The sequence below is a fragment of the Patagioenas fasciata genome, chromosome W, assembly GCF_037038585.1.
Source record: "Patagioenas fasciata isolate bPatFas1 chromosome W, bPatFas1.hap1, whole genome shotgun sequence".
NCBI lineage: Eukaryota > Metazoa > Chordata > Aves > Columbiformes > Columbidae > Patagioenas > Patagioenas fasciata.
Window position 1 is genome coordinate 42667 of NC_092559.1, and position 142820 is coordinate 185486.

Sequence of the window (142820 nt, forward strand, 5' to 3'; positions counted from 1 at the left end):
AGCTCCCGAACACTAGGGAGCCGTGGGGAAACCAGTGAAAGCCAAGACCGACAGCAGCAACGTCAAGTGGAATTTCGCTCCAATTCTGATGGTGCACTTAAAAGCCTCTCTCTGTCCTACCAATGACTGGTCCCTTGTAGGAAGGACAAACTTTCTTACCTGAACAGCCTAAATTGAAGACGCCCGCCCCTCCGGCAACCTGATTGGCTGCCTGCGCACATCAACTGCCACTCTCCCCGCCTATCAGCGCTCCGCCCCTCCAGCCCTCCCGAGCGATCCGATTGGCCCGCTCTGCATCCTCACTCGCCTTCTTGCCGCCCTGCCGGGACCACCCCACCCTTTGCCCGCGCGGCTTCCAACTGCCGCGTTTAAAAGGAAACAACAAACCGCGCTCCTTTGCTTGACGCTGAAAAGCGGGGCGGATGCTTACCCACGGCAGAAAAAACCCTTCTATCTTGCATTGCCCTTCGGCATTACAATTGCACAGGTATGAACTCGGTCGGGCTGAGAGGTGAAGCCAGAGACAAAAGAAACCAAAGGAGCCCCATGAGGTGGGAACAATGAACGAGCAAGCGCCGGGCACGCGCGTGCAGAGCGCGTGGACAGTACACGCAGCATATCACGTTATTGCACGGCACATGTTACAAACAATCACATTGTTGCTAGGCACTTGGACAGGGCAGCTTTGGTATAAAGCCAGCCCCGGCCGACAACAACGGGAACTCTGCGAACATCGCATCGGTGCGTCGGGTACCGTCGCTCGCATGGTAAAGCAACGATTCGGTCCAACGGCAATAGCTGAGTCTGGGGTCTTCGTGATTCTCAGCGGATCCTTTCCACGGACCTCAGACAGGTCTTCACTTTGTGCAGTTGGAGATACTGTTTTCAGTCATATTAACAATGTGGTCGCCTAAAAAGAAAAAAGAAATTGTTAACATGCTCAGTGAAAAAACAGCACGCTACAGAAAACATTAGTCACCAATGCTCTTGGCTGTGAACGGTAAAACACCAGTGAAGAGACTGCCCGCCCTCCTACCCATGGCAACTCCATTCCAGATGATGGCAACAACCTCTGCATACACAATTTAGTATATATGAACAAATTAACCACGGATGCCTAGAGCTCAGTCCGCCCACCCCTGACTCTGCAGCTCCGGGCAGAGCAGCTCCGAGCCAAACACGCACACGTGCAGACCGAAGTTCCACAGCACGTTACAGACAACACCACTACAACAGCACCAAAAATGCTCAACAACAAGAACAACTCCAAGACCAGACCCCACATCGATCAGAAGAACCGGCACAGAGGCAGCAGTGAGGCGAGCAGCCTCTACTGCAACCCCGGAATAAAAAGGAGCCCAACGTCACGGCCCCTTATGAATGGCACTGGCGCAAACACGCAGGGACAGCGCAAGCACAAGAAGCTGCTGCAAGACTCAAAAACTTCAAGATGCTGGGAAGAAGTGCCAGTCCCTGAGACTGGATGGGTAGAGAGCAGAGCTGCCGATGCAGCCCAGAACTACGCCATAAACACAACTGACCAGCGACATCCAAGGCACAAGAACCGTCCACGCTTTCGGCTGCTGATACAAGAAAACCAGCACCCAATTGGCGCTGCGCCAATCGGCACCGGCATTCCAGATCCCGGGATGGCACCCGAGATGCCTGTCGTGCCCCTCGAGCACAACGAGACCCCAGCATCGTCTGACAGGCGCAAGGCAGGCTTCCCGAACTACACGACAACAGACACAGGCTGGAGCTGCCCTGCCCGGCACACCCTGCCATCGCTCTGCAAAGTCCCCAGGGTCTTTTCACCGCCCAAAGGGGACTGTTCCTGGATGGCTCTTTCCCCTATGGGAACTTGAACACCCTCCCTGCGATTCCCAGCCCCTTCCCAGCCCTCGTGTCTCCACTTAGCTTTCAGACGGCCCAGGGACCGAATCCATCTTCGACAGAGCATAACACCACGTGCGCTAACGGGCATCTCCCCGCATCGCCGGGTTCCTCTTCAACATCTACAGTAACACGAGAAAACACACGCTCACCGAGCCGTGCCAGCACACAGTATCGCGGGGTGAACGCCGACCCCTTCCGCAGCACCCACCTCCTGCTAAGTTCCACGGCGTTCCGCTCAGCGTGTGCTGCCTCGGGCGCAGTCAGAAACCCGCATCGCTCGTGACGCCTAAGACAGCGAGAAACAAAAGAACCGTAGCGCTTGGAACGAGTCCCCTGCCCCACGCTCCTCCTCGCCCCTACCCCGGCTCACCGCAAACGCTCCTCCAAGTGCAAAGGGCCAAAAAGGAGCCTGCAAAACAAGAAGGAAACGCTGAACCGAGTCACCACGCGACACTGGGCTCCTCAACTCCCACCGCCGCCTCACCTTCTCGGCTGCTGCTGGTCGGCGTGCGGCTTCGCTCCTCCGAGCTCGTCTGCGGCACCTGCAAAAACAAAGGCACCCGCTCGGACGCTGCCCGGAAGCACAGCCTGCCCGCGGACGGGCCCGCCTCCCCCTCCCTTACCTGGGCCGCTCGCCCGCCTGCCCGCCCTTGCTTTGGACTGCCACGCTGTTGACCACAAAGAGGTTCAGCTACCGCCCGTAAAACACAACCTGACTAGGCTCGGGTTACACAAACGGACTTGCACTTCTTTGACTCATTTTAAGCAGAGCCTCTCCTTGGGGAAAAAAAATGCCCACTCTGAGCTCCCGAACACTAGGGAGCCGTGGGGAAACCAGTGAAAGCCAAGACCGACAGCAGCAACGTCAAGTGGAATTTTGCTCCAATTCTGATGGTGCACTTAAAAGCCTCTCTCTGTCCTACCAATGACTGGTCCCTTGTAGGAAGGACAAACTTTCTTACCTGAACAGCCTAAATTGAAGACGCCCGCCCCTCCGGCAACCTGATTGGCTGCCTACGCACATCAACTGCCACTCTCCCGGTCTAGCAGCGCTCCGCCCCTCCAGCCCTCCCGAGCGATCCGATTGGCCCGCTCTGCATCCTCACTCGCCTTCTCGCCGCCCTGCCGGGACCACCCCACCCTTTGCCCGCGCGGCTTCCAACTGCCGCGTTTAAAAGGAAACAACAAACCGCGCTCCTTTGCTTGACGCTGAAAAGCGGGGCGGATGCTTACCCACGGCAGAAAAAACCCTTCTATCTTGCATTGCCCTTCGGCATTACAATTGCACAGGTATGAACTCGGTCGGGCTGAGAGGTGAAGCCAGAGACAAAAGAAACCAAAGGAGCCCCATGAGGTGGGAACAATGAACGAGCAAGCGCCGGGCACGCGCGTGCAGAGCGCGTGGACAGTACACGCAGCATATCACGTTATTGCACGGCACATGTTACAAACAATCACATTGTTGCTAGGCACTTGGACAGGGCAGCTTTGGTATAAAGCCAGCCCCGGCCGACAACAACGGGAACTCTGCGAACATCGCATCGGTGCGTCGGGTTCCGTCGCTCGCATGGTAAAGCAACGATTCGGTCCAACGGCAATAGCTGAGTCTGGGGTCTTCGTGATTCTCAGCGGATCCTTTCCACGGACCTCAGACAGGTCTTCACTTTGTGCAGCTGGAGATACTGTTTTCAGTCATATTAACAATGTGGTCGCCTAAAAAGAAAAAAGAAATTGTTAACATGCTCAGTGAAAAAGCAGCACGCTACAGAAAACATTAGTCACCAATGCTCTTGGCTGTGAACGGTAAAACACCAGTGAAGAGACTGCCCGCCCTCCTACCCATGGCAACTCCATTCCAGATGATGGCAACAACCTCTGCATACACAATTTAGTATATATGAACAAATTAACCACGGATGCCTAGAGCTCAGTCCGCCCACCCCTGACTCTGCAGCTCCGGGCAGAGCAGCTCCGAGCCAAACACGCACACGTGCAGACCGAAGTTCCACAGCACGTTACAGACAACACCACTACAACAGCACCAAAAATGCTCAACAACAAGAACAACTCCAAGACCAGACCCCACATCGATCAGAAGAACCGGCACAGAGGCAGCAGTGAGGCGAGCAGCCTCTACTGCAACCCCGGAATAAAAAGGAGCCCAACGTCACGGCCCCTTATGAATGGCACTGGCGCAAACACGCAGGGACAGCGCAAGCACAAGAAGCTGCTGCAAGACTCAAAAACTTCAAGATGCTGGGAAGAAGTGCCAGTCCCTGAGACTGGATGGGTAGAGAGCAGAGCTGCCGATGCAGCCCAGAACTACGCCATAAACACAACTGACCAGCGACATCCAAGGCACAAGAACCGTCCACGCTTTCGGCTGCTGATACAAGAAAACCAGCACCCAATTGGCACTGCGCCAATCGGCACCGGCATTCCAGATCCCGGGATGGCACCCGAGATGCCTGTCGTGCCCCTCGAGCACAACGAGACCCCAGCATCGTCTGACAGGCGCAAGGCAGGCTTCCCGAACTACACGACAACAGACACAGGCTGGAGCTGCCCTGCCCGGCACACCCTGCCATCGCTCTGCAAAGTCCCCAGGGTCTTTTCACCGCCCAAAGGGGACTGTTCCTGGATGGCTCTTTCCCCTATGGGAACTTGAACACCCTCCCTGCGATTCCCAGCCCCTTCCCAGCCCTCGTGTCTCCACTTAGCTTTCAGACGGCCCAGGGACCGAATCCATCTTCGACAGAGCATAACACCACGTGCGCTAACGGGCATCTCCCCGCATCGCCGGGTTCCTCTTCAACATCTACAGTAACACGAGAAAACACACGCTCACCGAGCCGTGCCAGCACACAGTATCGCGGGGTGAACGCCGACCCCTTCCGCAGCACCCACCTCCTGCTAAGTTCCACGGCGTTCCGCTCAGCGTGTGCTGCCTCGGGCGCAGTCAGAAACCCGCATCGCTCGTGACGCCTAAGACAGCGAGAAACAAAAGAACCGTAGCGCTTGGAACGAGTCCCCTGCCCCACGCTCCTCCTCGCCCCTACCCCGGCTCACCGCAAACGCTCCTCCAAGTGCAAAGGGCCAAAAAGGAGCCTGCAAAACAAGAAGGAAACGCTGAACCGAGTCACCACGCGACACTGGGCTCCTCAACTCCCACCGCCGCCTCACCTTCTCGGCTGCTGCTGGTCGGCGTGCGGCTTCGCTCCTCCGAGCTCGTCTGCGGCACCTGCAAAAACAAAGGCACCCGCTCGGACGCTGCCCGGAAGCACAGCCTGCCCGCGGACGGGCCCGCCTCCCCCTCCCTTACCTGGGCCGCTCGCCCGCCTGCCCGCCCTTGCTTTGGACTGCCACGCTGTTGACCACAAAGAGGTTCAGCTACCGCCCGTAAAACACAACCTGACTAGGCTCGGGTTACACAAACGGACTTGCACTTCTTTGACTCATTTTAAGCAGAGCCTCTCCTTGGGGAAAAAAAATGCCCACTCTGAGCTCCCGAACACTAGGGAGCCGTGGGGAAACCAGTGAAAGCCAAGACCGACAGCAGCAACGTCAAGTGGAATTTTGCTCCAATTCTGATGGTGCACTTAAAAGCCTCTCTCTGTCCTACCAATGACTGGTCCCTTGTAGGAAGGACAAACTTTCTTACCTGAACAGCCTAAATTGAAGACGCCCGCCCCTCCGGCAACCTGATTGGCTGCCTACGCACATCAACTGCCACTCTCCCGGTCTAGCAGCGCTCCGCCCCTCCAGCCCTCCCGAGCGATCCGATTGGCCCGCTCTGCATCCTCACTCGCCTTCTCGCCGCCCTGCCGGGACCACCCCACCCTTTGCCCGCGCGGCTTCCAACTGCCGCGTTTAAAAGGAAACAACAAACCGCGCTCCTTTGCTTGACGCTGAAAAGCGGGGCGGATGCTTACCCACGGCAGAAAAAACCCTTCTATCTTGCATTGCCCTTCGGCATTACAATTGCACAGGTATGAACTCGGTCGGGCTGAGAGGTGAAGCCAGAGACAAAAGAAACCAAAGGAGCCCCATGAGGTGGGAACAATGAACGAGCAAGCGCCGGGCACGCGCGTGCAGAGCGCGTGGACAGTACACGCAGCATATCACGTTATTGCACGGCACATGTTACAAACAATCACATTGTTGCTAGGCACTTGGACAGGGCAGCTTTGGTATAAAGCCAGCCCCGGCCGACAACAACGGGAACTCTGCGAACATCGCATCGGTGCGTCGGGTTCCGTCGCTCGCATGGTAAAGCAACGATTCGGTCCAACGGCAATAGCTGAGTCTGGGGTCTTCGTGATTCTCAGCGGATCCTTTCCACGGACCTCAGACAGGTCTTCACTTTGTGCAGCTGGAGATACTGTTTTCAGTCATATTAACAATGTGGTCGCCTAAAAAGAAAAAAGAAATTGTTAACATGCTCAGTGAAAAAGCAGCACGCTACAGAAAACATTAGTCACCAATGCTCTTGGCTGTGAACGGTAAAACACCAGTGAAGAGACTGCCCGCCCTCCTACCCATGGCAACTCCATTCCAGATGATGGCAACAACCTCTGCATACACAATTTAGTATATATGAACAAATTAACCACGGATGCCTAGAGCTCAGTCCGCCCACCCCTGACTCTGCAGCTCCGGGCAGAGCAGCTCCGAGCCAAACACGCACACGTGCAGACCGAAGTTCCACAGCACGTTACAGACAACACCACTACAACAGCACCAAAAATGCTCAACAACAAGAACAACTCCAAGACCAGACCCCACATCGATCAGAAGAACCGGCACAGAGGCAGCAGTGAGGCGAGCAGCCTCTACTGCAACCCCGGAATAAAAAGGAGCCCAACGTCACGGCCCCTTATGAATGGCACTGGCGCAAACACGCAGGGACAGCGCAAGCACAAGAAGCTGCTGCAAGACTCAAAAACTTCAAGATGCTGGGAAGAAGTGCCAGTCCCTGAGACTGGATGGGTAGAGAGCAGAGCTGCCGATGCAGCCCAGAACTACGCCATAAACACAACTGACCAGCGACATCCAAGGCACAAGAACCGTCCACGCTTTCGGCTGCTGATACAAGAAAACCAGCACCCAATTGGCACTGCGCCAATCGGCACCGGCATTCCAGATCCCGGGATGGCACCCGAGATGCCTGTCGTGCCCCTCGAGCACAACGAGACCCCAGCATCGTCTGACAGGCGCAAGGCAGGCTTCCCGAACTACACGACAACAGACACAGGCTGGAGCTGCCCTGCCCGGCACACCCTGCCATCGCTCTGCAAAGTCCCCAGGGTCTTTTCACCGCCCAAAGGGGACTGTTCCTGGATGGCTCTTTCCCCTATGGGAACTTGAACACCCTCCCTGCGATTCCCAGCCCCTTCCCAGCCCTCGTGTCTCCACTTAGCTTTCAGACGGCCCAGGGACCGAATCCATCTTCGACAGAGCATAACACCACGTGCGCTAACGGGCATCTCCCCGCATCGCCGGGTTCCTCTTCAACATCTACAGTAACACGAGAAAACACACGCTCACCGAGCCGTGCCAGCACACAGTATCGCGGGGTGAACGCCGACCCCTTCCGCAGCACCCACCTCCTGCTAAGTTCCACGGCGTTCCGCTCAGCGTGTGCTGCCTCGGGCGCAGTCAGAAACCCGCATCGCTCGTGACGCCTAAGACAGCGAGAAACAAAAGAACCGTAGCGCTTGGAACGAGTCCCCTGCCCCACGCTCCTCCTCGCCCCTACCCCGGCTCACCGCAAACGCTCCTCCAAGTGCAAAGGGCCAAAAAGGAGCCTGCAAAACAAGAAGGAAACGCTGAACCGAGTCACCACGCGACACTGGGCTCCTCAACTCCCACCGCCGCCTCACCTTCTCGGCTGCTGCTGGTCGGCGTGCGGCTTCGCTCCTCCGAGCTCGTCTGCGGCACCTGCAAAAACAAAGGCACCCGCTCGGACGCTGCCCGGAAGCACAGCCTGCCCGCGGACGGGCCCGCCTCCCCCTCCCTTACCTGGGCCGCTCGCCCGCCTGCCCGCCCTTGCTTTGGACTGCCACGCTGTTGACCACAAAGAGGTTCAGCTACCGCCCGTAAAACACAACCTGACTAGGCTCGGGTTACACAAACGGACTTGCACTTCTTTGACTCATTTTAAGCAGAGCCTCTCCTTGGGGAAAAAAAATGCCCACTCTGAGCTCCCGAACACTAGGGAGCCGTGGGGAAACCAGTGAAAGCCAAGACCGACAGCAGCAACGTCAAGTGGAATTTCGCTCCAATTCTGATGGTGCACTTAAAAGCCTCTCTCTGCCCTACCAATGACTGGTCCCTTGTAGGAAGGACAAACTTTCTTACCTGAACAGCCTAAATTGAAGACGCCCGCCCCTCCGGCAACCTGATTGGCTGCCTGCGCACATCAACTGCCACTCTCCCCGCCTATCAGCGCTCCGCCCCTCCAGCCCTCCCGAGCGATCCGATTGGCCCGCTCTGCATCCTCACTCGCCTTCTCGCCGCCCTGCCGGGACCACCCCACCCTTTGCCCGCGCGGCTTCCAACAGCCGCGTTTAAAAGGAAACAACAAACCGCGCTCCTTTGCTTGACGCTGAAAAGCGGGGCGGATGCTTACCCACGGCAGAAAAAACCCTTCTATCTTGCATTGCCCTTCGGCATTACAATTGCACAGGTATGAACTCGGTCGGGCTGAGAGGTGAAGCCAGAGACAAAAGAAACCAAAGGAGCCCCATGAGGTGGGAACAATGAACGAGCAAGCGCCGGGCACGCGCGTGCAGAGCGCGTGGACAGTACACGCAGCATATCACGTTATTGCACGGCACATGTTACAAACAATCACATTGTTGCTAGGCACTTGGACAGGGCAGCTTTGGTATAAAGCCAGCCCCGGCCGACAACAACGGGAACTCTGCGAACATCGCATCGGTGCGTCGGGTTCCGTCGCTCGCATGGTAAAGCAACGATTCGGTCCAACGGCAATAGCTGAGTCTGGGGTCTTCGTGATTCTCAGCGGATCCTTTCCACGGACCTCAGACAGGTCTTCACTTTGTGCAGTTGGAGATACTGTTTTCAGTCATATTAACAATGTGGTCGCCTAAAAAGAAAAAAGAAATTGTTAACATGCTCAGTGAAAAAACAGCACGCTACAGAAAACATTAGTCACCAATGCTCTTGGCTGTGAACGGTAAAACACCAGTGAAGAGACTGCCCGCCCTCCTACCCATGGCAACTCCATTCCAGATGATGGCAACAACCTCTGCATACACAATTTAGTATATATGAACAAATTAACCACGGATGCCTAGAGCTCAGTCCGCCCACCCCTGACTCTGCAGCTCCGGGCAGAGCAGCTCCGAGCCAAACACGCACACGTGCAGACCGAAGTTCCACAGCACGTTACAGACAACACCACTACAACAGCACCAAAAATGCTCAACAACAAGAACAACTCCAAGACCAGACCCCACATCGATCAGAAGAACCGGCACAGAGGCAGCAGTGAGGCGAGCAGCCTCTACTGCAACCCCGGAATAAAAAGGAGCCCAACGTCACGGCCCCTTATGAATGGCACTGGCGCAAACACGCAGGGACAGCGCAAGCACAAGAAGCTGCTGCAAGACTCAAAAACTTCAAGATGCTGGGAAGAAGTGCCAGTCCCTGAGACTGGATGGGTAGAGAGCAGAGCTGCCGATGCAGCCCAGAACTACGCCATAAACACAACTGACCAGCGACATCCAAGGCACAAGAACCGTCCACGCTTTCGGCTGCTGATACAAGAAAACCAGCACCCAATTGGCACTGCGCCAATCGGCACCGGCATTCCAGATCCCGGGATGGCACCCGAGATGCCTGTCGTGCCCCTCGAGCACAACGAGACCCCAGCATCGTCTGACAGGCGCAAGGCAGGCTTCCCGAACTACACGACAACAGACACAGGCTGGAGCTGCCCTGCCCGGCACACCCTGCCATCGCTCTGCAAAGTCCCCAGGGTCTTTTCACCGCCCAAAGGGGACTGTTCCTGGATGGCTCTTTCCCCTATGGGAACTTGAACACCCTCCCTGCGATTCCCAGCCCCTTCCCAGCCCTCGTGTCTCCACTTAGCTTTCAGACGGCCCAGGGACCGAATCCATCTTCGACAGAGCATAACACCACGTGCGCTAACGGGCATCTCCCCGCATCGCCGGGTTCCTCTTCAACATCTACAGTAACACGAGAAAACACACGCTCACCGAGCCGTGCCAGCACACAGTATCGCGGGGTGAACGCCGACCCCTTCCGCAGCACCCACCTCCTGCTAAGTTCCACGGCGTTCCGCTCAGCGTGTGCTGCCTCGGGCGCAGTCAGAAACCCGCATCGCTCGTGACGCCTAAGACAGCGAGAAACAAAAGAACCGTAGCGCTTGGAACGAGTCCCCTGCCCCACGCTCCTCCTCGCCCCTACCCCGGCTCACCGCAAACGCTCCTCCAAGTGCAAAGGGCCAAAAAGGAGCCTGCAAAACAAGAAGGAAACGCTGAACCGAGTCACCACGCGACACTGGGCTCCTCAACTCCCACCGCCGCCTCACCTTCTCGGCTGCTGCTGGTCGGCGTGCGGCTTCGCTCCTCCGAGCTCGTCTGCGGCACCTGCAAAAACAAAGGCACCCGCTCGGACGCTGCCCGGAAGCACAGCCTGCCCGCGGACGGGCCCGCCTCCCCCTCCCTTACCTGGGCCGCTCGCCCGCCTGCCCGCCCTTGCTTTGGACTGCCACGCTGTTGACCACAAAGAGGTTCAGCTACCGCCCGTAAAACACAACCTGACTAGGCTCGGGTTACACAAACGGACTTGCACTTCTTTGACTCATTTTAAGCAGAGCCTCTCCTTGGGGAAAAAAAATGCCCACTCTGAGCTCCCGAACACTAGGGAGCCGTGGGGAAACCAGTGAAAGCCAAGACCGACAGCAGCAACGTCAAGTGGAATTTCGCTCCAATTCTGATGGTGCACTTAAAAGCCTCTCTCTGCCCTACCAATGACTGGTCCCTTGTAGGAAGGACAAACTTTCTTACCTGAACAGCCTAAATTGAAGACGCCCGCCCCTCCGGCAACCTGATTGGCTGCCTGCGCACATCAACTGCCACTCTCCCCGCCTATCAGCGCTCCGCCCCTCCAGCCCTCCCGAGCGATCCGATTGGCCCGCTCTGCATCCTCACTCGCCTTCTTGCCGCCCTGCCGGGACCACCCCACCCTTTGCCCGCGCGGCTTCCAACTGCCGCGTTTAAAAGGAAACAACAAACCGCGCTCCTTTGCTTGACGCTGAAAAGCGGGGCGGATGCTTACCCACGGCAGAAAAAACCCTTCTATCTTGCATTGCCCTTCGGCATTACAATTGCACAGGTATGAACTCGGTCGGGCTGAGAGGTGAAGCCAGAGACAAAAGAAACCAAAGGAGCCCCATGAGGTGGGAACAATGAACGAGCAAGCGCCGGGCACGCGCGTGCAGAGCGCGTGGACAGTACACGCAGCATATCACGTTATTGCACGGCACATGTTACAAACAATCACATTGTTGCTAGGCACTTGGACAGGGCAGCTTTGGTATAAAGCCAGCCCCGGCCGACAACAACGGGAACTCTGCGAACATCGCATCGGTGCGTCGGGTTCCGTCGCTCGCATGGTAAAGCAACGATTCGGTCCAACAGCAATAGCTGAGTCTGGGGTCTTCGTGATTCTCAGCGGATCCTTTCCACGGACCTCAGACAGGTCTTCACTTTGTGCAGTTGGAGATACTGTTTTCAGTCATATTAACAATGTGGTCGCCTAAAAAGAAAAAAGAAATTGTTAACATGCTCAGTGAAAAAACAGCACGCTACAGAAAACATTAGTCACCAATGCTCTTGGCTGTGAACGGTAAAACACCAGTGAAGAGACTGCCCGCCCTCCTACCCATGGCAACTCCATTCCAGATGATGGCAACAACCTCTGCATACACAATTTAGTATATATGAACAAATTAACCACGGATGCCTAGAGCTCAGTCCGCCCACCCCTGACTCTGCAGCTCCGGGCAGAGCAGCTCCGAGCCAAACACGCACACGTGCAGACCGAAGTTCCACAGCACGTTACAGACAACACCACTACAACAGCACCAAAAATGCTCAACAACAAGAACAACTCCAAGACCAGACCCCACATCGATCAGAAGAACCGGCACAGAGGCAGCAGTGAGGCGAGCAGCCTCTACTGCAACCCCGGAATAAAAAGGAGCCCAACGTCACGGCCCCTTATGAATGGCACTGGCGCAAACACGCAGGGACAGCGCAAGCACAAGAAGCTGCTGCAAGACTCAAAAACTTCAAGATGCTGGGAAGAAGTGCCAGTCCCTGAGACTGGATGGGTAGAGAGCAGAGCTGCCGATGCAGCCCAGAACTACGCCATAAACACAACTGACCAGCGACATCCAAGGCACAAGAACCGTCCACGCTTTCGGCTGCTGATACAAGAAAACCAGCACCCAATTGGCACTGCGCCAATCGGCACCGGCATTCCAGATCCCGGGATGGCACCCGAGATGCCTGTCGTGCCCCTCGAGCACAACGAGACCCCAGCATCGTCTGACAGGCGCAAGGCAGGCTTCCCGAACTACACGACAACAGACACAGGCTGGAGCTGCCCTGCCCGGCACACCCTGCCATCGCTCTGCAAAGTCCCCAGGGTCTTTTCACCGCCCAAAGGGGACTGTTCCTGGATGGCTCTTTCCCCTATGGGAACTTGAACACCCTCCCTGCGATTCCCAGCCCCTTCCCAGCCCTCGTGTCTCCACTTAGCTTTCAGACGGCCCAGGGACCGAATCCATCTTCGACAGAGCATAACACCACGTGCGCTAACGGGCATCTCCCCGCATCGCCGGGTTCCTCTTCAACATCTACAGTAACACGAGAAAACACACGCTCACCGAGCCGTGCCAGCACACAGTATCGCGGGGTGAACGCCGACCCCTTCCGCAGCACCCACCTCCTGCTAAGTTCCACGGCGTTCCGCTCAGCGTGTGCTGCCTCGGGCGCAGTCAGAAACCCGCATCGCTCGTGACGCCTAAGACAGCGAGAAACAAAAGAACCGTAGCGCTTGGAACGAGTCCCCTGCCCCACGCTCCTCCTCGCCCCTACCCCGGCTCACCGCAAACGCTCCTCCAAGTGCAAAGGGCCAAAAAGGAGCCTGCAAAACAAGAAGGAAACGCTGAACCGAGTCACCACGCGACACTGGGCTCCTCAACTCCCACCGCCGCCTCACCTTCTCGGCTGCTGCTGGTCGGCGTGCGGCTTCGCTCCTCCGAGCTCGTCTGCGGCACCTGCAAAAACAAAGGCACCCGCTCGGACGCTGCCCGGAAGCACAGCCTGCCCGCGGATGGGCCCGCCTCCCCCTCCCTTACCTGGGCCGCTCGCCCGCCTGCCCGCCCTTGCTTTGGACTGCCACGCTGTTGACCACAAAGAGGTTCAGCTACCGCCCGTAAAACACAACCTGACTAGGCTCGGGTTACACAAACGGACTTGCACTTCTTTGACTCATTTTAAGCAGAGCCTCTCCTTGGGGAAAAAAAATGCCCACTCTGAGCTCCCGAACACTAGGGAGCCGTGGGGAAACCAGTGAAAGCCAAGACCGACAGCAGCAACGTCAAGTGGAATTTCGCTCCAATTCTGATGGTGCACTTAAAAGCCTCTCTCTGTCCTACCAATGACTGGTCCCTTGTAGGAAGGACAAACTTTCTTACCTGAACAGCCTAAATTGAAGACGCCCGCCCCTCCGGCAACCTGATTGGCTGCCTACGCACATCAACTGCCACTCTCCCGGTCTAGCAGCGCTCCGCCCCTCCAGCCCTCCCGAGCGATCCGATTGGCCCGCTCTGCATCCTCACTCGCCTTCTCGCCGCCCTGCCGGGACCACCCCACCCTTTGCCCGCGCGGCTTCCAACTGCCGCGTTTAAAAGGAAACAACAAACCGCGCTCCTTTGCTTGACGCTGAAAAGCGGGGCGGATGCTTACCCACGGCAGAAAAAACCCTTCTATCTTGCATTGCCCTTCGGCATTACAATTGCACAGGTATGAACTCGGTCGGGCTGAGAGATGAAGCCAGAGACAAAAGAAACCAAAGGAGCCCCATGAGGTGGTAACAATGAACGAGCAAGCGCCGGGCACGCGCGTGCAGAGCGCGTGGACAGTACACGCAGCATATCACGTTATTGCACGGCACATGTTACAAACAATCACATTGTTGCTAGGCACTTGGACAGGGCAGCTTTGGTATAAAGCCAGCCCCGGCCGACAACAACGGGAACTCTGCGAACATCGCATCGGTGCGTCGGGTTCCGTCGCTCGCATGGTAAAGCAACGATTCGGTCCAACGGCAATAGCTGAGTCTGGGGTCTTCGTGATTCTCAGCGGATCCTTTCCACGGACCTCAGACAGGTCTTCACTTTGTGCAGTTGGAGATACTGTTTTCAGTCATATTAACAATGTGGTCGCCTAAAAAGAAAAAAGAAATTGTTAACATGCTCAGTGAAAAAACAGCACGCTACAGAAAACATTAGTCACCAATGCTCTTGGCTGTGAACGGTAAAACACCAGTGAAGAGACTGCCCGCCCTCCTACCCATGGCAACTCCATTCCAGATGATGGCAACAACCTCTGCATACACAATTTAGTATATATGAACAAATTAACCACGGATGCCTAGAGCTCAGTCCGCCCACCCCTGACTCTGCAGCTCCGGGCAGAGCAGCTCCGAGCCAAACACGCACACGTGCAGACCGAAGTTCCACAGCACGTTACAGACAACACCACTACAACAGCACCAAAAATGCTCAACAACAAGAACAACTCCAAGACCAGACCCCACATCGATCAGAAGAACCGGCACAGAGGCAGCAGTGAGGCGAGCAGCCTCTACTGCAACCCCGGAATAAAAAGGAGCCCAACGTCACGGCCCCTTATGAATGGCACTGGCGCAAACACGCAGGGACAGCGCAAGCACAAGAAGCTGCTGCAAGACTCAAAAACTTCAAGATGCTGGGAAGAAGTGCCAGTCCCTGAGACTGGATGGGTAGAGAGCAGAGCTGCCGATGCAGCCCAGAACTACGCCATAAACACAACTGACCAGCGACATCCAAGGCACAAGAACCGTCCACGCTTTCGGCTGCTGATACAAGAAAACCAGCACCCAATTGGCACTGCGCCAATCGGCACCGGCATTCCAGATCCCGGGATGGCACCCGAGATGCCTGTCGTGCCCCTCGAGCACAACGAGACCCCAGCATCGTCTGACAGGCGCAAGGCAGGCTTCCCGAACTACACGACAACAGACACAGGCTGGAGCTGCCCTGCCCGGCACACCCTGCCATCGCTCTGCAAAGTCCCCAGGGTCTTTTCACCGCCCAAAGGGGACTGTTCCTGGATGGCTCTTTCCCCTATGGGAACTTGAACACCCTCCCTGCGATTCCCAGCCCCTTCCCAGCCCTCGTGTCTCCACTTAGCTTTCAGACGGCCCAGGGACCGAATCCATCTTCGACAGAGCATAACACCACGTGCGCTAACGGGCATCTCCCCGCATCGCCGGGTTCCTCTTCAACATCTACAGTAACACGAGAAAACACACGCTCACCGAGCCGTGCCAGCACACAGTATCGCGGGGTGAACGCCGACCCCTTCCGCAGCACCCACCTCCTGCTAAGTTCCACGGCGTTCCGCTCAGCGTGTGCTGCCTCGGGCGCAGTCAGAAACCCGCATCGCTCGTGACGCCTAAGACAGCGAGAAACAAAAGAACCGTAGCGCTTGGAACGAGTCCCCTGCCCCACGCTCCTCCTCGCCCCTACCCCGGCTCACCGCAAACGCTCCTCCAAGTGCAAAGGGCCAAAAAGGAGCCTGCAAAACAAGAAGGAAACGCTGAACCGAGTCACCACGCGACACTGGGCTCCTCAACTCCCACCGCCGCCTCACCTTCTCGGCTGCTGCTGGTCGGCGTGCGGCTTCGCTCCTCCGAGCTCGTCTGCGGCACCTGCAAAAACAAAGGCACCCGCTCGGACGCTGCCCGGAAGCACAGCCTGCCCGCGGACGGGCCCGCCTCCCCCTCCCTTACCTGGGCCGCTCGCCCGCCTGCCCGCCCTTGCTTTGGACTGCCACGCTGTTGACCACAAAGAGGTTCAGCTACCGCCCGTAAAACACAACCTGACTAGGCTCGGGTTACACAAACGGACTTGCACTTCTTTGACTCATTTTAAGCAGAGCCTCTCCTTGGGGAAAAAAAATGCCCACTCTGAGCTCCCGAACACTAGGGAGCCGTGGGGAAACCAGTGAAAGCCAAGACCGACAGCAGCAACGTCAAGTGGAATTTCGCTCCAATTCTGATGGTGCACTTAAAAGCCTCTCTCTGCCCTACCAATGACTGGTCCCTTGTAGGAAGGACAAACTTTCTTACCTGAACAGCCTAAATTGAAGACGCCCGCCCCTCCGGCAACCTGATTGGCTGCCTGCGCACATCAACTGCCACTCTCCCCGCCTATCAGCGCTCCGCCCCTCCAGCCCTCCCGAGCGATCCGATTGGCCCGCTCTGCATCCTCACTCGCCTTCTCGCCGCCCTGCCGGGACCACCCCACCCTTTGCCCGCGCGGCTTCCAACAGCCGCGTTTAAAAGGAAACAACAAACCGCGCTCCTTTGCTTGACGCTGAAAAGCGGGGCGGATGCTTACCCACGGCAGAAAAAACCCTTCTATCTTGCATTGCCCTTCGGCATTACAATTGCACAGGTATGAACTCGGTCGGGCTGAGAGGTGAAGCCAGAGACAAAAGAAACCAAAGGAGCCCCATGAGGTGGGAACAATGAACGAGCAAGCGCCGGGCACGCGCGTGCAGAGCGCGTGGACAGTACACGCAGCATATCACGTTATTGCACGGCACATGTTACAAACAATCACATTGTTGCTAGGCACTTGGACAGGGCAGCTTTGGTATAAAGCCAGCCCCGGCCGACAACAACGGGAACTCTGCGAACATCGCATCGGTGCGTCGGGTACCGTCGCTCGCATGGTAAAGCAACGATTCGGTCCAACGGCAATAGCTGAGTCTGGGGTCTTCGTGATTCTCAGCGGATCCTTTCCACGGACCTCAGACAGGTCTTCACTTTGTGCAGTTGGAGATACTGTTTTCAGTCATATTAACAATGTGGTCGCCTAAAAAGAAAAAAGAAATTGTTAACATGCTCAGTGAAAAAACAGCACGCTACAGAAAACATTAGTCACCAATGCTCTTGGCTGTGAACGGTAAAACACCAGTGAAGAGACTGCCCGCCCTCCTACCCATGGCAACTCCATTCCAGATGATGGCAACAACCTCTGCATACACAATTTAGTATATATGAACAAATTAACCACGGATGCCTAGAGCTCAGTCCGCCCACCCCTGACTCTGCAGCTCCGGGCAGAGCAGCTCCGAGCCAAACACGCACACGTGCAGACCGAAGTTCCACAGCACGTTACAGACAACACCACTACAACAGCACCAAAAATGCTCAACAACAAGAACAACTCCAAGACCAGACCCCACATCGATCAGAAGAACCGGCACAGAGGCAGCAGTGAGGCGAGCAGCCTCTACTGCAACCCCGGAATAAAAAGGAGCCCAACGTCACGGCCCCTTATGAATGGCACTGGCGCAAACACGCAGGGACAGCGCAAGCACAAGAAGCTGCTGCAAGACTCAAAAACTTCAAGATGCTGGGAAGAAGTACCAGTCCCTGAGACTGGATGGGTAGAGAGCAGAGCTGCCGATGCAGCCCAGAACTACGCCATAAACACAACTGACCAGCGACATCCAAGGCACAAGAACCGTCCACGCTTTCGGCTGCTGATACAAGAAAACCAGCACCCAATTGGCGCTGCGCCAATCGGCACCGGCATTCCAGATCCCGGGATGGCACCCGAGATGCCTGTCGTGCCCCTCGAGCACAACGAGACCCCAGCATCGTCTGACAGGCGCAAGGCAGGCTTCCCGAACTACACGACAACAGACACAGGCTGGAGCTGCCCTGCCCGGCACACCCTGCCATCGCTCTGCAAAGTCCCCAGGGTCTTTTCACCGCCCAAAGGGGACTGTTCCTGGATGGCTCTTTCCCCTATCGGAACTTGAACACCCTCCCTGCGATTCCCAGCCCCTTCCCAGCCCTCGTGTCTCCACTTAGCTTTCAGACGGCCCAGGGACCGAATCCATCTTCGACAGAGCATAACACCACGTGCGCTAACGGGCATCTCCCCGCATCGCCGGGTTCCTCTTCAACATCTACAGTAACACGAGAAAACACACGCTCACCGAGCCGTGCCAGCACACAGTATCGCGGGGTGAACGCCGACCCCTTCCGCAGCACCCACCTCCTGCTAAGTTCCACGGCGTTCCGCTCAGCGTGTGCTGCCTCGGGCGCAGTCAGAAACCCGCATCGCTCGTGACGCCTAAGACAGCGAGAAACAAAAGAACCGTAGCGCTTGGAACGAGTCCCCTGCCCCACGCTCCTCCTCGCCCCTACCCCGGCTCACCGCAAACGCTCCTCCAAGTGCAAAGGGCCAAAAAGGAGCCTGCAAAACAAGAAGGAAACGCTGAACCGAGTCACCACGCGACACTGGGCTCCTCAACTCCCACCGCCGCCTCACCTTCTCGGCTGCTGCTGGTCGGCGTGCGGCTTCGCTCCTCCGAGCTCGTCTGCGGCACCTGCAAAAACAAAGGCACCCGCTCGGACGCTGCCCGGAAGCACAGCCTGCCCGCGGACGGGCCCGCCTCCCCCTCCCTTACCTGGGCCGCTCGCCCGCCTGCCCGCCCTTGCTTTGGACTGCCACGCTGTTGACCACAAAGAGGTTCAGCTACCGCCCGTAAAACACAACCTGACTAGGCTCGGGTTACACAAACGGACTTGCACTTCTTTGACTCATTTTAAGCAGAGCCTCTCCTTGGGGAAAAAAAATGCCCACTCTGAGCTCCCGAACACTAGGGAGCCGTGGGGAAACCAGTGAAAGCCAAGACCGACAGCAGCAACGTCAAGTGGAATTTCGCTCCAATTCTGATGGTGCACTTAAAAGCCTCTCTCTGCCCTACCAATGACTGGTCCCTTGTAGGAAGGACAAACTTTCTTACCTGAACAGCCTAAATTGAAGACGCCCGCCCCTCCGGCAACCTGATTGGCTGCCTGCGCACATCAACTGCCACTCTCCCCGCCTATCAGCGCTCCGCCCCTCCAGCCCTCCCGAGCGATCCGATTGGCCCGCTCTGCATCCTCACTCGCCTTCTTGCCGCCCTGCCGGGACCACCCCACCCTTTGCCCGCGCGGCTTCCAACTGCCGCGTTTAAAAGGAAACAACAAACCGCGCTCCTTTGCTTGACGCTGAAAAGCGGGGCGGATGCTTACCCACGGCAGAAAAAACCCTTCTATCTTGCATTGCCCTTCGGCATTACAATTGCACAGGTATGAACTCGGTCGGGCTGAGAGGTGAAGCCAGAGACAAAAGAAACCAAAGGAGCCCCATGAGGTGGGAACAACGAACGAGCAAGCGCCGGGCACGCGCGTGCAGAGCGCGTGGACAGTACACACAGCATATCACGTTATTGCACGGCACATGTTACAAACAATCACATTGTTGCTAGGCACTTGGACAGGGCAGCTTTGGTATAAAGCCAGCCCCGGCCGACAACAACGGGAACTCTGCGAACATCGCATCGGTGCGTCGGGTACCGTCGCTCGCATGGTAAAGCAACGATTCGGTCCAACGGCAATAGCTGAGTCTGGGGTCTTCGTGATTCTCAGCGGATCCTTTCCACGGACCTCAGACAGGTCTTCACTTTGTGCAGTTGGAGATACTGTTTTCAGTCATATTAACAATGTGGTCGCCTAAAAAGAAAAAAGAAATTGTTAACATGCTCAGTGAAAAAACAGCACGCTACAGAAAACATTAGTCACCAATGCTCTTGGCTGTGAACGGTAAAACACCAGTGAAGAGACTGCCCGCCCTCCTACCCATGGCAACTCCATTCCAGATGATGGCAACAACCTCTGCATACACAATTTAGTATATATGAACAAATTAACCACGGATGCCTAGAGCTCAGTCCGCCCACCCCTGACTCTGCAGCTCCGGGCAGAGCAGCTCCGAGCCAAACACGCACACGTGCAGACCGAAGTTCCACAGCACGTTACAGACAACACCACTACAACAGCACCAAAAATGCTCAACAACAAGAACAACTCCAAGACCAGACCCCACATCGATCAGAAGAACCGGCACAGAGGCAGCAGTGAGGCGAGCAGCCTCTACTGCAACCCCGGAATAAAAAGGAGCCCAACGTCACGGCCCCTTATGAATGGCACTGGCGCAAACACGCAGGGACAGCGCAAGCACAAGAAGCTGCTGCAAGACTCAAAAACTTCAAGATGCTGGGAAGAAGTGCCAGTCCCTGAGACTGGATGGGTAGAGAGCAGAGCTGCCGATGCAGCCCAGAACTACGCCATAAACACAACTGACCAGCGACATCCAAGGCACAAGAACCGTCCACGCTTTCGGCTGCTGATACAAGAAAACCAGCACCCAATTGGCGCTGCGCCAATCGGCACCGGCATTCCAGATCCCGGGATGGCACCCGAGATGCCTGTCGTGCCCCTCGAGCACAACGAGACCCCAGCATCGTCTGACAGGCGCAAGGCAGGCTTCCCGAACTACACGACAACAGACACAGGCTGGAGCTGCCCTGCCCGGCACACCCTGCCATCGCTCTGCAAAGTCCCCAGGGTCTTTTCACCGCCCAAAGGGGACTGTTCCTGGATGGCTCTTTCCCCTATGGGAACTTGAACACCCTCCCTGCGATTCCCAGCCCCTTCCCAGCCCTCGTGTCTCCACTTAGCTTTCAGACGGCCCAGGGACCGAATCCATCTTCGACAGAGCATAACACCACGTGCGCTAACGGGCATCTCCCCGCATCGCCGGGTTCCTCTTCAACATCTACAGTAACACGAGAAAACACACGCTCACCGAGCCGTGCCAGCACACAGTATCGCGGGGTGAACGCCGACCCCTTCCGCAGCACCCACCTCCTGCTAAGTTCCACGGCGTTCCGCTCAGCGTGTGCTGCCTCGGGCGCAGTCAGAAACCCGCATCGCTCGTGACGCCTAAGACAGCGAGAAACAAAAGAACCGTAGCGCTTGGAACGAGTCCCCTGCCCCACGCTCCTCCTCGCCCCTACCCCGGCTCACCGCAAACGCTCCTCCAAGTGCAAAGGGCCAAAAAGGAGCCTGCAAAACAAGAAGGAAACGCTGAACCGAGTCACCACGCGACACTGGGCTCCTCAACTCCCACCGCCGCCTCACCTTCTCGGCTGCTGCTGGTCGGCGTGCGGCTTCGCTCCTCCGAGCTCGTCTGCGGCACCTGCAAAAACAAAGGCACCCGCTCGGACGCTGCCCGGAAGCACAGCCTGCCCGCGGACGGGCCCGCCTCCCCCTCCCTTACCTGGGCCGCTCGCCCGCCTGCCCGCCCTTGCTTTGGACTGCCACGCTGTTGACCACAAAGAGGTTCAGCTACCGCCCGTAAAACACAACCTGACTAGGCTCGGGTTACACAAACGGACTTGCACTTCTTTGACTCATTTTAAGCAGAGCCTCTCCTTGGGGAAAAAAAATGCCCACTCTGAGCTCCCGAACACTAGGGAGCCGTGGGGAAACCAGTGAAAGCCAAGACCGACAGCAGCAACGTCAAGTGGAATTTCGCTCCAATTCTGATGGTGCACTTAAAAGCCTCTCTCTGCCCTACCAATGACTGGTCCCTTGTAGGAAGGACAAACTTTCTTACCTGAACAGCCTAAATTGAAGACGCCCGCCCCTCCGGCAACCTGATTGGCTGCCTGCGCACATCAACTGCCACTCTCCCCGCCTATCAGCGCTCCGCCCCTCCAGCCCTCCCGAGCGATCCGATTGGCCCGCTCTGCATCCTCACTCGCCTTCTTGCCGCCCTGCCGGGACCACCCCACCCTTTGCCCGCGCGGCTTCCAACTGCCGCGTTTAAAAGGAAACAACAAACCGCGCTCCTTTGCTTGACGCTGAAAAGCGGGGCGGATGCTTACCCACGGCAGAAAAAACCCTTCTATCTTGCATTGCCCTTCGGCATTACAATTGCACAGGTATGAACTCGGTCGGGCTGAGAGGTGAAGCCAGAGACAAAAGAAACCAAAGGAGCCCCATGAGGTGGGAACAATGAACGAGCAAGCGCCGGGCACGCGCGTGCAGAGCGCGTGGACAGTACACGCAGCATATCACGTTATTGCACGGCACATGTTACAAACAATCACATTGTTGCTAGGCACTTGGACAGGGCAGCTTTGGTATAAAGCCAGCCCCGGCCGACAACAACGGGAACTCTGCGAACATCGCATCGGTGCGTCGGGTTCCGTCGCTCGCATGGTAAAGCAACGATTCGGTCCAACGGCAATAGCTGAGTCTGGGGTCTTCGTGATTCTCAGCGGATCCTTTCCACGGACCTCAGACAGGTCTTCACTTTGTGCAGTTGGAGATACTGTTTTCAGTCATATTAACAATGTGGTCGCCTAAAAAAAAAAGAAATTGTTAACATGCTCAGTGAAAAAACAGCACGCTACAGAAAACATTAGTCACCAATGCTCTTGGCTGTGAACGGTAAAACACCAGTGAAGAGACTGCCCGCCCTCCTACCCATGGCAACTCCATTCCAGATGATGGTAACAACCTATGCATACACAATTTAGTATATATGAACAAATTAACCACGGATGCCTAGAGCTCAGTCCGCCCACCCCTGACTCTGCAGCTCCGGGCAGAGCAGCTCCGAGCCAAACACGCACACGTGCAGACCGAAGTTCCACAGCACGTTACAGACAACATCACTACAACAGCACCAAAAATGCTCAACAACAAGAAGAACTCCAAGACCAGACCCCACATCGATCAGAAGAACCGGCACAGAGGCAGCAGTGAGGCGAGCAGCCTCTACTGCAACCCCGGAATAAAAAGGAGCCCAACGTCACGGCCCCTTATGAATGGCACTGGCGCAAACACGCAGGGACAGCGCAAGCACAAGAAGCTGCTGCAAGACTCAAAAACTTCAAGATGCTGGGAAGAAGTGCCAGTCCCTGAGACTGGATGGGTAGAGAGCAGAGCTGCCGATGCAGCCCAGAACTACGCCATAAACACAACTGACCAGCGACATCCAAGGCACAAGAACCGTCCACGCTTTCGGCTGCTGATACAAGAAAACCAGCACCCAATTGGCGCTGCGCCAATCGGCACCGGCATTCCAGATCCCGGGATGGCACCCGAGATGCCTGTCGTGCCCCTCGAGCACAACGAGACCCCAGCATCGTCTGACAGGCGCAAGGCAGGCTTCCCGAACTACACGACAACAGACACAGGCTGGAGCTGCCCTGCCCGGCACACCCTGCCATCGCTCTGCAAAGTCCCCAGGGTCTTTTCACCGCCCAAAGGGGACTGTTCCTGGATGGCTCTTTCCCCTATGGGAACTTGAACACCCTCCCTGCGATTCCCAGCCCCTTCCCAGCCCTCGTGTCTCCACTTAGCTTTCAGACGGCCCAGGGACCGAATCCATCTTCGACAGAGCATAACACCACGTGCGCTAACGGGCATCTCCCCGCATCGCCGGGTTCCTCTTCAACATCTACAGTAACACGAGAAAACACACGCTCACCGAGCCGTGCCAGCACACAGTATCGCGGGGTGAACGCCGACCCCTTCCGCAGCACCCACCTCCTGCTAAGTTCCACGGCGTTCCGCTCAGCGTGTGCTGCCTCGGGCGCAGTCAGAAACCCGCATCGCTCGTGACGCCTAAGACAGCGAGAAACAAAAGAACCGTAGCGCTTGGAACGAGTCCCCTGCCCCACGCTCCTCCTCGCCCCTACCCCGGCTCACCGCAAACGCTCCTCCAAGTGCAAAGGGCCAAAAAGGAGCCTGCAAAACAAGAAGGAAACGCTGAACCGAGTCACCACGCGACACTGGGCTCCTCAACTCCCACCGCCGCCTCACCTTCTCGGCTGCTGCTGGTCGGCGTGCGGCTTCGCTCCTCCGAGCTCGTCTGCGGCACCTGCAAAAACAAAGGCACCCGCTCGGACGCTGCCCGGAAGCACAGCCTGCCCGCGGACGGGCCCGCCTCCCCCTCCCTTACCTGGGCCGCTCGCCCGCCTGCCCGCCCTTGCTTTGGACTGCCACGCTGTTGACCACAAAGAGGTTCAGCTACCGCCCGTAAAACACAACCTGACTAGGCTCGGGTTACACAAACGGACTTGCACTTCTTTGACTCATTTTAAGCAGAGCCTCTCCTTGGGGAAAAAAAATGCCCACTCTGAGCTCCCGAACACTAGGGAGCCGTGGGGAAACCAGTGAAAGCCAAGACCGACAGCAGCAACGTCAAGTGGAATTTCGCTCCAATTCTGATGGTGCACTTAAAAGCCTCTCTCTGCCCTACCAATGACTGGTCCCTTGTAGGAAGGACAAACTTTCTTACCTGAACAGCCTAAATTGAAGACGCCCGCCCCTCCGGCAACCTGATTGGCTGCCTGCGCACATCAACTGCCACTCTCCCCGCCTATCAGCGCTCCGCCCCTCCAGCCCTCCCGAGCGATCCGATTGGCCCGCTCTGCATCCTCACTCGCCTTCTCGCCGCCCTGCCGGGACCACCCCACCCTTTGCCCGCGCGGCTTCCAACTGCCGCGTTTAAAAGGAAACAACAAACCGCGCTCCTTTGCTTGACGCTGAAAAGCGGGGCGGATGCTTACCCACGGCAGAAAAAACCCTTCTATCTTGCATTGCCCTTCGGCATTACAATTGCACAGGTATGAACTCGGTCGGGCTGAGAGGTGAAGCCAGAGACAAAAGAAACCAAAGGAGCCCCATGAGGTGGGAACAATGAACGAGCAAGCGCCGGGCACGCGCGTGCAGAGCGCGTGGACAGTACACGCAGCATATCACGTTATTGCACGGCACATGTTACAAACAATCACATTGTTGCTAGGCACTTGGACAGGGCAGCTTTGGTATAAAGCCAGCCCCGGCCGACAACAACGGGAACTCTGCGAACATCGCATCGGTGCGTCGGGTACCGTCGCTCGCATGGTAAAGCAACGATTCGGTCCAACGGCAATAGCTGAGTCTGGGGTCTTCGTGATTCTCAGCGGATCCTTTCCACGGACCTCAGACAGGTCTTCACTTTGTGCAGTTGGAGATATTGTTTTCAGTCATATTAACAATGTGGTCGCCTAAAAAGAAAAAAGAAATTGTTAACATGCTCAGTGAAAAAACAGCACGCTACAGAAAACATTAGTCACCAATGCTCTTGGCTGTGAACGGTAAAACACCAGTGAAGAGACTGCCCGCCCTCCTACCCATGGCAACTCCATTCCAGATGATGGCAACAACCTCTGCATACACAATTTAGTATATATGAACAAATTAACCACGGATGCCTAGAGCTCAGTCCGCCCACCCCTGACTCTGCAGCTCCGGGCAGAGCAGCTCCGAGCCAAACACGCACACGTGCAGACCGAAGTTCCACAGCACGTTACAGACAACACCACTACAACAGCACCAAAAATGCTCAACAACAAGAACAACTCCAAGACCAGACCCCACATCGATCAGAAGAACCGGCACAGAGGCAGCAGTGAGGCGAGCAGCCTCTACTGCAACCCCGGAATAAAAAGGAGCCCAACGTCACGGCCCCTTATGAATGGCACTGGCGCAAACACGCAGGGACAGCGCAAGCACAAGAAGCTGCTGCAAGACTCAAAAACTTCAAGATGCTGGGAAGAAGTGCCAGTCCCTGAGACTGGATGGGTAGAGAGCAGAGCTGCCGATGCAGCCCAGAACTACGCCATAAACACAACTGACCAGCGACATCCAAGGCACAAGAACCGTCCACGCTTTCGGCTGCTGATACAAGAAAACCAGCACCCAATTGGCGCTGCGCCAATCGGCACCGGCATTCCAGATCCCGGGATGGCACCCGAGATGCCTGTCGTGCCCCTCGAGCACAACGAGACCCCAGCATCGTCTGACAGGCGCAAGGCAGGCTTCCCGAACTACACGACAACAGACACAGGCTGGAGCTGCCCTGCCCGGCACACCCTGCCATCGCTCTGCAAAGTCCCCAGGGTCTTTTCACCGCCCAAAGGGGACTGTTCCTGGATGGCTCTTTCCCCTATGGGAACTTGAACACCCTCCCTGCGATTCCCAGCCCCTTCCCAGCCCTCGTGTCTCCACTTAGCTTTCAGACGGCCCAGGGACCGAATCCATCTTCGACAGAGCATAACACCACGTGCGCTAACGGGCATCTCCCCGCATCGCCGGGTTCCTCTTCAACATCTACAGTAACACGAGAAAACACACGCTCACCGAGCCGTGCCAGCACACAGTATCGCGGGGTGAACGCCGACCCCTTCCGCAGCACCCACCTCCTGCTAAGTTCCACGGCGTTCCGCTCAGCGTGTGCTGCCTCGGGCGCAGTCAGAAACCCGCATCGCTCGTGACGCCTAAGACAGCGAGAAACAAAAGAACCGTAGCGCTTGGAACGAGTCCCCTGCCCCACGCTCCTCCTCGCCCCTACCCCGGCTCACCGCAAACGCTCCTCCAAGTGCAAAGGGCCAAAAAGGAGCCTGCAAAACAAGAAGGAAACGCTGAACCGAGTCACCACGCGACACTGGGCTCCTCAACTCCCACCGCCGCCTCACCTTCTCGGCTGCTGCTGGTCGGCGTGCGGCTTCGCTCCTCCGAGCTCGTCTGCGGCACCTGCAAAAACAAAGGCACCCGCTCGGACGCTGCCCGGAAGCACAGCCTGCCCGCGGACGGGCCCGCCTCCCCCTCCCTTACCTGGGCTGCTCGCCCGCCTGCCCGCCCTTGCTTTGGACTGCCACGCTGTTGACCACAAAGAGGTTCAGCTACCGCCCGTAAAACACAACCTGACTAGGCTCGGGTTACACAAACGGACTTGCACTTCTTTGACTCATTTTAAGCAGAGCCTCTCCTTGGGGAAAAAAAATGCCCACTCTGAGCTCCCGAACACTAGGGAGCCGTGGGGAAACCAGTGAAAGCCAAGACCGACAGCAGCAACGTCAAGTGGAATTTCGCTCCAATTCTGATGGTGCACTTAAAAGCCTCTCTCTGTCCTACCAATGACTGGTCCCTTGTAGGAAGGACAAACTTTCTTACCTGAACAGCCTAAATTGAAGACGCCCGCCCCTCCGGCAACCTGATTGGCTGCCTGCGCACATCAACTGCCACTCTCCCCGCCTATCAGCGCTCCGCCCCTCCAGCCCTCCCGAGCGATCCGATTGGCCCGCTCTGCATCCTCACTCGCCTTCTTGCCGCCCTGCCGGGACCACCCCACCCTTTGCCCGCGCGGCTTCCAACTGCCGCGTTTAAAAGGAAACAACAAACCGCGCTCCTTTGCTTGACGCTGAAAAGCGGGGCGGATGCTTACCCACGGCAGAAAAAACCCTTCTATCTTGCATTGCCCTTCGGCATTACAATTGCACAGGTATGAACTCGGTCGGGCTGAGAGGTGAAGCCAGAGACAAAAGAAACCAAAGGAGCCCCATGAGGTGGTAACAATGAACGAGCAAGCGCCGGGCACGCGCGTGCAGAGCGCGTGGACAGTACACGCAGCATATCACGTTATTGCACGGCACATGTTACAAACAATCACATTGTTGCTAGGCACTTGGACAGGGCAGCTTTGGTATAAAGCCAGCCCCGGCCGACAACAACGGGAACTCTGCGAACATCGCATCGGTGCGTCGGGTACCGTCGCTCGCATGGTAAAGCAACGATTCGGTCCAACGGCAATAGCTGAGTCTGGGGTCTTCGTGATTCTCAGCGGATCCTTTCCACGGACCTCAGACAGGTCTTCACTTTGTGCAGTTGGAGATACTGTTTTCAGTCATATTAACAATGTGGTCGCCTAAAAAGAAAAAAGAAATTGTTAACATGCTCAGTGAAAAAACAGCACGCTACAGAAAACATTAGTCACCAATGCTCTTGGCTGTGAACGGTAAAACACCAGTGAAGAGACTGCCCGCCCTCCTACCCATGGCAACTCCATTCCAGATGATGGCAACAACCTCTGCATACACAATTTAGTATATATGAACAAATTAACCACGGATGCCTAGAGCTCAGTCCGCCCACCCCTGACTCTGCAGCTCCGGGCAGAGCAGCTCCGAGCCAAACACGCACACGTGCAGACCGAAGTTCCACAGCACGTTACAGACAACACCACTACAACAGCACCAAAAATGCTCAACAACAAGAACAACTCCAAGACCAGACCCCACATCGATCAGAAGAACCGGCACAGAGGCAGCAGTGAGGCGAGCAGCCTCTACTGCAACCCCGGAATAAAAAGGAGCCCAACGTCACGGCCCCTTATGAATGGCACTGGCGCAAACACGCAGGGACAGCGCAAGCACAAGAAGCTGCTGCAAGACTCAAAAACTTCAAGATGCTGGGAAGAAGTGCCAGTCCCTGAGACTGGATGGGTAGAGAGCAGAGCTGCCGATGCAGCCCAGAACTACGCCATAAACACAACTGACCAGCGACATCCAAGGCACAAGAACCGTCCACGCTTTCGGCTGCTGATACAAGAAAACCAGCACCCAATTGGCGCTGCGCCAATCGGCACCGGCATTCCAGATCCCGGGATGGCACCCGAGATGCCTGTCGTGCCCCTCGAGCACAACGAGACCCCAGCATCGTCTGACAGGCGCAAGGCAGGCTTCCCGAACTACACGACAACAGACACAGGCTGGAGCTGCCCTGCCCGGCACACCCTGCCATCGCTCTGCAAAGTCCCCAGGGTCTTTTCACCGCCCAAAGGGGACTGTTCCTGGATGGCTCTTTCCCCTATGGGAACTTGAACACCCTCCCTGCGATTCCCAGCCCCTTCCCAGCCCTCGTGTCTCCACTTAGCTTTCAGACGGCCCAGGGACCGAATCCATCTTCGACAGAGCATAACACCACGTGCGCTAACGGGCATCTCCCCGCATCGCTGGGTTCCTCTTCAACATCTACAGTAACACGAGAAAACACACGCTCACCGAGCCGTGCCAGCACACAGTATCGCGGGGTGAACGCCGACCCCTTCCGCAGCACCCACCTCCTGCTAAGTTCCACGGCGTTCCGCTCAGCGTGTGCTGCCTCGGGCGCAGTCAGAAACCCGCATCGCTCGTGACGCCTAAGACAGCGAGAAACAAAAGAACCGTAGCGCTTGGAACGAGTCCCCTGCCCCACGCTCCTCCTCGCCCCTACCCCGGCTCAGCGCAAACGCTCCTCCAAGTGCAAAGGGCCAAAAAGGAGCCTGCAAAACAAGAAGGAAACGCTGAACCGAGTCACCACGCGACACTGGGCTCCTCAACTCCCACCGCCGCCTCACCTTCTCGGCTGCTGCTGGTCGGCGTGCGGCTTCGCTCCTCCGAGCTCGTCTGCGGCACCTGCAAAAACAAAGGCACCCGCTCGGACGCTGCCCGGAAGCACAGCCTGCCCGCGGACGGGCCCGCCTCCCCCTCCCTTACCTGGGCCGCTCGCCCGCCTGCCCGCCCTTGCTTTGGACTGCCACGCTGTTGACCACAAAGAGGTTCAGCTACCGCCCGTAAAACACAACCTGACTAGGCTCGGGTTACACAAACGGACTTGCACTTCTTTGACTCATTTTAAGCAGAGCCTCTCCTTGGGGAAAAAAAATGCCCACTCTGAGCTCCCGAACACTAGGGAGCCGTGGGGAAACCAGTGAAAGCCAAGACCGACAGCAGCAACGTCAAGTGGAATTTCGCTCCAATTCTGATGGTGCACTTAAAAGCCTCTCTCTGCCCTACCAATGACTGGTCCCTTGTAGGAAGGACAAACTTTCTTACCTGAACAGCCTAAATTGAAGACGCCCGCCCCTCCGGCAACCTGATTGGCTGCCTGCGCACATCAACTGCCACTCTCCCCGCCTATCAGCGCTCCGCCCCTCCAGCCCTCCCGAGCGATCCGATTGGCCCGCTCTGCATCCTCACTCGCCTTCTTGCCGCCCTGCCGGGACCACCCCACCCTTTGCCCGCGCGGCTTCCAACTGCCGCGTTTAAAAGGAAACAACAAACCGCGCTCCTTTGCTTGACGCTGAAAAGCGGGGCGGATGCTTACCCACGGCAGAAAAAACCCTTCTATCTTGCATTGCCCTTCGGCATTACAATTGCACAGGTATGAACTCGGTCGGGCTGAGAGGTGAAGCCAGAGACAAAAGAAACCAAAGGAGCCCCATGAGGTGGGAACAATGAACGAGCAAGCGCCGGGCACGCGCGTGCAGAGCGCGTGGACAGTACACGCAGCATATCACGTTATTGCACGGCACATGTTACAAACAATCACATTGTTGCTAGGCACTTGGACAGGGCAGCTTTGGTATAAAGCCAGCCCCGGCCGACAACAACGGGAACTCTGCGAACATCGCATCGGTGCGTCGGGTACCGTCGCTCGCATGGTAAAGCAACGATTCGGTCCAACGGCAATAGCTGAGTCTGGGGTCTTCGTGATTCTCAGCGGATCCTTTCCACGGACCTCAGACAGGTCTTCACTTTGTGCAGTTGGAGATACTGTTTTCAGTCATATTAACAATGTGGTCGCCTAAAAAGAAAAAAGAAATTGTTAACATGCTCAGTGAAAAAACAGCACGCTACAGAAAACATTAGTCACCAATGCTCTTGGCTGTGAACGGTAAAACACCAGTGAAGAGACTGCCCGCCCTCCTACCCATGGCAACTCCATTCCAGATGATGGCAACAACCTCTGCATACACAATTTAGTATATATGAACAAATTAACCACGGATGCCTAGAGCTCAGTCCGCCCACCCCTGACTCTGCAGCTCCGGGCAGAGCAGCTCCGAGCCAAACACGCACACGTGCAGACCGAAGTTCCACAGCACGTTACAGACAACACCACTACAACAGCACCAAAAATGCTCAACAACAAGAACAACTCCAAGACCAGACCCCACATCGATCAGAAGAACCGGCACAGAGGCAGCAGTGAGGCGAGCAGCCTCTACTGCAACCCCGGAATAAAAAGGAGCCCAACGTCACGGCCCCTTATGAATGGCACTGGCGCAAACACGCAGGGACAGCGCAAGCACAAGAAGCTGCTGCAAGACTCAAAAACTTCAAGATGCTGGGAAGAAGTGCCAGTCCCTGAGACTGGATGGGTAGAGAGCAGAGCTGCCGATGCAGCCCAGAACTACGCCATAAACACAACTGACCAGCGACATCCAAGGCACAAGAACCGTCCACGCTTTCGGCTGCTGATACAAGAAAACCAGCACCCAATTGGCGCTGCGCCAATCGGCACCGGCATTCCAGATCCCGGGATGGCACCCGAGATGCCTGTCGTGCCCCTCGAGCACAACGAGACCCCAGCATCGTCTGACAGGCGCAAGGCAGGCTTCCCGAACTACACGACAACAGACACAGGCTGGAGCTGCCCTGCCCGGCACACCCTGCCATCGCTCTGCAAAGTCCCCAGGGTCTTTTCACCGCCCAAAGGGGACTGTTCCTGGATGGCTCTTTCCCCTATGGGAACTTGAACACCCTCCCTGCGATTCCCAGCCCCTTCCCAGCCCTCGTGTCTCCACTTAGCTTTCAGACGGCCCAGGGACCGAATCCATCTTCGACAGAGCATAACACCACGTGCGCTAACGGGCATCTCCCCGCATCGCCGGGTTCCTCTTCAACATCTACAGTAACACGAGAAAACACACGCTCACCGAGCCGTGCCAGCACACAGTATCGCGGGGTGAACGCCGACCCCTTCCGCAGCACCCACCTCCTGCTAAGTTCCACGGCGTTCCGCTCAGCGTGTGCTGCCTCGGGCGCAGTCAGAAACCCGCATCGCTCGTGACGCCTAAGACAGCGAGAAACAAAAGAACCGTAGCGCTTGGAACGAGTCCCCTGCCCCACGCTCCTCCTCGCCCCTACCCCGGCTCAGCGCAAACGCTCCTCCAAGTGCAAAGGGCCAAAAAGGAGCCTGCAAAACAAGAAGGAAACGCTGAACCGAGTCACCACGCGACACTGGGCTCCTCAACTCCCACCGCCGCCTCACCTTCTCGGCTGCTGCTGGTCGGCGTGCGGCTTCGCTCCTCCGAGCTCGTCTGCGGCACCTGCAAAAACAAAGGCACCCGCTCGGACGCTGCCCGGAAGCACAGCCTGCCCGCGGACGGGCCCGCCTCCCCCTCCCTTACCTGGGCCGCTCGCCCGCCTGCCCGCCCTTGCTTTGGACTGCCACGCTGTTGACCACAAAGAGGTTCAGCTACCGCCCGTAAAACACAACCTGACTAGGCTCGGGTTACACAAACGGACTTGCACTTCTTTGACTCGTTTTAAGCAGAGCCTCTCCTTGGGGAAAAAAAATGCCCACTCTGAACTCCCGAACACTAGGGAGCCGTGGGGAAACCAGTGAAAGCCAAGACCGACAGCAGCAACGTCAAGTGGAATTTCGCTCCAATTCTGATGGTGCACTTAAAAGCCTCTCTCTGCCCTACCAATGACTGGTCCCTTGTAGGAAGGACAAACTTTCTTACCTGAACAGCCTAAATTGAAGACGCCCGCCCCTCCGGCAACCTGATTGGCTGCCTGCGCACATCAACTGCCACTCTCCCCGCCTATCAGCGCTCCGCCCCTCCAGCCCTCCCGAGCGATCCGATTGGCCCGCTCTGCATCCTCACTCGCCTTCTTGCCGCCCTGCCGGGACCACCCCACCCTTTGCCCGCGCGGCTTCCAACTGCCGCGTTTAAAAGGAAACAACAAACCGCGCTCCTTTGCTTGACGCTGAAAAGCGGGGCGGATGCTTACCCACGGCAGAAAAAACCCTTCTATCTTGCATTGCCCTTCGGCATTACAATTGCACAGGTATGAACTCGGTTGGGCTGAGAGGTGAAGCCAGAGACAAAAGAAACCAAAGGAGCCCCATGAGGTGGGAACAATGAACGAGCAAGCGCCGGGCACGCGCGTGCAGAGCGCGTGGACAGTACACGCAGCATATCACGTTATTGCACGGCACATGTTACAAACAATCACATTGTTGCTAGGCACTTGGACAGGGCAGCTTTGGTATAAAGCCAGCCCCGGCCGACAACAACGTGAACTCTGCGAACATCGCATCGGTGCGTCGGGTACCGTCGCTCGCATGGTAAAGCAACGATTCGGTCCAACGGCAATAGCTGAGTCTGGGGTCTTCGTGATTCTCAGCGGATCCTTTCCACGGACCTCAGACAGGTCTTCACTTTGTGCAGTTGGAGATACTGTTTTCAGTCATATTAACAATGTGGTCGCCTAAAAAGAAAAAAGAAATTGTTAACATGCTCAGTGAAAAAACAGCACGCTACAGAAAACATTAGTCACCAATGCTCTTGGCTGTGAACGGTAAAACACCAGTGAAGAGACTGCCCGCCCTCCTACCCATGGCAACTCCATTCCAGATGATGGCAACAACCTCTGCATACACAATTTAGTATATATGAACAAATTAACCACGGATGCCTAGAGCTCAGTCCGCCCACCCCTGACTCTGCAGCTCCGGGCAGAGCAGCTCCGAGCCAAACACGCACACGTGCAGACCGAAGTTCCACAGCACGTTACAGACAACACCACTACAACAGCACCAAAAATGCTCAACAACAAGAACAACTCCAAGACCAGACCCCACATCGATCAGAAGAACCGGCACAGAGGCAGCAGTGAGGCGAGCAGCCTCTACTGCAACCCCGGAATAAAAAGGAGCCCAACGTCACGGCCCCTTATGAATGGCACTGGCGCAAACACGCAGGGACAGCGCAAGCACAAGAAGCTGCTGCAAGACTCAAAAACTTCAAGATGCTGGGAAGAAGTGCCAGTCCCTGAGACTGGATGGGTAGAGAGCAGAGCTGCCGATGCAGCCCAGAACTACGCCATAAACACAACTGACCAGCGACATCCAAGGCACAAGAACCGTCCACGCTTTCGGCTGCTGATACAAGAAAACCAGCACCCAATTGGCGCTGCGCCAATCGGCACCGGCATTCCAGATCCCGGGATGGCACCCGAGATGCCTGTCGTGCCCCTCGAGCACAACGAGACCCCAGCATCGTCTGACAGGCGCAAGGCAGGCTTCCCGAACTACACGACAACAGACACAGGCTGGAGCTGCCCTGCCCGGCACACCCTGCCATCGCTCTGCAAAGTCCCCAGGGTCTTTTCACCGCCCAAAGGGGACTGTTCCTGGATGGCTCTTTCCCCTATGGGAACTTGAACACCCTCCCTGCGATTCCCAGCCCCTTCCCAGCCCTCGTGTCTCCACTTAGCTTTCAGACAGCCCAGGGACCGAATCCATCTTCGACAGAGCATAACACCACGTGCGCTAACGGGCATCTCCCCGCATCGCCGGGTTCCTCTTCAACATCTACAGTAACACGAGAAAACACACGCTCACCGAGCCGTGCCAGCACACAGTATCGCGGGGTGAACGCCGACCCCTTCCGCAGCACCCACCTCCTGCTAAGTTCCACGGCGTTCCGCTCAGCGTGTGCTGCCTCGGGCGCAGTCAGAAACCCGCATCGCTCGTGACGCCTAAGACAGCGAGAAACAAAAGAACCGTAGCGCTTGGAACGAGTCCCCTGCCCCACGCTCCTCCTCGCCCCTACCCCGGCTCAGCGCAAACGCTCCTCCAAGTGCAAAGGGCCAAAAAGGAGCCTGCAAAACAAGAAGGAAACGCTGAACCGAGTCACCACGCGACACTGGGCTCCTCAACTCCCACCGCCGCCTCACCTTCTCGGCTGCTGCTGGTCGGCGTGCGGCTTCGCTCCTCCGAGCTCGTCTGCGGCACCTGCAAAAACAAAGGCACCCGCTCGGACGCTGCCCGGAAGCACAGCCTGCCCGCGGACGGGCCCGCCTCCCCCTCCCTTACCTGGGCCGCTCGCCCGCCTGCCCGCCCTTGCTTTGGACTGCCACGCTGTTGACCACAAAGAGGTTCAGCTACCGCCCGTAAAACACAACCTGACTAGGCTCGGGTTACACAAACGGACTTGCACTTCTTTGACTCATTTTAAGCAGAGCCTCTCCTTGGGGAAAAAAAATGCCCACTCTGAGCTCCCGAACACTAGGGAGCCGTGGGGAAACCAGTGAAAGCCAAGACCGACAGCAGCAACGTCAAGTGGAATTTCGCTCCAATTCTGATGGTGCACTTAAAAGCCTCTCTCTGCCCTACCAATGACTGGTCCCTTGTAGGAAGGACAAACTTTCTTACCTGAACAGCCTAAATTGAAGACGCCCGCCCCTCCGGCAACCTGATTGGCTGCCTACGCACATCAACTGCCACTCTCCCGGTCTAGCAGCGCTCCGCCCCTCCAGCCCTCCCGAGCGATCCGATTGGCCCGCTCTGCATCCTCACTCGCCTTCTCGCCGCCCTGCCGGGACCACCCCACCCTTTGCCCGCGCGGCTTCCAACTGCCGCGTTTAAAAGGAAACAACAAACCGCGCTCCTTTGCTTGACGCTGAAAAGCGGGGCGGATGCTTACCCACGGCAGAAAAAACCCTTCTATCTTGCATTGCCCTTCGGCATTACAATTGCACAGGTATGAACTCGGTCGGGCTGAGAGGTGAAGCCAGAGACAAAAGAAACCAAAGGAGCCCCATGAGGTGGTAACAATGAACGAGCAAGCGCCGGGCACGCGCGTGCAGAGCGCGTGGACAGTACACGCAGCATATCACGTTATTGCACGGCACATGTTACAAACAATCACATTGTTGCTAGGCACTTGGACAGGGCAGCTTTGGTATAAAGCCAGCCCCGGCCGACAACAACGGGAACTCTGCGAACATCGCATCGGTGCGTCGGGTTCCGTCGCTCGCATGGTAAAGCAACGATTCGGTCCAACGGCAATAGCTGAGTCTGGGGTCTTCGTGATTCTCAGCGGATCCTTTCCACGGACCTCAGACAGGTCTTCACTTTGTGCAGCTGGAGATACTGTTTTCAGTCATATTAACAATGTGGTCGCCTAAAAAGAAAAAAGAAATTGTTAACATGCTCAGTGAAAAAACAGCACGCTACAGAAAACATTAGTCACCAATGCTCTTGGCTGTGAACGGTAAAACACCAGTGAAGAGCCTGCCCGCCCTCCTACCCATGGCAACTCCATTCCAGATGATGGCAACAACCTCTGCATACACAATTTAGTATATATGAACAAATTAACCACGGATGCCTAGAGCTCAGTCCGCCCACCCCTGACTCTGCAGCTCCGGGCAGAGCAGCTCCGAGCCAAACACGCACACGTGCAGACCGAAGTTCCACAGCACGTTACAGACAACACCACTACAACAGCACCAAAAATGCTCAACAACAAGAACAACTCCAAGACCAGACCCCACATCGATCAGAAGAACCGGCACAGAGGCAGCAGTGAGGCGAGCAGCCTCTACTGCAACCCCGGAATAAAAAGGAGCCCAACGTCACGGCCCCTTATGAATGGCACTGGCGCAAACACGCAGGGACAGCGCAAGCACAAGAAGCTGCTGCAAGACTCAAAAACTTCAAGATGCTGGGAAGAAGTGCCAGTCCCTGAGACTGGATGGGTAGAGAGCAGAGCTGCCGATGCAGCCCAGAACTACGCCATAAACACAACTGACCAGCGACATCCAAGGCACAAGAACCGTCCACGCTTTCGGCTGCTGATACAAGAAAACCAGCACCCAATTGGCGCTGCGCCAATCGGCACCGGCATTCCAGATCCCGGGATGGCACCCGAGATGCCTGTCGTGCCCCTCGAGCACAACGAGACCCCAGCATCGTCTGACAGGCGCAAGGCAGGCTTCCCGAACTACACGACAACAGACACAGGCTGGAGCTGCCCTGCCCGGCACACCCTGCCATCGCTCTGCAAAGTCCCCAGGGTCTTTTCACCGCCCAAAGGGGACTGTTCCTGGATGGCTCTTTCCCCTATGGGAACTTGAACACCCTCCCTGCGATTCCCAGCCCCTTCCCAGCCCTCGTGTCTCCACTTAGCTTTCAGACGGCCCAGGGACCGAATCCATCTTCGACAGAGCATAACACCACGTGCGCTAACGGGCATCTCCCCGCATCGCCGGGTTCCTCTTCAACATCTACAGTAACACGAGAAAACACACGCTCACCGAGCCGTGCCAGCACACAGTATCGCGGGGTGAACGCCGACCCCTTCCGCAGCACCCACCTCCTGCTAAGTTCCACGGCGTTCCGCTCAGCGTGTGCTGCCTCGGGCGCAGTCAGAAACCCGCATCGCTCGTGACGCCTAAGACAGCGAGAAACAAAAGAACCGTAGCGCTTGGAACGAGTCCCCTGCCCCACGCTCCTCCTCGCCCCTACCCCGGCTCAGCGCAAACGCTCCTCCAAGTGCAAAGGGCCAAAAAGGAGCCTGCAAAACAAGAAGGAAACGCTGAACCGAGTCACCACGCGACACTGGGCTCCTCAACTCCCACCGCCGCCTCACCTTCTCGGCTGCTGCTGGTCGGCGTGCGGCTTCGCTCCTCCGAGCTCGTCTGCGGCACCTGCAAAAACAAAGGCACCCGCTCGGACGCTGCCCGGAAGCACAGCCTGCCCGCGGACGGGCCCGCCTCCCCCTCCCTTACCTGGGCCGCTCGCCCGCCTGCCCGCCCTTGCTTTGGACTGCCACGCTGTTGACCACAAAGAGGTTCAGCTACCGCCCGTAAAACACAACCTGACTAGGCTCGGGTTACACAAACGGACTTGCACTTCTTTGACTCATTTTAAGCAGAGCCTCTCCTTGGGGAAAAAAAATGCCCACTCTGAGCTCCCGAACACTAGGGAGCCGTGGGGAAACCAGTGAAAGCCAAGACCGACAGCAGCAACGTCAAGTGGAATTTCGCTCCAATTCTGATGGTGCACTTAAAAGCCTCTCTCTGCCCTACCAATGACTGGTCCCTTGTAGGAAGGACAAACTTTCTTACCTGAACAGCCTAAATTGAAGACGCCCGCCCCTCCGGCAACCTGATTGGCTGCCTGCGCACATCAACTGCCACTCTCCCCGCCTATCAGCGCTCCGCCCCTCCAGCCCTCCCGAGCGATCCGATTGGCCCGCTCTGCATCCTCACTCGCCTTCTCGCCGCCCTGCCGGGACCACCCCACCCTTTGCCCGCGCGGCTTCCAACTGCCGCGTTTAAAAGGAAACAACAAACCGCGCTCCTTTGCTTGACGCTGAAAAGCAGGGCGGATGCTTACCCACGGCAGAAAAAACCCTTCTATCTTGCATTGCCCTTCGGCATTACAATTGCACAGGTATGAACTCGGTCGGGCTGAGAGGTGAAGCCAGAGACAAAAGAAACCAAAGGAGCCCCATGAGGTGGGAACAATGAACGAGCAAGCGCCGGGCACGCGCGTGCAGAGCGCGTGGACAGTACACGCAGCATATCACGTTATTGCACGGCACATGTTACAAACAATCACATTGTTGCTAGGCACTTGGACAGGGCAGCTTTGGTATAAAGCCAGCCCCGGCCGACAACAACGGGAACTCTGCGAACATCGCATCGGTGCGTCGGGTTCCGTCGCTCGCATGGTAAAGCAACGATTCGGTCCAACGGCAATAGCTGAGTCTGGGGTCTTCGTGATTCTCAGCGGATCCTTTCCACGGACCTCAGACAGGTCTTCACTTTGTGCAGTTGGAGATACTGTTTTCAGTCATATTAACAATGTGGTCGCCTAAAAAGAAAAAAGAAATTGTTAACATGCTCAGTGAAAAAACAGCACGCTACAGAAAACATTAGTCACCAATGCTCTTGGCTGTGAACGGTAAAACACCAGTGAAGAGACTGCCCGCCCTCCTACCCATGGCAACTCCATTCCAGATGATGGCAACAACCTCTGCATACACAATTTAGTATATATGAACAAATTAACCACGGATGCCTAGAGCTCAGTCCGCCCACCCCTGACTCTGCAGCTCCGGGCAGAGCAGCTCCGAGCCAAACACGCACACGTGCAGACCGAAGTTCCACAGCACGTTACAGACAACACCACTACAACAGCACCAAAAATGCTCAACAACAAGAACAACTCCAAGACCAGACCCCACATTGATCAGAAGAACCGGCACAGAGGCAGCAGTGAGGCGAGCAGCCTCTACTGCAACCCCGGAATAAAAAGGAGCCCAACGTCACGGCCCCTTATGAATGGCACTGGCGCAAACACGCAGGGACAGCGCAAGCACAAGAAGCTGCTGCAAGACTCAAAAACTTCAAGATGCTGGGAAGAAGTGCCAGTCCCTGAGACTGGATGGGTAGAGAGCAGAGCTGCCGATGCAGCCCAGAACTACGCCATAAACACAACTGACCAGCGACATCCAAGGCACAAGAACCGTCCACGCTTTCGGCTGCTGATACAAGAAAACCAGCACCCAATTGGCGCTGCGCCAATCGGCACCGGCATTCCAGATCCCGGGATGGCACCCGAGATGCCTGTCGTGCCCCTCGAGCACAACGAGACCCCAGCATCGTCTGACAGGCGCAAGGCAGGCTTCCCGAACTACACGACAACAGACACAGGCTGGAGCTGCCCTGCCCGGCACACCCTGCCATCGCTCTGCAAAGTCCCCAGGGTCTTTTCACCGCCCAAAGGGGACTGTTCCTGGATGGCTCTTTCCCCTATGGGAACTTGAACACCCTCCCTGCGATTCCCAGCCCCTTCCCAGCCCTCGTGTCTCCACTTAGCTTTCAGAAGGCCCAGGGACCGAATCCATCTTCGACAGAGCATAACACCACGTGCGCTAACGGGCATCTCCCCGCATCGCCGGGTTCCTCTTCAACATCTACAGTAACACGAGAAAACACACGCTCACCGAGCCGTGCCAGCACACAGTATCGCGGGGTGAACGCCGACCCCTTCCGCAGCACCCACCTCCTGCTAAGTTCCACGGCGTTCCGCTCAGCGTGTGCTGCCTCGGGCGCAGTCAGAAACCCGCATCGCTCGTGACACCTAAGACAGCGAGAAACAAAAGAACCGTAGCGCTTGGAACGAGTCCCCTGCCCCACGCTCCTCCTCGCCCCTACCCCGGCTCACCGCAAACGCTCCTCCAAGTGCAAAGGGCCAAAAAGGAGCCTGCAAAACAAGAAGGAAACGCTGAACCGAGTCACCACGCGACACTGGGCTCCTCAACTCCCACCGCCGCCTCACCTTCTCGGCTGCTGCTGGTCGGCGTGCGGCTTCGCTCCTCCGAGCTCGTCTGCGGCACCTGCAAAAACAAAGGCACCCGCTCGGACGCTGCCCGGAAGCACAGCCTGCCCGCGGACGGGCCCGCCTCCCCCTCCCTTACCTGGGCCGCTCGCCCGCCTGCCCGCCCTTGCTTTGGACTGCCACGCTGCTGACCACAAAGAGGTTCAGCTACCGCCCGTAAAACACAACCTGACTAGGCTCGGGTTACACAAACGGACTTGCACTTCTTTGAGGAAACAAACTCATTTTTAAGCATAGCCTCTCCTTGGGGAAAAAAATGCCCACTCTGAACTCCCGAACATTAGGGAGCCGTGGGGAAACCAGTGAAAGCCAAGACCGACAGCAGCAACGTCAAGTGGAATTTCGCTCAAATTCTGATGGTGCACTTAAAAGCCTCCTGCTGACGGCGCTCTGCTCGCCTCTTCCATGGCTTTTTCGTGCCAAGTTGTCCCTCTGCATCTGAAATCACGTTATTCAACAAGTCACCCAGGAGCTCATCTACAGCTTGACCATTCCACAGGTCTGCTTTCTATTCAGGAATCCCATCAGAAGCTCGAATTGCGTCCCTAAAACACTGGGGAAGGGACTGTCCCCCCCACTGCCCACGGCTACTCCTTCCCAGATGACTGCACAGCCTTTGCCTACACAATTTAACACGTCCACAGATTAACCGTGGACTCCTACAGCTCAGTGCATCCACCCCAGACTCCAAACCTCCGGGCAGAGCAGCTCTCAGCCAACTGTGCACACGTGCAGACAGACGCTCCACAGAACGCAATAGACAACACGACGGAAACGCCACCAAAAAATGCTCCACAACAAAGACGCCAAAAGCAGACACGGCACCGTCCAAAAACCTACAGGGAGGCAGTGGTGAGGCAAGGAGTCTCTACTACAACCCCACAATAAAACTGAGCCAATCGTCTTGGCCCCTTGTGAGACGGCGGCACTGGCGCAAACACACAGAGACAGCGCAAACACAAGAAGCTGCTGCAAGAACTAATAACTTCTTCCCAGCATCTTGAAGTGCCAGTCCCTGAGACTGGATAGGTAGAGAGAAGAGCTGCCGACGCAGCCCTCAGCGATACAACTGACCAGCGACTTCCAAGGCACAAGAACCGTCCACGCTTTCGTCTGCTCATAGAAGAAAACCAGCACCCAATTATTACACCCAATTAGTAAGGCGAGGAGCCTCTATCACAATCCCAGAAAAAAAAGGAGCCAAACGTCACGGCCCCTTACAAGACAGCAGCACTGGCGCAAACACACAGAGACGGCGGCACGACCTAAGAACTTCTTCCCAACATCTTGAAGTGCCAGTCCCTTACACTGGACGGGTAGAGAGCAGAGCTGCTGATGCAGCCCAGAATGACACCATAAATCACAACTGACCAGAAACACCCAAAATGCAAGAACCATCCACGCTTTCTGCTGCTGATACAAGAATCCAGCACCCGATTGGCACTATGCCAATTAGGACCAGCATTCCAGATCCCAGGATGGCACCCGAGATGCCTCTTGGGCCCCTCGAGCACAACGAGACCCCAGGATCGTCTGAGAGGCGCAAGGCAGGCTTCCCGAGCTACACAACACCACACACAGAGGCTGGAGCTGCCCTGCCCGGCACATGCTGGTATCGCACTGTAAATTCCCTGGGCCCTTTACCCACCCAAAGGGGACTTTTCCTGGACGGCCCTTTCCCTTATCAGAACTTTACCCCCCTCCCTGCGATTCCCAGCCTCTTCCCAGCCCCCGTGCCTCCACTTATCTTTAAGAGGGCCAAGGGACCGAATCCATCTTCAACAGAGAAAACGCCACGTGCGCTAACAGGGATCTCCCCGCATCGCCGGGTTCCTCTTCAACATCTACAGTAACACGAGAAAACACACGCTCACCGAGCCGTGCCAGCACACAGTATCGCGGGGTGAACGCCGACCCCTTCCGCAGCACCCACCTCCTGCTAAGTTCCACGGCGTTCCGCTCAGCGTGTGCTGCCTCGGGCGCAGTCAGAAACCCGCATCGCTCGTGACGCCTAAGACAGCGAGAAACAAAAGAACCGTAGCGCTTGGAGTGAGTCCCCAGCCCCATGCTCTTCTGAGCCCCTACCCCAGCTCACCGAAAACGCTCCTCCAAGCCCAAAGGGCCCAAAAGGGGCCTGCAAAATAAGAAAGAAACGCTGAACCGAGTCACCACGCGACACTGGGCTCCTCAACTCCCACCGCCGCCTCACCTTCTCGGCTGCTGCTGGTCGGCGTGCGGCTTCGCTCCTCCGAGCTCGTCTGCGGCACCTGCAAAAACAAAGGCACCCGCTCGGACGCTGCCTGGAAGCACAGCCTGCCCGCGGACGGGCCCGCCTCCCCCTCCCTTACCTGGGCCGCTCGCCCGCCTGCCCGCCCTTGCTTTGGACGGCCACGCTGCTGACCACAAAGAGGTTCAGCTACCGCCCGTAAAACACAACCTGACTAGGCTCGGGTTACACAAACGGACTTGCACTTCTTTGAGGAAACAAACTCATTTTTAAGCATAGCCTCTCCTTGGGGAAAAAAAATGCCCACTCTGAACTCCCGAACATTAGGGAGCCGTGGGGAAACCAGTGAAAGCCAAGACCGACAGCAGCAATGTCAAGTGGAATTTCGCTCAAATTCTGATGGTGCACTTAAAAGCCCCCTGCTGACGGCGCTCTGCTCGCCTCTTCCACGGCTTTTTCGTGCCAAGTTGTCCCTCTGCATCTGAAATCACGTTATTCAACAAGTCACCCAGGAGCTCATCTACAGCTTGACCATTCCACAGGTCTGCTTTCTATTCAGGAATCCCATCAGAAGCTCGAATTGCGTCCCTAAAACACTGGGGAAGGGACTGTCCCCGCCACTGCCCACGGCTACTCCTTCCCAGATGACTGCACAGCCTTTGCCTACACAATTTAACACGTCCACAGATTAACCGTGGACTCATACAGCTCAGTGCATCCACCCCAGACTCCAAACCTCCGGGCAGAGCAGCTCTCAGCCAACTGTGCGCACGTGCAGACAGACGCTCCACAGAACGCAATAGACAACACGACGGAAACGCCACCAAAAAACGCTCCACAACAAAGACGCCAAAAGCAGACACGGCACCGTCCAAAAACCTACAGGGAGGCAGTGGTGAGGCAAGGAGTCTCTACTACAACCCCACAATAAAACTGAGCCAATCGTCTTGGCCCCTTGTGAGACGGCGGCACTGGCGCAAACACACAGAGACAGCGCAAACACAAGAAGCTGCTGCAAGAACTAATAACTTCTTCCCAGCATCTTGAAGTGCCAGTCCCTGAGACTGGATAGGTAGAGAGAAGAGCTGCCGACGCAGCCCTCAGCGATACCAGAAAACACAACTGACCAGCGACTTCCAAGGCACAAGAACCGTCCACACTTTCGTCTGCTGATAGAAGAAAACCAGCACCCAATTATTACACCCAATTAGTAAGGCGAGGAGCCTCTATCACAATCCCAGAAAAAAAAGGAGCCAAACGTCACGGCCCCTTACAAGACAGCAGCACTGGCGCAAACACACAGAGACGGCGGCACGACCTAAGAACTTCTTCCCAACATCTTGAAGTGCCAGTCCCTTACACTGGACGGGTAGAGAGCAGAGCTGCTGATGCAGGCCAGAATGACACCATAAATCACAACTGATCAGAAACACCCAAAATGCAAGAACCATCCACGCTTTCTGCTGCTGATACAAGAATCCAGCACCCGATTGGCACTATGCCAATTAGGACCAGCATTCCAGATCCCAGGATGGCACCCGAGATGCCTCTTGGGCCCCTCGAGCACAACGAGACCCCAGGATCGTCTGAGAGGCGCAAGGCAGGCTTCCCGAGCTACACAACACCACACACAGAGGCTGGAGCTGCCCTGCCCGGCACATGCTGGTATCGCACTGTAAATTCCCTGGGCCCTTTACCCACCCAAAGGGGACTTTTCCTGGACGGCCCTTTCCCTTATCAGAACTTTACCCCCCTCCCTGCGATTCCCAGCCTCTATCCCAGCCCCCGTGCCTCCACTTATCTTTAAGAGGGCCAAGGGACCGAATCCATCTTCAACAGAGAAAACGCCACGTGCGCTAACAGGGATCTCCCCGCATCGCCGGGTTCCTCTTCAACATCTACAGTAACACGAGAAAACACACGCTCACCGAGCCGTGCCAGCACACAGTATCGCGGGGTGAACGCCGACCCCTTCCGCAGCACCCACCTCCTGCTAAGTTCCACGGCATTCCGCTCAGCGTGTGGTGCCTCGGGCGCAGTCAGAAACCCGCATCGCTCGTGATGCCTAAGACAGGGAGAAACAAAAGAACCATAGCGCTTGGAGTGAGTCCCCAGCCCCATGCTCTTCTGAGCCCCTACCCCAGCTCACCGAAAACGCTCCTCCAAGCCCAAAGGGCCCAAAAGGGGCCTGCAAAATAAGAAAGAAACGCTGAACCGAGTCACCACGCGACACTGGGCTCCTCAACTCCCACCGCCGCCTCACCTTCTCGGCTGCTGCTGGTCGGCGTGCGGCTTCGCTCCTCCGAGCTCGTCTGCGGCACCTGCAAAAACAAAGGCACCCGCTCGGACGCTGCCTGGAAGCACAGCCTGCCCGCGGACGGGCCCGCCTCCCCCTCCCTTACCTGGGCCGCTCGCCCGCCTGCCCGCCCTTGCTTTGGACGGCCACGCTGCTGACCACAAAGAGGTTCAGCTACCGCCCGTAAAACACAACCTGACTAGGCTCGGGTTACACAAACGGACTTGCACTTCTTTGAGGAAACAAACTCATTTTTAAGCATAGCCTCTCCTTGGGGAAAAAAAATGCCCACTCTGAACTCCCGAACATTAGGGAGCCGTGGGGAAACCAGTGAAAGCCAAGACCGACAGCAGCAACGCCAAGTGGAATTTCGCTCCAATTCTGATGGTGCACTTAAAAGCCTCCTGCTGACGGCGCTCTGCTCGCCTCTTCCATGGCTTTTTCGTGCCAAGTTGTCCCTCTGCATCTGAAATCACGTTATTCAACAAGTCACCCAGGAGCTCATCTACAGCTTGACCATTCCACAGGTCTGCTTTCTATTCAGGAATCCCATCAGAAGCTCGAATTGCGTCCCTAAAACACTGGGGAAGGGACTGTCCCCCCCACTGCCCACGGCTACTCCTTCCCAGATGACTGCACAGCCTTTGCCTACACAATTTAACACGTCCACAGATTAACCGTGGACTCCTACAGCTCAGTGCATCCACCCCAGACTCCAAACCTCCGGGCAGAGCAGCTCTCAGCCAACTGTGCGCACGTGCAGACAGACGCTCCACAGAACGCAATAGACAACACGACGGAAACGCCACCAAAAAACGCTCCACAACAAAGACGCCAAAAGCAGACACGGCACCGTCCAAAAACCTACAGGGAGGCAGTGGTGAGGCAAGGAGTCTCTACTACAACCCCACAATAAAACTGAGCCAATCGTCTTGGCCCCTTGTGAGACGGCGGCACTGGCGCAAACACACAGAGACAGCGCAAACACAAGAAGCTGCTGCAAGAACTAATAACTTCTTCCCAGCATCTTGAAGTGCCAGTCCCTGAGACTGGATAGGTAGAGAGCAGAGCTGCCGACGCAGCCCTCAGCGATACCAGAAAACACAACTGACCAGCGACTTCCAAGGCACAAGAACCGTCCACGCTTTCGTCTGCTGATACAAGAAAACCAGCACCCAATTATTACACCCAATTAGTAAGGCGAGGAGCCTCTATCACAATCCCAGAAAAAAAAGGAGCCAAACGTCACGGCCCCTTACAAGACAGCAGCACTGGCGCAAACACACAGAGACGGCGGCACGACCTAAGAACTTCTTCCCAACATCTTGAAGTGCCAGTCCCTTACACTGGACGGGTAGAGAGCAGAGCTGCTGATGCAGCCCAGAATGACACCATAAATCACAACTGACCAGAAACACCCAAAATGCAAGAACCATCCACGCTTTCTGCGGCTGATACAAGAATCCAGCACCCGATTGGCACTATGCCAATTAGGACCAGCATTCCAGATCCCAGGATGGCACCCGAGATGCCTCTTGGGCCCCTCGAGCACAACGAGACCCCAGGATCGTCTGACAGGCGCAAGGCAGGCTTCCCGAGCTACACAACACCACACACAGAGGCTGGAGCTGCCCTGCCCGGCACATGCTGGTATCGCACTGTAAATTCCCTGGGCCCTTTACCCACCCAAAGGGGACTTTTCCTGGACGGCCCTTTCCCTTATCAGAACTTTACCCCCCTCCCTGCGATTCCCAGCCTCTTCCCAGCCCCCGTGCCTCCACTTATCTTTAAGAGGGCCAAGGGACCGAATCCATCTTCAACAGAGAAAACGCCACGTGCGCTAACAGGGATCTCCCCGCATCGCCGGGTTCCTCTTCAACATCTACAGTAACACGAGAAAACACACGCTCACCGAGCCGTGCCAGCACACAGTATCGCGGGGTGAACGCCGACCCCTTCCGCAGCACCCACCTCCTGCTAAGTTCCACGGCGTTCCGCTCAGCGTGTGGTGCCTCGGGCGCAGTCAGAAACCCGCATCGCTCGTGACGCCTAAGACAGCGAGAAACAAAAGAACCGTAGCGCTTGGAGTGAGTCCCCAGCCCCATGCTCTTCTGAGCCCCTACCCCAGCTCACCAAAAACGCTCCTCCAAGCCCAAAGGGCCCAAAAGGGGCCTGCAAAATAAGAAAGAAACGCTGAACCGAGTCACCACGCGACACTGGGCTCCTCAACTCCCACCGCCGCCTCACCTTCTCGGCTGCTGCTGGTCGGCGTGCGGCTTCGCTCCTCCGAGCTCGTCTGCGGCACCTGCAAAAACAAAGGCACCCGCTCGGACGCTGCCCGGAAGCACAGACTGCCCGCGGACGGGCCCGCCTCCCCCTCCCTTACCTGGGCCGCTCGCCCGCCTGCCCGCCCTTGCTTTGGACTGCCACGCTGTTGACCACAAAGAGGTTCAGCTACCGCCCGTAAAACACAACCTGACTAGGCTCGGGTTACACAAACGGACTTGCACTTCTTTGACTCATTTTAAGCAGAGCCTCTCCTTGGGGAAAAAAAATGCCCACTCTGAGCTCCCGAACACTAGGGAGCCGTGGGGAAACCAGTGAAAGCCAAGACCGACAGCAGCAACGTCAAGTGGAATTTCGCTCCAATTCTGATGGTGCACTTAAAAGCCTCTCTCTGCCCTACCAATGACTGGTCCCTTGTAGGAAGGACAAACTTTCTTACCTGAACAGCCTAAATTGAAGACGCCCGCCCCTCCGGCAACCTGATTGGCTGCCTGCGCACATCAACTGCCACTCTCCCCGCCTATCAGCGCTCCGCCCCTCCAGCCCTCCCGAGCGATCCGATTGGCCAGCTCTGCATCCTCACTCGCCTTCTTGCCGCCCTGCCGGGACCACCCCACCCTTTGCCCGCGCGGCTTCCAACTGCCGCGTTTAAAAGGAAACAACAAACCGCGCTCCTTTGCTTGACGCTGAAAAGCGGGGCGGATGCTTACCCACGGCAGAAAAAACCCTTCTATCTTGCATTGCCCTTCGGCATTACAATTGCACAGGTATGAACTCGGTTGGGCTGAGAGGTGAAGCCAGAGACAAAAGAAACCAAAGGAGCCCCATGAGGTGGGAACAATGAACGAGCAAGCGCCGGGCACGCGCGTGCAGAGCGCGTGGACAGTACACGCAGCATATCACGTTATTGCACGGCACATGTTACAAACAATCACATTGTTGCTAGGCACTTGGACAGGGCAGCTTTGGTATAAAGCCAGCCCCGGCCGACAACAACGTGAACTCTGCGAACATCGCATCGGTGCGTCGGGTACCGTCGCTCGCATGGTAAAGCAACGATTCGGTCCAACGGCAATAGCTGAGTCTGGGGTCTTCGTGATTCTCAGCGGATCCTTTCCACGGACCTCAGACAGGTCTTCACTTTGTGCAGTTGGAGATACTGTTTTCAGTCATATTAACAATGTGGTCGCCTAAAAAGAAAAAAGAAATTGTTAACATGCTCAGTGAAAAAACAGCACGCTACAGAAAACATTAGTCACCAATGCTCTTGGCTGTGAACGGTAAAACACCAGTGAAGAGACTGCCTGCCCTCCTACCCATGGCAACTCCATTCCAGATGATGGCAACAACCTCTGCATACACAATTTAGTATATATGAACAAATTAACCACGGATGCCTAGAGCTCAGTCCGCCCACCCCTGACTCTGCAGCTCCGGGCAGAGCAGCTCCGAGCCAAACACGCACACGTGCAGACCGAAGTTCCACAGCACGTTACAGACAACACCACTACAACAGCACCAAAAATGCTCAACAACAAGAACAACTCCAAGACCAGACCCCACATCGATCAGAAGAACCGGCACAGAGGCAGCAGTGAGGCGAGCAGCCTCTACTGCAACCCCGGAATAAAAAGGAGCCCAACGTCACGGCCCCTTATGAATGGCACTGGCGCAAACACGCAGGGACAGCGCAAGCACAAGAAGCTGCTGCAAGACTCAAAAACTTCAAGATGCTGGGAAGAAGTGCCAGTCCCTGAGACTGGATGGGTAGAGAGCAGAGCTGCCGATGCAGCCCAGAACTACGCCATAAACACAACTGACCAGCGACATCCAAGGCACAAGAACCGTCCACGCTTTCGGCTGCTGATACAAGAAAACCAGCACCCAATTGGCGCTGCGCCAATCGGCACCGGCATTCCAGATCCCGGGATGGCACCCGAGATGCCTGTCGTGCCCCTCGAGCACAACGAGACCCCAGCATCGTCTGACAGGCACAAGGCAGGCTTCCCGAACTACACGACAACAGACACAGGCTGGAGCTGCCCTGCCCGGCACACCCTGCCATCGCTCTGCAAAGTCCCCAGGGTCTTTTCACCGCCCAAAGGGGACTGTTCCTGGATGGCTCTTTCCCCTATGGGAACTTGAACACCCTCCCTGCGATTCCCAGCCCCTTCCCAGCCCTCGTGTCTCCACTTAGCTTTCAGACGGCCCAGGGACCGAATCCATCTTCGACAGAGCATAACACCACGTGCGCTAACGGGCATCTCCCCGCATCGCCGGGTTCCTCTTCAACATCTACAGTAACACGAGAAAACACACGCTCACCGAGCCGTGCCAGCACACAGTATCGCGGGGTGAACGCCGACCCCTTCCGCAGCACCCACCTCCTGCTAAGTTCCACGGCGTTCCGCTCAGCGTGTGCTGCCTCGGGCGCAGTCAGAAACCCGCATCGCTCGTGACGCCTAAGACAGCGAGAAACAAAAGAACCGTAGCGCTTGGAACGAGTCCCCTGCCCCACGCTCCTCCTCGCCCCTACCCCGGCTCACCGCAAACGCTCCTCCAAGTGCAAAGGGCCAAAAAGGAGCCTGCAAAACAAGAAGGAAACGCTGAACCGAGTCACCACGCGACACTGGGCTCCTCAACTCCCACCGCCGCCTCACCTTCTCGGCTGCTGCTGGTCGGCGTGCGGCTTCGCTCCTCCGAGCTCGTCTGCGGCACCTGCAAAAACAAAGGCACCCGCTCGGACGCTGCCCGGAAGCACAGCCTGCCCGCGGACGGGCCCGCCTCCCCCTCCCTTACCTGGGCCGCTCGCCCGCCTGCCCGCCCTTGCTTTGGACTGCCACGCTGTTGACCACAAAGAGGTTCAGCTACCGCCCGTAAAACACAACCTGACTAGGCTCGGGTTACACAAACGGACTTGCACTTCTTTGACTCATTTTAAGCAGAGCCTCTCCTTGGGGAAAAAAAATGCCCACTCTGAGCTCCCGAACACTAGGGAGCCGTGGGGAAACCAGTGAAAGCCAAGACCGACAGCAGCAACGTCAAGTGGAATTTTGCTCCAATTCTGATGGTGCACTTAAAAGCCTCTCTCTGTCCTACCAATGACTGGTCCCTTGTAGGAAGGACAAACTTTCTTACCTGAACAGCCTAAATTGAAGACGCCCGCCCCTCCGGCAACCTGATTGGCTGCCTACGCACATCAACTGCCACTCTCCCGGTCTAGCAGCGCTCCGCCCCTCCAGCCCTCCCGAGCGATCCGATTGGCCCGCTCTGCATCCTCACTCGCCTTCTCGCCGCCCTGCCGGGACCACCCCACCCTTTGCCCGCGCGGCTTCCAACTGCCGCGTTTAAAAGGAAACAACAAACCGCGCTCCTTTGCTTGACGCTGAAAAGCGGGGCGGATGCTTACCCACGGCAGAAAAAACCCTTCTATCTTGCATTGCCCTTCGGCATTACAATTGCACAGGTATGAACTCGGTCGGGCTGAGAGGTGAAGCCAGAGACAAAAGAAACCAAAGGAGCCCCATGAGGTGGGAACAATGAACGAGCAAGCGCCGGGCACGCGCGTGCAGAGCGCGTGGACAGTACACACAGCATATCACGTTATTGCACGGCACATGTTACAAACAATCACATTGTTGCTAGGCACTTGGACAGGGCAGCTTTGGTATAAAGCCAGCCCCGGCCGACAACAACGGGAACTCTGCGAACATCGCATCGGTGCGTCGGGTTCCGTCGCTCGCATGGTAAAGCAACGATTCGGTCCAACGGCAATAGCTGAGTCTGGGGTCTTCGTGATTCTCAGCGGATCCTTTCCACGGACCTCAGACAGGTCTTCACTTTGTGCAGTTGGAGATACTGTTTTCAGTCATATTAACAATGTGGTCGCCTAAAAAGAAAAAAGAAATTGTTAACATGCTCAGTGAAAAAACAGCACGCTACAGAAAACATTAGTCACCAATGCTCTTGGCTGTGAACGGTAAAACACCAGTGAAGAGACTGCCCGCCCTCCTACCCATGGCAACTCCATTCCAGATGATGGCAACAACCTCTGCATACACAATTTAGTATATATGAACAAATTAACCACGGATGCCTAGAGCTCAGTCCGCCCACCCCTGACTCTGCAGCTCCGGGCAGAGCAGCTCCGAGCCAAACACGCACACGTGCAGACCGAAGTTCCACAGCACGTTACAGACAACACCACTACAACAGCACCAAAAATGCTCAACAACAAGAACAACTCCAAGACCAGACCCCACATCGATCAGAAGAACCGGCACAGAGGCAGCAGTGAGGCGAGCAGCCTCTACTGCAACCCCGGAATAAAAAGGAGCCCAACGTCACGGCCCCTTATGAATGGCACTGGCGCAAACACGCAGGGACAGCGCAAGCACAAGAAGCTGCTGCAAGACTCAAAAACTTCAAGATGCTGGGAAGAAGTGCCAGTCCCTGAGACTGGATGGGTAGAGAGCAGAGCTGCCGATGCAGCCCAGAACTACGCCATAAACACAACTGACCAGCGACATCCAAGGCACAAGAACCGTCCACGCTTTCGGCTGCTGATACAAGAAAACCAGCACCCAATTGGCGCTGCGCCAATCGGCACCGGCATTCCAGATCCCGGGATGGCACCCGAGATGCCTGTCGTGCCCCTCGAGCACAACGAGACCCCAGCATCGTCTGACAGGCGCAAGGCAGGCTTCCCGAACTACACGACAACAGACACAGGCTGGAGCTGCCCTGCCCGGCACACCCTGCCATCGCTCTGCAAAGTCCCCAGGGTCTTTTCACCGCCCAAAGGGGACTGTTCCTGGATGGCTCTTTCCCCTATGGGAACTTGAACACCCTCCCTGCGATTCCCAGCCCCTTCCCAGCCCTCGTGTCTCCACTTAGCTTTCAGACGGCCCAGGGACCGAATCCATCTTCGACAGAGCATAACACCACGTGCGCTAACGGGCATCTCCCCGCATCGCCGGGTTCCTCTTCAACATCTACAGTAACACGAGAAAACACACGCTCACCGAGCCGTGCCAGCACACAGTATCGCGGGGTGAACGCCGACCCCTTCCGCAGCACCCACCTCCTGCTAAGTTCCACGGCGTTCCGCTCAGCGTGTGCTGCCTCGGGCGCAGTCAGAAACCCGCATCGCTCGTGACGCCTAAGACAGCGAGAAACAAAAGAACCGTAGCGCTTGGAACGAGTCCCCTGCCCCACGCTCCTCCTCGCCCCTACCCCGGCTCAGCGCAAACGCTCCTCCAAGTGCAAAGGGCCAAAAAGGAGCCTGCAAAACAAGAAGGAAACGCTGAACCGAGTCACCACGCGACACTGGGCTCCTCAACTCCCACCGCCGCCTCACCTTCTCGGCTGCTGCTGGTCGGCGTGCGGCTTCGCTCCTCCGAGCTCGTCTGCGGCACCTGCAAAAACAAAGGCACCCGCTCGGACGCTGCCCGGAAGCACAGCCTGCCCGCGGACGGGCCCGCCTCCCCCTCCCTTACCTGGGCCGCTCGCCCGCCTGCCCGCCCTTGCTTTGGACTGCCACGCTGTTGACCACAAAGAGGTTCAGCTACCGCCCGTAAAACACAACCTGACTAGGCTCGGGTTACACAAACGGACTTGCACTTCTTTGACTCATTTTAAGCAGAGCCTCTCCTTGGGGAAAAAAAATGCCCACTCTGAGCTCCCGAACACTAGGGAGCCGTGGGGAAACCAGTGAAAGCCAAGACCGACAGCAGCAACGTCAAGTGGAATTTCGCTCCAATTCTGATGGTGCACTTAAAAGCCTCTCTCTGCCCTACCAATGACTGGTCCCTTGTAGGAAGGACAAACTTTCTTACCTGAACAGCCTAAATTGAAGACGCCCGCCCCTCCGGCAACCTGATTGGCTGCCTGCGCACATCAACTGCCACTCTCCCCGCCTATCAGCGCTCCGCCCCTCCAGCCCTCCCGAGCGATCCGATTGGCCCGCTCTGCATCCTCACTCGCCTTCTCGCCGCCCTGCCGGGACCACCCCACCCTTTGCCCGCGCGGCTTCCAACTGCCGCGTTTAAAAGGAAACAACAAACCGCGCTCCTTTGCTTGACGCTGAAAAGCAGGGCGGATGCTTACCCACGGCAGAAAAAACCCTTCTATCTTGCATTGCCCTTCGGCATTACAATTGCACAGGTATGAACTCGGTCGGGCTGAGAGGTGAAGCCAGAGACAAAAGAAACCAAAGGAGCCCCATGAGGTGGGAACAATGAACGAGCAAGCGCCGGGCACGCGCGTGCAGAGCGCGTGGACAGTACACGCAGCATATCACGTTATTGCACGGCACATGTTACAAACAATCACATTGTTGCTAGGCACTTGGACAGGGCAGCTTTGGTATAAAGCCAGCCCCGGCCGACAACAACGGGAACTCTGCGAACATCGCATCGGTGCGTCGGGTTCCGTCGCTCGCATGGTAAAGCAACGATTCGGTCCAACGGCAATAGCTGAGTCTGGGGTCTTCGTGATTCTCAGCGGATCCTTTCCACGGACCTCAGACAGGTCTTCACTTTGTGCAGTTGGAGATACTGTTTTCAGTCATATTAACAATGTGGTCGCCTAAAAAGAAAAAAGAAATTGTTAACATGCTCAGTGAAAAAACAGCACGCTACAGAAAACATTAGTCACCAATGCTCTTGGCTGTGAACGGTAAAACACCAGTGAAGAGACTGCCCGCCCTCCTACCCATGGCAACTCCATTCCAGATGATGGCAACAACCTCTGCATACACAATTTAGTATATATGAACAAATTAACCACGGATGCCTAGAGCTCAGTCCGCCCACCCCTGACTCTGCAGCTCCGGGCAGAGCAGCTCCGAGCCAAACACGCACACGTGCAGACCGAAGTTCCACAGCACGTTACAGACAACACCACTACAACAGCACCAAAAATGCTCAACAACAAGAACAACTCCAAGACCAGACCCCACATCGATCAGAAGAACCGGCACAGAGGCAGCAGTGAGGCGAGCAGCCTCTACTGCAACCCCGGAATAAAAAGGAGCCCAACGTCACGGCCCCTTATGAATGGCACTGGCGCAAACACGCAGGGACAGCGCAAGCACAAGAAGCTGCTGCAAGACTCAAAAACTTCAAGATGCTGGGAAGAAGTGCCAGTCCCTGAGACTGGATGGGTAGAGAGCAGAGCTGCCGATGCAGCCCAGAACTACGCCATAAACACAACTGACCAGCGACATCCAAGGCACAAGAACCGTCCACGCTTTCGGCTGCTGATACAAGAAAACCAGCACCCAATTGGCGCTGCGCCAATCGGCACCGGCATTCCAGATCCCGGGATGGCACCCGAGATGCCTGTCGTGCCCCTCGAGCACAACGAGACCCCAGCATCGTCTGACAGGCGCAAGGCAGGCTTCCCGAACTACACGACAACAGACACAGGCTGGAGCTGCCCTGCCCGGCACACCCTGCCATCGCTCTGCAAAGTCCCCAGGGTCTTTTCACCGCCCAAAGGGGACTGTTCCTGGATGGCTCTTTCCCCTATGGGAACTTGAACACCCTCCCTGCGATTCCCAGCCCCTTCCCAGCCCTCGTGTCTCCACTTAGCTTTCAGAAGGCCCAGGGACCGAATCCATCTTCGACAGAGCATAACACCACGTGCGCTAACGGGCATCTCCCCGCATCGCCGGGTTCCTCTTCAACATCTACAGTAACACGAGAAAACACACGCTCACCGAGCCGTGCCAGCACACAGTATCGCGGGGTGAACGCCGACCCCTTCCGCAGCACCCACCTCCTGCTAAGTTCCACGGCGTTCCGCTCAGCGTGTGCTGCCTCGGGCGCAGTCAGAAACCCGCATCGCTCGTGACGCCTAAGACAGCGAGAAACAAAAGAACCGTAGCGCTTGGAACGAGTCCCCTGCCCCACGCTCCTCCTCGCCCCTACCCCGGCTCACCGCAAACGCTCCTCCAAGTGCAAAGGGCCAAAAAGGAGCCTGCAAAACAAGAAGGAAACGCTGAACCGAGTCACCACACGACACTGGGCTCCTCAACTCCCACCGCCGCCTCACCTTCTCGGCTGCTGCTGGTCGGCGTGCGGCTTCGCTCCTCCGAGCTCGTCTGCGGCACCTGCAAAAACAAAGGCACCCGCTCGGACGCTGCCCGGAAGCACAGCCTGCCCGCGGACGGGCCCGCCTCCCCCTCCCTTACCTGGGCCGCTCGCCCGCCTGCCCGCCCTTGCTTTGGACTGCCACGCTGCTGACCACAAAGAGGTTCAGCTACCGCCCGTAAAACACAACCTGACTAGGCTCGGGTTACACAAACGGACTTGCACTTCTTTGAGGAAACAAACTCATTTTTAAGCATAGCCTCTCCTTGGGGAAAAAAATGCCCACTCTGAACTCCCGAACATTAGGGAGCCGTGGGGAAACCAGTGAAAGCCAAGACCGACAGCAGCAACGTCAAGTGGAATTTCGCTCAAATTCTGATGGTGCACTTAAAAGCCTCCTGCTGACGGCGCTCTGCTCGCCTCTTCCATGGCTTTTTCGTGCCAAGTTGTCCCTCTGCATCTGAAAACACGTTATTCAACAAGTCACCCAGGAGCTCATCTACAGCTTGACCATTCCACAGGTCTGCTTTCTATTCAGGAATCCCATCAGAAGCTCGAATTGCGTCCCTAAAACACTGGGGAAGGGACTGTCCCCGCCACTGCCCACGGCTACTCCTTCCCAGATGACTGCACAGCCTTTGCCTACACAATTTAACACGTCCACAGATTAACCGTGGACTCCTACAGCTCAGTGCATCCACCCCAGACTCCAAACCTCCGGGCAGAGCAGCTCTCAGCCAACTGTGCACACGTGCAGACAGACGCTCCACAGAACGCAATAGACAACACGACGGAAACGCCACCAAAAAATGCTCCACAACAAAGACGCCAAAAGCAGACACGGCACCGTCCAAAAACCTACAGGGAGGCAGTGGTGAGGCAAGGAGTCTCTACTACAACCCCACAATAAAACTGAGCCAATCGTCTTGGCCCCTTGTGAGACGGCGGCACTGGCGCAAACACACAGAGACAGCGCAAACACAAGAAGCTGCTGCAAGAACTAATAACTTCTTCCCAGCATCTTGAAGTGCCAGTCCCTGAGACTGGATAGGTAGAGAGAAGAGCTGCCGACGCAGCCCTCAGCGATACAACTGACCAGCGACTTCCAAGGCACAAGAACCGTCCACGCTTTCGTCTGCTCATAGAAGAAAACCAGCACCCAATTATTACACCCAATTAGTAAGGCGAGGAGCCTCTATCACAATCCCAGAAAAAAAAGGAGCCAAACGTCACGGCCCCTTACAAGACAGCAGCACTGGCGCAAACACACAGAGACGGCGGCACGACCTAAGAACTTCTTCCCAACATCTTGAAGTGCCAGTCCCTTACACTGGACGGGTAGAGAGCAGAGCTGCTGATGCAGGCCAGAATGACACCATAAATCACAACTGATCAGAAACACCCAAAATGCAAGAACCATCCACGCTTTCTGCTGCTGATACAAGAATCCAGCACCCGATTGGCACTATGCCAATTAGGACCAGCATTCCAGATCCCAGGATGGCACCCGAGATGCCTCTTGGGCCCCTCGAGCACAACGAGACCCCAGGATCGTCTGAGAGGCGCAAGGCAGGCTTCCCGAGCTACACAACACCACACACAGAGGCTGGAGCTGCCCTGCCCGGCACATGCTGGTATCGCACTGTAAATTCCCTGGGCCCTTTACCCACCCAAAGGGGACTTTTCCTGGACGGCCCTTTCCCTTATCAGAACTTTACCCCCCTCCCTGCGATTCCCAGCCTCTATCCCAGCCCCCGTGCCTCCACTTATCTTTAAGAGGGCCAAGGGACCGAATCCATCTTCAACAGAGAAAACGCCACGTGCGCTAACAGGGATCTCCCCGCATCGCCGGGTTCCTCTTCAACATCTACAGTAACACGAGAAAACACACGCTCACCGAGCCGTGCCAGCACACAGTATCGCGGGGTGAACGCCGACCCCTTCCGCAGCACCCACCTCCTGCTAAGTTCCACGGCATTCCGCTCAGCGTGTGGTGCCTCGGGCGCAGTCAGAAACCCGCATCGCTCGTGACGCCTAAGACAGGGAGAAACAAAAGAACCGTAGCGCTTGGAGTGAGTCCCCAGCCCCATGCTCTTCTGAGCCCCTACCCCAGCTCACCGAAAACGCTCCTCCAAGCCCAAAGGGCCAAAAAGGGGCCTGCAAAATAAGAAAGAAACGCTGAACCGAGTCACCACGCGACACTGGGCTCCTCAACTCCCACCGCCGCCTCACCTTCTCGGCTGCTGCTGGTCGGCGTGCGGCTTCGCTCCTCCGAGCTCGTCTGCGGCACCTGCAAAAACAAAGGCACCCGCTCGGACGCTGCCCGGAAGCACAGCCTGCCCGCGGACGGGCCCGCCTCCCCCTCCCTTACCTGGGCCGCTCGCCCGCCTGCCCGCCCTTGCTTTGGACGGCCACGCTGCTGACCACAAAGAGGTTCAGCTACCGCCCGTAAAACACAACCTGACTAGGCTCGGGTTACACAAACGGACTTGCACTTCTTTGAGGAAACAAACTCATTTTTAAGCATAGCCTCTCCTTGGGGAAAAAAAATGCCCACTCTGAACTCCCGAACATTAGGGAGCCGTGGGGAAACCAGTGAAAGCCAAGACCGACAGCAGCAACGTCAAGTGGAATTTCGCTCCAATTCTGATGGTGCACTTAAAAGCCTCCTGCTGACGGCGCTCTGCTCGCCTCTTCCATGGCTTTTTCGTGCCAAGTTGTCCCTCTGCATCTGAAATCACGTTATTCAACAAGTCACCCAGGAGCTCATCTACAGCTTGACCATTCCACAGGTCTGCTTTCTATTCAGGAATCCCATCAGAAGCTCGAATTGCGTCCCTAAAACACTGGGGAAGGGACTGTCCCCCCCACTGCCCACGGCTACTCCTTCCCAGATGACTGCACAGCCTTTGCCTACACAATTTAACACGTCCACAGATTAACCGTGGACTCCTACAGCTCAGTGCATCCACCCCAGACTCCAAACCTCCGGGCAGAGCAGCTCTCAGCCAACTGTGCGCACGTGCAGACAGACGCTCCACAGAACGCAATAGACAACACGACGGAAACGCCACCAAAAAACGCTCCACAACAAAGACGCCAAAAGCAGACACGGCACCGTCCAAAAACCTACAGGGAGGCAGTGGTGAGGCAAGGAGTCTCTACTACAACCCCACAATAAAACTGAGCCAATCGTCTTGGCCCCTTGTGAGACGGCGGCACTGGCGCAAACACACAGAGACAGCGCAAACACAAGAAGCTGCTGCAAGAACTAATAACTTCTTCCCAGCATCTTGAAGTGCCAGTCCCTGAGACTGGATAGGTAGAGAGCAGAGCTGCCGACGCAGCCCTCAGCGATACCAGAAAACACAACTGACCAGCGACTTCCAAGGCACAAGAACCGTCCACGCTTTCGTCTGCTGATACAAGAAAACCAGCACCCAATTATTACACCCAATTAGTAAGGCGAGGAGCCTCTATCACAATCCCAGAAAAAAAAGGAGCCAAACGTCACGGCCCCTTACAAGACAGCAGCACTGGCGCAAACACACAGAGACGGCGGCACGACCTAAGAACTTCTTCCCAACATCTTGAAGTGCCAGTCCCTTACACTGGACGGGTAGAGAGCAGAGCTGCTGATGCAGCCCAGAATGACACCATAAATCACAACTGACCAGAAACACCCAAAATGCAAGAACCATCCACGCTTTCTGCGGCTGATACAAGAATCCAGCACCCGATTGGCACTATGCCAATTAGGACCAGCATTCCAGATCCCAGGATGGCACCCGAGATGCCTCTTGGGCCCCTCGAGCACAACGAGACCCCAGGATCGTCTGACAGGCGCAAGGCAGGCTTCCCGAGCTACACAACACCACACACAGAGGCTGGAGCTGCCCTGCCCGGCACATGCTGGTATCGCACTGTAAATTCCCTGGGCCCTTTACCCACCCAAAGGGGACTTTTCCTGGACGGCCCTTTCCCTTATCAGAACTTTACCCCCCTCCCTGCGATTCCCAGCCTCTTCCCAGCCCCCGTGCCTCCACTTATCTTTAAGAGGGCCAAGGGACCGAATCCATCTTCAACAGAGAAAACGCCATGTGCGCTAACAGGGATCTCCCCGCATCGCCGGGTTCCTCTTCAACATCTACAGTAACACGAGAAAACACACGCTCACCGAGCCGTGCCAGCACACAGTATCGCGGGGTGAACGCCGACCCCTTCCGCAGCACCCACCTCCTGCTAAGATCCACGGCGTTCCGCTCAGCGTGTGGTGCCTCGGGCGCAGTCAGAAACCCGCATCGCTCGTGACGCCTAAGACAGCGAGAAACAAAAGAACCGTAGCGCTTGGAGTGAGTCCCCAGCCCCATGCTCTTCTGAGCCCCTACCCCAGCTCACCGAAAACGCTCCTCCAAGCCCAAAGGGCCCAAAAGGGGCCTGCAAAATAAGAAAGAAACGCTGAACCGAGTCACCACGCGACACTGGGCTTTTCAACTCCCACCGCCGCCTCACCTTCTCGGCTGCTGCTGGTCGGCGTGCGGCTTCGCTCCTCCGAGCTCGTCTGCGGCACCTGCAAAAACAAAGGCACCCGCTCGGACGCTGCCCGGAAGCACAGCCTGCCCGCGGACGGGCCCGCCTCCCCCTCCCTTACCTGGGCCGCTCGCCCGTCTGCCCGCCCTTGCTTTGGACTGCCACGCTGCTGACCACAAAGAGGTTCAGCTACCGCCCGTAAAACACAACCTGACTAGGCTCGGGTTACACAAACGGACTTGCACTTCTTTGAGGAAACAAACTCATTTTTAAGCATAGCCTCTCCTTGGGGAAAAAAAATGCCCACTCTGAACTCCCGAACATTAGGGAGCCGTGGGGAAACCAGTGAAAGCCAAGACCGACAGCAGCAACGTCAAGTGGAATTTCGCTCCAATTCTGATGGTGCACTTAAAAGCCTCCTGCTGACGGCGCTCTGCTCGCCTCTTCCATGGCTTTTTCGTGCCAAGTTGTCCCTCTGCATCTGAAATCACGTTATTCAACAAGTCACCCAGGAGCTCATCTACAGCTTGACCATTCCACAGGTCTGCTTTCTATTCAGGAATCCCATCAGAAGCTCGAATTGCGTCCCTAAAACACTGGGGAAGGGACTGTCCCCGCCACTGCCCACGGCTACTCCTTCCCAGATGACTGCACAGCCTTTGCCTACACAATTTAACACGTCCACAGATTAACCGTGGACTCCTACAGCTCAGTGCATCCACCCCAGACTCCAAACCTCCGGGCAGAGCAGCTCTCAGCCAACTGTGCGCACGTGCAGACAGACGCTCCACAGAACGCAATAGACAACACGACGGAAACGCCACCAAAAAACGCTCCACAACAAAGACGCCAAAAGCAGACACGGCACCGTCCAAAAACCTACAGGGAGGCAGTGGTGAGGCAAGGAGTCTCTACTACAACCCCACAATAAAACTGAGCCAATCGTCTTGGCCCCTTGTGAGACGGCGGCACTGGCGCAAACACACAGAGACAGCGCAAACACAAGAAGCTGCTGCAAGAACTAATAACTTCTTCCCAGCATCTTGAAGTGCCAGTCCCTGAGACTGGATAGGTAGAGAGAAGAGCTGCCGACGCAGCCCTCAGCGATACCAGAAAACACAACTGACCAGCGACTTCCAAGGCACAAGAACCGTCCACACTTTCGTCTGCTGATACAAGAAAACCAGCACCCAATTATTACACCCAATTAGTAAGGCGAGGAGCCTCTATCACAATCCCAGAAAAAAAAGGAGCCAAACGTCACGGCCCCTTACAAGACAGCAGCACTGGCGCAAACACACAGAGACGGCGGCACGACCTAAGAACTTCTTCCCAACATCTTGAAGTGCCAGTCCCTTACACTGGACGGGTAGAGAGCAGAGCTGCTGATGCAGCCCAGAATGACACCATAAATCACAACTGATCAGAAACACCCAAAATGCAAGAACCATCCACGCTTTCTGCTGCTGATACAAGAATCCAGCACCCGATTGGCACTATGCCAATTAGGACCAGCATTCCAGATCCCAGGATGGCACCCGAGATGCCTCTTGGGCCCCTCGAGCACAACGAGACCCCAGGATCGTCTGAGAGGCGCAAGGCAGGCTTCCCAAGCTACACAACACCACACACAGAGGCTGGAGCTGCCCTGCCCGGCACATGCTGGTATCGCACTGTAAATTCCCTGGGCCCTTTACCCACCCAAAGGGGACTTTTCCTGGACGGCCCTTTCCCTTATCAGAACTTTACCCCCCTCCCTGCGATTCCCAGCCTCTTCCCAGCCCCCGTGCCTCCACTTATCTTTAAGAGGGCCAAGGGACCGAATCCATCTTCAACAGAGAAAACGCCACGTGCGCTAACAGGGATCTCCCCGCATCGCCGGGTTCCTCTTCAACATCTACAGTAACACGAGAAAACACACGCTCACCGAGCCGTGCCAGCACACAGTATCGCGGGGTGAACGCCGACCCCTTCCGCAGCACCCACCTCCTGCTAAGTTCCACGGCGTTCCGCTCAGCGTGTGGTGCCTCGGGCGCAGTCAGAAACCCGCATCGCTCGTGACGCCTAAGACAGCGAGAAACAAAAGAACCGTAGCGCTTGGAGTGAGTCCCCAGCCCCATGCTCTTCTGAGCCCCTACCCCAGCTCACCGAAAACGCTCCTCCAAGCCCAAAGGGCCCAAAAGGGGCCTGCAAAATAAGAAAGAAACGCTGAACCGAGTCACCACGCGACACTGGGCTCCTCAACTCCCACCGCCGCCTCACCTTCTCGGCTGCTGCTGGTCGGCGTGCGGCTTCGCTCCTCCGAGCTCGTCTGCGGCACCTGCAAAAACAAAGGCACCCGCTCGGACGCTGCCCGGAAGCACAGCCTGCCCGCGGACGGGCCCGCCTCCCCCTCCCTTACCTGGGCCGCTCGCCCGCCTGCCCGCCCTTGCTTTGGACTGCCACGCTGCTGACCACAAAGAGGTTCAGCTACCGCCCGTAAAACACAACCTGACTAGGCTCGGGTTACACAAACGGACTTGCACTTCTTTGAGGAAACAAACTCATTTTTAAGCATAGCCTCTCCTTGGGGAAAAAAAATGCCCACTCTGAACTCCCGAACATTAGGGAGCCGTGGGGAAACCAGTGAAAGCCAAGACCGACAGCAGCAACGCCAAGTGGAATTTCGCTCAAATTCTGATGGTGCACTTAAAAGCCTCCTGCTGACGGCGCTCTGCTCGCCTCTTCCATGGCTTTTTCGTGCCAAGTTGTCCCTCTGCATCTGAAATCACGTTATTCAACAAGTCACCCAGGAGCTCATCTACAGCTTGACCATTCCACAGGTCTGCTTTCTATTCAGGAATCCCATCAGAAGCTCTAATTGCGTCCCTAAAACACTGGGGAAGGGACTGTCCCCGCCACTGCCCACGGCTACTCCTTCCCAGATGACTGCACAGCCTTTGCCTACACAATTTAACACGTCCACAGATTAACCGTGGACTCCTACAGCTCAGTGCATCCACCCCAGACTCCAAACCTCCGGGCAGAGCAGCTCTCAGCCAACTGTGCGCACGTGCAGACAGACGCTCCACAGAACGCAATAGACAACACGACGGAAACGCCACCAAAAAACGCTCCACAACAAAGACGCCAAAAGCAGACACGGCACCGTCCAAAAACCTACAGGGAGGCAGTGGTGAGGCAAGGAGTCTCTACTACAACCCCACAATAAAACTGAGCCAATCGTCTTGGCCCCTTGTGAGACGGCGGCACTGGCGCAAACACACAGAGACAGCGCAAACACAAGAAGCTGCTGCAAGAACTAATAACTTCTTCCCAGCATCTTGAAGTGCCAGTCCCTGAGACTGGATAGGTAGAGAGCAGAGCTGCCGACGCAGCCCTCAGCGATACCAGAAAACACAACTGACCAGCGACTTCCAAGGCACAAGAACCGTCCACACTTTCGTCTGCTGATAGAAGAAAACCAGCACCCAATTATTACACCCAATTAGTAAGGCGAGGAGCCTCTATCACAATCCCAGAAAAAAAAGGAGCCAAATGTCACGGCCCCTTACAAGACAGCAGCACTGGCGCAAACACACAGAGACGGCGGCACGACCTAAGAACTTCTTCCCAACATCTTCAAGTGCCAGTCCCTTACACTGGACGGGTAGAGAGCAGAGCTGCTGATGCAGCCCAGAATGACACCATAAATCACAACTGACCAGAAACACCCAAAATGCAAGAACCATCCACGCTTTCTGCGGCTGATACAAGAATCCAGCACCCGATTGGCACTATGCCAATTAGGACCAGCATTCCAGATCCCAGGATGGCACCCGAGATGCCTCTTGGGCCCCTCGAGCACAACGAGACCCCAGGATCGTCTGAGAGGCGCAAGGCAGGCTTCCCGAGCTACACAACACCACACACAGAGGCTGGAGCTGCCCTGCCCGGCACATGCTGGTATCGCACTGTAAATTCCCTGGGCCCTTTACCCACCCAAAGGGGACTTTTCCTGGACGGCCCTTTCCCTTATCAGAACTTTACCCCCCTCCCTGCGATTCCCAGCCTCTATCCCAGCCCCCGTGCCTCCACTTATCTTTAAGAGGGCCAAGGGACCGAATCCATCTTCAACAGAGAAAACGCCACGTGCGCTAACAGGGATCTCCCCGCATCGCCGGGTTTCTCTTCAACATCTACAGTAACACGAGAAAACACACGCTCACCGAGCCGTGCCAGCACACAGTATCGCGGGGTGAACGCCGACCCCTTCCGCAGCACCCACCTCCTGCTAAGTTCCACGGCGTTCCGCTCAGCGTGTGGTGCCTCGGGCGCAGTCAGAAACCCGCATCGCTCGTGACGCCTAAGACAGCGAGAAACAAAAGAACCGTAGCGCTTGGAGTGAGTCCCCAGCCCCATGCTCTTCTGAGCCCCTACCCCAGCTCACCGAAAACGCTCCTCCAAGCCCAAAGGGCCCAAAAGGGGCCTGCAAAATAAGAAAGAAACGCTGAACCGAGTCACCACGCGACACTGGGCTCCTCAACTCCCACCGCCGCCTCACCTTCTCGGCTGCTGCTGGTCGGCGTGCGGCTTCGCTCCTCCGAGCTCATCTGCGGCACCTGCAAAAACAAAGGCACCCGCTCGGACGCTGCCCGGAAGCACAGCCTGCCCGCGGACGGGCCCGCCTCCCCCTCCCTTACCTGGGCCGCTCGCCCGCCTGCCCGCCCTTGCTTTGGACTGCCACGCTGTTGACCACAAAGAGGTTCAGCTACCGCCTGTAAAACACAACCAAAGGACGCTCATACCTGCAGCAGCAACACGGGACCTCAAATGAGCTGATGCTTCGGCCAGCACTCATTATTCACCTGGCCCGAGGAGCTGCGGTGCGGATACCCAGCTTTCCTCTTTACTTCACACCTATAAAATAGACAAACGACCAAAGTTACATAGAGCCACACAGCACGTCTTCCCGCTGGCACCACGCACCGTCCCACCTGCTTACGGCGCTCTGCTCGCCTCTTCTGTTGCCTTTTTGTGCCACGTTGCTCCTCTGTATCTGAAATGAAGTTGTTCAACAAGTCACCCAGGGGCTCATCTACAGCTTGACCATTCCACAGGTCTGCTTTCTATTCAGGAATCCCACCAGAAGCTCTAATCAAGTCCCTAAAACACTGGGGAAGGGACTGTCCCCTCTCCTGCCCCATCCCAGATGACTGCACAACCTTTGCCTGCACAATTTAACACGTCCACAGATCAATCATAGACTCCTAGAGCTCAGTCCACCCAACCCAGACTACAAACTTCCGGGCAGAGCAGCTCCAAGCCAAATGCGCCTATGTGCAGAAAATGGCTCCACAGAACGTCATAGACAATGCGATGGCAACAGCACTAAACAACTCCAAACCAGAGACTGCGTCTATGAAAAGAACCTGCAGGGAGGCAGTGGTGAGGCGAGGAGCCTCTACTGCAACCCCAGGAAAAAAAGGAGGCCAAACTTCACAGACAGAGACAGCAGCGCTGGCACAACCAAACAGAGACAGTGGTACTGGCAAAACCAAACAAACAGAGATGGTGGCACACACAAGAAACTGCTGCAAGACTTAAAAACTTCAAGATGCTGGGAAGAAGCGCCAGTCCCTGAGACTGGATGGGTAGAGAGCAGAGCTGCCGATGCAGCCCAGAACTACACCATAAACACAACTGACCAGAAGTGTCTAAAATACAAGGACTATCCACATGTTCGGCTGCTAATACAAAAAAAAAATATGCCTTTTGTGCCCCTGGAGCACAACGAGACCCCAGGATCATCTGACAGGCGCAAGGCAGGCTTCCCAAAGTACACGACAACAGACCCAGGCTGAAGGTGCCCTGCACCACACAAGCTGGCATCAGTTCCCTGGACCCCTTACCCTCCCAAAGGGGTCTGTTCCTGGACTGCCCTTTTCCGTCTGAGAAGTTTAAACCCACCCTGCAGTTCCCAGCCCCTTCCCAGCCCTCGTGCCTCCACTTAACTTTTAGAGGGCCAAGGGACCGAATCCGTCTTCACAGAGGAAAACACAACATCTGCTAACAGGGATCTTCCTGCAGTTGTCACTTTCTCCATCATCACCTACAGTAAGGAAAGCAAGGACACGCACACTATTGAGCATCCAAATAGTATTTATCGGTAGTGGCCTACAAGTAATCGCTCACCTTGGGTGAGTTCTGGGAGGTACATTTGAATGATCTACCGGGGGCCACTGCACGCCGCAAAGGTTCTGGAGACAGGACGCCCTTCCAGGAGAAGAGATTATATTAACAACTATTAATACAGCAATACAAACCAAAAAATAACACGCCATCTTCATTGTAGTCAGGAATTTGGGGAAAATGCAAAGCACCTGGAAATGAATCAACAAATGAAACATAATGACAAACAACTTTTCTACTACAGCTATTGTCAAACCTTCACTGTCCCTGAAACTCTTACCTCAAACAGACACCTCCGCTTGTCCAAATACATCTGCCCATGTAGCTTAAACGGCTCAAAAGCTGCTGACTGCTGAAGGAGGGGCAGAGAACAAGCACCCAAGCCGCCCTAGAGCAGAACGAGCTCCCTACCTGGGGACTGGGGCTCAAATATCCTGAGCCCCGCCCACCCCCTTCCCACAATCCCTGGGGAAAGGGGAGGGGGTCAATCACCCCAGGCCCCCCCCAGGACCCTTTTCAAATTACCTGGAATGTCACTGGAAGTGACAGCACCTGCACTTTATTGATGCTATTGCACCTGCAATGGGACTGAGTATGGATTTCAACTTAGCTTTTCTAGGGAGCAGATAGAAAATGAAATACAATAACCAACACTCCATTTTCATTACAATCAGGAATTTTGCAAAAATGCAAAGCACCTGGAATTGAATCAATTAATGAAACATAGTTACAAACATACTTTCCACCACAGCTGCTACTAAACCTTTGCTGCCCCTGAAGCTCTTACCTCAAATGGACACCTCCACTTCTCCAAAGACATCTGCCCACGTAGCTGAGGACCTGCAGCCTCAGTTACATGTGCCCCCCACCTGCTCCCCCAAACAATGGTCCACAAAAAGGAGCATGCCCAGAAGCTTGCCAAGGGTCCTGAGGTCACCCGATGGACCAGAGAAAGACCCCTGAATGCTGGACACGTAAGCGTTGGCAAAAGAAAGCGTGAATCTCTCGAGCCTGCGCAGTACGAGCCTGGTCTGCGAAATCAAGTTGGAGACTGACCTAAAACAATGGGAGCAAGGGGGGTTGAAGAAACATAAAAGATGAGACCAGAAAGGACACCGTTGAAGGTCTTATCGCCAGAGGATCCCGAACCACCGTGTAGGACCAGCAGGACTCTATAGGACTGGAGACCAGAGGAACGCTTCTGGAACTGGACTGGTGATAAATCCAACCTCATTTCTCATATTTTCCTTTACTTTTCCCTGTTTCTTTCCCCTTTCTTTTCTTATTCTCTCTCTATCACGTGCCGCTTTACAGGCAAATTGATAAAGTAACACTGCTTGATTGAATTATAACCCCTTGGCTTTTTGGTCACCTTAATTTTCCACTCTGAGATGAAGGTTTAAAAAGCATCACGAGTCCATCACCGAACAGACCGTGACACCATGGACTCCTAGAGCTCAGTGCACCCAGCCCTGACTCCACACCTCCGGGCAGAGCAGCTCCGAGCCAAATGCGCACGCGCGCAGACACACGCTCCACAGAACGTTACGGACAACGTGACGGCAATGGAGCCAAAAACGCTCCGCAACGAAAACGACTCCGAGACCAGAGAGGCATCGATCAAAATAATCTACAGGGAGACACTGGTGAGGCGAGGAGCCTCTACTGCAACCCTAGAATACAAAGGAGCCGAAAACCTGCACCCTTTGCCCTCCCAAAGGGGACTGTTCCTGGACGGCCCTTTCCCCTATGAGAGCTTTAAACTCCCTCCCTTAAACTCCCTTCCCAGCCCTCGTGCCTCCACTTAGCTTTCAGAGGGCCAAGGGACTGAATTCATCCCCAACAGAGGAAAACACCACGTGAGCTCACAGGGATCTTCCTGCAGTTGCCGCTTTCCCCTTCACCACCCGCAATAAGAAAACACACACACAATAATGAGCACTCAGATGATGTTTATCAGTACTAGTCCACGAGGCATTGCTCACCTTGGCTGAGTTCCTGGAGGTACATTTGAATGATCTACCAGGGGCCACCACACAGTGCAAAGGTTCTGCGGACAACACACTGTTCTGTGGGTGATCAGGGAGGCGATGAGCCACCCCATAGCCTGAAAGACACTCTGCCCTATGGCCCTGCTGCTTCCTTCAGAAATGGTAAAACTCCACCTGTAGATACAAGGTGCTCATCCTAACCCCTGCTAGATAACCTGAGCATCAGTCCTAGGAGGAAAGATTATATCAGCAACTATTAATACAGCAATACAAACCAAAAAAGAACGCTCCATCTTCATAGCAGTCAAGAATTTTGGGAAAACGCAAAGCACCAGGCATTGATTCAATAAATGAAACATAGTTACAAACATACCTTCTACTATAGCTGCTGCTGAATCTTTGCTGCTCCTGAAGATCTTACGTCAAACAGGCACCTCCACTTCTCCAAACACATCGGCCTATGTACCTTAAACAGCTCAACAGCTGCCGACTGTTGAAGGAGTAGCAAACAACCAGCACCCAAGCAGTCCTGGAGCAGAATGAGCTCCCCGCTCAGGGGCTGGGGCTCGACTACTCTGAGCCCCACCCACCCCCTTCCCACAATCCCCTGAGAAAGGGGAGGGCGTCAATCACCCCAGGGCCCGTCCACCACCCTTATGAAATCACCTGGGCCCTCACTGGAAATGACAGCACCTGCACTCCTGTCAGGCTCTGTCAGACACTGTCGGTTTTTGTCAAGCCCTGTCGAGACCTCTTGGGGTCTGTCAGACTCTGTCAGGCTTTGGTGGGCTCTGTAGGGTTCTGTCAAGACCTGTTGGGCTCTGCTGAGTCCTGTCAAGATTTCTCAGGCTCTGTTGAGACCCCCAGGGCTCTGTCATACATATCAAGGCTCTATCAGGAACTGACAAGATTTGTCAGGCCCTGACGCGTCCTGTTGGCCTCTGTCAAGCTTTGTCAGGCTCTGTGAGGATCCGTCAAACTCTCTCGGGCTTTGTCAGGCAGTGTCGAGACCTGCCGGGCTCTGTTGGGCTTTCTGGAGCTTTGTCAGTCCCTGTCATGCCCTGTCAGGGAGCCCACGAATGGGGGTTGAAACGTGGGTCAAGGGGGAGGAGCCCAACAGGGAGGGCGGGGTGCTTAGAAAGGGGGTGGGGCCTGGTTGGGACACACCCCTCGAGGGAGGCACATTGGGGGGACTGAGCTTGGGGGAGGGTGGAGTTGGCAGTGGCCCCACCCACATCTTCAGCCCCAGCCTCAACCCCAAACCCCAGCCCCAAATCATTCACTGGAAACAGAACAAACCACACGCTTACGTTTTTTTTACATTTTTTAATTTTATTGGGTGAGAATTGGCCCCAAAACCAAGTTAAAAATCCCCCAACATGGCCGTGGGTGAGCCAAGTGAGGATGGCAGCAGCACAGTGCTGCCCTTTTCCAAGATGGCCCCCATGGGTAACCAGAGTCATGAGTCCCACCACCCACCTTGGGCCCCAAAATGGCCACACTACACAGGCTCCGCCCACCTCAGCCCCACCCTCCCAGCACAGGCTTGGCAGCCACGACATCCATAGCCCCAGCCACCAGCAGAGACACAGCAGCCAAGGTGGCCACGCCCATCAGGGTTGCCATCTTGTTCCCATTGGCAGGGAGGGCACAGGGCAAAGCACAGTGCAGGGCCACAGGGGCAGCCAATGGGAGCAGCTGATACAGCCAGGAGCTGCCACCAGAGCACAGCCCAGAAAAACAGCCCCTGCGGCAGTGCCAGCATGGGCACCAGCCTCGCCCCCCCAGTCATCTCGGATTCCAAGCAGGGTGGAGCCCAGCAGCCATGCTATCCTCATTTTCTCCGTTGTGTGCAGGGCCCCACACAGCATCGCAACCCAGGACATCTGGTGGGGTGAGGGGACCCAGGAATGTGGATCTATGGGCAGAATGCAGAAACTGTGGGGTGCTAAATATTAATGAGGCACAGTGCTGGAACTATATGGTGCTGCAGAGCAGTGCTGTGGATGTATAGGGTAGACCAGATGTGTGGGGTGCTGTGGGGCACTGCTGTGGGTCTATGCGGCAGAGTGCAGGAGCTACAGTGTGCTGTGGGGCAGCATTGCTGGCCTATGGGCGAGTGTGAAGCAGCTATGGTGTTTTCTGGGACAGTGCTGTTGATCTATAGGGCAGAGGAGCCATGGGGTGCTGTGGGGTTACACTGTGGGTCTATAGGGCAGAGTGAACAAGATATGGGGTGCTGTGGAACAGCACTGTGCATCTATGGGGCAGAGTGGAGACATAGGGTGCTGTGGAGCAGTGCTGTCCATTTATGGGGCAGAGTAAAATCAGCTACGGGGTGGTGTGTCTGTATAGGGCAGATTAGAGTGGCTACAGGGTGCTGTGGATCTACAGGGCAGAGTAGAGGTGCTATGGGGTGCTGTGGGTCAGTGTGTGGGTCACTCACCTGCAGGGTTTCAGCCTCTTCAGGGTGTTTCACCCCACAACAGCCCCATTGACCCCATAGCCCCCCTGATCCCCACAGCCACCCCACAGACCCTTGTGACCCACCCATAGTAGGCAGTGCAGGCGTGGTCGGGGGGAAAGGGTGGTCAAGTGGACAGAGGTGTGGGGTGCTGTGGGGCAGCACTTTGCACCTATGGGGCAGAATGCAGCACCTAAAGGCTGCTATGGGGCAGCTCTCTGGGTCTAAGGGGCAGAGTAGACTCCTATGGGGTCCTGTGAGGCAGTACTGTGGGTCTATGGGGCAAGGTCAGTATGGGGTGCTGTGAGGCACTGCTATGGATGTATGGGGCAGAGTACAGCAGCTATTTGGTGCTGTGGGGCAGTACTGGGCATCTATAGGGCAGAGTGGAAGAAATGAGGTACTCTGGGACACTGCTGTGGATGTATGGGGCAGAGCACAGGAGCTATATGGTGCTGTGGGGCAGTACTGGGCATCTATGGGGCAGAGTGCAGGAGCAATGGAGTGTTGTGGGGCAGCACTGTGGCTCTATGGGGCAGAATGGAGCAGCTGTGGGGTGTTGGGCACTTCTGTGGATCTATGGGGCAGAGCGGACGATGTCTGGGGTCCTGTGAGGCAGTGTTGTGGGTCTATGGGGCAGAGTGTAGGAGCTATGGAGCATTGTGGGGCAGTACTGTGGGTCTATAGGGCAGAGTACAGGAGCTATAGGGTTCTGTGGGGCAGCACTCTGCATCCATGGGGCAGACTGAAGACAAATCAGGTACTCTGTGGCACTGCTGTAGATGTATGGGGCAGAGTGGAGAAGCTATGGGGTGCTGTGGGATAGCAAGCAAGAGCTATAGGGTGCTGTGGGGCAGTGCTGTGGATCTATAGGGCAGAGTGGAGGTGCTATGGGGTGCTGTGGGTCAGTGTGTGGGTCACTCACCTGCAGGGGGTTCAGCTTCTTTCATCCCACAACAGCCCCATTGCCCCCACAGCCCCCCTGACACCCACACCACCCCATAGACCCTTGTGATCCCCTCCGCTTCCCCACCATGGTGTGCAGTGGAGGAACAGTCAGCCGGGGGGGGGGGGGCGGGCGCGGTCAGCCAGAGGCGGGGGGAAGGGGCGCGGTCAGCCAGAGGCGGGGGGAAGGGGCGCGGTCAGCCGGAGTTGGGGGGGGGGTGGGCGCGGTCAGCCGGAGCAGGGGGGGTGCGGTCAGCCGGAGCGGGGCGGGGGGGGCGCGGTCAGCCGGAGCGGGGGGCGCAGGGCGCGGTCAGCCGGAGCGGGGCGGGGGGGGCGCGGTCAGCCGGAGCGGGGAGCGGCCAGGCTGCCTTCACTGTTCTCTGAGCAGGAGCTGCAGGAGGAAAGGGAAGGAAAGGGCCGTTATTTGTGTCACAGTCCTGTCAAACAGCCTCAAATCCCCCCGCTTCAATCTTAACTTAGTGGGCAAATTATTTGCCAAAAAATGGATCTTAAAAGCTTCCTTGACAACAAATAATCCTAAAAACAGCCCCAAAATCAAGTAAATTGAATTTGAGACCAAACAGCCTTAAAAATCTCAAAGACCCACCCAAATATGGTCCCTCACAGCTTTATATAATAAGATATATATGTAAAAATAGATTAGATACATTACATAGTAATTATATATATTAATATAGATATTAATATTATATAATGAATATAATTATTAATACATTATGTTATATATGTCATTATATATTAAATATTAATTACATTAATATCAATGAATATTAGTTGATTAGTTCATTATATCAGATTATATATTATATATATTTCTACTATTCATCAAATAATATCATTTATATTAGTATATTACTATATTGATTTTATATATTTAATGTTAATATATTATTTAATAAATAAATTAAATTGAAATATATTAAATTAAATTAAAGAATTTAAATGTAAATTGAATTAAATTAAAAATAAAAATAAATTTTAAAATACAATGTAAACAATTAAGTGGGTTTAGGGAGGCGGCGACCAATCAGCACCTTCCTCTCCTCAGAGGCAGCGACCAATCAGCACCTTTCTCACCTCGGAGACAGCCGCGCGGGGCGCAGTCAGTGGAGGCTTTCCCGCCAGACGGCACCGGCCAATCAGCGAGCGCCTCCTCGGCCCCCTCAGCGTGAGGGGAGAACGGGAGGGGGAGACAAAACGGCGGCGGGTTAAAAAAGCCGAATTTGTTCCCGCTTAAATATTAATTCAGTAAATTATCCATAAATAGATTTTAAAAGCTTTTTTTGGGGTCCAAATCAGCACCAGATCTGGGACCTCCAGCTCCGGACACGTTCAGTAAAGTGAATTCAGCCCCAAAACCCCTCAAAAAGCAACGAAATGCCCCTCCCGACTTTAAATACAAAAATTCACACACTTATCTCAAAAACTATTTAAATTGTTTCCACAATTAATAATTTAAACAATTAAGCGGCTTTAGGAGCCTCAGAACCGCCCAAAATGCTCAAAAAAAAAAAAAAAACGAACTCAAAATCTCAGAAAGCCCCGTTTCAATGTAATAGTTTAAATTAACAAGTGGTTAAAGGAAAAAGCCGCATTTGGACTCCCCAGATCGCCCCCCGGTCTTTAAATATTAATCCACTGTATAAATTCTTATCAATAAGTAGATTCAAAAACCTTTGAAGTCGCAAATCGGCTCCTCAAACTTTAACCGCGTTACATAAACTTTTTAAAAGCCGATTTAGACCCAAACGGCCCCAAAACGGCTCCTCCCCCCCCCCGGATCCGCACTGAACGCGCTCAGTGCCCTCGGGAGTCAAACACAGCGATGTGACATTAATAAATCAACAATTACATTCTAGGAGCCTCAACCCGCCCGAGATGTTCCAAATAAAACCTCTAAACATAATAATTTCAATAAATACGGGCTCTAAAAAAACCCTGATTTGGACTCAAAATCCCAGGGAAAAGCCCCAGATCCCCCGAGGTTTAAACTTTAATTCTCCTGACACACCGTCAATAAACGGATTTTAAGGGCGCCTTTTGGCACAAATCGGCGCCCAAAAAAACCAAAAAAATACTTAAAAAAAACTTTTAAAAGCCGAATTCGACCCAAACCAGCCCCGATTGCTGAGAAAATCCCCGGACCGGCTCCTCCCGCTTTAAACACGATTTAAACCGCTAAAGCGGCTGCGGGAGCCTTAATCCCCGCCCCCCGTCACAAACCCGCGGCTTTAGAACCCCCAGCACAGCCCAGCCCGCGATCCCTCATGAACCCGCCGAGCCCCGGTTAACACCGCACGGTAACGACCGCCCCAGCCCGCCCCGCTCACTGATTCCGGCCGCCGTTCCCGCCGCTCCCGGGGTCCCACGGTGAAGACGGGGGGGGGGGTGGTGGTGGGGGGTGGTGCTCAGCCGGCTCGTCAGCGCTGAGAGGCTCCCGTAAAGGCTGACGCATCCACCTTTGTGGTCCTGCGAGCGCCCTGCGCCGCCCTATTTATCGCCTCGTTGTCCCGCCCGGTTCTGCCCCCCACCAGCCCTCCGGCCAATGGGCGAACCGCCCGCCTCAGCCGCGCTGCCCAATCAGCGCTTCGCTGCTGTGGGCGAACGTCGGCGGGAAAACGGCGACCAATCAGCGCCTTTTGTACCTCAGGTGCACTAGCGAATCAGCGCCTGGCACTGGGAGTGCGAACTTCGGCGGGAAGGAAGTGACCAATCAGTGCCTTCCTCTCCTCAGCTATACGGTGACCAGTCAGTGCCTTTCTCCCACCTCCTGGGAGAACCCCGCGTGGGGATGAGCCAATGGACGACTTCCGCGGCTGACACCGTTAGCCAATCACCGAGCGCCTTCTCCCTCCCTCAGTATAAAATAGCGAATGTGCCGAGAAAGGGGAAACAAGATGGCGGAAGAAGGGGCGTCGTGACGGCAGCGACTGAGGAGGAAGGGGGGGAGTCGGGGCTGGGCAAAAAAAGCGGCTGCTCCTTGGGCAGCAGCAACGATCGGGGGATGTGGGGGGCGGAAAAGCGGCGGCTCCTCAGGCAGCAGCAGCAGCGATCGGGGGATCGGGGGATGTGGGGGGCGGAAAAGCGGCGGCTCCTCCGGCCGCGGCCAGGACGTGGCTTCACGGGCACCGGGGGCGCGAGACCACGCGCTGCGGGGCGGGCGCGGAACCGGGGGCTCCGGGGGTCCCGCAGCGGCGGCCGTGGGGCGGGATGGGGCGGCTGTGGCCGTACCTGTGGGCACTTAAGTGGCTGCTGTGAGGGCTCGTGAGAGGCACGTCTGGGGCTCTTAGGGGGCAGGTACAGGGCTGCTATAGCGGTACCTGTGGGGCAGCCATAGGGTTGCTGTGGGGTTACTTAGGGGTCACGTATTGCGGGCGGGGTGGGGGGTGCAGCTGACAGTGGCCACACCTACGGGGGTGGGGTCAATGCTGAGGGGCGGGAACTGGGAGGACACGCCCACGGGGAGGCCGCCTGGGAAAAGGGAGCAGGGGGTGCAGCCTCCGTGTGTCACGCCCCCGTAGGAGGAGCCTCTTGGGGCGGGGTTACCATGGGACACGCACGATGGGGGCGTGGCTTAGGAAAGGAGAGGTGGAGCCGAGGTATGGGTGGGCTGTGTATAGCACGTGCTCTGAGGGGGTGTGGTTTAGTAGGGATGACGGTGGGGATGGACCTGGGGGCGGGACTTCGGTGCACGGTCCTGCTGGGGGTGGGCACGACAAAAGGGGAGGGGTCTGTAAGGGACACACCCCTCGGGCAGGGCACAGACTGGTGGGGGGGAGCTTGGAAGGGGTGGAGGGGGGGTGTGGTTTTCTCAGACCACGCCCCTGGAGGGAGAAGCCAGACTGGACAACACACTGAAACATTAAAATTAACTGCTGGTAATCAGATGGACATTGCTGTCTTTTTACTGTAACTCAAAGGTAACTAATACCGATCATGTTCTCACACAACCCCAAAAAAGCTGTAGTTAAATTTAGACAATCATAACACTGTTTTCTAATTTTATTTTACATCTAAACATCTTTTAATGTTCTGTTGGGAATCATTACTGCCTGGGAACTTTTTAATGCCTCCATTTATAAACAGCCACTATCTGGTGGTTCCTTTTTACCTCTCTTTGGAAAAAAAAGTGTAACGTTTTGACTCTGTCCGGTTCTGAGCGTTGTTGCCTCCAATCTCATGGCTCTGTTGTAATATAAATACTAAACACTCCCGATTACTTTCCAATACTGTTTAAAATCTAAAGCTTCCTTACATAGTTTCCTATGCAGTCATTCGTGTCTGCAGTTTATTTCATAACGGTTGTTCAAATGTAGCTACTAATGACTCCAATTTAGTTTTCTGCCTTAATCATTTAAAAGGAATTCCAAACACTGTGTTTTTTAAACTATGATACAGATTGGGAATAATTGCTCCATAGTTCACCAAGTAATAGCTGAAATTAAATTTAGTTATTGATCACGCCTAAATAATTTCATTTACACTTCAACATTTTAATCCTTACATTACTACCAGGCGAATTAACTAGCACACATTATTTATTATTATAGATATAAACTAGAGATTTTTTCTCTACAGGTATTACTTCCAAATAGTGCTCCAGTATTTATATTCACTCTTTTACTATATAAATTTGGGATAATTACTGTCTGCAGAACTTTGAGTAACAGCTAGAGTAGATTATAGGCATTATTTACTCCCAAAGACTCTTCTGGTTACTCTTACTTAAGTTTTAATTCTAAATGTCTTACAGTAAGTAAGTAGTTAAAATAATAAAACACAAGGACCTTGGAATTTCCAGGAAAACCCACCGTGGCGCCTCGACGTGTCCAGAGTTTGTCGGTGCCGGCTCCGCCAACAACGCGTCCGACGAGCCCCACGGTGCTGCCGAGGCTGCGGCAGCGCGAGGGAACCGACCGCGAGCGTGGGGAGGAGACTCAGCCCAGCAGGTACCACACGGAACGTGAAACTCCGGGCAGCGCACCTTCGTTTCAAGGGAGGAACACGCACACAGAGCACAAAGGACGTTACTCTACCTGAGACACACACTGTCCTTAGCAGCTGCACAGCAACGTTGTCTCTGTGATTTGGAGTTCTGGTGGCAAATGATGGAGCTCTGTACGTCGCACCTTTCAAACCTGCACACAGAAAGACGCTTCACCCCACAGGTGACACCAGAAACTAGGAAGCCTCCAAAAAGAATTTACAACCCCACATCCAAACCAGTTACACTCACCCCCACAACCAATCCTGCTCTACACACATCTCCTTCTCCTTCAGACACCCTTCAACAGCCAGATCCACAGTCATCTCCCAATGGGTCATTCACTGCACTAAACGCAGCAGGGCGGGGCAGAGGGGGGGGAACTAAAGGAAATTTAAAAAAAACCCTCCCTGACTGTGTTTTTTTCAGTGGCATTTCTTGACGTTATTTTTGTCGGGTGTTGGAGGTAAAGGTTTAGCTTCCATTACCTGCTGGGCAGTCGTCACTGCATGCCCAGGTTCACGTACCCCTTGCTTTATGCAAAGCTGCTTCCATCAGCGACCCAGGAGTCTTCAGCATCCTCCAGTGGCTGGTCCTTTCAATCCGCTCCACCGGAGCGAACAGCTTCTGCTGTTTCCAAGCAATCGTGGGCCACCGACTGCAAAACGGATCCACTGAGGAAAGAAGTCGGATCGACAATGTTAGTGGTAGAAATATTTACATCTTTAAACGTTCTAAGGAGCCACCGAGGGAGGGATGTCGTTTTTACACAAATGGGGACGGGCACTGACACACAGATACCTGGCTGCGAGCCCTGCGGGGCGAACAGCGCCTCTGCCCCCGGCCGTGCGCTGCAGTACCCGAGTTTCGCCACAGGGCGGCAGCACTGAGGCGCGCTGCGGCACGGCATTGGGGCGCCCGGGTGCAGCACCGCGCTTTGCCCACAGGACGGCAGCACTGAGACCGCCGCGGCAGCCCGGGCCGAGCGGTTGTGCCGCGTTTCGCGGGAATCCCGCAGAAAAATAAACAAAAAACAAACACAACAAAACAAAAACGCACACAGAGAGCCGCGGCACGAAAGCCACGCGTACAGGACACAGAACCCGCTGGGCCTCACCCCGAGCTCCCACCGAAGCGGCGCCCCACTCGCCACACCACCAAGCCTGCAACCGCACCTTAGCTCTGGTTTTATGCATCCCCCCCCACAGCGGAAAAAACCCTCCTATCTTGCATTGCTCTTTGGCATTACAATTGCGGCACGGCATTGGGGCGCCTGGGTGCAGCACCGCGCTTTGCGCACAGGCTTTCCTTCCTTGTCCAATTTATACAATGGCCTCTGCTCACAAGATTGCTCTATTCACATTATCACCAGGTGGTTCCTCAATCTCTTTCCTGCGAGCTAAAATACACCCTAACGGGCTCTTTTTCAGAATACCGCTACTACGCCGTCCTCCCATTACGCGTCACACGGAACGACACGGCTCATCTTGTAACAAATACGAGCAAATAACTACTAACACCCAGAGCAGTACTCCACAGATAATACTCAAACCTACCCACGACACACCGCCCTCACAAGTTGTACTCCAAGTTTATCCCACCGTCTCCAAAACAAAACAATTCCGGTACCCAGCTCAAATCTCTCTAACACTCAGCACCGCAATTAGGACACTCTGCAACACAGATGGCTCCACAACGCTCACACTCCTCGCAAGTTAAAGCCACAGCAGCTCCTGCTGTAGTTTTCGGTGTTCAAGTGCATAGTCAGGACCAAGGCACATCCAAGAATTAAACCGAACTACGGTACTCTTCACAGCTACATACAGAGCCAGCTTTGCACCACAACGGAGCACGGGAACAACCAACACCAAAAGCTGGCCGCACAAACAACTCCACAGCAACTACTGTATACCTCTAAGGTGCTCGCAACCCCGTCCACGCTATCCTGACGAAATTCTGTACCACGACTTACGGACAGTTCGCGAGCACGTGACCGGTCCCAAATTTCAGAGAAGAAAGACTTCTCACCAGAGGTCCTCGTCCGTCCCCGCGGCGATCCGACCGAGACGAGGAGTCTCTCCAGAGACATCCCCGGGGTGCGCCAAGAGAGTCCTCGGCTCCACGGGCCCTGCGGCCGGACAGAGCGGGTCCTCCGGCTGGCTCACCGGCTGAAACGGGGAAAGAAACGGGACGGCAGAGTCAGCAGCACTGCTGAGCCACGTTCTTTATTTCATTTGACGATGTTAGTTATAATTGTTTAGTTTCTCGCTGACAATACATCTGTTAATTATTAGTCAAATATAAACTAAGCTCTCAGCTTCTAAACAACGTGTTACTTAATCTTCCATCTCCCTCTTGTCGTGCAGAAGGATCTAAAAGGTGAAAAATATCCCCTCATCGTGCAGGCGGTCAGAAAGCATTTACCTCATGTCAACTGGTTAATGACGGGTACACCTTCTATAACTTCATCGCAGTATACGTTAACTTGGCAGCTTCTCTTCAAAAGCGAGAAGAGAAAAAAGGGACAGGGCTCTGAAAAAACAAGGCAGAGATCAAAGCAGCGGCGGGGACAGAGGAAAAGAGGCCGGAAGAGCACCAGGAACAGGGCACAGAAAGAAACAAATCGGCGCGGCGGCAGCGGCGCGGAGACGGAGGAAAAAAACCCGGCACGGTCAACGGGACAGAGAGGAACGCGACCACGGCCAGGGAGCGGGACACGGGGACACGGCGAGGAACCACGGGACGCGGAGAGATACCAAAAAGTCGGCAAAAAAGACTCTCTAACGCTGTTCTGAAAGTGTTAAACGGCGGGCAATTTCAATACAGCGCACCGCACGCTCGGAGGATGGCCCCTGTATTTGAGCGTACGTGTGATTCACGCTTCTTGGTATTCTTTACATACACCTATTGCATATTCATTTGCTTCTACCGCTTAGTTAGTGCATTAAACAGAAGTTCTTTCCATAACCCCACCCTTCGCTGGCAGTCCATCTCTGGTATGCCAGTGTCCATCAAGGGTCTCCAGGGGTCCCCGGTGCCCCTGCAGCCCGGTGCCCCCTGCCCCGGTGTCGGCTCCTCGACCTCATGTCTTGAGCACGCCCGCTGTCATTTTGTGCTGCTACTCAAGTAGCTCCTTCTCCATTTAGTGGAACGTCCCGTTTTCCCAGCCTGCGAGCCAAGGACATCCCGCTTTGCCCCACCTCCAGTCCCTACAGAGCTAGTGTTTCTCTGTTAGGTTTCTGTTCCGTTAGGCCTGGTCTTGCTGCCTTATGCCAAGGGCTTTCTAAAAGATTTTTGTTCCTCCTATCAACGGGAAGCAAGAGAGAGGGCAACAGGCAAAAACGATGGCAGAGCGAGAGACCGCGGGGAACACAGGGGCTTGGAGGAAGAAAGAGAGGAATGAGGAGCCCCGCGGAGAGACGGAGGACAGGAAAAAAGAAAATAAAAAGAGAGAAAAAAAACGGGGCGGGGGGCAGCACAAAGGCTCAGAACGTGAACGAGGACGGGAACAGTGCCGTACGGAATGAAGAAAGCCGGCAACGCCGAGCACGACAAAGGCACAGAGAGAGAGACGGCGAAGGGAGGGAGGAAGGAAGGAGACAGAGCAGCACATACAGACACAGAGAGGAAACTAATGGCAGGGAAAAGAACGGGCCAGAGAAAGCGTGGGGAAAAAGGAGACGGAGGGGCAGGGAGGCACCAGGACACACAAGCCGGGGACGAGGCCCCGAGGGCCAGGGACTCACAGCGGCTCTCGCTTTCGGTGGCTGCCAGGAGGCTTCTAACAGCTCAGACGCTCCCGTCTCCTTCTCTCCTCCCTTCCTCTCCGGTAACTCGGGGCGCTCGGCCGTCCTCAGCCTAGGAGAACACGGTGGGGTGTCAGGGCTCCTACGAGATGAGGCTTCGGGGACATGGAGCCTCGCTGGCTCGCTCGCCAGGCAGCCGTCCCGCTCCAGGATACGCACACGGACCCTGCCGCGCACGTTGGCCCCCGGCCCGCCGCACGCCGCGCAGAGGGAGCCTTCGCCACCCGGAGAGAGGGGCTCGCTCTCTCGCCTGCCGCAGGAAGCGGACGTCGGGCCCACGGCCCCGCATTGCTTCAGGATCCTTCCAGATCTACAGATTTTGACATATTTACAATTACATAGGTTTAGACGGAGATATCTATTTGCGCTTATTAAAAAAATACGTACACGGGTATGAGTGAATACATAGAGATGATATTTAATATCCGTTTAGATTATGTAACGCACAGTCATTACAGGTAGCTCTACCTACTCACACTTTTCTCTATTTTAAATTGCTTTCTATATAATTTTTTCTCATTTTCGAGTCCTTCATTTTTTAATTTACGTATAGACAAGATATTGGTATTTTTAAAACCATCAACAGGAATTTTTTACATTCGAAAAATCCTTTATATAATAGAGTAGAAAAGGGCGTTGATATAAAAGCATTTGATATACACGTGAATGCCATCCTGCAATATATAAATACCAAGGACAGATTTCTCTGTTTGCAATTGCCACACTCGTGTTTACAGGTCGAACACGTGTTCTCCTCCCCCGGGAATTTTCAGGCACGTTTGGACTGTGACCCCCTCTTTTCAGGGGGACTCCCTTTTGACCCCCGCGTCCCCCACCCGCATCGCCGGCCCCTGCTCACGCTGGGGCGCCACAAGCGACACCGTCACGCGACACGAGGGAAACGGCCCCGACAGGCAGCTCATTGTGTCATTTACTCTCATTGTGTCATTTACACGTGCACGTACCACAACCCCCAAAAAGCGGGGGGGGGCTCCCCTAGGAAAACAAAGCGGGGGCAGCGCCCCAAACAGCCGCAGCCCCCGGCCCACAGGCCGGCAGCCGCCCCCCGGCACGGCAATGCTCCTGGCCAACCTGAGAAGGGAGCTGCTGTGAGTGCCACCCAATAGCCATACCCCTCTTTTCTAGGCAGCTTGGAGAACCCTATTTGCCAGTGTTGTCCTGGGACGTTTCCCTCGTCCAATTGTTCTTATTTATACCCTGTATACAGTATTAAGATGATGGTTTTCTAGACACATTTCACATTGCTGGGTCACTCCTTCGCAAACAGTTTATAAATTCACTCTTACCTTTTCACCTAATCTTAATAGAGCGCATCAGCTCCTTGCGCTGCGAGGTACCACTGCTCTCCCGTCACCAGTGACAGCTTCTTTGGACCCTAATTCTAATTCGGCTATAAATCTCCTATTAATTTCTTATCCTCTTTGTTGCGGTTTCCTGATGTTGGCTGGAGGAGACAGCCACCTGGGATCAGAGGTGTGGCTTTTGTATCGGTCTCTGTCCTTTCGGTGGCTGGTTTCACACTGGCATCTGCTAACTTATTTCCAGTTTCCTGATCAGTGTTTCCCTTCTGAGGCCCTTTGCAACGCACGATGGTAACTTTTCCAGCAACAGCACAGCTTCCAACAACTGGAGTATCATGTTTCATCTGTTTCAAAAGCATGCAATTGAAGAAGTGAACGTATGCTTGCCTGTTTGAGTGAGCGTTCCTTAATCAGCTTCTCTACGTATGTCGCCGGATATCTTTGCTGCAGGTTTCGCTGCATCGTTCATCCGTTCGAGCAGAAGCTGACCGTTTCAACTGCAGTCATCATCATAGCCGTCACTTGGATTCTGGCCATCGCAATCACGTGTCCTTCTGCCGTCATGCTGCACGTACAAGAAGAGAAACATTTCAGGGTGATCCTCGGCTACGGCAACGAAACCCGCCCCGTATACTGGTGCCGAGAGGACTGGCCTGACCCAGGAATGAGAAAGACCTACACAACAGTTCTCTTTGCGAACATCTATCTGGCTCCCCTGTCGCTCACTGTTATCATGTACGCCAGGATAAGCATTGCTCTCTTCAACACTGCGATGCCCACGGTGGGAAAGCACAGCCAGGAGCGATGGCACAGCACGTCAAAGAAGAAACAAAGAGTAATCAAAATGCTCATTATTGTGGGTTTGCTTTTCACCCTCTCCTGGCTTCCCTTGTGGACTCTGATGATGCTTTCTGACTATGTCAACCTTTCAGATGTCCAGTTGCAGTTCTTTCACATTTATATCTATCCCTTTGCTCACCGGCTGGCCTTTTTCAATAGCAGCGTCAACCCCATCATCTCCGGTTTCTTTAACGAAAACTCTCACCGGGGCTTTCAGGCCGCCTTTCAACTTCAGCTCTGCTCCCGGGAGGTGGCTCACAGGGACACCTGTTCTCAGCAAGGCCACAGCAATGTCATTTTGTCAGCTGGCAACCCCCAGACACCCCAGGATCAAGCTTCTCAAAACGCTAAGGAAAAAGGGAAGACAGTTAGGAAAGGAAATTGGGTGAGTAACCAGCAAGATTTGACAATGGAGGCTCTAGAAGAGACCTGCAATGACGGGATTAAGTGAAACATGCTATGCACCACCAAAACGATGTAAGCCTAGCAGAGTTGGTTTGTTGTGTTGTGAAACTCACGCTCTGTCAGCCCCTTGACAGTGTTTCTTTTTTGAAGGAGATACGCAGCTTGCCCAGTATCTGAATGTGTGATGTGAGCAGAAAGCCAAATTCATCCTCCTGTGTTAGCAGCTTGAAGAAGGTGCAACCGCCCTGCAGTCAGTGATGACCCACTCTGCTCCCGAACTGGGCTGGAGCAGAGACGTGGCTAAAACGGGCGAGCGTAGGGAGGAGACTCAGCCCAGCAGGTACCACACGGAACGTGAAACTCCGGGCAGCGCACCTTCGTTTCAAGGGAGGAACACGCACACAGAGCACAAAGGACGTTACTCTACCTGAGACACACACTGTCCTTAGCAGCTGCACAGCAACGTTGTCTCTGTGATTTGGAGTTCTGGTGGCAAATGATGGAGCTCCGTACGTCGCACCTTTCAAACCTGCACACAGAAAGACGCTTCACCCCACAGGTGACACCAGAAACTAGGAAGCCTCCAAAAAGAATTTACAACCCCACATCCAAACCAGTTACACTCACCCCCACAACCAATCCTGCTCTACACACATCTCCCTCTCCTTCAGACACCCTTCAACAGCCAGATCCACAGTCATCTCCCAATGGGTCATTCACTGCACTAAACGCAGCAGGGCGGGGCAGAGGGGGGGGAACTAAAGGAAATTTGAAAAAAACCCTCCCTGACTGTGTTTTTTTCAGTGGCATTTCTTGGCGTTATTTTTGTCGGGCGTTGGAGGTAAAGGTTTAGCTTCCATTACCTGCTGGGCAGTCGTCACTGCATGCCCAGGTTCACGTACCCCTTGCTTTATGCAAAGCTGCTTCCATCAGCGACCCAGGAGTCTTCAGCATCCTCCAGCGGCTGGTCCTTTCAATCCGCTCCGCCGGAGCGAACAGCTTCTGCTGTTTCCAAGCAATCGTGGGTCACCGACTGCAAAACGGATCCACTGAGGAAAGAAGTCGGATCGACAATGTTAGTGGTAGAAATATTTACATCTTTAAACGTTCTAAGGAGCCATCGAGGCAGGGATGTCGTTTTTACACAAACGGGGACGGACACTGACACACAGATACCTGGCTGCGAGCCCTGCGGGGCGAACAGCGCCTCTGCCCCCGGCCGTGCGCTGCAGTACCCGAGTTTCGCCACAGGGCGGCAGCACTGAGGCGCGCTGCGGCACGGCATTGGGGCGCCCGGGTGCAGCACCGCGCTTTGCCCACAGGACGGCAGCACTGAGACCGCCGCGGCAGCCCGGGCCGAGCGGCTGTGCCGCGTTTCGCGGGAATCCCGCAGAAAAATAAACAAAAAACAAACACAACAAAACAAAAACGCACACAGAGAGCCGCGGCACGAAAGCCACGCGTACAGGACACAGAACCCGCTGGGCCTCACCCCGAGCTCCCACCGAAGCGGCGCCCCACTCGCCACACCACCAAGCCTGCAACCGCACCTTAGCTCTGGTTTTATGCATCCCCCCCCACAGCGGAAAAAACCCTCCTATCTTGCATTGCTCTTTGGCATTACAATTGCGGCACGGCATTGGGGCGCCTGGGTGCAGCACCGCGCTTTGCGCACAGGCTTTCCTTCCTTGTCCAATTTATACAATGGCCTCTGCTCACAAGATTGCTCTATTCACATTATCACCAGGTGGTTCCTCAATCTCTTTCCTGCGAGCTAAAATACACCCTAACGGGCTCTTTTTCAGAATACCGCTACTACGCCGTCCTCCCATTACGCGTCACACGGAACGACACGGCTCATCTTGTAACAAATACGAGCAAATAACTACTAACACCCAGAGCAGTACTCCACAGATAATACTCAAACCTACCCACGACACACCGCCCTCACAAGTTGTACTCCAAGTTTATCCCACCGTCTCCAAAACAAAACAATTCCGGTACCCAGCTCAAATCTCTCTAACACTCAGCACCGCAATTAGGACACTCTGCAACACAGATGGCTCCACAACGCTCACACTCCTCGCAAGTTAAAGCCACAGCAGCTCCTGCTGTAGTTTTCGGTGTTCAAGTGCATAGTCAGGACCAAGGCACATCCAAGAATTAAACCGAACTACGGTACTCTTCACAGCTACATACAGAGCCAGCTTTGCACCACAACGGAGCACGGGAACAACCAACACCAAAAGCTGGCCGCACAAACAACTCCACAGCAACTACTGTATACCTCTAAGGTGCTCGCAACCCCGTCCACGCTATCCTGACGAAATTCTGTACCACGACTTACGGACAGTTCGCGAGCACGTGACCGGTCCCAAATTTCAGAGAAGAAAGACTTCTCACCAGAGGTCCTCGTCCGTCCCCGCGGCGATCCGACCGAGACGAGGAGTCTCTCCAGAGACATCCCCGGGGTGCGCCAAGAGAGTCCTCGGCTCCACGGGCCCTGCGGCCGGACAGAGCGGGTCCTCCGGCTGGCTCACCGGCTGAAACGGGGAAAGAAACGGGACGGCAGAGTCAGCAGCACTGCTGAGCCACGTTCTTTATTTCATTTGACGATGTTAGTTATAATTGTTTAGTTTCTCGCTGACAATACATCTGTTAATTATTAGTCAAATATAAACTAAGCTCTCAGCTTCTAAACAACGTGTTACTTAATCTTCCATCTCCCTCTTGTCGTGCAGAAGGATCTAAAAGGTGAAAAATATCCCCTCATCGTGCAGGCGGTCAGAAAGCATTTACCTCATGTCAACTGGTTAATGACGGGTACACCTTCTATAACTTCATCGCAGTATACGTTAACTTGGCAGCTTCTCTTCAAAAGCGAGAAGAGAAAAAAGGGACAGGGCTCTGAAAAAACAAGGCAGAGATCAAAGCAGCGGCGGGGACAGAGGAAAAGAGGCCGGAAGAGCACCAGGAACAGGGCACAGAAAGAAACAAATCGGCGCGGCGGCAGCGGCGCGGAGACGGAGGAAAAAAACCCGGCACGGTCAACGGGACAGAGAGGAACGCGACCACGGCCAGGGAGCGGGACACGGGGACACGGCGAGGAACCACGGGACGCGGAGAGATACCAAAAAGTCGGCAAAAAAGACTCTCTAACGCTGTTCTGAAAGTGTTAAACGGCGGGCAATTTCAATACAGCGCACCGCACGCTCGGAGGATGGCCCCTGTATTTGAGCGTACGTGTGATTCACGCTTCTTGGTATTCTTTACATACACCTATTGCATATTCATTTGCTTCTACCGCTTAGTTAGTGCATTAAACAGAAGTTCTTTCCATAACCCCACCCTTCGCTGGCAGTCCATCTCTGGTATGCCAGTGTCCATCAAGGGTCTCCAGGGGTCCCCGGTGCCCCTGCAGCCCGGTGCCCCCTGCCCCGGTGTCGGCTCCTCGACCTCATGTCTTGAGCACGCCCGCTGTCATTTTGTGCTGCTACTCAAGTAGCTCCTTCTCCATTTAGTGGAACGTCCCGTTTTCCCAGCCTGCGAGCCAAGGACATCCCGCTTTGCCCCACCTCCAGTCCCTACAGAGCTAGTGTTTCTCTGTTAGGTTTCTGTTCCGTTAGGCCTGGTCTTGCTGCCTTATGCCAAGGGCTTTCTAAAAGATTTTTGTTCCTCCTATCAACGGGAAGCAAGAGAGAGGGCAACAGGCAAAAACGATGGCAGAGCGAGAGACCGCGGGGAACACAGGGGCTTGGAGGAAGAAAGAGAGGAATGAGGAGCCCCGCGGAGAGACGGAGGACAGGAAAAAAGAAAATAAAAAGAGAGAAAAAAAACGGGGCGGGGGGCAGCACAAAGGCTCAGAACGTGAACGAGGACGGGAACAGTGCCGTACGGAATGAAGAAAGCCGGCAACGCCGAGCACGACAAAGGCACAGAGAGAGAGACGGCGAAGGGAGGGAGGAAGGAAGGAGACAGAGCAGCACATACAGACACAGAGAGGAAACTAATGGCAGGGAAAAGAACGGGCCAGAGAAAGCGTGGGGAAAAAGGAGACGGAGGGGCAGGGAGGCACCAGGACACACAAGCCGGGGACGAGGCCCCGAGGGCCAGGGACTCACAGCGGCTCTCGCTTTCGGTGGCTGCCAGGAGGCTTCTAACAGCTCAGACGCTCCTGTCTCCTTCTCTCCTCCCTTCCTCTCCGGTAACTCGGGGCGCTCGGCCGTCCTCAGCCTAGGAGAACACGGTGGGGTGTCAGGGCTCCTACGAGACGAGGCTTCGGGGACATGGAGCCTCGCTGGCTCGCTCGCCAGGCAGCCGTCCCGCTCCAGGATACGCGCACGGACCCTGCCGCGCACGTTGGCCCCCGGCCCGCCGCACGCCGCGCAGAGGGAGCCTTCGCCACCCGGAGAGAGGGGCTCGCTCTCTCGCCTGCCGCAGGAAGCGGACGTCGGGCCCACGGCCCCGCATTGCTTCAGGATCCTTCCAGATCTACAGATTTTGACATATTTACAATTACATAGGTTTAGACGGAGATATCTATTTGCGCTTATTAAAAAAATACGTACACGGGTATGAGTGAATACATAGAGATGATATTTAATATCCGTTTAGATTATGTAACGCACAGTCATTACAGGTAGCTCTACCTACTCACACTTTTCTCTATTTTAAATTGCTTTCTATATAATTTTTTCTCATTTTCGAGTCCTTCATTTTTTAATTTACGTATAGACAAGATATTGGTATTTTTAAAACCATCAACAGGAATTTTTTACATTCGAAAAATCCTTTATATAATAGAGTAGAAAAGGGCGTTGATATAAAAGCATTTGATATACACGTGAATGCCATCCTGCAATATATAAATACCAAGGACAGATTTCTCTGTTTGCAATTGCCACACTCGTGTTTACAGGTCGAACACGTGTTCTCCTCCCCCGGGAATTTTCAGGCACGTTTGGACTGTGACCCCCTCTTTTCAGGGGGACTCCCTTTTGACCCCCGCGTCCCCCACCCGCATCGCCGGCCCCTGCTCACGCTGGGGCGCCACAAGCGACACCGTCACGCGACACGAGGGAAACGGCCCCGACAGGCAGCTCATTGTGTCATTTACTCTCATTGTGTCATTTACACGTGCACGTACCACAACCCCCAAAAAGCGGGGGGGGGCTCCCCTAGGAAAACAAAGCGGGGGCAGCGCCCCAAACAGCCGCAGCCCCCGGCCCACAGGCCGGCAGCCGCCCCCCGGCACGGCAATGCTCCTGGCCAACCTGAGAAGGGAGCTGCTGTGAGTGCCACCCAATAGCCATACCCCTCTTTTCTAGGCAGCTTGGAGAACCCTATTTGCCAGTGTTGTCCTGGGACGTTTCCCTCGTCCAATTGTTCTTATTTATACCCTGTATACAGTATTAAGATGATGGTTTTCTAGACACATTTCACATTGCTGGGTCACTCCTTCGCAAACAGTTTATAAATTCACTCTTACCTTTTCACCTAATCTTAATAGAGCGCATCAGCTCCTTGCGCTGCGAGGTACCACTGCTCTCCCGTCACCAGTGACAGCTTCTTTGGACCCTAATTCTAATTCGGCTATAAATCTCCTATTAATTTCTTATCCTCTTTGTTGCGGTTTCCTGATGTTGGCTGGAGGAGACAGCCACCTGGGATCAGAGGTGTGGCTTTTGTATCGGTCTCTGTCCTTTCGGTGGCTGGTTTCACACTGGCATCTGCTAACTTATTTCCAGTTTCCTGATCAGTGTTTCCCTTCTGAGGCCCTTTGCAACGCACGATGGTAACTTTTCCAGCAACAGCACAGCTTCCAACAACTGGAGTATCATGTTTCATCTGTTTCAAAAGCATGCAATTGAAGAAGTGAACGTATGCTTGCCTGTTTGAGTGAGCGTTCCTTAATCAGCTTCTCTACGTATGTCGCCGGATATCTTTGCTGCAGGTTTCGCTGCATCGTTCATCCGTTCGAGCAGAAGCTGACCGTTTCAACTGCAGTCATCATCATAGCCGTCACTTGGATTCTGGCCATCGCAATCACGTGTCCTTCTGCCGTCATGCTGCACGTACAAGAAGAGAAACATTTCAGGGTGATCCTCGGCTACGGCAACGAAACCCGCCCCGTATACTGGTGCCGAGAGGACTGGCCTGACCCAGGAATGAGAAAGACCTACACAACAGTTCTCTTTGCGAACATCTATCTGGCTCCCCTGTCGCTCACTGTTATCATGTACGCCAGGATAAGCATTGCTCTCTTCAACACTGCGATGCCCACGGTGGGAAAGCACAGCCAGGAGCGATGGCACAGCACGTCAAAGAAGAAACAAAGAGTAATCAAAATGCTCATTATTGTGGGTTTGCTTTTCACCCTCTCCTGGCTTCCCTTGTGGACTCTGATGATGCTTTCTGACTATGTCAACCTTTCAGATGTCCAGTTGCAGTTCTTTCACATTTATATCTATCCCTTTGCTCACCGGCTGGCCTTTTTCAATAGCAGCGTCAACCCCATCATCTCCGGTTTCTTTAACGAAAACTCTCACCGGGGCTTTCAGGCCGCCTTTCAACTTCAGCTCTGCTCCCGGGAGGTGGCTCACAGGGACACCTGTTCTCAGCAAGGCCACAGCAATGTCATTTTGTCAGCTGGCAACCCCCAGACACCCCAGGATCAAGCTTCTCAAAACGCTAAGGAAAAAGGGAAGACAGTTAGGAAAGGAAATTGGGTGAGTAACCAGCAAGATTTGACAATGGAGGCTCTAGAAGAGACCTGCAATGACGGGATTAAGTGAAACATGCTATGCACCACCAAAACGATGTAAGCCTAGCAGAGTTGGTTTGTTGTGTTGTGAAACTCACGCTCTGTCAGCCCCTTGACAGTGTTTCTTTTTTGAAGGAGATACGCAGCTTGCCCAGTATCTGAATGTGTGATGTGAGCAGAAAGCCAAATTCATCCTCCTGTGTTAGCAGCTTGAAGAAGGTGCAACCGCCCTGCAGTCAGTGATGACCCACTCTGCTCCCGAACTGGGCTGGAGCAGAGACGTGGCTAAAACGGGCGAGCGTAGGGAGGAGACTCAGCCCAGCAGGTACCACACGGAACGTGAAACTCCGGGCAGCGCACCTTCGTTTCAAGGGAGGAACACGCACACAGAGCACAAAGGACGTTACTCTACCTGAGACACACACTGTCCTTAGCAGCTGCACAGCAACGTTGTCTCTGTGATTTGGAGTTCTGGTGGCAAATGATGGAGCTCCGTACGTCGCACCTTTCAAACCTGCACACAGAAAGACGCTTCACCCCACAGGTGACACCAGAAACTAGGAAGCCTCCAAAAAGAATTTACAACCCCACATCCAAACCAGTTACACTCACCCCCACAACCAATCCTGCTCTACACACATCTCCCTCTCCTTCAGACACCCTTCAACAGCCAGATCCACAGTCATCTCCCAATGGGTCATTCACTGCACTAAACGCAGCAGGGCGGGGCAGAGGGGGGGGAACTAAAGGAAATTTGAAAAAAACCCTCCCTGACTGTGTTTTTTTCAGTGGCATTTCTTGGCGTTATTTTTGTCGGGCGTTGGAGGTAAAGGTTTAGCTTCCATTACCTGCTGGGCAGTCGTCACTGCATGCCCAGGTTCACGTACCCCTTGCTTTATGCAAAGCTGCTTCCATCAGCGACCCAGGAGTCTTCAGCATCCTCCAGCGGCTGGTCCTTTCAATCCGCTCCGCCGGAGCGAACAGCTTCTGCTGTTTCCAAGCAATCGTGGGTCACCGACTGCAAAACGGATCCACTGAGGAAAGAAGTCGGATCGACAATGTTAGTGGTAGAAATATTTACATCTTTAAACGTTCTAAGGAGCCATCGAGGCAGGGATGTCGTTTTTACACAAACGGGGACGGACACTGACACACAGATACCTGGCTGCGAGCCCTGCGGGGCGAACAGCGCCTCTGCCCCCGGCCGTGCGCTGCAGTACCCGAGTTTCGCCACAGGGCGGCAGCACTGAGGCGCGCTGCGGCACGGCATTGGGGCGCCCGGGTGCAGCACCGCGCTTTGCCCACAGGACGGCAGCACTGAGACCGCCGCGGCAGCCCGGGCCGAGCGGCTGTGCCGCGTTTCGCGGGAATCCCGCAGAAAAATAAACAAAAAACAAACACAACAAAACAAAAACGCACACAGAGAGCCGCGGCACGAAAGCCACGCGTACAGGACACAGAACCCGCTGGGCCTCACCCCGAGCTCCCACCGAAGCGGCGCCCCACTCGCCACACCACCAAGCCTGCAACCGCACCTTAGCTCTGGTTTTATGCATCCCCCCCCACAGCGGAAAAAACCCTCCTATCTTGCATTGCTCTTTGGCATTGCAATTGCACAGGTGTGAACTCATCAAAGTAAAGCAGCCATCTCACAGACACACACTCAGAACTCGACTAGGCTGGGGTTTTTCTTTGTGTTACACAAACGGACTCTCACTCCTCTAAGGAAACAAATTCATTCTTAAGCATAGCCTCTCCCTGGGGGAAAAAAATGCCCACTCCGAGCTCCCAAACACTAGGGAGCTGTGGGGAAACCAGTGAAAGCCAAAACCAACAGCAGCAACGTCAAGTGGAATTTGGCTTAAATTCTGATCATGCACTTAAAAGCCTCTCTCTGTCCTACCAATGGCTGGTCATTCTTTGGAAGGACAAACTTTCTTACCTGAACATCCTAAATTGAAGACTCCACGGAACAGAACGGAGATTGAGCCACAGGACAACGGTGCCATTGATTTACACTAATGGGGAAAAAAACACCCTAGAAGTCAACCCCAAATTTACTTATTACTTCCCATCACATTTCATCCCTTACATTTCAACTGGCAGCAAGGTGTTCAAAAATTAACTATGCCCATGCCACTTACCACTTAGATTAAACTCTACATATAAATCTTAAAGGCTATTTCCAGCGTGCCCATAAATTCATGTGAACAAAGACAAGGGCAACGCTCGACCCTAAGGAGGGAAAGAGGCGGCTGTTCCTCTATGGCAGATCAAACTTCCTTCTTTTACCTGCAACACGTGGAACTGCCGCGGGACCCGTTCGCCAACGGGGTGTGCGTTCTTAACTAAAACTGGTCGCCAGCTTCTCCGCAGAGGCACTGAATTTGCCTCTTCTGTGTTTTTTTTTTTTTTTTTTTTTCCTCCACGTGGGGGAAAAAAAAAAAAAAAAACACACAAAAAACACACACAAAAAAAAGACAAAGGAATGATCTCTTCCAGGCCGTTTCTCTAAACCGTCAAGTCATTAGAAAATTGCACATGTCTTCTCCAAGCAGAATGAGCCTGTGATTCCATACAAAAGGAGGGCAAGGAGCAGGTCAGCTTGTCAGAGACAGATAGGGACAGGGAGCAAGACAAGGTGACACAGAGAGAGGGAGAGAGAGGCAAAAGGGACGGAGAGGCAGGGCAAGGGGAAGGAGAGGCCAAAATGAGCGCTCCTCAGCCTCCCCTCCCTCGCCTCGACCCCCGTTTCCCCCTTAACTCCCGGTGCCCGCCCCGAGACACCACGGACGCGCTTGCCAGGGAGGCAGCTGTTCAAACGGGATTGAGTCGGTGCGCTCTGATTGGCTGCTTTTCACCCCAGCGCGCCGTCCTCCTATTGGATGCTCCTTCCCGCGCTCCGCGCCCAGGTGCCCGCCTCAGGGTCGGACCTGACTGAGGACTGCGCAATTTGGGCATGCGCAATACTGAGGCCTCAACGCCCGCCCCTCTGGCAATCTGATTGGCTGCCTGCGCACATCAATTGCCATTCTCCCCGCCTATCAGCGCTCCGCCCCTCCAGCCCTCCCGAGCGATCTGATTGGCCCGCTCTGCATCCTCACTCGCCTTCTCGCCACCCTGCCGGGACCCCCACGCCCTTTGCCCGCGCGGCTTCCAACAGCCGCCTTTAAAAGGAAACAACAAACCGCGCTCCTTTGCTTTACACTGAGGAAAGAAGCCGGATCGACAATGTTAGTGGTAGCAATATTTCCATCTTTAAACGTTCTAAGGAGCCACCGAGGGAGGGATGTCGTTTTTACACAAATGGGGACGGGCACTGACACACAGATACCTGGCCGCGAGCCCTGCGGGGCGAACAGCGCCTCTGCCCCCGGCCGTGCGCTGCAGTACCCGAGTTTCGCCACAGGGCGGCAGCACTGAGGCGCGCTGCGGCACGGCATTGGGGCGCCCGGGTGCAGCACCGCGCTTTGCGCACAGCCTTTCCTTCCTTGTCCAATTTATACAATGGCCTCTGCTCACAAGATTTCATCAAGGTTGCTCTATTCACATTATCACCAGGTGGTTCCTCAATCTCTTTCCTGTGAGCTAAAATACACCCTAACAGGCTCTTTTTCAGAATACCGCTACTACGCCGTCCTCCCATTACGCGTCACACGGAACGACACGGCTCATCTTGTAACAAATACGAGCAAATAACTATTAACACCTACAGCAGTACTCCACAGATAATACTCAAACCTACCCACGACACACCGCCCTCACAAGTTGTACTCCAAGTTTATCCCACCGTCTCCAAAACAAAACAATTCCGGTACCCAGCTCAAATCTCTCTAACACTCAGCACCGCAATTAGGACACTCTGCAACACAGATGGCTCCACAACGCTCACACTCCTCGCAAGTTAAAGCCACAGCAGCTCCTGCTGTAGTTTTCGGGTGTTCAAGTGCATAGTCAGAACCAAGGCACATCCAAGAATTAAACCCAACTACGGTACTCTTCACAGCTACATACAGAGCCAGCTTTGCACCACAACGGAGCACGGGAACAACCAACACCAAAAGCTGGCCGCACAAACAACTCCACAGCAACTACTGTATACCTCTAAGGTGCTCGCAACCCCGTCCACGCTATCCTGACGAAATTCCGTACCACGACTTACGGACAGTTCGCGAGCACGTGACCGGTCCCAAATTTCAGAGAAGAAAGACTTCTCACCAGAGGTCCTCGTCCGTCCCCGCGGCGATCCGACCGAGACGAGGAGTCTCTCCAGAGACATCCCCGGGGTGCGCCAAGAGAGTCCTCGGCTCCACGGGCCCTGCGGCCGGACAGAGCGGGTCCTCCGGCTGGCTCACCGGCTGAAACGGGGAAAGAAACGGGACGGCAGAGTCAGCAGCACTGCTGAGCCACGTTCTTTATTTCATTTGACGATGTTAGTTATAATTGTTTAGTTTCTCGCTGACAATACATCTGTTAATTATTAGTCAAATATAAACTAAGCTCTCAGCTTCTAAACAACGTGTTACTTAATCTTCCATCTCCCTCTTGTCGTGCAGAAGGATCTAAAAGGTGAAAAATATCCCCTCATCGTGCAGGCGGTCAGAAAGCATTTACCTCATGTCAACTGGTTAATGACGGGTACACCTTCTATAACTTCATCGCAGTATACGTTAACTTGGCAGCTTCTCTTCAAAAGCGAGAAGAGAAAAAAGGGACAGGGCTCTGAAAAAACAAGGCAGAGATCAAAGCAGCGGCGGGGACAGAGGAAAAGAGGCCGGAAGAGCACCAGGAACAGGGCACAGAAAGAAACAAATCGGCGCGGCGGCAGCGGCGCGGAGACGGAGGAAAAAAACCCGGCACGGTCAACGGGACAGAGAGGAACGCGACCACGGCCAGGGAGCGGGACACGGGGACACGGCGAGGAACCACGGGACGCGGAGAGATACCAAAAAGTCGGCAAAAAAGACTCTCTAACGCTGTTCTGAAAGTGTTAAACGGCGGGCAATTTCAATACAGCGCACCGCACGCTCGGAGGATGGCCCCTGTATTTGAGCGTACGTGTGATTCACGCTTCTTGGTATTCTTTACATACACCTATTGCATATTCATTTGCTTCTACCGCTTAGTTAGTGCATTAAACAGAAGTTCTTTCCATAACCCCACCCTTCGCTGGCAGTCCATCTCTGGTATGCCAGTGTCCATCAAGGGTCTCCAGGGGTCCCCGGTGCCCCTGCAGCCCGGTGCCCCCTGCCCCGGTGTCGGCTCCTCGACCTCATGTCTTGAGCACGCCCGCTGTCATTTTGTGCTGCTACTCAAGTAGCTCCTTCTCCATTTAGTGGAACGTCCCGTTTTCCCAGCCTGCGAGCCAAGGACATCCCGCTTTGCCCCACCTCCAGTCCCTACAGAGCTAGTGTTTCTCTGTTAGGTTTCTGTTCCGTTAGGCCTGGTCTTGCTGCCTTATGCCAAGGGCTTTCTAAAAGATTTTTGTTCCTCCTATCAACGGGAAGCAAGAGAGAGGGCAACAGGCAAAAACGATGGCAGAGCGAGAGACCGCGGGGAACACAGGGGCTTGGAGGAAGAAAGAGAGGAATGAGGAGCCCCGCGGAGAGACGGAGGACAGGAAAAAAGAAAATAAAAAGAGAGAAAAAAAACGGGGCGGGGGGCAGCACAAAGGCTCAGAACGTGAACGAGGACGGGAACAGTGCCGTACGGAATGAAGAAAGCCGGCAACGCCGAGCACGACAAAGGCACAGAGAGAGAGACGGCGAAGGGAGGGAGGAAGGAAGGAGACAGAGCAGCACATACAGACACAGAGAGGAAACTAATGGCAGGGAAAAGAACGGGCCAGAGAAAGCGTGGGGAAAAAGGAGACGGAGGGGCAGGGAGGCACCAGGACACACAAGCCGGGGACGAGGCCCCGAGGGCCAGGGACTCACAGCGGCTCTCGCTTTCGGTGGCTGCCAGGAGGCTTCTAACAGCTCAGACGCTCCCGTCTCCTTCTCTCCTCCCTTCCTCTCCGGTAACTCGGGGCGCTCGGCCGTCCTCAGCCTAGGAGAACACGGTGGGGTGTCAGGGCTCCTACGAGACGAGGCTTCGGGGACATGGAGCCTCGCTGGCTCGCTCGCCAGGCAGCCGTCCCGCTCCAGGATACGCGCACGGACCCTGCCGCGCACGTTGGCCCCCGGCCCGCCGCACGCCGCGCAGAGGGAGCCTTCGCCACCCGGAGAGAGGGGCTCGCTCTCTCGCCTGCCGCAGGAAGCGGACGTCGGGCCCACGGCCCCGCATTGCTTCAGGATCCTTCCAGATCTACAGATTTTGACATATTTACAATTACATAGGTTTAGACGGAGATATCTATTTGCGCTTATTAAAAAAATACGTACACGGGTATGAGTGAATACATAGAGATGATATTTAATATCCGTTTAGATTATGTAACGCACAGTCATTACAGGTAGCTCTACCTACTCACACTTTTCTCTATTTTAAATTGCTTTCTATATAATTTTTTCTCATTTTCGAGTCCTTCATTTTTTAATTTACGTATAGACAAGATATTGGTATTTTTAAAACCATCAACAGGAATTTTTTACATTCGAAAAATCCTTTATATAATAGAGTAGAAAAGGGCGTTGATATAAAAGCATTTGATATACACGTGAATGCCATCCTGCAATATATAAATACCAAGGACAGATTTCTCTGTTTGCAATTGCCACACTCGTGTTTACAGGTCGAACACGTGTTCTCCTCCCCCGGGAATTTTCAGGCACGTTTGGACTGTGACCCCCTCTTTTCAGGGGGACTCCCTTTTGACCCCCGCGTCCCCCACCCGCATCGCCGGCCCCTGCTCACGCTGGGGCGCCACAAGCGACACCGTCACGCGACACGAGGGAAACGGCCCCGACAGGCAGCTCATTGTGTCATTTACTCTCATTGTGTCATTTACACGTGCACGTACCACAACCCCCAAAAAGCGGGGGGGGGCTCCCCTAGGAAAACAAAGCGGGGGCAGCGCCCCAAACAGCCGCAGCCCCCGGCCCACAGGCCGGCAGCCGCCCCCCGGCACGGCAATGCTCCTGGCCAACCTGAGAAGGGAGCTGCTGTGAGTGCCACCCAATAGCCATACCCCTCTTTTCTAGGCAGCTTGGAGAACCCTATTTGCCAGTGTTGTCCTGGGACGTTTCCCTCGTCCAATTGTTCTTATTTATACCCTGTATACAGTATTAAGATGATGGTTTTCTAGACACATTTCACATTGCTGGGTCACTCCTTCGCAAACAGTTTATAAATTCACTCTTACCTTTTCACCTAATCTTAATAGAGCGCATCAGCTCCTTGCGCTGCGAGGTACCACTGCTCTCCCGTCACCAGTGACAGCTTCTTTGGACCCTAATTCTAATTCGGCTATAAATCTCCTATTAATTTCTTATCCTCTTTGTTGCGGTTTCCTGATGTTGGCTGGAGGAGACAGCCACCTGGGATCAGAGGTGTGGCTTTTGTATCGGTCTCTGTCCTTTCGGTGGCTGGTTTCACACTGGCATCTGCTAACTTATTTCCAGTTTCCTGATCAGTGTTTCCCTTCTGAGGCCCTTTGCAACGCACGATGGTAACTTTTCCAGCAACAGCACAGCTTCCAACAACTGGAGTATCATGTTTCATCTGTTTCAAAAGCATGCAATTGAAGAAGTGAACGTATGCTTGCCTGTTTGAGTGAGCGTTCCTTAATCAGCTTCTCTACGTATGTCGCCGGATATCTTTGCTGCAGGTTTCGCTGCATCGTTCATCCGTTCGAGCAGAAGCTGACCGTTTCAACTGCAGTCATCATCATAGCCGTCACTTGGATTCTGGCCATCGCAATCACGTGTCCTTCTGCCGTCATGCTGCACGTACAAGAAGAGAAACATTTCAGGGTGATCCTCGGCTACGGCAACGAAACCCGCCCCGTATACTGGTGCCGAGAGGACTGGCCTGACCCAGGAATGAGAAAGACCTACACAACAGTTCTCTTTGCGAACATCTATCTGGCTCCCCTGTCGCTCACTGTTATCATGTACGCCAGGATAAGCATTGCTCTCTTCAACACTGCGATGCCCACGGTGGGAAAGCACAGCCAGGAGCGATGGCACAGCACGTCAAAGAAGAAACAAAGAGTAATCAAAATGCTCATTATTGTGGGTTTGCTTTTCACCCTCTCCTGGCTTCCCTTGTGGACTCTGATGATGCTTTCTGACTATGTCAACCTTTCAGATGTCCAGTTGCAGTTCTTTCACATTTATATCTATCCCTTTGCTCACCGGCTGGCCTTTTTCAATAGCAGCGTCAACCCCATCATCTCCGGTTTCTTTAACGAAAACTCTCACCGGGGCTTTCAGGCCGCCTTTCAACTTCAGCTCTGCTCCCGGGAGGTGGCTCACAGGGACACCTGTTCTCAGCAAGGCCACAGCAATGTCATTTTGTCAGCTGGCAACCCCCAGACACCCCAGGATCAAGCTTCTCAAAACGCTAAGGAAAAAGGGAAGACAGTTAGGAAAGGAAATTGGGTGAGTAACCAGCAAGATTTGACAATGGAGGCTCTAGAAGAGACCTGCAATGACGGGATTAAGTGAAACATGCTATGCACCACCAAAACGATGTAAGCCTAGCAGAGTTGGTTTGTTGTGTTGTGAAACTCACGCTCTGTCAGCCCCTTGACAGTGTTTCTTTTTTGAAGGAGATACGCAGCTTGCCCAGTATCTGAATGTGTGATGTGAGCAGAAAGCCAAATTCATCCTCCTGTGTTAGCAGCTTGAAGAAGGTGCAACCGCCCTGCAGTCAGTGATGACCCACTCTGCTCCCGAACTGGGCTGGAGCAGAGACGTGGCTAAAACGGGCGAGCGTAGGGAGGAGACTCAGCCCAGCAGGTACCACACGGAACGTGAAACTCCGGGCAGCGCACCTTCGTTTCAAGGGAGGAACACGCACACAGAGCACAAAGGACGTTACTCTACCTGAGACACACACTGTCCTTAGCAGCTGCACAGCAACGTTGTCTCTGTGATTTGGAGTTCTGGTGGCAAATGATGGAGCTCCGTACGTCGCACCTTTCAAACCTGCACACAGAAAGACGCTTCACCCCACAGGTGACACCAGAAACTAGGAAGCCTCCAAAAAGAATTTACAACCCCACATCCAAACCAGTTACACTCACCCCCACAACCAATCCTGCTCTACACACATCTCCCTCTCCTTCAGACACCCTTCAACAGCCAGATCCACAGTCATCTCCCAATGGGTCATTCACTGCACTAAACGCAGCAGGGCGGGGCAGAGGGGGGGGAACTAAAGGAAATTTGAAAAAAACCCTCCCTGACTGTGTTTTTTTCAGTGGCATTTCTTGGCGTTATTTTTGTCGGGCGTTGGAGGTAAAGGTTTAGCTTCCATTACCTGCTGGGCAGTCGTCACTGCATGCCCAGGTTCACATACCCCTTGCTTTATGCAAAGCTGCTTCCATCAGCGACCCAGGAGTCTTCAGCATCCTCCAGCGGCTGGTCCTTTCAATCCGCTCCGCCGGAGCGAACAGCTTCTGCTGTTTCCAAGCAATCGTGGGTCACCGACTGCAAAACGGATCCACTGAGGAAAGAAGTCGGATCGACAATGTTAGTGGTAGAAATATTTACATCTTTAAACGTTCTAAGGAGCCATCGAGGCAGGGATGTCGTTTTTACACAAACGGGGACGGACACTGACACACAGATACCTGGCTGCGAGCCCTGCGGGGCGAACAGCGCCTCTGCCCCCGGCCGTGCGCTGCAGTACCCGAGTTTCGCCACAGGGCGGCAGCACTGAGGCGCGCTGCGGCACGGCATTGGGGCGCCCGGGTGCAGCACCGCGCTTTGCCCACAGGACGGCAGCACTGAGACCGCCGCGGCAGCCCGGGCCGAGCGGCTGTGCCGCGTTTCGCGGGAATCCCGCAGAAAAATAAACAAAAAACAAACACAACAAAACAAAAACGCACACAGAGAGCCGCGGCACGAAAGCCACGCGTACAGGACACAGAACCCGCTGGGCCTCACCCCGAGCTCCCACCGAAGCGGCGCCCCACTCGCCACACCACCAAGCCTGCAACCGCACCTTAGCTCTGGTTTTATGCATCCCCCCCCACAGCGGAAAAAACCCTCCTATCTTGCATTGCTCTTTGGCATTGCAATTGCACAGGTGTGAACTCATCAAAGTAAAGCAGCCATCTCACAGACACACACTCAGAACTCGACTAGGCTGGGGTTTTTCTTTGTGTTACACAAACGGACTCTCACTCCTCTAAGGAAACAAATTCATTCTTAAGCATAGCCTCTCCCTGGGGGAAAAAAATGCCCACTCCGAGCTCCCAAACACTAGGGAGCTGTGGGGAAACCAGTGAAAGCCAAAACCAACAGCAGCAACGTCAAGTGGAATTTGGCTTAAATTCTGATCATGCACTTAAAAGCCTCTCTCTGTCCTACCAATGGCTGGTCATTCTTTGGAAGGACAAACTTTCTTACCTGAACATCCTAAATTGAAGACTCCACGGAACAGAACGGAGATTGAGCCACAGGACAACGGTGCCATTGATTTACACTAATGGGGAAAAAAACACCCTAGAAGTCAACCCCAAATTTACTTATTACTTCCCATCACATTTCATCCCTTACATTTCAACTGGCAGCAAGGTGTTCAAAAATTAACTATGCCCATGCCACTTACCACTTAGATTAAACTCTACATATAAATCTTAAAGGCTATTTCCAGCGTGCCCATAAATTCATGTGAACAAAGACAAGGGCAACGCTCGACCCTAAGGAGGGAAAGAGGCGGCTGTTCCTCTATGGCAGATCAAACTTCCTTCTTTTACCTGCAACACGTGGAACTGCCGCGGGACCTGTTCGCCAACGGGGTGTGCGTTCTTAACTAAAACTGGTCGCCAGCTTCTCCGCAGAGGCACTGAATTTGCCTCTTCTGTGTTTTTTTTTTTTTTTTTTTTTTCCTCCACGTGGGGGAAAAAAAAAAAAAAAAACACACAAAAAACACACACAAAAAAAAGACAAAGGAATGATCTCTTCCAGGCCGTTTCTCTAAACCGTCAAGTCATTAGAAAATTGCACATGTCTTCTCCAAGCAGAATGAGCCTGTGATTCCATACAAAAGGAGGGCAAGGAGCAGGTCAGCTTGTCAGAGACAGATAGGGACAGGGAGCAAGACAAGGTGACACAGAGAGAGGGAGAGAGAGGCAAAAGGGACGGAGAGGCAGGGCAAGGGGAAGGAGAGGCCAAAATGAGCGCTCCTCAGCCTCCCCTCCCTCGCCTCGACCCCCGTTTCCCCCTTAACTCCCGGTGCCCGCCCCGAGACACCACGGACGCGCTTGCCAGGGAGGCAGCTGTTCAAACGGGATTGAGTCGGTGCGCTCTGATTGGCTGCTTTTCACCCCAGCGCGCCGTCCTCCTATTGGATGCTCCTTCCCGCGCTCCGCGCCCAGGTGCCCGCCTCAGGGTCGGACCTGACTGAGGACTGCGCAATTTGGGCATGCGCAATACTGAGGCCTCAACGCCCGCCCCTCTGGCAATCTGATTGGCTGCCTGCGCACATCAATTGCCATTCTCCCCGCCTATCAGCGCTCCGCCCCTCCAGCCCTCCCGAGCGATCTGATTGGCCCGCTCTGCATCCTCACTCGCCTTCTCGCCACCCTGCCGGGACCCCCACGCCCTTTGCCCGCGCGGCTTCCAACAGCCGCCTTTAAAAGGAAACAACAAACCGCGCTCCTTTGCTTTACACTGAGGAAAGAAGCCGGATCGACAATGTTAGTGGTAGCAATATTTCCATCTTTAAACGTTCTAAGGAGCCACCGAGGGAGGGATGTCGTTTTTACACAAATGGGGACGGGCACTGACACACAGATACCTGGCCGCGAGCCCTGCGGGGCGAACAGCGCCTCTGCCCCCGGCCGTGCGCTGCAGTACCCGAGTTTCGCCACAGGGCGGCAGCACTGAGGCGCGCTGCGGCACGGCATTGGGGCGCCCGGGTGCAGCACCGCGCTTTGCGCACAGCCTTTCCTTCCTTGTCCAATTTATACAATGGCCTCTGCTCACAAGATTTCATCAAGGTTGCTCTATTCACATTATCACCAGGTGGTTCCTCAATCTCTTTCCTGTGAGCTAAAATACACCCTAACAGGCTCTTTTTCAGAATACCGCTACTACGCCGTCCTCCCATTACGCGTCACACGGAACGACACGGCTCATCTTGTAACAAATACGAGCAAATAACTATTAACACCTACAGCAGTACTCCACAGATAATACTCAAACCTACCCACGACACACCGCCCTCACAAGTTGTACTCCAAGTTTATCCCACCGTCTCCAAAACAAAACAATTCCGGTACCCAGCTCAAATCTCTCTAACACTCAGCACCGCAATTAGGACACTCTGCAACACAGATGGCTCCACAACGCTCACACTCCTCGCAAGTTAAAGCCACAGCAGCTCCTGCTGTAGTTTTCGGGTGTTCAAGTGCATAGTCAGAACCAAGGCACATCCAAGAATTAAACCCAACTACGGTACTCTTCACAGCTACATACAGAGCCAGCTTTGCACCACAACGGAGCACGGGAACAACCAACACCAAAAGCTGGCCGCACAAACAACTCCACAGCAACTACTGTATACCTCTAAGGTGCTCGCAACCCCGTCCACGCTATCCTGACGAAATTCCGTACCACGACTTACGGACAGTTCGCGAGCACGTGACCGGTCCCAAATTTCAGAGAAGAAAGACTTCTCACCAGAGGTCCTCGTCCGTCCCCGCGGCGATCCGACCGAGACGAGGAGTCTCTCCAGAGACATCCCCGGGGTGCGCCAAGAGAGTCCTCGGCTCCACGGGCCCTGCGGCCGGACAGAGCGGGTCCTCCGGCTGGCTCACCGGCTGAAACGGGGAAAGAAACGGGACGGCAGAGTCAGCAGCACTGCTGAGCCACGTTCTTTATTTCATTTGACGATGTTAGTTATAATTGTTTAGTTTCTCGCTGACAATACATCTGTTAATTATTAGTCAAATATAAACTAAGCTCTCAGCTTCTAAACAACGTGTTACTTAATCTTCCATCTCCCTCTTGTCGTGCAGAAGGATCTAAAAGGTGAAAAATATCCCCTCATCGTGCAGGCGGTCAGAAAGCATTTACCTCATGTCAACTGGTTAATGACGGGTACACCTTCTATAACTTCATCGCAGTATACGTTAACTTGGCAGCTTCTCTTCAAAAGCGAGAAGAGAAAAAAGGGACAGGGCTCTGAAAAAACAAGGCAGAGATCAAAGCAGCGGCGGGGACAGAGGAAAAGAGGCCGGAAGAGCACCAGGAACAGGGCACAGAAAGAAACAAATCGGCGCGGCGGCAGCGGCGCGGAGACGGAGGAAAAAAACCCGGCACGGTCAACGGGACAGAGAGGAACGCGACCACGGCCAGGGAGCGGGACACGGGGACACGGCGAGGAACCACGGGACGCGGAGAGATACCAAAAAGTCGGCAAAAAAGACTCTCTAACGCTGTTCTGAAAGTGTTAAACGGCGGGCAATTTCAATACAGCGCACCGCACGCTCGGAGGATGGCCCCTGTATTTGAGCGTACGTGTGATTCACGCTTCTTGGTATTCTTTACATACACCTATTGCATATTCATTTGCTTCTACCGCTTAGTTAGTGCATTAAACAGAAGTTCTTTCCATAACCCCACCCTTCGCTGGCAGTCCATCTCTGGTATGCCAGTGTCCATCAAGGGTCTCCAGGGGTCCCCGGTGCCCCTGCAGCCCGGTGCCCCCTGCCCCGGTGTCGGCTCCTCGACCTCATGTCTTGAGCACGCCCGCTGTCATTTTGTGCTGCTACTCAAGTAGCTCCTTCTCCATTTAGTGGAACGTCCCGTTTTCCCAGCCTGCGAGCCAAGGACATCCCGCTTTGCCCCACCTCCAGTCCCTACAGAGCTAGTGTTTCTCTGTTAGGTTTCTGTTCCGTTAGGCCTGGTCTTGCTGCCTTATGCCAAGGGCTTTCTAAAAGATTTTTGTTCCTCCTATCAACGGGAAGCAAGAGAGAGGGCAACAGGCAAAAACGATGGCAGAGCGAGAGACCGCGGGGAACACAGGGGCTTGGAGGAAGAAAGAGAGGAATGAGGAGCCCCGCGGAGAGACGGAGGACAGGAAAAAAGAAAATAAAAAGAGAGAAAAAAAACGGGGCGGGGGGCAGCACAAAGGCTCAGAACGTGAACGAGGACGGGAACAGTGCCGTACGGAATGAAGAAAGCCGGCAACGCCGAGCACGACAAAGGCACAGAGAGAGAGACGGCGAAGGGAGGGAGGAAGGAAGGAGACAGAGCAGCACATACAGACACAGAGAGGAAACTAATGGCAGGGAAAAGAACGGGCCAGAGAAAGCGTGGGGAAAAAGGAGACGGAGGGGCAGGGAGGCACCAGGACACACAAGCCGGGGACGAGGCCCCGAGGGCCAGGGACTCACAGCGGCTCTCGCTTTCGGTGGCTGCCAGGAGGCTTCTAACAGCTCAGACGCTCCCGTCTCCTTCTCTCCTCCCTTCCTCTCCGGTAACTCGGGGCGCTCGGCCGTCCTCAGCCTAGGAGAACACGGTGGGGTGTCAGGGCTCCTACGAGACGAGGCTTCGGGGACATGGAGCCTCGCTGGCTCGCTCGCCAGGCAGCCGTCCCGCTCCAGGATACGCGCACGGACCCTGCCGCGCACGTTGGCCCCCGGCCCGCCGCACGCCGCGCAGAGGGAGCCTTCGCCACCCGGAGAGAGGGGCTCGCTCTCTCGCCTGCCGCAGGAAGCGGACGTCGGGCCCACGGCCCCGCATTGCTTCAGGATCCTTCCAGATCTACAGATTTTGACATATTTACAATTACATAGGTTTAGACGGAGATATCTATTTGCGCTTATTAAAAAAAATACGTACACGGGTATGAGTGAATACATAGAGATGATATTTAATATCCGTTTAGATTATGTAACGCACAGTCATTACAGGTAGCTCTACCTACTCACACTTTTCTCTATTTTAAATTGCTTTCTATATAATTTTTTTCTCATTTTCGAGTCCTTCATTTTTTAATTTACGTATAGACAAGATATTGGTATTTTTAAAACCATCAACAGGAATTTTTTACATTCGAAAAATCCTTTATATAATAGAGTAGAAAAGGGCGTTGATATAAAAGCATTTGATATACACGTGAATGCCATCCTGCAATATATAAATACCAAGGACAGATTTCTCTGTTTGCAATTGCCACACTCGTGTTTACAGGTCGAACACGTGTTCTCCTCCCCCGGGAATTTTCAGGCACGTTTGGACTGTGACCCCCTCTTTTCAGGGGGACTCCCTTTTGACCCCCGCGTCCCCCACCCGCATCGCCGGCCCCTGCTCACGCTGGGGCGCCACAAGCGACACCGTCACGCGACACGAGGGAAACGGCCCCGACAGGCAGCTCATTGTGTCATTTACTCTCATTGTGTCATTTACACGTGCACGTACCACAACCCCCAAAAAGCGGGGGGGGGCTCCCCTAGGAAAACAAAGCGGGGGCAGCGCCCCAAACAGCCGCAGCCCCCGGCCCACAGGCCGGCAGCCGCCCCCCGGCACGGCAATGCTCCTGGCCAACCTGAGAAGGGAGCTGCTGTGAGTGCCACCCAATAGCCATACCCCTCTTTTCTAGGCAGCTTGGAGAACCCTATTTGCCAGTGTTGTCCTGGGACGTTTCCCTCGTCCAATTGTTCTTATTTATACCCTGTATACAGTATTAAGATGATGGTTTTCTAGACACATTTCACATTGCTGGGTCACTCCTTCGCAAACAGTTTATAAATTCACTCTTACCTTTTCACCTAATCTTAATAGAGCGCATCAGCTCCTTGTGCTGCGAGGTACCACTGCTCTCCCGTCACCAGTGACAGCTTCTTTGGACCCTAATTCTAATTCGGCTATAAATCTCCTATTAATTTCTTATCCTCTTTGTTGCGGTTTCCTGATGTTGGCTGGAGGAGACAGCCACCTGGGATCAGAGGTGTGGCTTTTGTATCGGTCTCTGTCCTTTCGGTGGCTGGTTTCACACTGGCATCTGCTAACTTATTTCCAGTTTCCTGATCAGTGTTTCCCTTCTGAGGCCCTTTGCAACGCACGATGGTAACTTTTCCAGCAACAGCACAGCTTCCAACAACTGGAGTATCATGTTTCATCTGTTTCAAAAGCATGCAATTGAAGAAGTGAACGTATGCTTGCCTGTTTGAGTGAGCGTTCCTTAATCAGCTTCTCTACGTACGTCGCCGGATATCTTTGCTGCAGGTTTCGCTGCATCGTTCATCCGTTCGAGCAGAAGCTGACCGTTTCAACTGCAGTCATCATCATAGCCGTCACTTGGATTCTGGCCATCGCAATCACGTGTCCTTCTGCCGTCATGCTGCACGTACAAGAAGAGAAACATTTCAGGGTGATCCTCGGCTACGGCAACGAAACCCGCCCCGTATACTGGTGCCGAGAGGACTGGCCTGACCCAGGAATGAGAAAGACCTACACAACAGTTCTCTTTGCGAACATCTATCTGGCTCCCCTGTCGCTCACTGTTATCATGTACGCCAGGATAAGCATTGCTCTCTTCAACACTGCGATGCCCACGGTGGGAAAGCACAGCCAGGAGCGATGGCACAGCACGTCAAAGAAGAAACAAAGAGTAATCAAAATGCTCATTATTGTGGGTTTGCTTTTCACCCTCTCCTGGCTTCCCTTGTGGACTCTGATGATGCTTTCTGACTATGTCAACCTTTCAGATGTCCAGTTGCAGTTCTTTCACATTTATATCTATCCCTTTGCTCACCGGCTGGCCTTTTTCAATAGCAGCGTCAACCCCATCATCTCCGGTTTCTTTAACGAAAACTCTCACCGGGGCTTTCAGGCCGCCTTTCAACTTCAGCTCTGCTCCCGGGAGGTGGCTCACAGGGACACCTGTTCTCAGCAAGGCCACAGCAATGTCATTTTGTCAGCTGGCAACCCCCAGACACCCCAGGATCAAGCTTCTCAAAACGCTAAGGAAAAAGGGAAGACAGTTAGGAAAGGAAATTGGGTGAGTAACCAGCAAGATTTGACAATGGAGGCTCTAGAAGAGACCTGCAATGACGGGATTAAGTGAAACATGCTATGCACCACCAAAACGATGTAAGCCTAGCAGAGTTGGTTTGTTGTGTTGTGAAACTCACGCTCTGTCAGCCCCTTGACAGTGTTTCTTTTTTGAAGGAGATACGCAGCTTGCCCAGTATCTGAATGTGTGATGTGAGCAGAAAGCCAAATTCATCCTCCTGTGTTAGCAGCTTGAAGAAGGTGCAACCGCCCTGCAGTCAGTGATGACCCACTCTGCTCCCGAACTGGGCTGGAGCAGAGACGTGGCTAAAACGGGCGAGCGTAGGGAGGAGACTCAGCCCAGCAGGTACCACACGGAACGTGAAACTCCGGGCAGCGCACCTTCGTTTCAAGGGAGGAACACGCACACAGAGCACAAAGGACGTTACTCTACCTGAGACACACACTGTCCTTAGCAGCTGCACAGCAACGTTGTCTCTGTGATTTGGAGTTCTGGTGGCAAATGATGGAGCTCCGTACGTCGCACCTTTCAAACCTGCACACAGAAAGACGCTTCACCCCACAGGTGACACCAGAAACTAGGAAGCCTCCAAAAAGAATTTACAACCCCACATCCAAACCAGTTACACTCACCCCCACAACCAATCCTGCTCTACACACATCTCCCTCTCCTTCAGACACCCTTCAACAGCCAGATCCACAGTCATCTCCCAAAGGGTCATTCACTGCACTAAACGCAGCAGGGCGGGGCAGAGGGGGGGGAACTAAAGGAAATTTGAAAAAAACCCTCCCTGACTGTGTTTTTTTCAGTGGCATTTCTTGGCGTTATTTTTGTCGGGCGTTGGAGGTAAAGGTTTAGCTTCCATTACCTGCTGGGCAGTCGTCACTGCATGCCCAGGTTCACGTACCCCTTGCTTTATGCAAAGCTGCTTCCATCAGCGACCCAGGAGTCTTCAGCATCCTCCAGCGGCTGGTCCTTTCAATCCGCTCCGCCGGAGCGAACAGCTTCTGCTGTTTCCAAGCAATCGTGGGTCACCGACTGCAAAACGGATCCACTGAGGAAAGAAGTCGGATCGACAATGTTAGTGGTAGAAATATTTACATCTTTAAACGTTCTAAGGAGCCATCGAGGCAGGGATGTCGTTTTTACACAAACGGGGACGGACACTGACACACAGATACCTGGCTGCGAGCCCTGCGGGGCGAACAGCGCCTCTGCCCCCGGCCGTGCGCTGCAGTACCCGAGTTTCGCCACAGGGCGGCAGCACTGAGGCGCGCTGCGGCACGGCATTGGGGCGCCCGGGTGCAGCACCGCGCTTTGCCCACAGGACGGCAGCACTGAGACCGCCGCGGCAGCCCGGGCCGAGCGGCTGTGCCGCGTTTCGCGGGAATCCCGCAGAAAAATAAACAAAAAACAAACACAACAAAACAAAAACGCACACAGAGAGCCGCGGCACGAAAGCCACGCGTACAGGACACAGAACCCGCTGGGCCTCACCCCGAGCTCCCACCGAAGCGGCGCCCCACTCGCCACACCACCAAGCCTGCAACCGCACCTTAGCTCTGGTTTTATGCATCCCCCCCCACAGCGGAAAAAACCCTCCTATCTTGCATTGCTCTTTGGCATTGCAATTGCACAGGTGTGAACTCATCAAAGTAAAGCAGCCATCTCACAGACACACACTCAGAACTCGACTAGGCTGGGGTTTTTCTTTGTGTTACACAAACGGACTCTCACTCCTCTAAGGAAACAAATTCATTCTTAAGCATAGCCTCTCCCTGGGGGAAAAAAATGCCCACTCCGAGCTCCCAAACACTAGGGAGCTGTGGGGAAACCAGTGAAAGCCAAAACCAACAGCAGCAACGTCAAGTGGAATTTGGCTTAAATTCTGATCATGCACTTAAAAGCCTCTCTCTGTCCTACCAATGGCTGGTCATTCTTTGGAAGGACAAACTTTCTTACCTGAACATCCTAAATTGAAGACTCCACGGAACAGAACGGAGATTGAGCCACAGGACAACGGTGCCATTGATTTACACTAATGGGGAAAAAAACACCCTAGAAGTCAACCCCAAATTTACTTATTACTTCCCATCACATTTCATCCCTTACATTTCAACTGGCAGCAAGGTGTTCAAAAATTAACTATGCCCATGCCACTTACCACTTAGATTAAACTCTACATATAAATCTTAAAGGCTATTTCCAGCGTGCCCATAAATTCATGTGAACAAAGACAAGGGCAACGCTCGACCCTAAGGAGGGAAAGAGGCGGCTGTTCCTCTATGGCAGATCAAACTTCCTTCTTTTACCTGCAACACGTGGAACTGCCGCGGGACCCGTTCGCCAACGGGGTGTGCGTTCTTAACTAAAACTGGTCGCCAGCTTCTCCGCAGAGGCACTGAATTTGCCTCTTCTGTGTTTTTTTTCTTTTTTTTTTTTTCCTCCACGTGGGGAAAAAAAAAAAAAAAAACACACAAAAAACACACACAAAAAAAAGACAAAGGAATGATCTCTTCCAGGCCGTTTCTCTAAACCGTCAAGTCATTAGAAAATTGCACATGTCTTCTCCAAGCAGAATGAGCCTGTGATTCCATACAAAAGGAGGGCAAGGAGCAGGTCAGCTTGTCAGAGACAGATAGGGACAGGGAGCAAGACAAGGTGACACAGAGAGAGGGAGAGAGAGGCAAAAGGGACGGAGAGGCAGGGCAAGGGGAAGGAGAGGCCAAAATGAGCGCTCCTCAGCCTCCCCTCCCTCGCCTCGACCCCCGTTTCCCCCTTAACTCCCGGTGCCCGCCCCGAGACACCACGGACGCGCTTGCCAGGGAGGCAGCTGTTCAAACGGGATTGAGTCGGTGCGCTCTGATTGGCTGCTTTTCACCCCAGCGCGCCGTCCTCCTATTGGATGCTCCTTCCCGCGCTCCGCGCCCAGGTGCCCGCCTCAGGGTCGGACCTGACTGAGGACTGCGCAATTTGGGCATGCGCAATACTGAGGCCTCAACGCCCGCCCCTCTGGCAATCTGATTGGCTGCCTGCGCACATCAATTGCCATTCTCCCCGCCTATCAGCGCTCCGCCCCTCCAGCCCTCCCGAGCGATCTGATTGGCCCGCTCTGCATCCTCACTCGCCTTCTCGCCACCCTGCCGGGACCCCCACGCCCTTTGCCCGCGCGGCTTCCAACAGCCGCCTTTAAAAGGAAACAACAAACCGCGCTCCTTTGCTTTACACTGAGGAAAGAAGCCGGATCGACAATGTTAGTGGTAGCAATATTTACATCTTTAAACGTTCTAAGGAGCCACCGAGGGAGGGATGTCGTTTTTACACAAATGGGGACGGGCACTGACACACAGATACCTGGCCGCGAGCCCTGCGGGGCGAACAGCGCCTCTGCCCCCGGCCGTGCGCTGCAGTACCCGAGTTTCGCCACAGGGCGGCAGCACTGAGGCGCGCTGCGGCACGGCATTGGGGCGCCCGGGTGCAGCACCGCGCTTTGCGCACAGCCTTTCCTTCCTTGTCCAATTTATACTATGGCCTCTGCTCACAAGATTTCATCAAGGTTGCTCTATTCACATTATCACCAGGTGGTTCCTCAATCTCTTTCCTGTGAGCTAAAATACACCCTAACAGGCTCTTTTTCAGAATACCGCTACTACGCCGTCCTCCCATTACGCGTCACACGGAACGACACGGCTCATCTTGTAACAAATACGAGCAAATAACTATTAACACCTACAGCAGTACTCCACAGATAATACTCAAACCTACCCACGACACACCGCCCTCACAAGTTGTACTCCAAGTTTATCCCACCGTCTCCAAAACAAAACAATTCCGGTACCCAGCTCAAATCTCTCTAACACTCAGCACCGCAATTAGGACACTCTGCAACACAGATGGCTCCACAACGCTCACACTCCTCGCAAGTTAAAGCCACAGCAGCTCCTGCTGTAGTTTTCGGTGTTCAAGTGCATAGTCAGAACCAAGGCACATCCAAGAATTAAACCCAACTACGGTACTCTTCACAGCTACATACAGAGCCAGCTTTGCACCACAACGGAGCACGGGAACAACCAACACCAAAAGCTGGCCGCACAAACAACTCCACAGCAACTACTGTATACCTCTAAGGTGCTCGCAACCCCGTCCACGCTATCCTGACGAAATTCCGTACCACGACTTACGGACAGTTCGCGAGCACGTGACCGGTCCCAAATTTCAGAGAAGAAAGACTTCTCACCAGAGGTCCTCGTCCGTCCCCGCGGCGATCCGACCGAGACGAGGAGTCTCTCCAGAGACATCCCCGGGGTGCGCCAAGAGAGTCCTCGGCTCCACGGGCCCTGCGGCCGGACAGAGCGGGTCCTCCGGCTGGCTCACCGCCTGAAACGGGGAAAGAAACGGGACGGCAGACTCAGCAGCACTGCTGAGCCACGTTCTTTATTTCATTTGACGATGTTAGTTATAATTGTTTAGTTTCTCGCTGACAATACATCTGTTAATTATTAGTCAAATATAAACTAAGCTCTCAGCTTCTAAACAACGTGTTACTTAATCTTCCATCTCCCTCTTGTCGTGCAGAAGGATCTAAAAGGTGAAAAATATCCCCTCATCGTGCAGGCGGTCAGAAAGCATTTACCTCATGTCAACTGGTTAATGACGGGTACACCTTCTATAACTTCATCGCAGTATACGTTAACTTGGCAGCTTCTCTTCAAAAGCGAGAAGAGAAAAAAGGGACAGGGCTCTGAAAAAACAAGGCAGAGATCAAAGCAGCGGCGGGGACAGAGGAAAAGAGGCCGGAAGAGCACCAGGAACAGGGCACAGAAAGAAACAAATCGGCGCGGCGGCAGCGGCGCGGAGACGGAGGAAAAAAACCCGGCACGGTCAACGGGACAGAGAGGAACGCGACCACGGCCAGGGAGCGGGACACGGGGACACGGCGAGGAACCACGGGACGCGGAGAGATACCAAAAAGTCGGCAAAAAAGACTCTCTAACGCTGTTCTGAAAGTGTTAAACGGCGGGCAATTTCAATACAGCGCACCGCACGCTCAGAGGATGGCCCCTGTATTTGAGCGTACGTGTGATTCACGCTTCTTGGTATTCTCTACATACACCTATTGCATATTCATTTGCTTCTACCGCTTAGTTAGTGCATTAAACAGAAGTTCTTTCCATAACCCCACCCTTCGCTGGCAGTCCATCTCTGGTATGCCAGTGTCCATCAAGGGTCTCCAGGGGTCCCCGGTGCCCCTGCAGCCCGGTGCCCCCTGCCCCGGTGTCGGCTCCTCGACCTCATGTCTTGAGCACGCCCGCTGTCATTTTGTGCTGCTACTCAAGTAGCTCCTTCTCCATTTAGTGGAACGTCCCGTTTTCCCAGCCTGCGAGCCAACGACATCCCGCTTTGCCCCACCTCCAGTCCCTACAGAGCTAGTGTTTCTCTGTTAGGTTTCTGTTCCGTTAGGCCTGGTCTTGCTGCCTTATGCCAAGGGCTTTCTACAAGATTTTTGTTCCTCCTATCAACGGGAAGCAAGAGAGAGGGCAACAGGCAAAAACGATGGCAGAGCGAGAGACCGCGGGGAACACAGGGGCTTGGAGGAAGAAAGAGAGGAATGAGGAGCCCCGCGGAGAGACGGAGGACAGGAAAAAAGAAAATAAAAAGAGAGAAAAAAAACGGGGCGGGGGGCAGCACAAAGGCTCAGAACGTGAACGAGGACGGGAACAGTGCCGTACGGAATGAAGAAAGCCGGCAACGCCGAGCACGACAAAGGCACAGAGAGAGAGACGGCGAAGGGAGGGAGGAAGGAAAGAGACAGAGCAGCACATACAGACACAGAGAGGAAACTAATGGCAGGGAAAAGAACGGGCCAGAGAAAGCGTGGGGAAAAAGGAGACGGAGGGGCAGGGAGGCACCAGGACACACAAGCTGGGGACGAGGCCCCGAGGGCCGGGGACTCACAGCGGCTCTCGCTTTCGGTGGCTGCCAGGAGGCTTCTAACAGCTCAGACGCTCCCGTCTCCTTCTCTCCTCCCTTCCTCTCCGGTAACTCGGGGCGCTCGGCCGTCCTCAGCCTAGGAGAACACGGTGGGGTGTCAGGGCTCCTACGAGACGAGGCTTCGGGGACATGGAGCCTCGCTGGCTCGCTCGCCAGGCAGCCGTCCCGCTCCAGGATACGCGCACGGACCCTGCCGCGCACGTTGGCCCCCGGCCCGCCGCACGCCGCGCAGAGGGAGCCTTCGCCACCCGGAGAGAGGGGCTCGCTCTCTCGCCTGCCGCAGGAAGCGGACGTCGGGCCCACAGCCCCGCATTGCTTCAGGATCCTTCCAGATCTACAGATTTTGACATATTTACAATTACATAGGTTTAGACGGAGATATCTATTTGCACTTATTAAAAAAATACGTACACGGGTATGAGTGAATACATAGAGATGATATTTAATATCCGTTTAGATTATGTAACGCACAGTCATTACAGGTAGCTCTACCTACTCACACTTTTCTCTATTTTAAATTGCTTTCTATATAATTTTTTCTCATTTTCGAGTCCTTCATTTTTTAATTTACGTATAGACAAGATATTGGTATTTTTAAAACCATCAACAGGAATTTTTTACATTCGAAAAATCCTTTATATAATAGAGTAGAAAAGGGCGTTGATATAAAAGCATTTGATATACACGTGAATGCCATCCTGCAATATATAAATACCAAGGACAGATTTCTCTGTTTGCAATTGCCACACTCGTGTTTACAGGTCGAACACGTGTTCTCCTCCCCCGGGAATTTTCAGGCACGTTTGGACTGTGACCCCCTCTTTTCAGGGGGACTCCCTTTTGACCCCCGCGTCCCCCACCCGCATCGCCGGCCCCTGCTCACGCTGGGGCGCCACAAGCGACACCGTCACGCGACACGAGGGAAACGGCCCCGACAGGCAGCTCATTGTGTCATTTACTCTCATTGTGTCATTTACACGTGCACGTACCACAACCCCCAAAAAGCGGGGGGGGGCTCCCCTAGGAAAACAAAGCGGGGGCAGCGCCCCAAACAGCCGCAGCCCCCGGCCCACAGGCCGGCAGCCGCCCCCCGGCACGGCAATGCTCCTGGCCAACCTGAGAAGGGAGCTGCTGTGAGTGCCACCCAATAGCCATACCCCTCTTTTCTAGGCAGCTTGGAGAACCCTATTTGCCAGTGTTGTCCTGGGACGTTTCCCTCGTCCAATTGTTCTTATTTATACCCTGTATACAGTATTAAGATGATGGTTTTCTAGACACATTTCACATTGCTGGGTCACTCCTTCGCAAACAGTTTATAAATTCACTCTTACCTTTTCACCTAATCTTAATAGAGCGCATCAGCTCCTTGCGCTGCGAGGTACCACTGCTCTCCCGTCACCAGTGACAGCTTCTTTGGACCCTAATTCTAATTCGGCTATAAATCTCCTATTAATTTCTTATCCTCTTTGTTGCGGTTTCCTGATGTTGGCTGGAGGAGACAGCCACCTGGGATCAGAGGTGTGGCTTTTGTATCGGTCTCTGTCCTTTCGGTGGCTGGTTTCACACTGGCATCTGCTAACTTATTTCCAGTTTCCTGATCAGTGTTTCCCTTCTGAGGCCCTTTGCAACGCACGATGGTAACTTTTCCAGCAACAGCACAGCTTCCAACAACTGGAGTATCATGTTTCATCTGTTTCAAAAGCATGCAATTGAAGAAGTGAACGTATGCTTGCCTGTTTGAGTGAGCGTTCCTTAATCAGCTTCTCTACGTATGTCGCCGGATATCTTTGCTGCAGGTTTCGCTGCATCGTTCATCCGTTCGAGCAGAAGCTGACCGTTTCAACTGCAGTCATCATCATAGCCGTCACTTGGATTCTGGCCATCGCAATCACGTGTCCTTCTGCCGTCATGCTGCACGTACAAGAAGAGAAACATTTCAGGGTGATCCTCGGCTACGGCAACGAAACCCGCCCCGTATACTGGTGCCGAGAGGACTGGCCTGACCCAGGAATGAGAAAGACCTACACAACAGTTCTCTTTGCGAACATCTATCTGGCTCCCCTGTCGCTCACTGTTATCATGTACGCCAGGATAAGCATTGCTCTCTTCAACACTGCGATGCCCACGGTGGGAAAGCACAGCCAGGAGCGATGGCACAGCACGTCAAAGAAGAAACAAAGAGTAATCAAAATGCTCATTATTGTGGGTTTGCTTTTCACCCTCTCCTGGCTTCCCTTGTGGACTCTGATGATGCTTTCTGACTATGTCAACCTTTCAGATGTCCAGTTGCAGTTCTTTCACATTTATATCTATCCCTTTGCTCACCGGCTGGCCTTTTTCAATAGCAGCGTCAACCCCATCATCTCCGGTTTCTTTAACGAAAACTCTCACCGGGGCTTTCAGGCCGCCTTTCAACTTCAGCTCTGCTCCCGGGAGGTGGCTCACAGGGACACCTGTTCTCAGCAAGGCCACAGCAATGTCATTTTGTCAGCTGGCAACCCCCAGACACCCCAGGATCAAGCTTCTCAAAACGCTAAGGAAAAAGGGAAGACAGTTAGGAAAGGAAATTGGGTGAGTAACCAGCAAGATTTGACAATGGAGGCTCTAGAAGAGACCTGCAATGACGGGATTAAGTGAAACATGCTATGCACCACCAAAACGATGTAAGCCTAGCAGAGTTGGTTTGTTGTGTTGTGAAACTCACGCTCTGTCAGCCCCTTGACAGTGTTTCTTTTTTGAAGGAGATACGCAGCTTGCCCAGTATCTGAATGTGTGATGTGAGCAGAAAGCCAAATTCATCCTCCTGTGTTAGCAGCTTGAAGAAGGTGCAACCGCCCTGCAGTCAGTGATGACCCACTCTGCTCCCGAACTGGGCTGGAGCAGAGACGTGGCTAAAACGGGCGAGCGTAGGGAGGAGACTCAGCCCAGCAGGTACCACACGGAACGTGAAACTCCGGGCAGCGCACCTTCGTTTCAAGGGAGGAACACGCACACAGAGCACAAAGGACGTTACTCTACCTGAGACACACACTGTCCTTAGCAGCTGCACAGCAACGTTGTCTCTGTGATTTGGAGTTCTGGTGGCAAATGATGGAGCTCCGTACGTCGCACCTTTCAAACCTGCACACAGAAAGACGCTTCACCCCACAGGTGACACCAGAAACTAGGAAGCCTCCAAAAAGAATTTACAACCCCACATCCAAACCAGTTACACTCACCCCCACAACCAATCCTGCTCTACACACATCTCCCTCTCCTTCAGACACCCTTCAACAGCCAGATCCACAGTCATCTCCCAATGGGTCATTCACTGCACTAAACGCAGCAGGGCGGGGCAGAGGGGGGGGAACTAAAGGAAATTTAAAAAAAACCCTCCCTGACTGTGTTTTTTTCAGTGGCATTTCTTGGCGTTATTTTTGTCGGGCGTTGGAGGTAAAGGTTTAGCTTCCATTACCTGCTGGGCAGTCGTCACTGCATGCCCAGGTTCACGTACCCCTTGCTTTATGCAAAGCTGCTTCCATCAGCGACCCAGGAGTCTTCAGCATCCTCCAGCGGCTGGTCCTTTCAATCCGCTCCGCCGGAGCGAACAGCTTCTGCTGTTTCCAAGCAATCGTGGGTCACCGACTGCAAAACGGATCCACTGAGGAAAGAAGTCGGATCGACAATGTTAGTGGTAGAAATATTTACATCTTTAAACGTTCTAAGGAGCCATCGAGGCAGGGATGTCGTTTTTACACAAACGGGGACGGACACTGACACACAGATACCTGGCTGCGAGCCCTGCGGGGCGAACAGCGCCTCTGCCCCCGGCCGTGCGCTGCAGTACCCGAGTTTCGCCACAGGGCGGCAGCACTGAGGCGCGCTGCGGCACGGCATTGGGGCGCCCGGGTGCAGCACCGCGCTTTGCCCACAGGACGGCAGCACTGAGACCGCCGCGGCAGCCCGGGCCGAGCGGTTGTGCCGCGTTTCGCGGGAATCCCGCAGAAAAAAACACAAAAAACAAACACAACAAAACAAAAACGCACACAGAGAGCCGCGGCACGAAAGCCACGCGTACAGGACACAGAACCCGCTGGGCCTCACCCCGAGCTCCCACCGAAGCGGCGCCCCACTCGCCACACCACCAAGCCTGCAACCGCACCTTAGCTCTGGTTTTATGCATCCCCCCCCACAGCGGAAAAAACCCTCCTATCTTGCATTGCTCTTTGGCATTGCAATTGCACAGGTGTGAACTCATCAAAGTAAAGCAGCCATCTCACAGACACACACTCAGAACTCGACTAGGCTGGGGTTTTTCTTTGTGTTACACAAACGGACTCTCACTCCTCTAAGGAAACAAATTCATTCTTAAGCATAGCCTCTCCCTGGGGGAAAAAAATGCCCACTCCGAGCTCCCAAACACTAGGGAGCTGTGGGGAAACCAGTGAAAGCCAAAACCAACAGCAGCAACGTCAAGTGGAATTTGGCTTAAATTCTGATCATGCACTTAAAAGCCTCTCTCTGTCCTACCAATGGCTGGTCATTCTTTGGAAGGACAAACTTTCTTACCTGAACATCCTAAATTGAAGACTCCACGGAACAGAACGGAGATTGAGCCACAGGACAACGGTGCCATTGATTTACACTAATGGGGAAAAAAACACCCTAGAAGTCAACCCCAAATTTACTTATTACTTCCCATCACATTTCATCCCTTACATTTCAACTGGCAGCAAGGTGTTCAAAAATTAACTATGCCCATGCCACTTACCACTTAGATTAAACTCTACATATAAATCTTAAAGGCTATTTCCAGCGTGCCCATAAATTCATGTGAACAAAGACAAGGGCAACGCTCGACCCTAAGGAGGGAAAGAGGCGGCTGTTCCTCTATGGCAGATCAAACTTCCTTCTTTTACCTGCAACACGTGGAACTGCCGCGGGACCCGTTCGCCAACGGGGTGTGCGTTCTTAACTAAAACTGGTCGCCAGCTTCTCCGCAGAGGCACTGAATTTGCCTCTTCTGTGTTTTTTTTTTTTTTTTTTTTCCTCCACGTGGGGAAAAAAAAAAAAAAAAACACACAAAAAACACACACAAAAAAAAGACAAAGGAATGATCTCTTCCAGGCCGTTTCTCTAAACCGTCAAGTCATTAGAAAATTGCACATGTCTTCTCCAAGCAGAATGAGCCTGTGATTCCATACAAAAGGAGGGCAAGGAGCAGGTCAGCTTGTCAGAGACAGATAGGGACAGGGAGCAAGACAAGGTGACACAGAGAGAGGGAGAGAGAGGCAAAAGGGACGGAGAGGCAGGGCAAGGGGAAGGAGAGGCCAAAATGAGCGCTCCTCAGCCTCCCCTCCCTCGCCTCGACCCCCGTTTCCCCCTTAACTCCCGGTGCCCGCCCCGAGACACCACGGACGCGCTTGCCAGGGAGGCAGCTGTTCAAACGGGATTGAGTCGGTGCGCTCTGATTGGCTGCTTTTCACCCCAGCGCGCCGTCCTCCTATTGGATGCTCCTTCCCGCGCTCCGCGCCCAGGTGCCCGCCTCAGGGTCGGACCTGACTGAGGACTGCGCAATTTGGGCATGCGCAATACTGAGGCCTCAACGCCCGCCCCTCTGGCAATCTGATTGGCTGCCTGCGCACATCAATTGCCATTCTCCCCGCCTATCAACGCTCCGCCCCTCCAGCCCTCCCGAGCGATCTGATTGGCCCGCTCTGCATCCTCACTCGCCTTCTCGCCACCCTGCCGGGACCCCCACGCCCTTTGCCCGCGCGGCTTCCAACAGCCGCCTTTAAAAGGAAACAACAAACCGCGCTCCTTTGCTTTACACTGAGGAAAGAAGCCGGATCGACAATGTTAGTGGTAGCAATATTTACATCTTTAAACGTTCTAAGGAGCCACCGAGGGAGGGATGTCGTTTTTACACAAATGGGGACGGGCACTGACACACAGATACCTGGCCGCGAGCCCTGCGGGGCGAACAGCGCCTCTGCCCCCGGCCGTGCGCTGCAGTACCCGAGTTTCGCCACAGGGCGGCAGCACTGAGGCGCGCTGCGGCACGGCATTGGGGCGCCCGGGTGCAGCACCGCGCTTTGCGCACAGCCTTTCCTTCCTTGTCCAATTTATACTATGGCCTCTGCTCACAAGATTTCATCAAGGTTGCTCTATTCACATTATCACCAGGTGGTTCCTCAATCTCTTTCCTGTGAGCTAAAATACACCCTAACAGGCTCTTTTTCAGAATACCGCTACTACGCCGTCCTCCCATTACGCGTCACACGGAACGACACGGCTCATCTTGTAACAAATACGAGCAAATAACTATTAACACCTACAGCAGTACTCCACAGATAATACTCAAACCTACCCACGACACACCGCCCTCACAAGTTGTACTCCAAGTTTATCCCACCGTCTCCAAAACAAAACAATTCCGGTACCCAGCTCAAATCTCTCTAACACTCAGCACCGCAATTAGGACACTCTGCAACACAGATGGCTCCACAACGCTCACACTCCTCGCAAGTTAAAGCCACAGCAGCTCCTGCTGTAGTTTTCGGTGTTCAAGTGCATAGTCAGAACCAAGGCACATCCAAGAATTAAACCCAACTACGGTACTCTTCACAGCTACATACAGAGCCAGCTTTGCACCACAACGGAGCACGGGAACAACCAACACCAAAAGCTGGCCGCACAAACAACTCCACAGCAACTACTGTATACCTCTAAGGTGCTCGCAACCCCGTCCACGCTATCCTGACGAAATTCCGTACCACGACTTACGGACAGTTCGCGAGCACGTGACCGGTCCCAAATTTCAGAGAAGAAAGACTTCTCACCAGAGGTCCTCGTCCGTCCCCGCGGCGATCCGACCGAGACGAGGAGTCTCTCCAGAGACATCCCCGGGGTGCGCCAAGAGAGTCCTCGGCTCCACGGGCCCTGCGGCCGGACAGAGCGGGTCCTCCGGCTGGCTCACCGCCTGAAACGGGGAAAGAAACGGGACGGCAGAGTCAGCAGCACTGCTGAGCCACATTCTTTATTTCATTTGACGATGTTAGTTATAATTGTTTAGTTTCTCGCTGACAATACATCTGTTAATTATTAGTCAAATATAAACTAAGCTCTCAGCTTCTAAACAACGTGTTACTTAATCTTCCATCTCCCTCTTGTCGTGCAGAAGGATCTAAAAGGTGAAAAATATCCCCTCATCGTGCAGGCGGTCAGAAAGCATTTACCTCATGTCAACTGGTTAATGACGGGTACACCTTCTATAACTTCATCGCAGTATACGTTAACTTGGCAGCTTCTCTTCAAAAGCGAGAAGAGAAAAAAGGGACAGGGCTCTGAAAAAACAAGGCAGAGATCAAAGCAGCGGCGGGGACAGAGGAAAAGAGGCCGGAAGAGCACCAGGAACAGGGCACAGAAAGAAACAAATCGGCGCGGCGGCAGCGGCGCGGAGACGGAGGAAAAAAACCCGGCACGGTCAACGGGACAGAGAGGAACGCGACCACGGGCAGGGAGCGGGACACGGGGACACGGCGAGGAACCACGGGACGCGGAGAGATACCAAAAAGTCGGCAAAAAAGACTCTCTAACGCTGTTCTGAAAGCGTTAAACGGCGGGCAATTTCAATACAGCGCACCGCACGCTCAGAGGATGGCCCCTGTATTTGAGCGTACGTGTGATTCACGCTTCTTGGTATTCTTTACATACACCTATTGCATATTCATTTGCTTCTACCGCTTAGTTAGTGCATTAAACAGAAGTTCTTTCCATAACCCCACCCTTCGCTGGCAGTCCATCTCTGGTATGCCAGTGTCCATCAAGGGTCTCCAGCGGTCCCCGGTGCCCCTGCAGCCCGGTGCCCCCTGCCCCGGTGTCGGCTCCTCGACCTCATGTCTTGAGCACGCCCGCTGTCATTTTGTGCTGCTACTCAAGTAGCTCCTTCTCCATTTAGTGGAACGTCCCATTTTCCCAGCCTGCGAGCCAAGGACATCCCGCTTTGCCCCACCTCCAGTCCCTACAGAGCTAGTGTTTCTCTGTTAGGTTTCTGTTCCGTTAGGCCTGGTCTTGCTGCCTTATGCCAAGGGCTTTCTACAAGATTTTTGTTCCTCCTATCAACGGGAAGCAAGAGAGAGGGCAACAGGCAAAAACGATGGCAGAGCGAGAGACCGCGGGGAACACAGGGGCTTGGAGGAAGAAAGAGAGGAATGAGGAGCCCCGCGGAGAGACGGAGGACAGGAAAAAAGAAAATAAAAAGAGAGAAAAAAAACGGGGCGGGGGGCAGCACAAAGGCTCAGAATGCGAACGAGGACAGGAACAGCGCCGTACGGAATGAAGAAAGCCGGCAACGCCGAGCACGACAAAGGCACAGAGAGAGAGACGGCGAAGGGAGGGAGGAAGGAAAGAGACAGAGCAGCACATACAGACACAGAGAGGAAACTAATGGCAGGGAAAAGAACGGGCCAGAGAAAGCGTGGGGAAAAAGGAGACGGAGGGGCAGGGAGGCACCAGGACACACAAGCCGGGGACGAGGCCCCGAGGGCCAGGGACTCACAGCAGCTCTCGCTTTCGGTGGCTGCCAGGAGGCTTCTAACAGCTCAGACGCTCCCGTCTCCTTCTCTCCTCCCTTCCTCTCCGGTAACTCGGGGCGCTCGGCCGTCCTCAGCCTAGGAGAACACGGTGGGGTGTCAGGGCTCCTACGAGACGAGGCTTCGGGGACACGGAGCCTCGCTGGCTCGCTCGCCGGGCAGCCGTCCCGCTCCAGGATACGCGCACGGACCCTGCCGCGCACGTTGGCCCCCGGCCCGCCGCACGCCGCGCAGAGGGAGCCTTCGCCACCCGGAGAGAGGGGCTCGCTCTCTCGCCCGCCGCAGGAAGCGGACGTTGGGCCGACGGTCCCGCATTGCTTCCTCTTTACCTCTCCCCAACCTCTCTGGCTCCAGCAGCAGCAGCCCCCGCCCACACACGGGACGTGCTCCCCCGTCCCTTCTCCCGCCACGCTGCCAGACGAGCCTCGCCAGCCCGAGGCGGGCGCAGCCAACGGCATCCCCCGGGCTGGGAGCGAACGGCCACATCCTCAGCGCGGCCTCTGGGAGAGGGAGAGAAGAAGCAGCGGCCGTTAGCACCGTAGCTCACCCCTGCCCCAGCCTGCTCCTTCCGCAGGGGCCACCGGAGAGGTGCCGAGGGCCGGCTTGCCGCCTTCACGACGGGGCTTGGGAGCGGCCCAGGAACACGGGACGGGCTCGCAGGAGCTGCCGGAGCTGGGAGCGGCTGCACGGGGCGAGCGGGGCCGCGGGAGGAGGCTCGGGGAGAGCTCTGGCGAGCTGGGGACGCACCCGGCATCTGCCCCCGGCCGGCTGTCGCCTCCTGCTCCTCTGCCGCACGCTGGGGACGGAGGACGGCGCCGCGTCTCCCACCCGGGCGCTGCTCCCCAGGTTCCATTCCCCGCCTGGGCTGGGGGGTCTGCTGAGCATCGGGCGTTCACAGCTCCCCCTCAGAAACACAGAAATTCCAAATTAGAGTTCAGCCTCTGAAAAAAGTAGAGCAGGAGAAAGCAGAGGAATTAGTCAGAAGAAGGGACAGGAGAGCAGCTGAGCTAACGGAGGATTCGAGGGAAACGGGCCACCCCAAAACACAAGGCATCCTCAAAAAACCAGAGCAACTGCAGCAACGCCAGACAGCATTAAGACAAACTGACACCGTTTAGGACACGCTCAGCATAAAAGCAAACACATCCACCGGTGCAGGAAAGCATCTCGCCCCTTCCCCACAGCACCGCCACAGGACACAGCCCTGTGAGGCCACGGGATGGGCTCGTACTGAAACGGAGAAATAAGCTTGACAGCAGAGTCAATTACACCGTTAAGCAGGCAATGTCTCTTTCATCTGCACGGGGGAGCTCTGGGGGTCGTCCTCTGTAAGTGCTCCCACGACTGGATGCTCTTGCATTGCTTATAATCACACAGTTGCTACATATTAATTACAATTGTTTTAAATTTTGAACATACAATATATCTAGCCTAAGAAATAATTGATGAAGTTAGTTATAAATGTTTAGTTTCTCACTGACAACACATCTATTAGTTAAATATAAACTAAGCTCTCAGCTTCTAAACAATGTGTTATTAAATCTTCTGTCTCCCTCTTGTCATGCAGAAGGATCTAAAAGGTGAAAAATATCCCCTCATCGTGCAGGCGGTCAGAAAGCATTTACCCCACGTGAACCGGTTAATGAAGGGTACATCTTCTATAACTTCATCACAGTATACATTAACTTGGTAGCTTCTCTTGAATTCCCCCCTTTTCAATATACTTGCAAACTCTTTGGCAGTATAAATCTATGAAATATTATCATCTCGCGTTGTGGTACAGCACAATTATTTGTTACCCACTAGCAGTACCAAACAGAACACTGTAGCGTAATGTAAGTAAAAACGACTAGCATCAAAATCAGAGTCCTAAGATCAATGCTGACAGAACTGCGAAGCCGCAGCTCCTGCCGGTTCTGGCGTTGGTTTCTGGCACTTCTGACCGCTTCGGGTCAAACGGCGCCTCTTCCCCCGGCCGTGCGCTGCAGTACCCGAGTTTCGCCACAGGGCGGCAGCACTGAGACCGCCGCGGCAGCCCCGGGCGAGCGGTCGTGCCGCGTTTCGCTGGAACCCCGCAAAATAAACTCCAGAAAACAAACGCAACGAAACAAAAACGCACACAGAGAGCCGCGGAACGAAAGCCGCGCGTACAGGACACAGAACCCGCCGGGCCTCGCCCCGAGCTCCCGCCGAAGCGGCACCCGACCCGCCACGCCACCGAGCCTGCCACCGCGCCTTAGCTCTGGTTTGAAACGTCTCCCCCCGACTAACGGGGGCTGCGCCGCTCCCGGAGCGACTGCTGTCCCGGAGGGACACACGGCTCCAGACCGTAAGCCTTCGGCGCACCTGCCTTCGGGGTCACACACCTCCCACCGGCTTCGCCAACTCGGCCATAAGGGCAGGGGGGAAACTGAGCCGAACGCCTCCTCACCGCGCCGGCCCATCCCACTCCCCCCGTTCCAACGGCACGGTCACCCTCGCCGCGGCCGCACTCACCTGCCGCCTCTTTCGCCGCTCCGTTCCCCTCGCACTCTCCCACCGTCCCGCCGGGCTCCGCGGGCACCGACACCTGCCGCGCCCCGGAGACCTCCGCGGCCGGAGGCCCCCTCTGCCTTTCTGTCGTCTCCTTCCTTTCTGCCGCCTCCGGGGACCTCATGAAGGGCTGCCCTGAGCCGACTGCCTCCAGGTCCCCGGGTACCAGTTGCAGCAACCGCTCCGCAGCCGCCCCGACCCCCGTTCCCGTTAATTCCTGGTACCCACCCCGAGACACCACGGACCCGCTCGCCAGGACCCGCGCTGATTGGCTGCTTTCCACCCCACCACGCTGTCCTCCTATTGGATGCTCCGTCCGGCGCCCAGAGGCCCGCAACGCCCGCCCCTCCGGCAAAATGATAGCCTGCCTAGGCACGTCAATCACCATTTTCTCCACCTATCAGAGCTCGCAGTGAGGGCAGGCGCAGTAGGGAGAGAGCAGCACCCGCCCCTTTCCGCAACACGATTGGCTGCCGAAGACAAGTCAATCATCATTCTCTTGGCCCATCAGTACTCGCAGTTTGCGCATGCGCAGTACGGAGCCTCCGACACCCGCCCCTCCGGCAATCTGATTGGCGGACAGAATGGCAATTGACGTACCTTGGTAGCCTATCAGCGATCCGCCCCCCCCCCCCAGCCTTCCCGCGCCATCTGATTGGCCCGCTCTGCACCCTCACCCGTCTGCTCTCCGCCCTGCCGGGCCCCCCACGCCCTTTGCCCGCGCGGCTTCCAACAGCCGCGTTTGAAAGGAAACAACAAACCGCGCTCCTTTGCTTTACGCTGACAAGCGGGGCGGGTGGTCACCTACCCTTAAATTCATTGTGAACAGAGAGAGCCCTAAGGAGCTCCGGCCGGCAGGTTTCTCTCCCCTGTGCCCGGGACCGAGGAGACGCCGCCGCCTCCTGCTGCCGCCTCGCCCGTTCCTCTCGCAGCGGGGCCGCCCCGGGAGAGCCGGGCGCCTCTTTTTTTCCCGGCGGCTCGTCCGACCGCTGCCCCCCCCTTTCTGACGGGCACGACCTCGGTCGCAGCGGCAGCGCCCCCCTCTTACCCGCGGCACGGGCACCGGGCGCCGCTCCCCAGCTGCAGTTCCGGACTGTGGCCACCAGACGGCAGCACGGAGCGCGGTCACGCAGCGCCCCCGGGCCCCGCAGCGCGGGCGCTTTTTCTTGACCCGTGGGCAGCCCGAGCTCCCCGAACGCGCTTTCCCAGAGCCGCGCACATGGCAGACACACTGATAAAAGATAATAGCCCGACATTGCTAAAATGTGGTTTTTTCCTAAAGATGCCTTCTATCCTAATAAAATACATTGCCTCTCCCTGTGCCCCGTGTCTTGTCTGCAGCAGTAACTCGGCTCGCCCGCAGCTGCGGCAGCTCTGCTGCTGTTACAGGGTCAGTTCCAGCCCTTACCCTCGGCTGAGCAGCAGCCGGGCAGGCGCTGCTGCTCTGGGCGCTGCGCATCCTTCAGGAACGGTTCTCAAACGATCCTGTGCAACGATGTCCAGAGCCAGGACCACGCGGCGGGGGGACAGGAGCACACGGCCGGGCCCGTCCCGGCTCGGGGCTGTTTCCGCAGTCGCTGTGAGCTGATCCGTGAGCTGGAACCAACCTCCCCATGCCCCGGCCCGGCCCTTTGTCCCCGGCTTTCCCAGGGCAGCGCAGCGGGCTGGGTCACACCAACTGTTCTCTGCTGGCACCACCCAGCCGGGTCACCTGTGTCTGCGGTTGTGGGGACACCCCACGGGCTCCCTGGAAACGGACATCACAGCACTGAGAGGGGGCGTTCAGGAGCCTCTGCGCTTCTGGGTTGGTTTATTTGGGTTTTTTTTCCTTTTGTTGTTTTGATCGTTAGCTTCTTGTTGTCGGTTGGTTTGTTTTTAAGCTGTTACTCTATATAGCTCATCCATGGTGCTTATAGAGCATGGGTAAATCTACCCTGCTTCCTCACAGGAGACGACCATCTCACTTTACAACAGGTGATTGAATCTGCTATAGAAAAGTTCAACCACCTCCTGTACAGCAAAGGATAAAAGAAAGTATGGATTTTTGTTGCATCTAATCCACAATGCAAGTACCCATTAACAATACATTAGCAGTGGGTTCCTTCAAATATTCACAGTGAAGGTAGTTCCTGGCACGATTGTATTAGCGTTCTTACTATTTTACGGGAGAAACACAGGGCACAGCTGATTTTGCCCATGTGCAGCGCAGTGATCACACGGGTGCGGTGAACCGGGTGGGAGGCCCTAGAAAAGGAAAATCAGCCTCCGTGTGCAGGGCCAAAACAGAAATCCTTTTCAAACTGTGCCATTTTAAAAAGCTACCAGGGGTATAAAGCAGAAAAAAGAGCAGTGAATGTGTATAATGACACAATTAGATGGTTCTCCAGTTCCATGATGTGCTCTTTTACTAACAGTGTCTGCTGGAGTGGATACCCTGGACACCAACAAGCGGGTCCTGGTGCTGTGCCCATGGCGATTCATCCACTGTGGCCGTGGGTGTCAGGCCCTGATACAATAGACACAAAACCTTGGGAGGGAGGTGATCACAGTAGAACGCTTAAAGATAATGGGCTAGCAGACTTGATTTAATCTTTATTTAAAAATACACATGGCTGCTGTCTTTTCTACAGTTTAGGTAGGACGGGCTCCAATACATGACAAAAATTAAAGGGGGAAAGCTTTATTTTTACAATGGTAAATACAGTCTAAATCGTAATTTGGGAAACAGATAAAGGGGTGTAGCAAATGAGGCACAGACGATCCTGTTTTATCTCAGAAGGCTTTGGCGTATTTACAGCTTTAGGCACAGCATGTCCAATCCCGTATAAAATGCACTGTCCATACCAATTCAGCCTGTCCCCCGATATAAGGACATTAGGATGCCACCCTGCATTCACCAAGGGACAATCCTGATCTAATGTTCTCTGTGTATTGTACACCAATATCTGTTCGTCAACAAACCTTTTACTGGTTTCAATTTCTTTCTCTGATTATCCTTTTTCAAATACAATGCGTATGTAACATTTTGTACTGTGTAATATGCATTATATAATAGACAATATATGATTTAAAACATATCTCATTATATATTACATGTAGTGCATTACTATACTACACATCTCGGGTATACCCACCCAGACCTGTGCAGCATATTAATATTATTTACAGTGGCCACCATTAATTACAATATTCCCTGGTTGCTGTTCCCCAGGGAGTCAAACGATCCTTTTCCAATGTCACAAAACACAGCCCGGGGGGGATTTCTTCCGAATCGCTCCTGTCCATTGTCCACTACCTATTTCACAATCACAATAACAGACAATTGGTGAACCATAAGTATTGGACTACAAAATCACCCAAGACACAAGTAACAACAACAACAAATTACTAAAGACACAAACAATCATACAATTGCTAAGGCACAAACAGCAAAATCACTAAAGGTACCTTTACCAAATTACCATTCCCTCGTTTTTCTCTTTTATTTATTGTTTTCTCATTTTCCTCTTTAGTTTTTTATTTCTTTTTAATTTACCCAATTTACCAAAACGCGCAGACCCAACGCGCTGGTGTCGCCCACGTCTCGCGCAGGCAGCGTGCAAACAAACCAGACTATGAAAGTGCCTTATCTCATTGATGGGGTTTTACCCACGTCCCGAGCTGGCCCGAGGATCCGTGATCCCTTCCGGGAATTCCCCGGTGCCGGCACAAGGTCCCAGAGATCCTGGGGTCCACGGGAGGTCAGGCAGATTATCCCATCCTCGTCGCCAGAAAACGATACCGAAAAGTCGGCAAACAGACTCTCTAACACTGTTTTGAAAGTGTTAAAAAGCAGGCACTTTTATTACGGCGCGCTGGGCACTCGGGGGATCGCTCCTCTAATCCAGCGTGCGTTCCGCTTTCCTCTGGTTTTACATATCCTGGAACTCCTGAAACAGCAAAACACGCCAACCACTGTTTACAGACGTCCCGTGCTCTTTCACCAGTGCGTGCAGCCGCAACGAGAAATCTGGAATGAGCGTCTACAGAAACAGGTACGTATTTACCCAATTCAGAACAACGCGTTACATCAGCTGGCTGTACTTGTCAGTAATCCCTCCTGGATTAACACCCTCTTTGGATGGCACGGGTGCCGACTGTTGGCAATCAGGGCAGGACATAAGAACGCTCCTGGCCTGATCCGTTGTAATTTGAAATTGTCGTTTTAACGACTTTGCATTCTGGTGAAAGAGTTTATGTGATAATTTAGCTTGCTCCAAGGCTTTAGGCACAGTAAGCGGCACAGCTCGTGCATCGGCCCTCCTATTGCCTTCCGCAAGAGGTCCTGGAAGGGCAGTGCGAGAGCGGATGTGCGCTGCATAAAAACCATGACGTCTATGATTTATTAGGAACCATAGCATTCTCAATTCAGCCATCAAAAGAGGATCATCCTCTTCCTTAAGAAAAGAAGCTTCCAGGCGGATAAGTATGCCAGCTGCACAATATGAGTCAGTTACAACATTCAAAGGCTCATTACAGAACACTCAAAAGCGATCCTAACAGCTGTCAGCTCAAGAACTTGTTTGACCCCTGGTCTCCTTTTTCTACTTTGTGTTTGCAACACTGGGTATCTGAGTTTAGCCATGTAATTACAACTTTACGTGAGCAACCAGAGGCATCGGTAAATTCAGTCTTGTCGTTGCTGACAGCAGCACTTGCCATACAACGGTAAATTACCAATTTCAGCCCACAGTTTATGTTGAGGGTAATAAACTGATATGTTCCCTGCGTATGTTGCCAATGCAATCTGGAAATTCACGTCTTCAGTTAATTACCATTGTAACTTCACCTTTGTTGTAGGAACAAATACACCTTCAGGTCTATCCAATACATAGCATATAAACATTCCCTGCCTTTAATTATTGGTTTTGAATATATTTCTTTTATTATCCAAACTGTTTCCATTAGCGCGTGAGCTAGAAAAACCCATACTGCCCCAATCATCTTTCTCCTTCCTTGAGCTCTCCTGACCTGTGGTTCCACCACCCGTGTCTTCTTTCTGGGGCCCTCTTGACTCACAGGTGTGCTCCAACCCTCCTTCTCGATCACTCTTCTTCACAGGTTCGCCTCCTTCCTTTTCCTTTGCACGCTGCTCCACCTGAAGAGAAACACACAGAGGACTGAGCTACACCAGCCCAAGGGCACTACAGTCAGACGGGGGCTGACACCTCCCCACACCCCACAGCGAGCCCACCTTGCCTTGGCCCCGGCCCCTCGCACAGGCCTTAGAGATATCATAGCTCAGTAGAAATCCCCACGGTCCTCGCCTGCTGTTTGGTGCTTGCGGAGGGTCACACTCCCTGTGCCCCAGGGCACTGGCCCTACACGGCCAAGCTCGGCAGCGGGACTGTCTGGAGCTGCCGCTGGCTGGTTCTCCAGCTTTAGGGTCACCCGCAGAAACCCGCTCTCCTCAGCTCTGCACACCCATCCAGTTGCGCCGCCCAGGCAAAGTCAGCTTCACCCTCTGCTCTACACCTCACCTGCAAACAACCAACTCTTCAACTGACAACTGTCCAAAACCCACCGACAAACTCTCCACACCTCAGCCTTTCGCTTGCAACTGCTGCCTCTAGTGCATCTCACAGACAAGCCTTCAAAATCCCCTCATCCTGCAATAACACTCCAGCACTGATCACCTGTGGGAACAACTACCACAATACCATGCAAACACCAACCAGTTCTGGCACGGAAATATCACTTTCTCCTCAAGATTCCACCCTACGCCAACTGCTGACAAACACGCTGTCCTCACCAAAGCCAAACGCTGCAACAACCAGCGACAACTCAAATTTGCGTGGGCGGTGCAAAATTGCAGGGGTGAGCTAACGCAGAGCTGGGCTTGAAAGCTGCAGAGTGTGCACCCCGTGGTATAACGTGGCGAGCTACTGCCATTCTGCCTTCTCCCTGGGAGAAGCGCGTGAGCAGAGGCTGCTTCAAGGCACGATGGGAACGGTTTGGTTCTCCGGGTCTCTCAGGGCGAGAGCGCTAAATGTGATCTGTGTCGTGGCGCAGGAACTTCCCATACACTTGCTCCTCCATTCGGTCTCGGGTGCTGCAAGAGAGGGAGCGAGAGATTCAGGGCAAGATTGACAACCTCGGCGTCCCCGTCCCAGCCACGGGTCACCCAAACCTGCAGACATCCCGGGAGGCCCCCTAAGATTTACACTCCCCTATGCCCCACCCTTGAAGCCTGGACATCGCCAGAACCATAGAGCAAGTATTTCTTGAGGAGGCACCCAAAGGGTCCGTGTTCTCTTTCAGGCAGATGCTAGCGCAAGATTGCAAATCATCTCACAGCTACCAGGAAGGTAAAAAATAACGTCTTGAAATGGGAAAGGAACAGGTATTGTTTCTCTTCATCACCTCCCTCATTGCCACGTTATCAAGGTCTCCCGCAATGTTCCACAGGAAACTTGAAGCTTGGAATTCCCGGTCTTCTGAACCTGGGCAAGAAAGGAAGAAAAGCATGAGACTGATCATAAAGAGGGTGGCTGCTCGTAACATGGAAAGAGCAGTAACAAGGTAAAAAGATATCACTTTTCCTTAGAGAGCTCTCAAAGCTGCCCGTTAAGGACAAGAAAAACAAACTTGTGACGGACCATTACTTAAAATCCAAGGCCCAGGAAGCGATCTAATGTACATTGAAACGCGGGCCACGAGACAGTGGAAGTGCCACGAGCTGAGACTGAAGGGACAGAGGATGAATTTCCAAAGAAGTTTAGGTTTCGATGTCAAAACGGAAAATTCTACGTCATTAAAATATAATGCAAAAGTCAGTGTAAAATCAAGTAAGGCAACGACTCCAAATGAACTCCCAGGCGCTTCAGTCACTCAGGAGATCAAAAATGCGGATCATTTCTCACCTGCCCACCTCCCAAACCCCAGCCTATGTCCCCTGCTTCCAGCTTACCTGAGCCCAGATTAAAGGAGGATTTCAGAGGCCATGCCAAGTTCTGCTGCTCCTCGTTCGGGTTGCCAGTCTTCCTCCTCGCTCTGGAATTGCAGGTCAACCGCCTTCCTGTTCTTCTTTGATTGACGCTGAGCTGCCGCGTTACCCGCTGCCGTCTGAGCGGATCTCGGGGAGCCTCTGGAACCGCCAGAGCGCTCCCCCCACCAACATTCTCTTGCCTTGTTTTCGGGGTTCCTCTTCACCAGCTGAGGCGCCCTCCCACCCCCCGCCGCCCTCTTACCTTTTTCTAGAGGTCTCTTGAGCCACCAGCAAGCTCCCCCGCACCTTCCCTCAGCGATCTTGGCCCGCCAGAGGCCTGCCCCTCGTCAGCCTCCTCCCCTTTTCCTGGGTGCTGCTTGAACCACTGGTGGGCTCCCCTCCACCATCCTCTCGTCCTTTGTAGGGGAGTCTCGTGACTCACCAGAGCGCTCTCCGCCGTTGCCTTGCTGGGGTTATTGACACCGCTTGACTTGCCAGAGCGCTCCCCCTCGCAGTTCTCTTGTTGGATTTCTTGGGACCTTTTGAACCATTGGAACAACGGGAATGCTCCCCCCCACTGTGACCTTGCCTTTCTTCAGTGCGATCTTGACGTGCTGGAGCACTTCCCCGCGCCGTCCTCTTGCCTTTTACTGGGGAGTCTCTTGAATATCCACAGCACTCCCCCCTGCCATCCTTTACCAGATTTTTTGACACTTCTTGACATCTCGGAGTGCTCTCACTCACCCTTGTCTTGCCTATTTTCAGGGCGCTCCTGTCCCGCTGGATGCTCCTCCCTGCTGTCCTATTGCCAGATTGAGAATTCTTGACCTGTCCCAGCGCTACCCCACCGTCCTTCTGCCTTCTACCTGGGAAGTCACTTGAAGAACTGGAGCACTCCCCCCTGCTGTCCTCTTCCCTTTCTTCACTGAGATTTTGGCCTGCCAGAGCACTGCTCCCTGTTGTCCTCTTACTGGATTTCTTGGGACCTCTTGACCCACTGGGTCTCTCCTCCTGCTGTCCTTTTGCCTTTCTTTAGTACAATCTCAGCCTGCTGGAGCGCTCCCCCTCGCCGTCCTCCTGCTGGATTTCTTGGAACCTCTTGACCCCTTAGGGCGTTCCCCCTGCCACCCTCTTGTGGTTTTTGGGGGAGTCTTGTGATCAACCAGGCCGTTTCCCCCCACCATCCTCTTCCCCTTTTCCTGGGTGCTTCTTGATCCACCAGAGTGCTCTCAAAGCTGCCTGTTACCATCCTCTAACCATTCTCTTGCCTTTTTTGGTGGAGTCTTGTGACTCACCGGAGCGTTCTCCACCATTGTCTTGCTGGATTTGTTGACATCGCTTGTCCTGCCAGAGCGCTCCCCCTCACAGTTCTCTTCCTGGATATCTTGGGACATTTTGAACCACTGGGGGGCTCCCACCCGCCATCCTCTTACCGCATTTATTGAGACGTCCTGATCTGCCAGAGCGCTCCCCCTCGCCGTCCTTTTGCTGGATTTCTTGGGATGCCTTAAACAACTGTGGGGCTCCCACCCACCATCCTCTAACCGCATTTATCGAGATTTCCTGATCTGCTGGAGCGCTCCCCCTTGCCGTCCTCTTGCTGGATTTCTTGGGATCTCTTGGACCACTGGGGGGCTCCCACCCGCCATCCTCTTACCGCATTTATTGAGACTTCCTGATCTGCTGGATTGCTCTCCCCCTGGCCTTCCTCTTGCACTTTTTTGGGGGAGTCTTCTTCACACATCCGAGCGCTCTCCCTCACCCTTGTCTTGCCTCTAGTCAGGGCGCTCTTCTCCCGCTGGAACGCTCCTCCCCGCCATCCTATTGCCAGACTGAGAATTCTTGACCTGCCGCAGTCCTGCCCCGCCATGCTCCTGCCTTCTGCCTGGGAAGTCACTTGAAGAACTGGAGCGCTCTCCCCCGCTGTCCTCTTGCCTTTCCTCAGTGGGATTTTGGCCTGCTAAAGAGCTCCTCCCTGTCATCCTCTTGCTGGATTTCTTGGGACTTCTTGACCCATTAGGGCGTTCCCCCTCTTGTGGTTTTTGGGGGAGTCTTGTGACCAACCAGGCCGTTTCCCCCCACCATCCTCTTCCCCTTTTCCTGGGTGCTTCTTGATCCACCAGAGTGCTCCCCTGCACCATTCTTTTGCCTTTTTTGGGAGAGTCTTGTGACTCGCCGGAGAGTTCTCCACCATTGTCTTGCTGGATTTCTTGACATCGCTTGACCTGCCGGAGCGCTCCCCCTCGCAGTTCTCTTGCTGGATTTCTTGGGACGTCTTAAACAACTGAGGGGCTCACACCCACCATCCTCTAACTGCATTTATCGAGATTTCCTGATCTGCCGGAGCGCTCGCCCCTGCTGTCCTCTTGCTGGGTTTCTTGGGACCTCTTGACCCACACGAGCTCTCCTCCCCACCGTCTTCTTGCCGGACTTATTGAGACTTCTTGACCCGCCAGAGTGTTCCCCCTCATCATCCTCCTGCCTTTTTCTGGGGATTCTCTTCAACAACTGAAGAGCTCCCCCGCACTGTCCTCTTCCCTTTTTTCTGGGTGATTCGTGAATCACCGGTGAGCTTCTCCTTACCACCCTCTTGGGCTTTTTTCAGAGCAACCTTGACCCATCAGAGCACCCCCTCACCGTCCTCTTGCCAGATGTACTGAGGGTTCTTCATCTGCCACAGCGCTCCCCCACGCCGTCCTCTTGCTGGATTTCCTGGAACCTTGTGAACCACTGGGGGGTTCCCACCCACCATCCTTTTACCGCATTTATTGAGACGTCCTGATCTGCCAGAGCGCTCCCCCTCGCCGCCCTCTTGCTGGATTTCTTGGGACCTCTTGAACCACTGGGGGCCTCCCACCCACCATGCTCTTACCGCATTTATCGAGACTTCCTGACCTGCTGGAGCGCTCCCCCTCGCCGTCCTCTTGCTGGATTTCTTGGGTCCTCTTGACCCATTAGGGCGTTCCCCCTGCCACCCTCTTGTGTTTTCTGGGGGAGTCTTGTGACCAACCAGAGTGCTCCCCCCCACCATCTTCTTCCCCTTTTCCTGGGTGCTTCTTGATCCACCAGAGTGCTCCCCTGCACCATTCTCTTGCCTTTTTTTGGGGGAATCTTGTGACTCACCGGAGCGTTTTCCACCATTGTCTTGCTGGATTTCTTGACACCGCTTGACCTGTTGGAGCGCTCCCCCTCACAGTTCTCTTGCTGGATATCTTGGGACCTCTTGAACCACTGGGGAGCTCCCACCTGCCACCTTCTTACCGCATTTATTGAGACTTCCTGATCTGCTGGATTGCTCTCCCCACCGGCCTTCCTCTTGCACTTTTTGGGGGAGTCTTCTTGACACGTCCGAGTGCTCTCCCTCACCCTTGTCTTGCCTCTAGTCAGGGCGCTCTTCTCCCGCTGGAACGCTCCTCCCCGCCATCCTATTGCCAGACTGAGAATTCTTGACCTGCCGCAGTCCTGCCCCGCCATGCTCCTGCCTTCTGCCTGGGAAGTCACTTGAAGAACTGGAGCGCTCTCCCCCGCTGTCCTCTTGCCTTTCCTCAGTGGGATTTTGGCCTGCTAAAGAGCTCCTCCCTGTCGTCCTCTTGCTGGATTTCTCGGTACCTCTTGACCCACTGGGTCTCTCCTCCTGCCGTCCTTTTGCCTCTCCTTAGTACATTCTTGGTCTGCTGGAGTGCTCCCCCCCACCATCCTCTTGCTGGATTTCTCGGGACCCCTTGTCCCATATAGGACATTCCCCCCCACCACCATCCTGTTGTGTTTTTTAGGAGAGTCTTGTGATCGACCAGAGCGCTCCCCCCTTGACATCCTCTTCCCCTTTTTCTGGGTGACTTTTGAACCACTGGTGAACTCTCCCCCATCATCCTCTTGCCACATATATTGAGACTTGTTGATCCGCCAGAGCGCTTCCCCCACTGTCCTCTTGCCAGATTTACTGATACCTCTTGTCCTGTCAGAGCGCTCCCTCTCGCAGTCCTCTTTGTTCAGTTTGTAGGGTAGGAGGGGGGATCTCTGATTACAGAAAGGTCCCTTTGTTCTAGGAGACATTCCCTTGCTCCATGCTTCAGGTTGCCCATCTTCCCTCTCATTTTCAATATGCACGTCCATCACCTTCCTCCTCTTCTTTCTTGATCCCTCGACTCCCGGATGAACTCAAATCCTCTTTCTTGATCACTCTTTCTCGTAAGTTCACAACCTTACTTTCCTTTCTTGCTTTTGCCTTTGTGAGCTGCTCCACCCAAACCGAAATGCCCTGAAGACAGAAATACACCCACCCCAAGCCCGTACAGTCACATAGGGGGTGAGTCCGGTCGCTGACGCATCCCCACATCCCACAGCAAGCCCACCTTGCCTTGGCCCCGGCCCCCCGCACAGGCCTTCCCACCAACCCAGCCCCTCCGTAGCAGCAGAGTTTCCCAGCATGCACCCCACAAAGACTTTCTTTGCCAGTCACCCCTGGCACTTACAGCAACACACCACACCAGCATCAAGAGCCCTGGGAGTGGAGAGCTGGCCAGGCCCTCACCCCGGCAGGATCCTCTTCCCCCTCCTTTAGTTGATGGCAGACAGACAAGACACCTCCCAAGAGGTGTCCAGCCCTCTCTCTCAACCACTCATGAGTACAAAAGCCCAGCCTCTACTCACCCACCCCGCCTCCCAAAACCCCACCAGCAGCCCCTGGTCCCAGCTGAACAGCAGCCAGTGCTGAAGATCTGGCTCGTGTTGTCGGACACAACCTTCCCATGGATGTCTGGGCCCCTGAGCAGTTTCCAGGGGTGGGAGGGCGCAGTCCTGATTACAGGGAGGTCCCTGTCCCAAGGGGGACATTTTCTTCCTCCTCACTCCTGACTCGCAGCTCCATCACCTTCCTCCTCTTCTTTCTTGATCCCTCCTGACTCGCAGGTCTACCACCGTCATCTTCTTTCTTGATCCCTGTTGACTTGCAGATGCACTCCAATCCTCTTTCTTGATCGCTCTTCCTCGTAGGTTCACCACCTTCCTCTTCTTTCTTGCTTTCACCTTTGCGAGCTGCTCCACCCGAACAGAGATGCACAGAAAACAAAAATATACCCACCCCAGGCCCGTACAGTCACACGAGGGGGCGAGTCCGGTCGCTGACGCATCCCCACACCCCACCACAAGGCCACCTTGCCTTGGCCCCGGCCCCCCGCACAGGCCTTCCCACCAACCCAGCCCCTCCGTAGCAGCACAGTTTCCCAGCATGCACCCCACAAAGACTTTCTTTGCCAGTCACCCCTGGCACTTACAGCAACACACCACACCAGCATCAAGAGCCCTGGGAGTGGAGAGCTGGCCAGGCCCTCACCCCGGCAGGATCCTCTTCCCCCTCCTTTACCTGCTGGCAGACAGACACCTCCCAAGGGATGACCACCCTGCTCCCTTAACTGCTCCCAAGTCCAAGAGCCCAGCCCCTGCTCACCACCCCCACCTCCCAAAACACAGCCAACAGCCCCTGCTCCCATTTTACCACTTTACCCCCGAGCACGGTTTCTAGGGGTGGGAGGGGGACGCACTAATCACAGATCGTTCCCTGTGCTTAAGGATACATTCTCCTTCTCGCTGGCTCAGGCTGCCCATCTTCCTCCTCACTCTTGACTCGTAGCTCCATCACCTTTCTCCTCTTTTGTCCCCTCCTGACTCACAGGTCCACCACTGTCATCTTCTTTCTTGACTCTGCTTGACTCACAGGTGCGCTCCAATCCTCTTTCGTGATCGCTCTTCTGTGTCAGTACACGGAAGACCGGGCACATGAGAAACTGCAAGAGTCAACAGCATGAGAACAAGCATTAGTGGAAAAATACAAGAACAAAGGACTGTATGCTATGTGATACATCAAGGACAGAGGAGTTGATACAGGATTGATGCATCAAGGACAGAGGGACAGCTTGTGATAGACAAAAAAGGTGTTTATGGCAGTGACTTTGGTGGGAACACAAAACACATCACTCATGTAATGACTAACTTAGCTAATCAACAAATGCTTGAGCAAGTATCATAGCGAGTATAAACACAAGCCTGAATTTGTAATAAACATCTCTCATTGCACCTTAAAAGAGAGTCCGTACCGCATTCGCTACAAATGGCGCCCTGGAACAGGGACTTTCAGCGTGCCTATAAAGGCAGTAGCCGCTCTGGTAGCGAAGCCCAATCGAACCAGGAAACAGGACCGGGAACCAGGACAGTGCGCGCCCACCACCAACGAAAGGTGAGCGATTGGGAACCATGGGAGGGAAGTTATCCCTTAAGCAAAGACAAACCCTGGATGTCCTTCAACATGCGCTACAAACGCAAAATCAGGATGTATCAGGGGTCTGATTGGTGAGTTTATTAGAATGGATTGCTAATCATGTGCTAGACTTTCCTACAACTGGTACATTTCAGTTGGAGACATGGCACAAAGATGAATGAGAATTATATGAACAGGTAGTGACTGGAAATAAAGCTGCTTGCAAATATTCATCTACTTGGGGAAAAATTATGACTACTAAGATACAGGATACAGGACTGATACATCAGGGACAGAGGGACAGCTTACTATAGAAAAAAATGCGTATATGGCAGTTACATCGCTCATGTAATGTCTAACTTAGCTAAAGAGCAAATGCTTGAGCAAGCATCATAGCGAGTATAAATGCAAACCTGAGTTTGTAATAAATGTCTCTCATGGCACCTTACCGTGAGTCCACGCCAGATTCGCTACACTCTTCCTCATAGGTTCACCACCTTCCTCTCCTTCCTTGCTTTTCCTTTGCACGCTGCTCCACCTGAAGAGAAACACACAGAGGACTGAGCTACACCAGCCCAAGGGCACTACAATCAGACAGGGGCTGAGTCCGGGGGCTGACACCTCCCCACACCCCACAACGAGCCCACCTTGCCTTGGCCCCGGCCCCTCGCACATGCCTTAGAGATATCATAGCTCAGTACAAATCCCCACAGTCCTCACCTGCTGTTTGGTGCTTGCGGAGGGTCACACTCCCTGTGCCCCAGGGCACTGGCCCTACACGGCCAAGCTCGGCAGCGGGACTGTCTGGAGCTGCCGCTGGCTGGTTCTCCAGCTTTAGGGTCACCCGCAGAAGCCCGCTCTCCTCAGCTCTGCACACCCATCCAGTTGCGCCGCCCAGGCAAAGTCAGCTTCACCCTCTGCTCTACACCTCACCTGCAAACAACCAACTCTTCAACTGACAACTGTCCAAAACCCACCGACAAACTCTCCACACCTCAGCCTTTCGCTTGCAACTGCTGCCTCTAGTGCATCTCACAGACAAGCCTTCAAAATCCCCTCATCCTGCAATAACACTCCAGCACTGATCACCTGTGGGAACAACTACCACAATACCATGCAAACACCAACCAGTTCTGGCACGGAAATATCACTTTCTCCTCAAGATTCCACCCTACACCAACTGCTGACAAACACACGCTGTCCTCACCAAAGCCAAACGCTGCAACAACCAGCGACAACTCAAATTTGCGTGGGCGGTGCAAAATTGCAGGGGTGAGCTAACGCAGAGCTGGGCTTGAAAGCTGCAGAGTGTGCACCCTGTGGTATAACGTGGCGAGTCACTCCCATTCTGCCTTCTCCCTGGGAGAAGCGCATGAGCAGAGGTTGCTTCAAGGCACGATGAGAACGGTTCGGTTCTCCGGGTCTCGGAGGGCGAGAGTAATAAATGTGGTCTGTGTCGTGGCGCAGGAACTTCCCATCCACTTGCTTCTCCATTCAGTCTGGTGCTGCAAGAGAGGGAGAGAAAGAAAAAGTTAGGACCGAGTTAACAACCTCATCATCCCTGACCCCTAACCTGCAGGAATCCTAGGAGGCCTGATATAAGTTTTGCTCATCTCCCTGTCTTTGCTGGAATACTTTACTGTAGAAATTTCTGTCATCAACATTCTCTTAACCGATCTGATGTGTTCATAGTTCCTAGCCCAGCATCCTTTCCTCAAAGTACCTCAGCATTTCCCTTTGAAACCACACCTTAGTGCCATCCCGTCCCAGAGCTACCTCAGCACTTCCCACTGCAGCCTCTGCGATGCCATCTCCTCCCTGAGGTACCTCAGCCTTTACCACCAAAACCTCTCTCCCTTCCGTCCTCTCCTTTAAGTCCCTCACCCTTTCCCGCCAAAGCCTCCCCCGATGTCATCACCTCCCTGAGGTACCTCAGCCTTTCCCGTCAAAGCCTCCCCCAATATCATCCCCTCCCTGAGGTACCTCAGCCATTCCCGTCAAAGCCTCCCCCGATATCATCCCCTCCCTGAGGTACCTCAGCCATTCCCGTCAAAGCCTCGCCCGATATCATCCCCTTCCCGAGGTAGCTCAGCCTTTCTTGTCAAAGCCTCCCCCGATATCATCCCCTCCCCGAGGTACCTCAGCCTTTCCCGTCAAAGCCTCCCCCGATATCATCCCCTCCCCGAGGTACCTCAGCCTTTCCCGTCAAAGCCTCCCCCGATATCATCCCCTCCCTGAGGTACCTCAGCCATTCCCGTCAAAGCCTCCCCCGATATCATCCCCTCCCTGAGGTACCTCAGCCATTCCCGTCAAAGCCTCGCCCGATATCATCCCCTTCCCGAGGTAGCTCAGCCTTTCTTGTCAAAGCCTCCCCCGATATCATCCCCTCCCCGAGGTACCTCAGCCTTTCCCGTCAAAGCCTCCCCCGATATCATCCCCTCCCCGAGGTACCTCAGCCTTTCCCGTCAAAGCCTCCCCCGATATCATCCCCTCCCTGAGGTACCTCAGCCTTTCCTGTCAAAGCCTCCCCCGATATCATCCCCTCCCTGAGGTACCTCAGCCTTTCCTGTCAAAGCCTCCCCCGATATCATCCCCTCCCTGAGGTACCTCAGCCTTTCCCGTCAAAGCCTCCCCCGATATCATCCCCTCCCCGAGGTACCTCAGCTTTTCCCGCCTAAGCTCCTCCCGCGCCGTCCCGCCCTCAGGTTCCTCCGCCGCTCCCTCCGTTCCCGGCCCCCCCCGCCCCTCGCGCCCCCCCTTGGCGCTCCCGACCCGCCGCTGCCCCCTCCCGCTCGCTTTCCTCCCTCTGTCCTGTGTCACTACGGGGGCTCCCCCTCCGCCCCACGGCCCCGCCCGAGCCCCGCGCAGCGCTCAGCGCGGGGCTCCCTTCCCTCACAGCCGCCCGCGTGTTTCCCCCTCGCCCCGGCCTGGGGCCGCGCTGTTGCGGCTGGCTGCCCCTCGCCTTCCTCCTTCCGAAACCAGCCCGTCTGTCACCCTCCAGCCTCGCCCCTCAGCCGGTCCCGGGCCGACCCCGTCCAGCCTCCCCGCTGTCCGCCCGCCCCTCGCTCACCGCCGGCCCCGCCGTTCCTCGCGCGCTGCTCCAGCCGCCGCACCGCCGGCACGCGCTCCGCGGCCCGCGCACTCACGCAGCGTGTCCCCGCCCATCCCGCGCAGGAGCCAATCCCGTCCGCGTCCGCCACCGGGCTGCGCCCCCCCCCCCGCCTCCGCGCCCGGCACTGGCCCCCCCTGCCCCTCGCCTCCCGTCCCGGAGCCACCGGCGGCCGCAGAGCGGCGCTGTCCGCCCGCAGGGCGGGGCCGGGAGCTTTCAGGCTGCGTCTGCCCGGGACAGCCCGGGACCGAGGGCTCCGCCGCTGCAGCCCGTTTCGTGCCGTTTGCGCCCCCCAGGTTACACGGCTGCAGCCTTCCTGCTGGTTTAGCTCACACACCTTTCTTCTTTCTAACTGCACAGCAGTTCACACTCACAAAAGTTCGTGCTGGTTGGCATAAGAGTATCTGCATAAGAATTTACAAACATTACAAAGATATACCACAGACCACAGCTTTCTAAGCTTTCAAGTTAAAGTTCCATGTTTAAATAAAACAGACAATACCAGTAGAGCTGTGTACCTCTGTCGTCTTTGTTCAGAAAGAAGTGACAACACCAGAAAACACATTGACAGCCAGTGCTTTGAACAGTGAAGGTGGGATCTACAAAAGTCTGATTAAACTAAACAGCCTCAGGTCTTTATCAAGCTGCAGATCTGCCAGGAATGCTGAAATGCAAGAGTTTACTCCTGCAATATTCCACGATGGAACAGCCACTTCATATCAAATATAATCTCAAAGTTCCAAACCAGTACATTAAAAAGCTACCAGTAAGTATTAGAAGACCACTGCAAGATCTTATTGCTTTTTGAGTTAAATAATAATTTTTCAATAAACCAAAACCCAAACAGGTTCTCAAATCTGTTGCTTATCATCCTGTTCATTCATTAGCACTGCAGCAATCAGTTTTTATACAATGTGTCAACAGAGGCGTCTAAAAAACCCCAAACAAAACTTATTCAAGTCCACGGACACCCCCGCCCTCCTTGCCCCCCCTCACCCTGAGCCCCACGATCACCACTTGGTGCGGGAGAGGAGCACAACTCGACAGACAGAACCAGAAATCCGACTGCGGTAAGAAGGAAACATCGAGGTAGTTACAGCTTCCTTAAACATTCAAAATCTGATGTCTTCCAAAACAAAGCACATCATCCTCATCATTTAAAAAGCAAAGTTGCTTTGTACGTCTCTGATCCTCACACCAGCTGAGTGGTTCTCAAGTCCGCTGAGCTCCACTGTGCAGCCACCCCCACGTCTGTGTCGCCTTGTCTGGAGTCCCCAGTCGCGGGACAGTGAGTGGGGTTGGACTGCAGTGATAAAGAAAAACACAAAGAGTCAAATTGGAAAAGTAATTAAAACAGAAGACCTGAAAGCCAGTTTAATTTTAAAAACTTATTCGTACACTGCTATAAGCATATGAAGTATGGGGGTCACGAACTCTTGCTACCACATATGTGCCTTATTACAATAAGCACAGGAAACAAGGAAGTAGCATTCCTTCTATTTTTGATGTAATTATGAGCTAATACATCTCCTGAGATGGCTTCCAGACCTGATTTAGTATCTACACTGTGTTGTACTGCAGATAAATACCTCAGGTCAGCATTAATTGAAGACAATGTGCAGAATGAGCAATATGCAGGTAAGCACAAGATCCTGGATTCCTTACAAGAGTCTACTTCTAAAATTGTCTGAAAACGCTGCAGAAATTGTAGCAGATAAACAACAGTAGCCACATTTTGTCCTATGGCATTTACATAATGTTGATCCACCTGTATTAACTTGTGCCCTTTCGGAACAGAGCTGTAAACTCAGAGTGTCCAAAGACTTCTTTCTTTTAAATAGAATACGCTTAAACTGGCTGTCTTGAACAGACTGGCTGTGCAGACTTGCAGCAGTTGAACGGAGGATGTGATTCCAGTGAATGGAGACAGAAAGAAGATCAGCACAAAACCAGCAATGACAGACCAGAGACACCCACCTAAAGCCTAAGCTGAAACTTGTTTTTATTGGTAGGTTGTGTTTTTCTGCAAGTTGTGTTATCATACTTACATACAGCAAATAAAGATTTGACCCAAATTACATACCTTTATGTGCATACACACACGCACATGTTTGTGTTGTACAAAGATGCACACTGTTACTGAGATGTATAGGCATTGAATGTGTCAGGTAAGTAACATGACAAGAGGCTTGAGAGGTGGGTCTGCAGGGAATTATGTAAGTAACATATTAATGCAACAAATCTGGTGGCATAAAGCTACGGGGGAAAAAAATCCAGCGGAGAATCAGATAAATTCACGTGTTCTTTAAAGACAGCTCATGCATTCAACCAACTCCCAGGTGGGCCTGGCTGTGGAAAGGAAAGTTTGCTTGAGCACTTAGCGCCAGTGTCTGATGAGCAGACAAAACACCAACTGCAGACCAGGGACCCCCAGTTCTCAACCAGTTCATGGCTCTGAGCATCTTCTTTCCACACACTGCAGGTAACGCTTTACATCTGTAATCCCCTCCCTAAACCCATCTTGTTCCTGGCTGAGAAGATACCAGATGTGGGAACTATTGCATGATAGAAGAATTTGTGCTGTTAAATCACAGGATTCTGAGCACTGCAGATGATCACAGTGCGGTGCTGTCCTGAGAAGAAAGGATGAGTGACTCTTGGTGTTCCCTGCTGCTCACTGCCCTGATCCTGCCCACCCTCATGTTCCAGCCACTCAGACCCCAGCCAGAATGACTGAGACAGGAGGGTCTCTTAAGGATGTTTTGTTTTGTCCAGATACCTTTAATTTGCTTATATACACAGATTTCATAAGAGGAAGCACTTGATTTCACCGATGACACGATTTCTCCAGTAACGCATCTCACCAAGATTGCCAATTGACAGTC

The 142820-nt window shown here is 54.5% G+C and overlaps 8 long non-coding RNA genes across 17 annotated transcripts; all 8 read right to left on the reverse strand.

Moving 5' to 3' along the window:
* Positions 1-69132: 69132 nt before the first annotated feature.
* LOC139826347 (uncharacterized) lies at positions 69133-73994 on the reverse strand. Its single transcript, XR_011736285.1, has 2 exons — positions 72329-73994; positions 69133-71621 (listed from the first exon to the last, which is right to left on the reverse strand). It is a non-coding gene; the product is annotated as an uncharacterized lncRNA (long non-coding RNA).
* Positions 73995-81405: 7411 nt separating this feature from the next.
* LOC136114679 (uncharacterized) lies at positions 81406-86784 on the reverse strand. 2 transcript variants are annotated; one of them, XR_011736309.1, is made up of 8 exons: positions 86730-86784; positions 85408-85480; positions 85012-85151; positions 83511-83657; positions 83036-83137; positions 82343-82550; positions 82043-82130; positions 81406-81928 (listed from the first exon to the last, which is right to left on the reverse strand). It is a non-coding gene; the product is annotated as an uncharacterized lncRNA (long non-coding RNA). The 2 variants fall into 2 exon arrangements; XR_010653127.2 differs by having other exon boundaries at positions 85408-85515.
* On the reverse strand, positions 86780-95582 carry LOC136114666 (uncharacterized). Of its 3 annotated transcripts, none has more exons than XR_011736307.1 (10): positions 95308-95582; positions 93986-94058; positions 93590-93729; positions 91314-91389; positions 90259-90405; positions 89784-89885; positions 89091-89298; positions 88791-88878; positions 88499-88676; positions 86780-86841 (listed from the first exon to the last, which is right to left on the reverse strand). It is a non-coding gene; the product is annotated as an uncharacterized lncRNA (long non-coding RNA). The 3 variants fall into 3 exon arrangements; XR_010653123.2 differs by having other exon boundaries at positions 93986-94093; XR_011736308.1 differs by lacking the exon at positions 91314-91389 and having other exon boundaries at positions 93986-94093.
* A 1146-nt stretch (positions 95583-96728) lies between these two features.
* Positions 96729-104161, reverse strand: LOC136114664 (uncharacterized). 3 transcript variants are annotated; one of them, XR_011736251.1, is made up of 9 exons: positions 103887-104161; positions 102565-102637; positions 102169-102308; positions 99892-99967; positions 98837-98983; positions 98362-98463; positions 97669-97876; positions 97369-97456; positions 96729-97254 (listed from the first exon to the last, which is right to left on the reverse strand). It is a non-coding gene; the product is annotated as an uncharacterized lncRNA (long non-coding RNA). The 3 variants fall into 3 exon arrangements; XR_010653122.2 differs by having other exon boundaries at positions 102565-102672; XR_011736252.1 differs by lacking the exon at positions 99892-99967 and having other exon boundaries at positions 102565-102672.
* A 1138-nt stretch (positions 104162-105299) lies between these two features.
* On the reverse strand, positions 105300-110906 carry LOC136114663 (uncharacterized). Of its 3 annotated transcripts, none has more exons than XR_010653121.2 (7): positions 110748-110906; positions 108473-108548; positions 107418-107564; positions 106943-107044; positions 106250-106457; positions 105950-106037; positions 105300-105835 (listed from the first exon to the last, which is right to left on the reverse strand). It is a non-coding gene; the product is annotated as an uncharacterized lncRNA (long non-coding RNA). The 3 variants fall into 3 exon arrangements; XR_011736275.1 differs by lacking the exon at positions 110748-110906 and adding an exon at positions 108823-108904; XR_011736276.1 differs by lacking the exon at positions 108473-108548.
* A 2980-nt stretch (positions 110907-113886) lies between these two features.
* Positions 113887-119456, reverse strand: LOC136114674 (uncharacterized). 3 transcript variants are annotated; one of them, XR_011736278.1, is made up of 7 exons: positions 119323-119456; positions 117050-117125; positions 115995-116141; positions 115520-115621; positions 114827-115034; positions 114527-114614; positions 113887-114412 (listed from the first exon to the last, which is right to left on the reverse strand). It is a non-coding gene; the product is annotated as an uncharacterized lncRNA (long non-coding RNA). The 3 variants fall into 3 exon arrangements; XR_011736279.1 differs by lacking the exon at positions 119323-119456 and adding an exon at positions 117400-117498; XR_011736280.1 differs by lacking the exon at positions 117050-117125.
* A 9215-nt stretch (positions 119457-128671) lies between these two features.
* On the reverse strand, positions 128672-135684 carry LOC136114657 (uncharacterized). Its single transcript, XR_011736289.1, has 4 exons — positions 130556-135684; positions 130009-130088; positions 128840-129697; positions 128672-128743 (listed from the first exon to the last, which is right to left on the reverse strand). It is a non-coding gene; the product is annotated as an uncharacterized lncRNA (long non-coding RNA).
* Positions 135685-135778: 94 nt separating this feature from the next.
* On the reverse strand, positions 135779-139958 carry LOC136114658 (uncharacterized). Its single transcript, XR_010653120.2, has 4 exons — positions 139897-139958; positions 137547-138331; positions 137276-137364; positions 135779-136356 (listed from the first exon to the last, which is right to left on the reverse strand). It is a non-coding gene; the product is annotated as an uncharacterized lncRNA (long non-coding RNA).
* Positions 139959-142820: the final 2862 nt, after the last annotated feature.